Source organism: Crinia signifera, chromosome 19 (genome assembly GCF_055691185.1).
Source record: "Crinia signifera chromosome 19, ASM5569118v1, whole genome shotgun sequence".
Taxonomy (NCBI): Eukaryota; Metazoa; Chordata; class Amphibia; order Anura; family Myobatrachidae; genus Crinia; species Crinia signifera.
Window position 1 is genome coordinate 34,670,724 of NC_139226.1, and position 144,179 is coordinate 34,814,902.

General features: G+C 46.9%; 4 protein-coding genes across 4 annotated transcripts in view; 3 read left to right on the forward strand and 1 right to left on the reverse strand.

Annotated features, from left to right (window-relative positions):
• PLAUR (plasminogen activator, urokinase receptor) overlaps window positions 1–19,493 on the forward strand; it is a 20,974-nt gene extending 1,481 nt beyond the window's left edge. The window contains exons 2-7 of the mRNA XM_083161476.1: window positions 2,961–3,080; window positions 5,701–5,847; window positions 7,643–7,786; window positions 16,876–17,019; window positions 17,850–17,960; window positions 18,538–19,493. Coding sequence (XP_083017602.1) covers window positions 2,961–3,080; window positions 5,701–5,847; window positions 7,643–7,786; window positions 16,876–17,019; window positions 17,850–17,960; window positions 18,538–18,704 — 833 coding nt within the window. The 3' untranslated portion in view covers window positions 18,705–19,493. The remainder of the gene's footprint in view (window positions 1–2,960; window positions 3,081–5,700; window positions 5,848–7,642; window positions 7,787–16,875; window positions 17,020–17,849; window positions 17,961–18,537) is intronic.
• Window positions 19,494–36,638: 17,145 nt separating this feature from the next.
• Window positions 36,639–37,998, reverse strand: LOC146041785 (uncharacterized). Its single transcript, XM_083161681.1, has 2 exons — window positions 37,411–37,998; window positions 36,639–37,326 (listed from the first exon to the last, which is right to left on the reverse strand). Exons 1-2 carry the CDS (start codon window positions 37,813–37,815, stop codon window positions 36,736–36,738), a joined length of 996 nt encoding a protein of 331 aa, XP_083017807.1. The 5' UTR covers window positions 37,816–37,998; the 3' UTR covers window positions 36,639–36,735.
• A 6,726-nt stretch (window positions 37,999–44,724) lies between these two features.
• Window positions 44,725–115,405, forward strand: LOC146041513 (uncharacterized). Its single transcript, XM_083161477.1, has 8 exons — window positions 44,725–45,466; window positions 48,052–48,180; window positions 100,283–100,396; window positions 102,658–102,807; window positions 106,262–106,399; window positions 106,499–106,642; window positions 113,148–113,273; window positions 114,881–115,405. The coding sequence occupies exons 1-8, from the start codon at window positions 44,725–44,727 to the stop codon at window positions 115,117–115,119; spliced, it is 1,782 nt and encodes a 593-aa protein (XP_083017603.1). The 3' UTR covers window positions 115,120–115,405.
• Window positions 115,406–137,862: 22,457 nt separating this feature from the next.
• Window positions 137,863–144,179, forward strand: part of LOC146041514 (urokinase plasminogen activator surface receptor-like) — a 29,455-nt gene continuing 23,138 nt past the window's right edge. The window contains exon 1 of the mRNA XM_083161478.1: window positions 137,863–137,911. Within this exon, the coding sequence (XP_083017604.1) occupies window positions 137,863–137,911 (49 nt within the window). The remainder of the gene's footprint in view (window positions 137,912–144,179) is intronic.

Consider the following 144,179-nt stretch of genomic DNA (forward strand, 5'->3'; position numbering starts at 1 on the left):
CTGCGCAGCATTAAAGCACAGCCCAATATCCAGGGCCGGATTAAGCCTTCGGGGGGGCCCGGGGCACTTTAGTCAGGGGGGCCCCCTCCCACATGTCATTACTGGCCAAAAACTGCACGGGAGAATATTACATTGTCAAAACACAGAGTAAAGGTAGTATAAACTTGGTCAATGGGTAACTGCAATGGGGGGGGGAATTAATAAATAAATATATATATACCACATTAAAGGCCCGTGTTTGCCCCCTCTGTACCTTACTCTGTAGGAGCCCGGACAGGCTCAGCACTTCCTCTGATTAAAAACCCTCCCATGATGAGGCCGACGCTGCTACTGTCCTCCATAGGCCTGAGAAGCATATGATGAGCTCCACCAAGCAGAGCTCAGCACAAGCCTATCAGCCTCTGACCTCTTGTGCAAAGTCTCATGGGACTTAGTTAATTCCTAGTAATGCACTGCAGACTTGTGCAGTCAGTGTGCCTTGGCTCCCGATGCTTAGCACCATTAATCATTGTCACATTGGCAGATAGGTGAAGCAGCAGCACTACCCCACTCCCATACACAAAACCTAAACTAAACTAAAAAATATTTTCATATATGTTTTTAAAAAAATACATGCCAACCACAGGGGGCACCTAGATAGAGGAGTGCCCAGGGGTACTGGCCCTCGCTCTGCCCTCTCCTTAATCCGGCCCTGACGATATCTCTGGACATATTATGTTCATGTTGGACACTAAGGTTCAAATATAATATCGTAAAATATTACGACAGACATGAAACATAATACAGACTCGTGGTGAGATTTAATAGGATGAGAGATTCAGAAAGTGAGAGATTTGGTAAGAAATCTCCAGTTTTTTTAAAGCGGCAATCATTTACACTTCAAAACCAGTTTGATCTTGAAGTGTAAATGATTGCCGCTTTAAAAAAACTGTACAATTCTTACCAAATCTCTCACTTTCTGAATCTCTCATCCTATTAAATCTCACCCACTATGTCTACAAGCATTAGGTCGACACCACTAGGTCGACATACATGAAGGTTGACATGACTGAATGTCAACATTGGGTTATGTCGACAGGGTCATTAGGTCAACACAAACATTAGGTTGATATGGGGAAGGTGGACAGTCAAAAAGTCGAAAAAAAATGTAATATTCCCCTTGGGGAATTACAGGCGCTGGAATGGGTGAATGCTCCTAATTGCTGTGTAAAAAATGGGAGAGTAATTCCCACTAATAGAACAAAACACTGGTAGCAAGCAAACACAGCGCTTAATTGGAGAATGATTAATTAAACACCATGGGTAATTAAAAAAATATTAACATTTATTATATTAAATAATATAGCATTAAGAATAGATTAAAGAAAAATAGACAATAACCATGTATTGGCATGTAATAATATTGTTTCTCACTTAGATGGCTGATTGATAATGGGTCCCAAGTTGACCATTTGGCCTTATAGCAGTCCCCTCTCCTGGCAAAGAGTCTCAAACACGCACTGTAAGCAGATGTCACTTGTATTAGCCCAGTTGGGGCATGGGGATCCTGGAGTGGAGTCTAATGTCCAGAGGGAGTTCCTAGGCCCGAGAATGGTTGATGGGTCAATAATAGGAACTTAGGGTCCTGGGTCCAATTTTGGGATGATTCTTTAGTCAGCAAATGGTCGACCGTTGGCACATCAAGGAGAGACTGTTTGGCTGGTGCACCTGATGCATTTCGCCAGTCTAGCTGAAAAAGCCAGCTAGACTGGCGATTTTATCGTAGGATGGCATCGCGCATGCTTACTACCTACTGTATCGATTATCGGGCAGCCTGCAAATTCAGTTGGGGGAATGGACTTGGAGAGAGATTTAAAAATGGTTATATTGGGGGCCGTATACAATTAGGCATGGGGAAAATCTCCAGGTTTCACACCCAACAATATTCAAATATTTAGCATTTTTCCTATTTGCTACCTGATGGGAAAATGTTATGTTGCTTCCAGACATGGAACCAGGAAGCACTGTGTCATATGCAGGAATCTACGGGTCCTTATACATGACATCCCAGGAGTGCATTTTAATGATGACTTTTCCTTTCAGCGCCTGAAGCTGAGCAAAAAACTGCACCCTCACAGCTTTGCATGTGGGGGATAGTTGTACGGACTGAACCGACAAATAGCCACGCGGTAAACTTAAAATTAAATATATCCTCTAATACCCCTTTCACATCAGCCACAATGAACAACCTAGCACTTGTGTGAAAAGGTCCCAGGCCAAAATCCCGGACCAATGGGCCGGGATTTCAACCCTGCTGGCCAGCAGGCTTGCTCCCGGGACCAGCCTGGGATACAGGCCGGTGTGAAAGATACTTGGGGATCCCCTCCCACCACTGGGGGAAGCCGGAAGTCTCTACTGCCTGCTGACAGCTGCTGTGCACCCACCCCCTCCTGCCATTGCTCATTTTGAAGCAAAAAGGGGTGCTAGCAGGCAAAGCTGGAATGTTTTTCCTATTGGACCCGCCAAATCCCCCCCCCCCCCCCCCCGGGCATCACACAAGTATGTGGTCTCCTTCGAATCCAAATTGCTGGGATTTTAATCTAATACCAGGCTGGTCCTTATTGATCAATTGGTTCCGGAGATATTTTGTAATTTTATGGCTGTTCATGTACTTTGAGGTCATGTTTCTCTGGAACCAAATGGCCCAGTTTCACGGGACCAGTCTCATTCGAAGCCCACTCAAAAGTGTGTAAATGGGTCAATTGGTTCTGAAGATATAGCCGGTTAAACAATATAGCCGGTTAAAGGGGGGCGTGGTTGGTTTTCTCTCCCCCTCACACCAGAAAATGCAACCCTGGAATGTCCCTGCATGATCCAGAAACCATATTCCCGGGTAAGTCCCTGCATTTTCTGGTGTGAAAGGGTTATAAGTGGGGGTTTAAAATAGTGTGTTTTCTTACCTGTATTTCTTCAACTTCTAGCTGTTGGCCTCCAGTGTTACCACTACCACGGTCTACCAGACCAAGCCCAGCAGAAACAGGTGGCCAGAGCTTGTGAACCCAGCCAAACACACTGCAGCACGACCCTTCTTAAATACAGAGGTGAGTTTCTCTTCTTGTACTAACTCTTACCTCAGCCTGCATTTGTATTAGGGTTGCCTACCCTACTGGAATGGCTGGGAGACTCACGATTATCGGGTCTGCCTCTGGGGCCTCCCGAAAGGGGGCAAGTCCCTTGTATTGAGAGGTTGATAAATAAAATGGAGGACCTGGGATTAGGGGCAAATATCTGTAGATGGGTAGGGAACTGGCTGTGTAATAGAGAACAAAGAGTGGTCGTGAACAGTGCTGTTTAAAATATGATACCAGTATTAAGTGGACTGCCACAGGGTTCAGTTCTAGGGCCCATTTTATTTAACATTTTTATTAACGATATTGGGATGGGCCCCGCACTATAAAAAGGACATCATAGAATTAGAAAAAATCCAAAGAAGAACAACAAAGCTTATTAGGGGGATGGAGAATTTAAGCTACCAGGAGAGATTAAGCAAGCTGGGACTATTTACACTCGAGAAGAGATGTTTAAGGGGGGACATGCGTAATATGTACAAATATATCAGGGGCCAATATAAGGAACTGTCAAACACCCTTTTTTCTGCTAGACAGTATAAGGAACTGTCAAACACCCTTTTTTCTGCTAGACAGGAATCTAGGACGAGAGGGCACGAGTTTAGATTAGAAGAAAAAAGATTTTGTTGATCCAGAAGAAAACATTTCTTTACAGTCAGAGCAATCAAACTGTGGAACTCTCTCCTGAAGAAGTGCATACCTCCAAACTGTCACGATCACAGCGGGACAGTCCCGATTTTTGGGTCCTGTCCCGCTGTCCCACCCGCGGCAGGCATTGTCCCGCTGCGGGGGGTGGCAGTTGGGAGACCCCCAATCTAATAGAATAGACGCTGTGCGCATGCGCACAGCGTCTATTCTCGTATGAAAATGAGGTAATGGCTAATTAGCATAAGCCACACTCTCATTTGCTTACGCCCGCCCCCTTTTCGAGTGTCCCTATTTCACCAACACAGAACTTGGGAGGTATGGAAGTGGTGTCAGCAGACACTATAAATACATTTCAAATAAGGTTGGATAATCATTTATTGGTTAAAAACATCCACGGGTATGAATAAGTAACAATCTGTCTTTAAAATATCAGAACATACTATACAACAAGGGATTAACTATTATAAACATAGGTTGAACTAGATGGACGCAAGTCTTTATTCAGCCTCACCTATTATGTAACTATGGGCCTTATTTTGGTTCATTCTTTCTGACAAAATCCTTCTTAGATGGACAAAACCATGTGCACTGCAGGGGGGGCAGATGTAACATGTGCAGAGAGAATTAGATTTGGGTGAGTAATTTTGTTTCTGTGCAGGGAAAATACTGACTGCTTTATTTTTACACTGCAATATAGATCTCACTTTGAAGTAAAACCCCACCCAAATCTAATTCTCTCTGCACATGTTACATCTGCCCCACCTGCAGTGCACATGGTTTTGCCCATCTAAGAAGGATTTTGTCAGAAAGAATGAACCAAAATAAGGCCCATGTATTGCTGCCAGTCTCCCGCCCCCCCCCCCCCCCCCCTTCCCAAGAATCGCATCATTGTAGCCCAGCCCACCGCTGTGCAATGCCAGCACTGCATGGCAGGGGGAGTGACCACAATGACGCAATCATGCTGACCCTGCCCTTTCTCATCACGCGGGCGGGCCTGCCCCCTGCCTCAGGGAGCTGACTAAGTCCACTACTTTGTGTTATAACACTTTGTAAGTGGACAGTAAAGTTTTGATTGCAGAGCTGTTGCTTCCATCTCTATGTTATTCTACATACAGTAGGTGACAATGCAGATTCAGGTTTGGTATGACTCACCGATGGGAGGGGGGGAACACAAAAAAGCCCCTCGCTTCACATTTCACAGGTTCTATTCTCCCTCTATAGGGGTCGCAGACCCCCCACGATTGAGAATAGCCTCCGTTGGTTGGGATTGCGACCGTTGAACAGTTTTTCGGCATGGGCATTGTGACCGCCAGGATCCCGACTGTCGGTGAGTCATCCGGCACCCGCAGATTCACCTGTTGTTTAGTATAGAGAACCCAAAGGGCCTTCGCCACTTTTCTTATCATCTTCTATGGGGCTGAATGGTTTTTGGACGGCAGGGTGTAAAAAACTATTTTTTTCTCTGATAGTTGCTTTTAGGGCCAGTAGCAAATGAAGGGCCTAATTCAGACCTGTTTGCTAGGCTGCGTATTTTCACAGCTTAGCAAGCAGGTAAATGCCACCTGCCGTCACGCTGAACACCCGCTCCCCCCACCACAGGAATCCACGCATTAGCATGTGAGTGTATGTGTGTGTACGCTTACACATCCGGTCAAATGCGGCTGCTTACCATAGAATGATTTTCCCCCCTTCGCAGTTAAAAGTAGGTCCATTACAAGCGAGTCTGAATCACCCCCTAAGTCTGTTGCCTTTCCTTTGCCTGTCATCAGAGCCGACAGCCACCTACAAACTCCTCACTTGTTCCATAGATGTTTTTTGGCTGTTTGGAAAGTTCTTGTGCGACTCCATTGTAACCCCTGTCTGCATAGGGCCCCTGCGGATATTGCGATAACACTGGAAGAACATCCGCTGTGTGTAATGTGTAACAACAGATTTCTACCCACAGAATTGATGGATTTTGAGACTGTAATGAAGGGTTGTTCTACGGGGGAAATCTGCAACCACAACAAGACATACTCAATGCAGAACACCCAAATCACCCAGACGATTGTATGCTGCGACTCGGAGCTCTGTAACTCAAACCTGGCGCCAGGTCAGTATTTATCCGAGTCTCAGATTAGATCTTTCTGTGGTTCGGAATTCAGATTCAAATATTATCCATATTTTTATCGAGTTTTAGCGATTTTTAGCCGAACCTAAAGCTGAATCAAAACCAAAACACTTGAGGGAGATTTGGCCACCAAAACACGTAGGTCCGTGCATATGTCTAGTTCTCATACTGGTAACCATTACTAAACGATCTTCCCTGCATGTTGACTTAAAAAGCATTAGGGGGGATGCACTAAAGTAAAAATGGTGTATTTGCCGCATTTCCCCATGCATTAAATCGTGCTCGTCGAGCGTTACCCTGTAGAAGCCTATGGTCCGCACTTCACCCCGGTGTTTGAGGGATCTGTCGCGGATCTCTCCCAGCATTGCACGCAGCCAGCGAAGTTACTCTGAGCATGCGTTAGTGCACACAGGTGCGGATTTAGAGGGGGCGAATGGGGCGGTCGCCCCCCCCCCCCCCCCCCCTAGGGTTCTTGCGCCTCATGCTGGATGCTGTCCCGGACAGCAGCCCCACTACACGCTGTAGTAGGAACCAGGAAGTGGCTGTGTGTGCAGTGGGCACTGGCAGCAGCGGCCGCAGAGTGAGAGAGCAGAGATATTATTATAGCTGCTGGCGGCGGCAGCAGGAGACCGGAGCTGCAGCTGTGAGCCGGTTACTATAGGATTGTGCGGAGGTGTGAGCTCCAGGTGAGGCCTGGCGGCAGCGGGGGTGTGCGTGTTGCCGAATGCGGGTGTCGCTGATGAAAAGGAACCTCTGCTGGCGGTGCTCCTGCGACCAGTGATTAGAAGGGGGCTGAAAACGGGAGCGCGGGGGCACACTCCCAATCACTGGCAATATGGTCGCCTGCGAGCATATTTCCAGCGATTTCAGCCCCTATCGCCCCTGTGTGTACACAGTTTAAGGATTGGCCAGGGGAGGGGTCAGCACTAGAAAGGGGAGGAGCCTGGCCTGGAGAGGGTCAATAAATCCCCCCCCCCCCTAGAATAAAAGTCTAAATGCGCCCCTGAGTGCACATGCGATTGTTAACATTGTGATAGTGTGGCGGGATAGACCTACAAATATTAGTGCATCTCCCCCTTAGTCTCCAACGTTATGGAAGCTGGTTGACTTTGATTAAGTCGACAGTCAATAAGCCGACCACTATTGGTGAACAGACAATACGTCAACAAAGGAAAACAGTCAACATAGTCTAGGTTGACATTGACACACAAGCAAAAGGTCGACATGTTATTAGTCGATAGAGAAAAAGGCAGACGCAAGTATGTTTTTTTAAACCGACTTGGGCATAGAGTTAGATTTTAATGATGTGCCAAGCGTAAAGAGGCACCTTGCCGGAAGCATGGCGAGCATGGTGTCCATGTCAACAGATGTCGATAGACAACAAAAACACCTGTGAAAAATGTATGTCAACCTTTTCCTATGTCGCCTGTTTTCATGTCAACCGTGGTTGCTTGTGTCAACCTTTTGTCAGCGTAGACCAAGGCCATGTCACCATTTTTCCTGTGTTGACTTATTACCTGTCGACCATTAGTAATCCACACCCAACATTAATACCAATTATAACAATCGGACATTTGCTTTCAATGCCTAACTTGAGCAAAGATATGTAAAAGCAGATTGGCGGTTTCGATTCAGCGCAGATTTAGCATCAAAATGCAACATTAGCAAACGAGCAATTACAGAATAACAAAATAGTATTCAGAGGGTTACGGGGAGACAAATACAATAGGAAAACCTTGTATCAAAAACTTTATTCATTTGAATCTTTCTGCTGCAGATCTAGGAGATGACTTCCGTACGGAATGCTTTGCGTGTCAAGGACCACCAGCAGCTTGCGCGAGAACTGACCTACCGAGTCTGAGGTGTGGACCCTCACAGAAAAATTGTATTGAAGTCTCCATCACCGTGGCAATCGGGCAAGGTTTGTATGTCTACGGTGTTTGCGTCCTTTGACCAGTGCCATCTCTCTGCCCACGAGGTGGATAGGGCCTGATGATGTGCCCTCACCTTGATGATGTGCCCTCACCTCGCTCTACTTCCATCTATGGAAAGATAAAAGTAAATTGGAAAACCACAGTATTCTATTTATTTATTAACAGTTTCTTATACAGTGCAGCATATTCCGTTGCGCTTTACAAAAGGAGACAGTGATAGAACAAACAGGGTATTTACAGACAGTCAAAAGGTAGGAGGGCCCTGCTCGCAAGCTTACAATCTATAGGGTAATAGGCATTGATACATAAGGATAGATACTGTAGTCTTTATTGCATCGATTCCACCAGAATGCAAGGTTCTATGACTGGTTCTGGAATTTGATAAGCTTGCCTGTAGAGATGAGTTTTTAGGGAACGCTTATAAGTTTGGAGACTGGAGGAGAGTCTTATTGTGCTTGGGAGGGCATTCCACAGAGTGGGCGCAGGCCGAAGAAAGTCCTGCAGTCGGGAATGAGAGCGAATGATGAGTGTGGATGAGAGACGCAGATCTTGGGAGGAGCGTAGAGGTCGTGTTGGATGATATTTTGAGATAAGAGAAGATATGTATGTTGGTGTAGTATGGTTTATGGCTTTGTGTTTAAGTAAAATAATTTTGTATTGAATACGGTAGAATATAGGTAACCAATGAAGTGACTGACAGAGTAGCTTTGCAGACGATGAACGTCTGGCTAGGAAGATTAGCCTTGCAGCTGCATTCATGATGGACTGTAGTGGTGAGAGTCTGTATTGGGGAAGGCCAATAAGGAGACTATTGCAGTAATCAATGCGTGAGATGATGAAAGCATGGATTGGAGTTTTTGCAGTGTCTTGTGTAAGGTAAAGGCAAATTTTGAATATGTTTTTTAGGTGCATGTAGCATGATTTTGAGACAGATTGAATGTGGGAAACAAAGGAAAGCTCAGAGTCGAGGATAACACCTAGGCAGTGAGCTTTAGCGGTAGGAGTGATTGTCATATTCTCTACAGCAATAGAGATATCAGGTTGGTAACTACTATTTAATGGCGGAAATATAATTAATTCTGTTTTTGAAATATTAAGTTTGAGGTGGCGAGATGACAACCAGGATGAAACAGCAGAAAGGCATTCAGATACATGGCTCAATATAGATGGGGACAGGTCAAGGGAGGATACTACCTACTAAGTATCATCCACATACAGATGATACTGAAATCCAAAAGAGCTGATTAGTTTGCCAAGAGATGAGGTATAGATTGAGAAAAGCAGAGGCAAAAAAAGCAAAAACTGAACCCTGAGGTACTCCAACTGAAAGAGGTAGCGAAGAGGAGGTAGCATCAGAGAAACGAACACTAAAGGAGTGGTTAGATAGGTAGGATGAGAACCAAGAGAGGGCGGTGTCTTTAAGACCCAGGGATCGTAGTGTTTGTATGAGAAGTGTGTAGTCAACAGTGTCAAAAGCAGCAGAGAGATCTTGAAGAATTAGTAGTGCATAGCGGCCTTTAGACTTAGCAGTGACCAGATCATTCACAACTTTAGTCAGTGCTGTCTCTGTGGAGTGTTGGGCACAAAAGCCTGACTGAAGCGGGTCCAGTAAGTTGGGCGAGTTAAGAAAGTGTGTGAGGTGAGTGTAGGGAAGTCTTTCAAGTCATTTGGAGGTGCATGGAAGTTGAGAGATGGGACGGTAGTTTGAGAGAGAGCTTGGGTCAGAATTAATTTTTTTTCAGAATCATAGTTATAACTGCGTGTTTGAACAATGAAGGAAAGACACCAGTAGAGAAAGAGAGGTTACAGATTTTAGTTAAGATTGGAATGAGCACAGGAGACAGAGATTTACCTATTTGTGAGGGTATAGGGTCAGGAAAAGAGGTAGTAGAGTGGGAGGCAGAGAAAAGTGCAGATACTTCATCTTCATTTGTGGGATCAAATGAAGTAAATGCGTCAGAGGGCTCAGGTATGGAATTGAGCATATCACCAACTGAGTTGGAGCGTACCAATTCATCTCTGATCCTGTCAATCTTATCCCTGAAGTAGGAAGCAAGATCTTGTGCATGGATAGTGGCTGGTGGCTTGGGTGAGGGAGGGTTGCGAAGGGATTTAAATGTATTAAAATACATTTGGTTTAGAAGCTTGAGCAGAAATGAGAGTTTGGAATTATGTTTGTTTGGCAGTTTCCAGGGCATAACCTATAGGACTAGTAGATAGTCTTATGTAAAAAAAAAAATCCACTGGACTGTAAGATTTACCCTATTCCAAACTAGATCTGTTATTTGTAATCAGGGCCGCCATCAGAGGGGGCAGTGGTCCCTTGAAGCGATTGTAGAGGTAGAGTAATGCAGCCAGTGCTGCAGACACTGGAGGTCTGACCAGCACCCCGGGAGTCAGAAAAAGGAAAGGGGCCCTGCCTATTTTGTCAGCCCTATGCTCTACAATTTCTGATGGCAGCTCTTGGTAACTCATAGAATCATATCATACTGTGATGTGTTCAGAGGCGTAACTAGATATTCGTAGGCCCCATAGCAAAAGTTTGTAAGGGCCCCCTATTTAGCAACTGATGGTGATAAATGTATGCAAAACATATTAGTTTGACAGCAAAGATGGGCCCCCTTCAGCTCTGGGCCCCATAGCAGCTGCACCCCCTGCTCCTATGGTAGTTACGCCCCTGGATGTGGGTAATTGGGATAAAGTGGATTAAAAAAAGAAAAGAAAAATTAAAAAATAATAAAAAAAAAAAAAAAAAAAAAAAAAAAAAAAGTTTTAAATAAATAAAACTAAAAAATTAAAATAAAATAAGATTAATAAAACAAACAGAAAAAACACTTAGCAGCAAGTAAAAGGAGAGTTTAAAGTGAGAGGAGAGAGAAGAGTGCAATACCATATATAAAATAATAAACAGCGGCTATTAATGTTTAAGCTCTTTAGTGATATTGTGGCAAAGTCTTTTAGCGAGTAAATCGAGGTCTTTCAGTACAATGTACAGCTGACTAGCCCTAGCTACGATACCGTGACAGGATGTGGCTTTCTCTCCAAGTTCGGAGTCCCGTGCGGCGGCTTCCGGCTTCAGCGCTTGTACTTCCGACAGACGTGACACTCGCTCCTGGCTTTGCTGGCTCCAACGCGTTTCGTGCTTGCGCACTTAGTCATGGATCACGAAACGCGTTGGAGCCAGCAAAGCCAGGAGCGAGTGTCACGTCTGTCGGAAGTACAAGCGCTGAAGCCGGAAGCCGCCGCACGGGACTCCGAACTTGGAGAGAAAGCCACATCCTGTCACGGTATCGTAGCTAGGGCTAGTCAGCTGTACATTGTACTGAAAGACCTCGATTTACTCGCTAAAAGACTTTGCCACAATATCACTAAAGAGCTTAAACATTAATAGCCGCTGTTTATTATTTTATATATGGTATTGCACTCTTCTCTCTCCTCTCACTTTAAACTCTCCTTTTACTTGCTGCTAAGTGTTTTTTCTGTTTGTTTTGTTAATCTTATTTTATTTTAATTTTTTAGTTTTATTTATTTAAAACTTTTTTTTTTTTTTTTTTTTTTTATTATTTTTTAATTTTTCTTTTCTTTTTTTAATCCACTTTATCCCAATTACCCCCAGCGCTTTGATTCTATTTTTGTCCTATTATCATTATCACCTTATCAGAGCTGCTCCCCCCTCCCTCTCAAAAAAGCATTGGCGCAAAATTAGCAATTTTTTTTTTTTCTCTACGCCCCTGGATGTGTTCTATGTGTACAGTCATTCATTCTGCAGCTCTGTGATGTCTTCTATATGTCCATGCTACAAAACTGATGGACACTAGGCAATCACATGCCCATGAGCAGACCTGTCATTGGTGTATCTGTAATGTAATAGGTGCAGTGTGTGCAACCTCACACCTACCCTACTCCCAACTATACTACCCACACTAATACACCCTCACACCTACCCTACTCCCGCCTGTGCAACCCACACTAATACACCCTTACACCTACCCTACTCCCAACTATACTACCCACACTAATACACCCTCACACCTCCCCTACTCCCACCTGTACTACCCACACTAATACACCCTCACACCTACCCTATTCCCGCCTATACTGCCCACACTAATACACCCTCACACCTCCCCTACTCCCACCTGTACTACCCACACTAATACACCCTCACACCTACCCTATTCCCGCCTATACTGCCCATACTAATACACCCTCACACCTCCCCTACTCCCAACTATACTACCCACACTAATACACCCTCACACCTCCCCTACTCCCAACTATACTACCCACACTAATACACCCTCACACCTCCCCTACTCCCACCTATACTACCCGCACTAATACACCCTCACACCTACCCTACTCCCAACTATACTACCCGCACTAATACACCCTCACACCTACCCTACTCCCAACTATACTACCCACACTAATACACCCTCACACCTCCCCTACTCCCAACTATACTACCCACACTAATACACCCTCACACCTCCCCTACTCCCAACTATACTACCCACACTAATACACCCTCACACCTCCCCTACTCCCAACTATACTACCCACACTAATACACCCTCACACCTCCCCTACTCCCACCTGTACTACCCACACTAATACACCCTCACACCTACCCTATTCCCGCCTATACTGCCCACACTAATACACCCTCACACCTACCCTACTCCAGCCTAGGCTACCCGCATAAATACACCCTCACACCTACCCTACTCCCACCTCTGCTACCCACAATAATACACCCTCACACCTACCCTACTCCCGACTATACTACCCACACTAATACACCCTCACACCTCCCCTACTCCAGCCTAGGCTACCCGCATAAATACACCCTTACACCTACCCTATTCCCACCTATATTATGCTTACTAATACACCCTCACACCTACCCTACTCCCAACTATACTACCCACACTAATACACCCTTACACCTCCCCTACTCCCACCTATACTACCCACACTAATACACCCTCACACCTACCCTACTCCCACCTATACTACCTACACTAATACACCCTCACACCTCCCCTACTCCCACCTATACTACCCACACTAATATACCCTCACACCTCCCCTACTCCCACCTATACTACCCACACTAATACACCCTTACACCTCCCCTACTCCCACCTATACTACCCACACTAATACACCCTCACACCTACCCTACTCCCAACTATACTACCCACACTAATACACCCTTACACCTCCCCTACTCCCACCTATACTACCCACACTAATACACCCTCACACCTACCCTACTCCCACCTATACTACAAACACTAATATACCCTCACATCTCCCCTACTCCCACCTGTACTACTCACACTAATACACCCTTACACCTCCCCTACTCCCACCTATACTACCCACACTAATACAATCTTACACCGTGACCCACCCTACTCCCGCCTGTACTCTACATACTAATAACCCCTCACACCGTCCCTACTTCCACCTATACTACCCACACTAATGCCCACTCACACCTACCGTACCGCCACCTATACTTCCCACACTTATGCCCTCTCACCCCTTCTCTACTCCCACCTGTACTACCCACACTAATGCCCACTCACACATACTCTACTCCCACCAACTACCATTGTTGCAGCACGTGCAATGTACTGGGGCCTCTGAGGACTAAGGGGGTCCACTGCTGCCCCTGTCACCCTCTTCCTGTCACATACTGTTTTTCTCTGTAACACTCTGCCTCTCTCTGTCACCCACTGACATGTTGCATATTGTGAGCTTGTGTTGAGGTGGAGAAGGGGGGCGCAAATGATATTCTTGCACCTGGACCTACCACCCAAAAGGTTCAGCTGCTGCCTACCTGTACTACACAGGTCTACCCAACTCCTTCCTATATTATACACCCTTCACAAGTTTCTGAGTCTCGATACCAGGGACAGATTAAACCTTTTGGGGGACCCAGGTCACTTTAGACAGGTGGGACTCCTTCCACTTGTCATTACTGGCTGCAAACTGCACGGGAGAATATTACAATGTCAAAACACACAGTATAGGAAACAAACTTGGTCAATGGGTAACTGCAGGGTGGGGTGTTTATTATATATATATATATATATATATATATATATATATATATATATATACACACACACACACACACCACATGAAAAGCCTGTGTTTGTCCCTCTGTACCTTACTCTGTAGGAGACCTCACAGGCTCAGCGCTGCCTCTGATTAAACCCTCCCATGATGAGGCTGCTGCTGCTGCTGCTGCTGTCCTCCATGGGCCTGAGAAGCATGTAATGAGCTCCCCCAATCAGACCCCAACACAAGCCTCTCAGCCTCTGACATTTTGTGCAAAGTCTAATGCGACGTAGTCAGCTCCCAGTAATGCACTGCACACTTGTGTAGTCAGTGTGCCTTGGCTCCTGATGTTCAACACCATTAATCATTGTCACATTGGCATATAGGTGACCAAAACCCTTAGCTAAAAAAAAAAAAACCATTCCAGCTACAGGAGGACCCTAGACCCCCTGAGCCCCCCCCCCCCCCCCCCCCTTAATCTGGCCCTGCTCTATACTTGCTCTTCTTATTGCAGTTCCTAATACTACTAATACTCATATCCCCTTTTTGCCTGTGCATTTTTTTTACCATATATGTCCGTGTTGTATTTATGTCCCGTTTTATCCATGTTCTGTTGTTACGGAGCTTGCTGGTTACTTACAAGTCAACGACAATAATATGTTCATCAACGTTACACAAGTTAATATTTGCTTCTGTTATCACGCTGCCATTACAACAAGAAGCAATCTCTGTTGTTGTGCTACATTAACATCTATTTATTTAGCTGCTCATGGAATTTTTCTTCTTTTAAATAACAGCAGGCGTCAGGGAGATTGTGATGGTGCGCTGCGCTCCGCAGTGTAAGAGTGCAGACTTCTTTGTTAGGTTCTGCTCCAAATTACCCTTAATAACACACTCTGTCTTGTCTAAAGTGCCAGTGCATTAGCATTGACAGCTTAAGATGTGCTTAAGTGTGGTATAATCCCCTTTAATAACCTATTGCCATTTGTGGGGACGAGGGGAGCTTGGTGGCAAGGAAAAACACAGGAAAAAGCCCATCTCCGCGCTGATGTGACAGGTATATCTGGTTATACATAGCTGGTGGCCCTAATTGACAAGCCGTGTAAATAGTACCCTTGACAAATTAATTTTTCTTCTCCATACCATACTGACATTGTAACAGCCTTTTGCAGTCAGAGAGTGCCCTCTGCTGGCAAAATAAAGGGACTGCAGCTCTTTTTACTTGCAGGGCTGAAATCAGAAGCTATGCAATTTAAAAGTGGTATACGGTCCAAGGGTGAAAGGTCGACACATGCATTAGGTCCACAATGGCTAGGTCGACAGTCAAGAGATCGACATGGGTTTCATCAGTTTTTCTGGAGCTGACATGTGCCGTCACGTGGTATTTCATGCCCTGCCATCCACTAGGGCACGGAGGTAGAATAGACTAGTGTAGCGAGGCACCGGGCCGAAGTATAGTGAGCCAACGAAGGGGACGCGGTGAGCCCATATGGTGTCCATGTCGACATTCTGGACAAAAAAGTGAACTCATGTTGACCTAAAACTTGTGTCGATCTTCCATCCATGTGGTGTGGACCTTGGAACAATTGCATTACTAGAACAAGACAATGGGGCAGATGTACTAAAGCCTTGGAGAGAGAGAAAGTGGAATGAAATAAATGACCAGCCGACCAGTTCATCTCTGCCATCTAACAGAATGTGTTTGAAAAATGTCAGTTAGGAGCTGAGCGGCTGGTACTTTGGGGCATATATAGCAAGCAGGTATGATCATAGGGTCAACAGAACTTAGGTTGACAGTCATTGGGTCAATACATGAAATAGGTTGACACAAGCATTAGGTCGGCATGGGCAAGGTCGACATGAAAAGGGTGGGTTTTTCATGGTTTTTTTTTTGCTGCCTATGTCCACATTTTAAAAAAGTGAAAAAATCATGTTGGGTTTCTGACTATCGACCTTCCCATTGTCGACCTAATGCTTTTGTTGACCTTCCGACCCTTTCGACATTAGCCAGTCAACCTTTTTCATATGTCAGCCTGAGTCCTGTCAACCTTAAGTGGTTGACGTAATTTATGTGGACCGTCATACGGTCTTGCCTACGACCCATACCTGTTTCATGTGCCCTATATACTTTGCAATATATCCCACACCCTATTGCCAGCATGTAAGGTTATTAACCTTCCATGACAGCTCCCACCAGTGCAGGCTGTGGGAAGGGGTAAATGAGCCCATAGGCTTCTATAGGTTATTTCCAGTGGTGTAACAATAGCCCCGCAGACCCTGCGGTGGCGGGGAGGTGCCTATAAAGTGTGGGCGCCGGAAGGTCTGCGGGGCTATTGTTACCCGCCGCTGCCTGTCAGGACCTGCCAATGCCGCATCTGCCTGCAGTCCCGTCCTGGCTCTCCTGGCTCCGAGTCCTGCTGCTAATGAAAAGTAACACACAAAATGGCTGCCCCCATACAGCAGACAGTTCTTGAGGAAAACGGTCTGCTGTATGGGGGCAGACATTTTGTGAGTGTCGCTTTTCACTAGCAGCAGGAGCCAGGAGAGCCGGGACGGGACAGCAGACAAGACAGGCGGCAGACGTGGGAGGGGGTAAGGCGTGGAAGGGTTAACTCTACTTGGGGGGTGGGGGCACTGCCAACATTTTTGGCAGAGGGGAGCAAATTTAATAGTTACACCACTGGTAATTTCCTCTATAGATGGTGGAGGAAAGAAAGAATAAAGTGGAATAAATAGGGATGTATCATTAAAGCTTAGGACTCACTTGCCTACTGTCCCGGAAGCTGTGGCAGACTACTACTCCCAGAAGAGTAGGCGGATGTGAGTGATAATACGGGGAATTGGGCTCTGTGTGGAGGGAATGGGGCAACAATTTGCCCAATGACATGGCAGCTTGGGCCTGCCCCCAGTGCCACCAGTATAGGCTTCTCCCATAGAGGAGATAGAACGTTAAGGACAATCAGCAGCAGCAGTGTGATCTGTCTTCTCTTTATTTCAGACACCCAACGAAGAATGATAAAAAGCTGCAACAACCTGACCTGCCCCGGACTCGCTGCCTTCAGCAATGGAGAACACCCGGTGTCCTACTCCTCCAACCACCTGTGCTGTAATGGCAGCCAATGTAACAGCGGGCACTTTATAGGTAACACCCCCTGTGCGGCATCTTCCCTTCTCTACATCTGATTCCTGGGAGCTCGCCGCTGTATTCTTCTGTACAGTTCTAAGGGTAACGCAGTTCCGGTGGTGCGCTGCAGGTTTAGTGCATATGAGGAGCAACGTATAGTGCGGTAAACCACCTAAAACAGTGTTCTAGGGGCCTCCTAACCATAGGAACCTGTCTAAGTTCCTCTTGAAGTAGTATTGGACCTGTGGCTATTTGCAGGTATGGATTGAAGACCACATGGGCCTGGAGCCGAACATAAGAGAAGGGGAGGAACTGTGCCCAGTCACTAGGGGGTCGTACCCACTGAGGGTGCTGACCAGTCTTTGAGTGCAACCCACATTTTAGGGATGGCCATATAGTGCAACTGGCCATCGATAGTGTTAAACTATGCAATAGATTACCATCAATATTTTTACCTATAGATGGTCATCCATTGTGTTTGACTGATTGGCTTGTGGGCCAATCAAAACACAGGGGTGGGCTTCATGGGTGTCAGGGCTCCGTGTCCCGTCACTTTGAAAAAAAAAAAACCGAAAGCAAAACCTCGGTTTTGCTGTGCCATCGATGGAGGGAACCCATCTGGTTCTCCCCCATCGATGGCAAAGAATACAACATCGGCCATAAACCATTGATGATTTTGAATCATTGATGGTCAATGGCCATCTCTACCACATCTCAGGAAGGGAAGATAATTACGGGCCTGCAAGAAAATCTGCATTATCAATCATTTTTCATCTAGAACTTATAGTGAAGCCTTTGCTTTATTTTACAGCTTATACATAAATATCTGTGTTTCTCTCCCCGCTCAGATGTAAATCCAGGTGCAGAGAATGGACTGGAGTGTTACAGTCGATCGTCATCCAAAGGGGTCAGCAAAATGCAGTGCCGAGGGGAAATGACGCAATGCATGGACCTGATAGGTAGGAGGAATAAAGCATTCCCATTGGCTGTCCTGCTCTGTCGAAAATGGAATAATTATTTCCCAAGGCCATTCTTCCGATTCATTCCCTATCACATATGCAAGGGTTAATTTAATCAGAAGTCATTGAACCATACAAACTCCACACAGATATGATCCTGTTTGGAATCAATGGTACCATTGATGGATCTTAACGATGGTGTGAAACCATCTGCAAGGAGCTATTGATGTTTTCATCCACCGATGGTCACCCCCTGCATTACAATGCATTAGGATTTCGGCCAATAAGAGCCTGGGGGAGGAGCATTGCATTAGTGTCTGGGGTCATAGCTGCAGTAAGCTCCCTGTCCCGGCATTAGCGATGATTTTGAGCAGCTATTTTATCTGGCAATGACCCACCAACCATAATAGAGAAATACTCTATATTTAGGGGGAGATTTGCCAAAGTTTGCAGAGAGATTTTAGTACCAACCAATCAGCTTCTGCTATTTAACAGCCTATAAAATGACAGGAGCTGGTTGGTACTTTAACTCATTGACGTATTGCCCTGACGCTGATCCCAACTTTATCCCCCTCAGGTTCCTCCAGAGATGACGTTGTGATGAGTGGGTGTGCTACGGAAGCCTTCTGTCAAGGCCGGTATCCACATTTTGACATTCCTGGATGGACAAGCACTGTATGCTGCACCAACTCTTTCTGTAACCACGGTGACAGCGCTACTGATCTGAAAGCACCAAAACATTAAGCATCGCTAAGAACCGCCAAACAATCACCTGCAATATTCACTTGTGTATGGTTCTAGAACACGTTGTTTTCAATATGGTGTTACATACCCTCCAACATTTAAAGGGCAGAGATCGGTACACATACGGAAAGGGGGCGTGGCCATGGACAAAGGGGGCGTGGTCACACCCCCTTTCCGAATGTATACTGGCCATTTTTTCATATATGTATTTTAAATTAACTTCATGCAATGTAAAAACATCAGCAATGAAGTATCTGTATATACTGCACAGCAAATGCAGATTGTTATTTGTGTAACTCACATGCTCCAAGCTGTCAGCAGTCCCGCGACTGCCACAGCGCTGCTGCTCCAGTCATCCAGAGATCTCAAATGCCCATGGCCACCGCCAGAGGGTTTGCCTTTACAGATAATGGCATGCCCCTGAGTGCTGGGGGTTCCGCAATGCACGCTGGGACCCCAGTGCACCACTGGGAACGGGTGCAGAAGCCCTAATTACAGATTTTCTATCCACCGGACACACGATCACCAAGTTGGGACGAAGGATTTAGGAGCCGCACAAAAAAAACGGTACATTAGGTACACTGTTATTTAGCCGGTATAGACCATTAAAAAACGGTACTGTACCGGCTAAATCGGTACCGTTGGAGGGTATGGTGTTACCGTTGCCTACTCCTAGTGGCCATTTTGTATAATATTGAGGAATTGCCGTGTATCAATGGACTGGAAAACAGTGAAGCATGAAACATTTTATTAGTAATGAATTTATAGCCACAAATGGGCCTTACCTCCACGGGCAGGTGACAATCACACCCCGAGGACCACTAATCAGCAAAAATTTTCATTTGATGCAAGCCAGGAATCTAATATACATTGTATAGTATAAGCCTGGCTTTCCACTGCAACAGTGTTAAAATAATAAAATAATAAAAACATGAACTGTTATATCCCAACTTCATTACAGACAGCTTAATCCAGGCATGTCCAAAGTCCGGCCCGGGGGCCAATTGCGGCCCGTGCTGTCATTTCAAGCGGCCCACACAGCACAAAAGGTGGGGCCCCTGCGAGCGGGCCTTTACCTTGCTGTCTGCAGCAGTGAGGAGGTGCCGGCCGCCACAGTGAGATGTGTTTGGCATCTTTCGGGTGAGTATGCATCCAACCCCTGCAGCTGCAATGGTATATCACCCTCCTCCGCACTCACAGTGACAGCAGTGTGTGGGGAGGGGGTGCAGCAAGGTGGAAGCTTGCTCCCGTAACATGCAGAGTGGAGGAGGGCAGCAGCAGGAGCCCAAGCATTTGCCTCTCCGTCCTCTGGCTCACACAAGGGGCTGGGAAACATACAGGGAAGGGACAGGGCAGGCAGGGGGACATACAGTCAATGGGGGCAGAGTGGGGGACATACAGTGAAGGAAGGTCAGGCTGGGGTACATAAAGTGAATGGAGGCAGTGATGGACATTCAGAGAAGGAGGACAGGCTGGAGGGGCAGAGTGAATGGGTGCAGAGTGGGGAACATACAGTGAATGGTGGACATACAGTGAAGGAGGAGCAGGCTGGGGGACATACAGAGAAAGATGGTCAGGCAGGGGAATATGCAGTGAAGGGGGCAGAGTGGGGGACATACAGTGAATGGGGGCAGGCTGGAGGAAATACAGCGAAGGGAATATACAGTGAAGGGGCAGGCTGGGGGACATAAAGTGAATGGGGGCAGAGTGGGGGACCATTCTGATGTGATTAATGATTCAAAGAATGTCAGGCTGAATGGTCGGCCCCCCACATTTTCACCTCACCAAAACTGGCCCTCGTCGCAAAACGTTTGGACACCCCTGGCTTCATCTATTCACGAAGGTCGGATACAGGAAAATCAGCTAAGAAAAGAATCACTTGAGCTGCTGTGACATCACTGGCCTGCCCCAGAAATCAATCATCCAGCCTACATAGTAGATATGAAATAGTTTAGCGCATAAATGTCTGTGCTCAATCAAATATAAATACCTTGCTCCCCTGCAGCTGCAGTATTATGGGATATTCAGGCCCAAAGGAGAGAAACCCAAAGAGAAAATATGGTACTTGTTTCCTATCTGGGCGCCCGCTAAGTTAATTGCGCACCATGCTATTCTCCGTAGAGAAATCTGATCGCATCGCATCGTACACATACACGATATTGAACGATGCGAAGCGATGCGATGCGATCCGATTTCCCATAGGAAACAATGTTAAATGGATCAATTTACCCAAATCAGCATAGGGAAGAATGGTAAATGGGCCAGAAACCCCAAAAAAACCCACAGAGCAGTGGAATGTCCCCCCAAAAGTAGTTGACGCCACCCCGCCATCAACGTGAACCCGAAGCGTGGCGAGCGCAGCGAGCCCGCGAGGGGCGGCGGTACGCGTCCTCCGACCTTTTCATGCCCTACTATCCACTAGGGCGTGGAGTGAGAATAGAATAGTGTGGCGAGCGCAGCGAGCCACCGAGCCCGAAGCGTGGCGAGCGCAGCGAGCCCCGCGGATAACTTCACAGGTAAACGCGTCCCTTCGCGGGCTTCCCAGGTGTCCGCGTCGCCATGGACACCTGGGAAGCCCGCGAGGGGACGCGTATAACTGTGAAGGTATCCGCGTCCCCTCGCGGGGCTCGCTGCGCTCGCCACACTATTCTATTCTCACTCCACGCCCTAGTGGATAGTAGGGCATGAACAGGTCGGAGGACGCGTACCGCCGCCGCTTCGGGTTCACGTTGATGGCGGGGTGGCGTCAACTACTTTTGGGGGGACATTTCAATGTTCAGGGGTGTTTTTGGCCCATTTACTATTGTTCCTATGATAATTTGGCTAAATTGAGCCATTTAACATTGTTTCCTATGGGAAATCGGATCGCATCGCATCGTTCAATATCGTGTATGTGTACGATGCGATGCGATCCGATTTCATTACGGTGCCGTACGTAGAAAACCTGGGCGCCCAGATAGGAAACAAGTACCGAAAATATATAGCTACGCTGGGGAGTTAGGTTATAAAATGTAATAAGTCAGTAAATCTGGTTTGTTTATAGGCAAAAATCATGCACATAAACACAAATACATATAGAAAATCTAAAACATAATAAACACATTTTGTTAAGAGGCCAGCCCTTTAGTACAGGTTGAGTATCCCTTACCTGAAATATTCAGGACCACAAGCATTTTGGATAAGGGATTTTTCCGGATTTTTGAAAAAAAAAATTTCCATACTTACCTGGTCCCCTGGTGGTGCCCGATGGTCCCCCGACGTCCACAGAGGCCTTCAGGATCCTCTCCAGCGGCATCTCCGGTCCCAGGGATGCATTGCATTAGTGCGCTGGTGCGCCAGTGACATCACGGGCACGTCCGGGCACTCGCGCAATGTAATCCTGGGACCAGAGATGCCGCCGAATAGGATCCTGAAGGCTGCCGTGGATATCGGGGGATGAGGTAAAAAAAACAGAAATTAGTATGGCAGAGAAGCAGAATATACGAATTTGGATCTGCGTGGACTATTGTCTGTTATTAGTTGTTTTTAGTGCAGTTCGAATAGACAGCGTTTTAGTCCACAGAAAAATGATGCTAATTGATTAGATGTTTCTGATATAAAAAAAACATAGGTCTGGCCAGACCAATACAAGTACTTGCGTAAACTCACACAGACCTTTCTGTAGATGTAGACACTATCTTTAGGGTCCACGGGTCCAGATGATCATAATAACTGGATTGCTGGTTTGGTGGAAAGATAAAATACCACCCCTAGGCGTATGATTGCATCACTTCTAATGCGTTACCCAGGGCCGGCGCCACCACTAGGCAAATCTACGCATTTGCCTAGGGCGCCGGCCACTGGAGGGCGGCATTTTGCCCCCCGTGCCGCGGGGGTACCTGTCCTGCGGCGCTGTGTATTTAAAGCTGGCGGCGGAGGCAGAGAGGGGTCCCTGCAGTCAATAAGAAATAACGAGCGCTATCCGCCGGGCTATGCGGAAGCGCTTCTGTTGTGAAAACACTGTCCGCACGCTGATTGGCTGAGATTCAGCCAATCAGCGTGCGCCGTGCGGACAGTGTTTTCACAACAGAAGCGCTTCCGCATAGCCCGGTGGATAGCGCTCGTTGACTGCACGGACCCCTCTCTGCCACTGCCGCCAGCTTTAAATACACAGCGCCGCAGGACAGGTACCCCCCCTCCCCCGGGGCGCCCCCACCCCGACTCGCCTGGGGCGCTCCGGTGCCTTGCACCGGCCCTGGCGTTACCCCACCTTTGGGCAGCATCAGCGGCTTCCTCAGAGAGTATGCAACCTTATTCTAGTCCACATGCAGCGCTGCGGATTTTGCAGCAATGTGTGTGGATTTAACGCCACCTACCGCTCGTACAGCCGCCCCCCCCCTGCTCTCCGATTATCCCACACGGCTGCAAATGGATGTTTTGCATAAACATTGATTCGCAGCCTTAGGTGTGGGGGCCAAATCATGCGATGGTAGGCGACCATCACATGATTTGGAATGTACAGGCATTCTGGTGTCTTAGCTTTGCGTGTTCCCTGTACAGGAACATGGTGGGCAGCTGACATCCGGAGATGTCAGCCGCCCGCCCGGTAGCCGCGTCACTGTCTAATTTCCATGGGAATTCCACGCGTTTCATGGGTGTTCCCATGGGCGCGCCCCCTCACCGCCGAGGCGAACGGGACGGCGAACGCTCGCACCCAGTGTATGCACATGCACAGAAATGCGTATGCGCATTAGCAAAACATCCCCCCCCGTGCGAACGCGCAGTGGGGAGCGAATGATCCAGAATCAGGCCCCATGTGTCAACTAAGTGTTACGTAATAAATATTCAGAATGGCCTATTGAATGTTAGTAGACATGACAACCATGCGCTTTTCATCCTAACCCTAAAACTAACCCTAACTGCAGCCTAGCCCCAACCAGGAATGGGAATTACTATGAAACTAATAAAGTTTCAGCTTCAGGGCCTCTCGGATCCTGGAAGCGCCTTGAAGCAAATTTTATTTAATGAGCACATTTTTCAACAACATCATTGGAGCTTTGTAAGTGTGTTATTAAAGCAGGTTATTTTAGTACTATAATCTCCACTCGTCTCACTTGTGCATTATAACATGGGTGCCGGCAGGGACGGAGCAACGGCAGGGGGAGTCGGCACCTTGCTGTGGCAGGACCCTCGTTAACTAGGTCTTCCTCATCTGAGCTGAACAGACGATATTGAGTGTACACACTAGATGAGAAAGTAAGAGGTATCCCTCACGATATTAATGATATCGTTATTGTGCATATTGTTTGTTAGAAGTGTATAGTGTATGCTCAGATTCACTGCATGGTCCAATCCTGGACAGATCTCTGCAATAGAAGGCCACAGCTGGTCACCTGCAGGACTTCTGGAGAGGGTCTCATCCTGGCAAGGTCTGGAATCTATACCTCCTCCTTCTCTTCAGCCATGGGGCAGATGGTTGCCTCTACTGGAAAGCGCAGTGGTGTAGCTACATATGTGGCAGACCCCACGGCGGCTTGGGGGAGCGGCGCCAGCAGGGTCTGTGGTGGGCGCTGCTGGCTAAACTGACAGGCGACCCAGGCAGCAGTGAGCGCTGAGCTGGTCCCGCCCTGTACATATCTAATGAGCGGGGACACAGTGCAGTGCATATTGAATGAGCGTGTCCCCGCCCCGTGCCTATATAATGAGCTGGTCATTTTTATAACCATTAGAGTTATTGTTAAATATATCATATATATTATTTCTAGAAGGTGATTTTTGGTGACTACCCCTTTTTCTCCCTTCATACTTATCCTAAATGGATAAATGTGGTACGTACTATTTTAAAGATTCTGGGCCTTATTCTAGTTCATTCTTTCTGACAAATTCCTTCTTAGATGGACAAAACCATGAGCACTGCAGGTGGGGCAGATGTAACTTGTGCAGAGAGTGTTAGATTTGGGTGGGGTTTTACTTCAAAGTGAGATCTATATTGCAGTGTAAAATAAAGCAGTCAGTATTTACCATGCACAGAAACAAAAGAACTCACCCAAATCTAATTCTCTCTGCACAAGTTACATCTGCCCCCCTGCAGTGCACATGGTTTTGTCCATCTAAGGAGGAATTTGTCAGAAAGAATGAACTAGAATAAGGGCCTCAGTTCTCCGCTTCTGATGAATTGTTCATTTAGAATTACACATTCTATTGTTTGTTTAAAAATCAAAGTAAAAAATGTACTTTTGGCCCTAGAGTTCTTTCCCCGGATGCGTTGATTCAGCATGGCTAAGAGGATCAGGTTTGCTTGGCTACTCGAAATGTCTACAAAAGAACCGGTTCTTCTTGCATCCTACTACAAACCATCAACCCCGATATAAAATTAATCGCATTTTATTTGCATGCAAAATTTTCACACGGGCCACCCAGTATATAGTAAATATTGCTAGTCCATGCATGATAATGTACCAGATTCATAACAGTGGAAAATACATAATGATATAACTCAGCATCTTGTGGACACTGGAAGGAGCTATGTGCTGCAGACCAATGGCGTAACAATAGCCCCGAAGACCCCGTGGTGGCGAGGAGGTGCTGAGAAAGTGTGGGCGCCGGGAGTCAGCGGGCTATTGTTACGCCACTGCCGCCTGCCAGGACCACGTCTATGGCTGGGATCTGCAGACTTGTCTGCGGTCCCAGCTCTCCTTCTGGCTTCTGCTGCTAATGAAAACTGACCATCACAAAATGGCTGCGATTCTGTCTTTACAATATAAGAAAACTGCTGTTCCACATATTTAAAGGCAGAATTAAGTATCCTTTAAATGTACGAAGATCAGGAGATATCGGAAAATATCTTGCTTCTCATCAGTCATCCCCATAGTAAGGACGGTATGGAACAATCTGCAAAGTGCATCCTGCATTCCTCAGATGGCATAAACACATTACTCTTCTGTGCGGCCTCACTATTGAGCTGAAGATGGTTGCAATGCTATTTGTGACATTTTTGTATTTGTGTATTGGCAGAGAGAAAGCCACTAATGCGACATAGCCGGGGTCAGAACGTCAAAGTAAAGAATCGTCATTGCTGCAGTATGCCAAATATTTCCAAACATAGAGTATGCCTACTTACCTTCTATATTCATCTGCGAGTTACATGGATATAACTGCACTCACTAGGTGGGGGCCTGTGTGCAGCCTCTGGGGGGGGCCCCTACTCCTTATGTTGCGTTAGACTCTGTCATCTTGCCAGAGGTGTAGCTAGGGTGGCGCCAGTGGAGCTCGCGATTCGGACGCCGAAAGTTTGCAGGGTGCCCCCCTGCTGTGTCCTGTGCGGCGCCATCGCATTTAGAGTGCCAGCCTATGGCAGGTATTCAATGCTGTTTGCGAGTGGTGACAGCGAGCAGGGCTTCCTGCTCGCTGTCACCACTCACCCTGTCAGTATTCAACACACCCTCCGCATACGCCAATTCCCCCTCGCTCCGTTTTTTGAGCGAGGGAGAATTGGCGGATGCGGCTCCAGAAGCAGCAAGACTCGCGGCTAAAAACAGCGAGTTTTCTGCAGTAGCCGCGGGTCTTGCTGTTTTGGGGAATTTCCCCAGAACGTTGAATAGAGCGAGCGGCCGGCGCGGGGGTTAAACAGCGAGGATCGCTGGTTTTCTGCAAACCTCGCTGTTTAACCCCCTCGCCGGCCGCTCGCTGCAGCATTGATGTACGGAGTGAGCAGAAATGATTCACTGCATGCTCTCTCCGTACATCGCCCGCCACGGCCGCCCGCCTGGCTGTCTGCTAAGCGCACATAGGCAACCCCACACGATTGCACACATGCCGCACTGCCGCCGGTCCCCCCAGTCACAGCCGCCGCTGTCACTCACATTACACAGTCAGAGCCTGATGCTGCTGCCCCGGACTGTGGCCACACCTCCCCCGTCGTGTTGAGCCAGCCCGTGCTCCCTTTCCGTCCCTCCTGTCGTACGCTGCACTGCCTGAGGATGGAGGGCGGAGAGCAGCGTCTGCTTCTGTGTGCTCCAATTAGGAGGAAATGCCCGGCAGAGGCCCGACCAGGCTATCCCCAACTAAACCATCGGTGTATTATAGCGGCGCCCCCGATGTACATCGCACAATGTTTTTATCGCATCGCATGCCATGCACCCGATGGCATGCGATGCGACGCGATTTTTGCCCCCTATGCGATGAAACATTGTATAAGCACCCTAAAGGGTGCGTTTAAGCACCCAAATGGGTGCTTACAATGTTAAATGCACCCCCACGCCAACCCCCCACTATAAACGTGAACCCGAAGCGTGGTGAGCGCAGCGAGCCCGCGAGGGGTAGCGCTACGCGTCCTTCGACCTTTTCATACCCCCACTATCCACGTCGGCGTGGAGTTGAGAATAGAAAGTGTGGCGAGCCACCGAGCCCGAAGCGTGGCGAGTGCAGCGAGCCCCGCGAGGGGACGCGGATACCTGTGAAGCTTGCGAGGGGACTCCGATACCTGTGAAGGTATCCTCGTGCGCTCGCCACACTTCGGGCTCGGTGGCTCGCTGCGCTCGCCACAATTTTTTATTCTCAACTCCACGCCGACGTGGATAGTGGGGGTTTGAAAAGGTCGGAGGACGCGTACCGCCGCCGCTCGCCACGCTTCGGGTTCACGTTTATAGTGGGGGGGTGGCGTGGGGGTGCATTTCACATTGTAAGCACCCATTAGGGTGCTTATACAATGTTTAATCGCATCGCATTGTATGCCATACACAATGTCATACAATTTTAAAATTGTATGACATTGTACAATATTGCGCGATATCGCGTCGCATCGCATACCATCGCATGCCTTATGGTATGCGATGCGATGGGCGCCGCTATAATACACAAGTACCAAACCATCAACTAAAGTGAGTTAGTGCTACACGTACATTAACACTAGCTAGCCTAGCCCAGTGTGCAGCCTGAGTCACTTTGACTGTGTTGACAGTGCAGTCACTACTGTAGTAGTGGTCACACACAGACAGGTCACTGCACATGTTTGGACTAGGAGGCGCACTCATGGCCCTCAAGCTGTTGTGGAACTACATATCCCAGCATGCCCTGCCACATATTTTATATAATGGATTGCTGAAACTGTGGCAGGGCCCCTGTAACAGACCGGTATAAAGGTGCGTACCCACGGTACGATTCATGTTTCGTCCGATATCGTATGCGATTTCACGGGAACGCACTATAGGCTAAAAACCATCAGATTTGGACTGAAAATAATGTACGATCTGCAAACGATATGGTATACGATCTGACGTCACAGCTAGTAGGCTAGATCCTGCACGATCACAGTGTTTGCATAATGGGCAGGGATTTGAAAAAATAACAAAACCCTCATTGGCAGGCTGTAGAAGTGGGTGTTTGCAGGGTTCTATAAAGGCTCAGCAGCCATTTAAAAATCATTGCATTTGTGCAGAGTGACTAGTTTGGATTTCTTCATCAGGTTATTGCAGCTAGTGTGCTAATAAACCTTTTCCAAGGTCAATAATGGATACTTTTCATTGCAATTTGCTGGCAGCGTATGCAGGAGCTGCTGTGATAGCAGAAAGGGAGAGCTCTAATGATGAGAGAGGAAAAGGCCCCAATAGGGCAAGGCGATCCTGCTGGACCAAGCATTGGCTTTTACAGAGGGAAACTCTCTCTCATATGCCACTACTTGTCCAGATTCGTGAAAACAACCCAGTAGACTACCGTAACTACCTGCGGATGGATGAAAGTACATTCCAGGAACTGCTGGGACTGGTGAGGCCCTATATCCAAAGACAGGATACCACCATGCGGAGGGCAATACCTGCAGAGGACAGGCTGATCGTCACTCTGCGTTTCCTGGCAACAGGTAGATCCCTAGCGGATCTCAAGTTTGGGTCCTTGATTTCTCCTCAGGCTTTGGGGCGTATAATTCCTGAAACCTGCAGGGCCCTATATGCTGTCCTCAAGCCACAATACTTGAAGGTAAGGACAATTTAAAAGTCACATTAGTTGTAAATATGTATTCACAGCATCCTCTGTATAGTATATGCTAATGCACATGGTCCCATTGTGTTCCCACTTAATTGCTTTATTTGAAGTGTCCTTTGTTCTCTATGTATGCTCCCCGCATGCTCTGAAAGCAGCAGCAGTCATATACCTAGAGAAATGAGCACACACCAAATACATTGTTTAATGTTGTAAAATCTGTAAACCAGACACCGCATAAGATTGCTGACCACCCCAGCGGCAAGGCTTACGGAGATGAGGAGGGGGAGAGTTGGGGTGGGGTGGGCCGTAACTCTGTGGTGGCTTTTTTTGGGGGCAGGCGAAATCTGCCCAGATTGGTTTGTTGTACCCCAGTAAAACACAACAAACAAGGGCTTAATACAGGCCTGGGCAACCGCTGGCTCTCAAGATGTTGTGAAACTACAAATCACATCATGCCTTGCCACAGTTTAGCAATAAAGAAAGGTAGTGTTTAAACTGTGGCAAGGCATGCTTGCATTTGTAGTTTGCCAACATCTGTCCATCCTTAATATATATCATACATGGTTTGCAAAGTATAATTATGTGGAGAAGTGTGTACTGCCAATCAAATGTCCTCCTTGGGAAGGCTCAATTGTGAGCATCAACAATGAAATATGCTATAAAGTTATGTAAATATAAACCTCAAATGAAATTCATTTTTCTTCAAACTTCTTTTCTAGTTTCCTACTACTCGTGAGGAATGGCAGGGTATTGCGGCTGATTTTGAGACCAGATGGAACTTTCCCAACTGCGGAGGGGCCATCGATGGGAAGCATGTCCGCATTACACAGCCACCCAAATCTGGTTCCTTGTACTATAACTATAAGGGGTTTTTTAGTGTAGTACTGCTGGCGATAGTGGACGCCAATTATGAATTTGTTTATGTGGATGTGGGTAAAAATGGCAGGGCATCAGATTGTAGGAGCCGGACTGGAGGCAAAGCCTGGGGGTAGGCTCCCCTGACAGGGTTTGTAGGGAGCTGACTAGCTGGACAGTCATAGAAGGGGTGTCTAAGGAGAGGGTCATAGGGGGAGGGGCTTAACGGGGTGTAGTAAGGGTATATAAGCAGAGTGCAGGCAGGAAATAGGGGTCACTGGGAGATTTTTCTGAACAGCTAAGCAGCACTGCATCTCCCATGGCTTCCCCAAACGCTGATGCTGAGGTATCTGCAGCGCTGGCTGCCCTCAGGGAGGCAGCAGGCACCAGAGGGACAGAGTGGCTGCAGCAGCAGATGTCAGGTCTGCTGGGGGGACTGGGAGCAGCAACGCAGGAGGCTGCTCCAGCGGGTGCACGGCCTCGGAGGTCCAGGCCTCCGGAGCGCTTTAGCCCACCTGTGTCCCCCAGGGTTCAGCGCCGTTCTAGGAGCCCCGTCAGGGACCCTCCAGGCCAGGCTGCGGGCCGGGCACCTTCCACCCGCAGGACCAGGTCTGGGAGGAATCCAACATGCAGGCGGAACCCTCCGCGCGGGGGGAACCCCCCCCCACGTGCAAGAAGATCCGGCGTCACGTGGGTCTGAACCTGGAGCGGCGGGGCATGCGGGGCATGCTGCTGCCCAGCGCGGGGTGAGTCGTGCCAGGGGGGCAGAAGTACAGGCTGCGGACCGCAGGCCTGGTACACGGAGCGAGAGACGCACAGCTGGCTCCGCCTCCAACGCGGTCACGCCGGCTGGTGCTATGCCTGAAGGTCGGGATGACAGGAGAAGAGAGATGGCAGCGTCAGCAGACGATGGAGAGATACCTGGTCCTTCTTCATCTGGGACCCGTCAGGACACTGGACCTGCGGCTGCTGGGTTCACAGCCCCCAGGCAGCCTGGTGAGTCTGTCTCTATGTCTATTAATGCTTTAGCACAAAGTCAGGGGGGGGAGGGTTAGCCCCCCAGGGGGAAATGAGTAGGGGCTTTACCGAATTATTGAGTGGTTTTGCAGATTGGCTGGTGGGTTTGCGGCAGGGGGCGGGGCCGTCCCCGGCGGCAGCATGGGCACCGCAGAATTCGGGCACACCAGCTAGCATTAGTGTGCCGGTCAGTAATAGTGTGCCTGTTAGCAGTGGGGTGCCGGTTAGCAGTGGGGTGACGGTTAGCAGTGGGGTGCCGGTTAGCAGTGGGGTGCCGGGGAGCAGCGTGGTGCTGGTACCCGGCGGGGAGCAAAGCAGCAGCAGGGCAGGGGCTGAAGGGGGCAGTGTGGTGACGCAGGATGAGAGTGGGAGGCTTAGTGACACTGCGAAAGGGGAGGTGTATGTATGTTTTGAGGGGCCATTGGGGGCCCACCTGAAGCAGGAGGTGAGGGAGAAGATTTGGAAAGGGGAATATGTGGATATATTTTCATTACTACCCTTAGAGCGTTTTAACCTGGATAGGCCCCGCAAGGAGGAGAAAAAGGAGGAGGAGGAACGGCGGCGGTATCGGCTGATACCGCGGTCATTCAAAAATTGGTTACAGGCATTTGCTATTTTAGCTAGTGTGATTGGGGAGAAGGCACCTGACAATTGTTCAGGCTTATTCTGTTACATGGATGCGATAGGAGAGGCATACCGTGTGTATGGGGGCATGGCCTGGCTCAGGTATGATGAGCAGTTTAGGCAGAGGAAGGCGGTTCGCCCCAACATTCGTTGGGATCATAAGGATATTACTTTATGGTTAAAGGTAACGGCCCCCATAAAAAGTGGGCAGCCCTTTCGTGGGGATGGGGGGGGGGGCGAGAGAGGCCACAAGCGGGACGGCCATGCAGAAGGGACTCTGCTTTGCCTTCAACGACGGGTCATGCCGGTTTGGAGCAAAATGCAAATTCAAGCATGAATGTTCATCATGTGGAGGGAACCATGGGGCAAATAAATGTTTCAGAGGGAAGTCCCGAGACAGTAGTTCAAAAGGGGGCGACACCAGTTCGGCTGGAAAGGATGCTGGGTTATCTGCGTAGGTATCCTGACCAGCGGACAGCCGCCTTGTTGGAGGAGGGGTTTAGGGAAGGTTTTAAGATACCTTCTGACGTGCAGGTGTCAAGAAGTTTTAGGAGGAATTTGAAGTCTGCTAGGGAGCATCCTGAAGTGGTGCAGGAAAAACTGTTTAAGGAGGTGCAGCTGGGTCGTATGGCTGGACCGTTTAGGGCGGCACCGTGGCCAGATTTGATAGTCTCTCCGTTGGGGGTGGTGCCAAAAAAGGAGGCGAACAAGTTTCGTCTGATACACCATTTATCCTTCCCAAAAGGGGCGTCGGTCAATGATGGCATTGACCCCGACATCTGCTCGGTGGTTTATACATCCTTTGATGCGGCCGTTAAGTGGGTGAAGCGGTTTGGGAAAGGGGCCATGTTGGCAAAGACTGATATTGAATCGGCATTCCGGTTGCTGCCTGTTCATCCAACCAGTTTGCGCTTGTTGGGATGTTGTTGGGATGGGGAGTTTTTTGTTGATCGTTGTTTACCGATGGGGTGCTCCTTGTCGTGTGCTTATTTTGAGGCCTTTAGTTCCTTTTTGGAGTGGGTGGTTAAGGATGTCTCTGGGTGCAGTTCAGTTATTCATTACCTAGATGATTTTTTATGTATTGGTCCCGGGGGGACCGGTGTATGTGATTTATTGTTGAGGACTGTTGAAAGGGTGTCGGCAGACTTTGGGGTCCCGCTTGCTCCGGGAAAGACGGAGGGCCCTGCGACTGTGATCAGTTTTTTGGGTATTGTCATTGATACTGTGAATATGGAGTGTCGCTTGCCTGAAGAAAAGTTACTGGGTTTGAAGGCCGAGGTAGGGAGGGCGTTGCTGTTGAAGAAAATCAGATTAAGGGAATTACAGTCCTTGCTGGGTAAGTTGAATTTTGCGTGTCGCATTATGCCGATGGGCCGCATTTTCAGCAGGAGGCTGGCAGCAGCGACAGCAGGGGTGGTTCTTCCTCATCATTTTGTCAGATTAGGTAGTGAGTTGAAAGGGGACTTGCGGGTGTGGGCATCTTTTCTGGAAACCTTTAATGGCAGGGCGTTGTGGATGTCAGACACGTGCGTGGCTACAGAGCTAGACCTTTTCACAGACGCCGCTGGGAGTGGCGGTTTTGGGGCTTATTGCCAGGGACATTGGTGTGTGGGCCGGTGGCCGGAGTCTTGGGTGCAGAGAGGCTTGGTTAAAAATTTAGCATTGTTGGAATTGTTTCCTATTTTGGTTGCAGTTGTTGTTTGGGGTGAGCTGTTCCGCGATAGGAAGATTTGTTTTTACTGCGATAATTTGGGGGTGGTCATGGCTATTAATCAATTGTCGGCATCTTCACCGCCGGTGGTTACTATTTTGCAGCAGTTGGTATTGGAATGTCTGGCTTTGAATTTGTGGGTTGTGGCTAGGCACGTTCCCGGTGTCTCTAACGGCATTGCGGATTCTTTATCTCGTTCACAGTGGGAACGATTCCGGGAGTGGGCGCCAGAGGCGGACAGGGAGGGGACCGGGTTCCCGAGTCGGCTCTGGGCTCTGCTGGACGGGTAGTCGATCAGCTCATCAGGGAATCCTTGGCCCCAAATACATGGTCGGCATACAATCAGGAATGGCGGAGCTGGTTAGAATGGCGTGAGGTAGTAGGTTTGAAAGAGGATGATGACGAGTTGGCTGTCTTGCTATACATAGGCCATTGTAAGGAGATTGGTTGGTCAGTGGCTAAGATCACGCGCTGTATGGCGGGCTTAGCTTTTGGGTTTCGTGCAGGTGGGAGGCCTGATGTCACAAAGAATTTCCTGATTGCGCAGGCTTTAAAAGGCTGGAGAAAAGGACATGTAGTACAGGATCAGAGAAGGCCGGTGTCCTTCCAGTTGTTGCAGAATATGGGCAGGAAGTTGGGTGAGGTCTGTAGTTCCAATTTCGAGGAAAGGTTGTTCGGGGTAGCCTTTTCGCTTGCCTTCTTCGGGGCACTGCGGATTGGTGAACTCGTGAGTCCAAGCGTCTCCAGGCCGGGAGGTTTGTTAGGGGAGGATGTGGATTTATACTCGGATAGGGTGGAGCTAGTGGTGAGGAGGTCTAAGACGGATCAATTAGGGAGGGGGAAGAAGGTAGTTCTCTTCTCTGTACCGGGCTCAGATATGTGCCCGGTAGCACGGCTGAGGATATTTAAGGAAGTCAGAGTGGGCAGAGAAAGGGATCCTCTGCTGATGCATGCGAATGGGTCCTTTTTATCACGGTTCCAGTTCACAAGCGTGTTTAGAGCAGTCCTGCGGACGTTGGGCCTCAAGGGGGAGGAATACGCGGGTCACTCTTTCCGCATCGGGGCCGCAACTGAGGCTGCTAGGATGGGTTTGGGAGATGAGCTGATTAAGCGCATTGGGCGATGGGAATCGTCTCGTTTTCGTTCATATGTTCGTTTAGGGGATTGTTGAGGCTGATTTTGTTCTTTCTAATTTTAGGGCATCCCCCGTGCCTGATTTGGATTTTAGGACATTCATATGTCTTTTGGGGAGCTTTGCGGGCTGATGTCAGACCGAACGGCCGCCAGCTAGGTTTGGATAGAGAGGAGGCAGTGGTTCGATGGCTGGGGAAGCGCGGTATGGTATGGAGTGGAATGTTACAGGAATTTCACCGTTTTGTTCGGCTCGATAGGGCTCCCGACATATTAGTGTTGCACGTGGGAGGGAATGACCTTGGGAGCAGACCATTTGGGGAGTTGATACGGGATATCAAGTTTGATCTCCTACGTTTATGGGCAATGTTTCCAGAGGTGATCACAGTTTGGTCGGATATTGTGCCGCGCCGTTATTGGAGGGATGCAAGGTCGGCTGACAAGATCAATAAGGCACGGATAAAAGTCAACAGGGCAATTGGGCGTTTTATGGCTAGAAACGGCGCGGTAGTGGTGAGGCACAGGGAACTTGAGTCTGGTGCCGGTGCTTTTTGGAGAGGAGACGGTGTGCATTTGAACGCTGTAGGGATCGATGTTTGGTCCTTGGGACTACAGGAAGGGATAGAAACAGCGTTCCGGATATGGGGGGGTCGCCCGGGGTCAAGGGCTTAACCCCGTGCTTGGTGGCGGAGGGGGGTCCTCGAGGTTAGTGGCATTGAGGCTTAATTATGCGGCGGGGAGGGCCCCATGAGGGGGCTGGACTCCCCTGGGTGAGGCTAATTAATGAGCACTGGGTGTTGACAATTGGTGCCCTCGAGCCAATCGCTATCGGCTGGGGGTAACAACTCCTGGAAGTGCTTAGAGGTGTGGATTGATTTATTGAGGGCCTCGGGGACCACCTTCCGTGGGGAATGTTTTTGATTATTGTTAATTTTGTATTGTTTCAATAAAGATGGCTGCTGTGGCCAATTTTATCCAACAAGAGAGTTATGTCATTTGTGGGGGGATAATTGGGCACAGCGATTAGACAATACCCTGTCATGTAGGAGCCGGACTGGAGGCAAAGCCTGGGGGTAGGCTCCCCTGACAGGGTTTGTAGGGAGCTGACTAGCTGGACAGTCATAGAAGGGGTGTCTAAGGAGAGGGTCATAGGGGGAGGGGCTTAACGGGGTGTAGTAAGGGTATATAAGCAGAGTGCAGGCAGGAAATAGGGGTCACTGGGAGATTTTTCTGAACAGCTCCCACCCACCCTCCCTAATTTTATAATTTTTAGGAAGAATTATTGATAGGTTGTCTTTTGTCACAGTGGCCTGTGCGGAGGGGGGTCCTCGAGGTTAGTGGCATTGAGGCTTAATTATGCGGCGGGGAGGGCCCCATGAGGGGGCTGGACTCCCCTGGGTGAGGCTAATTAATGAGCACTGGGTGTTGACAATTGGTGCCCTCGAGCCAATCGCTATCGGCTGGGGGTAACAACTCCTGGAAGTGCTTAGAGGTGTGGATTGATTTATTGAGGGCCTCAGGGACCACCTTCCGTGGGGAATGTTTTTGATTATTGTTAATTTTGTATTGTTTCAATAAAGATGGCTGCTGTGGCCAATTTTATCCAACAAGAGAGTTATGTCATTTGTGGGGGGATAATTGGGCACAGCGATTAGACAATACCCTGTCAGGAGGTTCACTGAAAGACACTCTTTTTTACCAGCACCTTGCCACAAAGCGCCTAAACCTCCCTTCTAGTGATGATTGCCAAAATGGACTAAATTTTGTTTTCCTAGCTGACGAGGCATTCGCACTCCATGAGCACATCATGCGGCCCTATCCTCAGAGAGTGCTTAATCAGGAGCGTCGTATTTTTAATTACAGGCTTTGCAGGGCGCGACGCACTGTGGAAAACGCCTTCGGCATAATGAGCAACAAGTTCAGGATTTTCCACAGTGCAATCAATATGCGCATCAACAAAATCCAATGGATAGTGCTTGCAAGTTGTGCCCTGCATAATTTTTTGAGGCGCAAGGCAAGACACGAATTACCTGTAGTGTCAAACCGGAACCAGCACAGCAGTCTCAGGACATCGATGGGTGGACCTCCCTTAATGCAAACCCACTGGCACATGGGTCATCACAGCGTGCAAAGCAGGTCAGAGACCAGTACCTGGCCTACTTCAATGGAGAGGGTGCATTGGACTGGCAGCTTCAAGCAATTGCCTGATACAGAACCTGCTATTTGTACATATTTGTTTATGATACATTACTTACTGCAATGTCCCCAAAATTTGCATGTGTTGTATTTTTGGGACAAATACTATGTTTCAAGTATTAAATAAGTTTAGCTTACTATTTCATAAAGTTTATTATATGTTACCCAAATGTATATTTTTGTTTTTATTGGAAACCCAACTGTGATAGCTGAATGGTAGTGTAATACACAGAATGTCACGTATTTATCAATACATTTGGGGAAAGCACTAATTTATGAAAACAACAAAGTTTTGCAGAAAACAATATTTATTGCCCTTTCCACAAAAAATTGCAACCAGGCAATGTAGAATTTTTTTTTACTAAATAAAATGAAGTATGAAGTGTTTTCGGATCATAAAAACTAAACTTCAAAGTAATGTGTTACAAGAACTTTCCATCAAGCCACATATCACTACTTCCTAACGGCTCAGCATTAACTTCTAGATATCAGGAACAGAGATATCTTAACTACCCAAAGGGACTGCATATATTATAACATTTACAACTTGAACAGATCAGGCTCACAAAGGAGAGTGGCCTGTGCACCCACCCATACAGAGGGGGTACCACTCGGGCCGGGAGTGGAAGTTTGATATTGGGGCTGTGATGAGGTAGCACTTGGGCTACAATACAAGGGTGGGCTTGTATGATCAGTAAAACTTGGTGGTGGGTATGATGTGCGAGATGGGTATTGGTTAGGGGGAGGACGTTGGCCTTGCTGCGTTGTATATGATGCTGATGATGCAAGGTTAATATCACGCCTTAATTCGCCACTGCGCCCCCGTATCATCAGATCATATACAATCCTCTTGAAATGGATGCGCTGGTCTGGTACCATTGCCTCCAATTCCTGTGCAACATGTGTACCAAAAGCATTGAATTCATTGGGTAACTTATGCAGAACCTCCTCTGCACTTTGGAGAAACCGTTCGGCACAGTTTGGTGCTGAACTTGAGGAAGCTCTAGACTTGATTGTGGTGAGGGTCCTCTTGGGTCTTGACGGAGGTGTGCTTTCCACCACCACAGCAGTCTGCTCCGCTTCGGATTGTTGGGTGTTGGGCGGCTCTGTCTCCGCATCCGAAAGAGTGACCTTGAATGTGCACAAAAATAAACTGTAAATAAAACATTACATCAAGCTAAATAACACAGTAAATAATATTATGTATAAACTCACCACGTTGCCATTATCTGTTTCCTCCTCTGGCAATAGCCCTGGAGAGACTTTCATCATTGAGCACTGTGACTGACTTAGGGGGTCTTGATCCTGTAGGAAATGGAGCTGATCATAGTACCATAAAGATGGTTTTTCAATCTCCTCTACCCCTGCTCCAGAGCGTTTGGAATCCTCATATTTCTTGCGTTCTTTTAAGTATACTGTACGGAAATTTTGAATCTTCTTTTTCACAAACTTAATGTCGGCAGAAGCATTTATGCCTTTGACGTATGTCAGCATTTCCTGCAGTGCCTTGTTGCGTTTCTCCTTATTAGCATAATTTTTGTCCTTGACCCGCCACAGACACTCATTTGCCTCATACATGTCCAGAAATCCAGTCCAAAATTCCTGGTTTGGGGTTGCCATTTCTTAAAAAAAAAATGAAATAATAATTTAATATCAACACAACACTTACATCACATATACTGTAATAAAGCACTTTCTTCACGCAGCTCTCCATCCCCTGTGATAATGCAGCCTCACCCTCCATCCCCTGTGATAATGCAGCCTCACCCTCCATCCCCTGTGATAATGCAGCCTCACCCTCCATCCCCTGTGATAATGCAGCCTCACCCTCCATCCCCTGTGATAATGCAGCCTCACCCTCCATCCCCTTCATGCAGCGAGGTCTCCCATCCCCAACCGAGCACCATTTTCTTGCAGGCACCCCCACCTTAATACCCCTTGATATATGCAGGCGCACACCCCGCCCAACCCACCACCATTATGTTGCAGGCACCCCCACCTACCCCTTGATGTATGCAGATGACCCCTCCCAAACGAGCACCATTTTCTTGCTGGCACCCCCAACTTAATACCCCTTCATATATGCAGGCGCCCCCCCACCCAACCAAGCACCATTTTCTTGCAGGCAACCCCAACCTTACTACCTCTTCATATATGCAGGCGCCCCCCCGCCCAACCAAGCACCATTTTCTTGCAGGCAACCCCAACCTTACTACCCCTTCATATATGCAGGCGCCCCCCCCGCCCAACCAAGCACCATTTTCTTGCAGGCACCCCCACCTTAATACCCCTTGATAGATGCAGGCGCACACCCCGCCCAACCCACCACCATTATGTTGCAGGCACCCCCACCTACCCCTTGATGTATGCAGGCGACCCCTCCCAAACGAGCACCATTTTCTTGCACGCACCCACACCGCAGCTGAAACACCCATGAAAAAATCTACTTGCTTTTTGGGCCTGTCTCCAGCTCCTCGTGCCTCCTCTGGGTGTGTGCGTGCGCCGTGCTTTTTTTCCCTTGCTCCAGCTCCTCGGGCCTCCTCTGGGTGCGTGTGCGCCGCGGAATGGCTGATGGGGAGTGTCTGGGCAGTGTCCAGGAAGTGGCCAGGGCGTGCCGCTGATGACGCGCATTGTTTGCTAGAAAGCATACGATACAGTGTACCGTACGATATGCACTGTATCTTATGCTTTCTAGCCAAAATTCAGTTGCATGCTCACCCGACCAGCTCCCTCCCAGACGACCGGCGGGAGCGCGCATCGTACGTCGGATAGTGCGTACACACGGTAAGATATAGCCCACTATCTAGCATGCTATTCGAAACTAGCTAGATAGTGTGCTAGATTTTGCACTATATCTTACCGTGGGTACGCACCTTAAGATGGCACCTGGATCTGAATCGTATGACAGCAGCAGCTTCTGGGTTCTTCACGGCCCTTTCACCTAATGGAGAAGCACCTATGGCAGGGAACGGGACACCCTGGGAAAGGCCCACAAAGGAGTAACCACTATTAGCAGCAACAAATATTTATTTAAAGAAGAAACGTAGACCGGTTGCTGCAATACATTCACGTACATATGAAAACATCAAATAAAAGTGCGACGTGTAAACATTCACCTTTAGAGAATTAAATATTCAATGACCATTTCAGTGTGGATCAACGGTCAAACTGCAGTGGTCATTACTAACTTCACAAAAAAAGACTTCAAAGAGATAACTAATGCAAATAGAATGACATCACAGTGATAAGAATATACTGTAAAAGAGAATGACATTAAAGAGAAGAATGTTACGTCACTGAGACACTATACTGTATATATAGATATATATATATAGATATATATATAGTAAACGATCTGGCGTGCACACACTCTCAGTGTCAAACGCCGGGGTGCCCGCTCCAATAGAGAAATTATGCAGTTGCGATAAGAAGCTGCACACACCGGACTTTTCAGCATAAAATAAATCAGCCAACCACGTAGGTTATCAGCGACGTTTCAGGAGTTTATTTCCCATCCTCAGGCTTATACAAGGTTCACTTGTATAAGCCGGGAAATAAACTCCCGAAACGTCGCTGATAACCTACGTGGTTGGCTGATTTATTTTATGCTGAAAAGTCCGGTGTGTGCAGCTTCTTATCGCAACTAGAACATATATATATATATATATAATATATATATATATATATATATATATATATATATATACTTAGGAGAATGACCCGGCACTGGGATGAAATAGTAGCTTGGTCCGGTGCCCCACATCCAATTCCAAACGGAGAGGGAAGATAGATACGTATACCATGCGGCACTCAGGACAACTTCCATACAGAAAATACTTGGACACACAGGTGCGTTTCAACGTTTCAATTGTATTACACAATTTTCATCAGGATAACAAACAATAAAACATGCTCACCTTATATCTCTAAGAACCCACACGCCCCGAGTGGACGCCAGCCCCCAGGCGCACGGTCCCGTCGTGTTGCGTGTGACGTCACCGGTAGCGCCGCCGTCGCACATCATCCTCATCTGACAGATTGCCATGGTGAAGGACGCTGGCTGCGTCTGACGCGTCTCCGGCTCATCACATCGCCGGCGGGTAACCATGGACACCATGGACGCGGCATCTAAAAGTATCAAAACAAAATGAATCACCTCATAATAAATATCAAAGAAATAAACAGTAGATACAGTAGTTATGCAGAATACCAATTACGTCGGCTAGTCAGCAGTATGCAGTTAATCTGAGAAATTCTAAACAACGATATTTACAGAAGAACCAACACAACTTGTTAGAATAGCTACATTGGTGCTGATAAAAAACAAATATTTATACTGTCAGCATCATGGGAGAATGAGAGGTTAGTGAAAACACGACAAAGTAATATTTTCATTTAAACCCAAAGGTGCAATTACTTTCAGCCGCTGGATCCAGATCGCCTCACGTCGGAGCAATGCTGCCCCTCTGTCACCCCCTCTCAAGGACGGGGCTACCCAATCAATAATTCTATAACGTATAGAATGTAAATTATGCCTGGCTTCCAGAAAGTGACGCGCCACAGGCTGCTCACTAGTACCATTAGAGATGGCTGCCCTAATGGCAGACCTGTGGGCCGTCATTCTCTCCTTAAATTTACAAATGGTCTTGCCAATGTAAGCAAGACCACATGGACAAATAATTTGGTAGACAACATGCGAGGTTTCACACGTGAAGTGCTCCTTAATTAAATATTTAGTGCCATTATGCATAAAGGAGTCACCGGGCAGTAGGTATTTACAGGTGATGCAAGGACATTTAAAACAACCAGGGCGTTTGCTACATAAGAAGTTTTTAGGGTCCACACCAATCCTCTTTTTCTGTGTTACATCAGCTAGGACCAATAGGTCACGGAGATTACTGGGTCGTGAATAACAGGGCATGATCTGTGTCTGACTGAGGCCCAAGTCCTTATCGGACTGTACTAAAGGCCATAGTTTCCGAGTGTTCTTAAGGACCAGCTCTGATTGGGCATGATACTGGTTCACCCAAGGGAATTTATTCGACAGGGTTTTGGGGGTTTTCTTAACCAACAGTTGTTCACGGGGTAACCCTAGTACTTTATTTTTTGTGTTAATAAGCTCTTGTTTGCTATAACCCCTGTCAATAAATCGATCAATCAGGGCATCCATTTGGTCAGATGCTCGACCCACATCGTCATTAATACGCATAATCCGAAGCATTTGAGAATAGGGGAGACTATATTTAAATTTCTTGGGATGGCAACTTGTACTATGCAAAAAAGAATTGCGGTCTGTCTCCTTGGAGAATACCGTGGTATGTATAGTGCCTTCTACCAATGAAATTCTAACGTCAAGGAAATCGATTGTTTCGCGTTCCATTTTGTACGTCAGTTTGACAGGACTATCCCCTGCGTTATGGGCGTCCACTAAATCCATGAATTCAGATTTAGACCCTCTCCAGATTATCATCAGGTCGTCAATATACCTTGTGTAGAAGACGATCCTACCGGCAACCTGGGTATCAGAAAAAAACAATTCATGCTCAACCCCAAACATATAAGTATTGGCATACGTGGGTGCCACGGAGGAACCCATGGCACACCCCCGTGTTTGGAGGAAGAAACTGCCGTCGAATATAAAGAAATTTTTGGTTAAAATCATTTCTAACATCAGTAATAAAATTTCAACCTGTGCACCATCAAACTTGTTTGCAGACATTAGTAATGATCTCACTGCTCCCAACCCTGCATGGTGGGGAATAATTGTGTAAAGGCTGGTTACATCAGCCGTAATTAACCACACTTCTTCATTGCTAATATTCAAGGTGCTCAATTTATTCAATAGGGAAGTAGTGTCCAGTAAGAAATTAGGATGTTGCTGCACCAAGGGCTGCAGTACTGTATCAAGAAAGATTGATGTAGGTTGGAACAGGCTACCACGAGCCGAGATTATCGGCCTCCCAGGAGGGGGATTAACCCCCTTGTGAATTTTCGGCAGGGTGTAGATTAGGGGTGCCAAGGGGAATGCTGGTATCAGGACATCATGTATGTCCTGTGAGATTAGTTTTGAGTCCATGGCCACCAAGAGTAAATTTTTTAAGTCCTTAGTAAAGGTAGCGGTCGGGTCTCCACTTAGTTTGGTATAGACCCCTGGTTCATTCAGTTGACGAATGATCTCATTTTTGTAGTCCCCAATGTCTTGTAAGACTATGGCGCCCCCCTTATCCGCCGGGCAGATTACTAAGGCATCATTAGATCTTAAATTTGTGAGGGCAATTCTTTCACCATCCGTAAGGTTGTGAGGACTGTGCGGTGCCTCCGCTACGTTTTCCACCACATCATGGTCTAACATACGTATGAAGGTTTTGATTGTAGCGTTGTTCGATAGTGGATCGAATTTCGATGGAGGCTTAAATTGTTGGAGTTTGGGAGGTAACATCTGGCCATCACCTGGAGGTTTATTAAGAAAGAATTCTTTGAGCTTTAGTTTTCGATGCAGTTGTTGTTTTTCAATACTCCAGCGTAATTCATCAAATTGCTGGGAAGGTACAAAAGATAACCCTTTGGATAATAGGCTCAGCTCGGTGTTGCTCAGTTCATAGCTGGATAAATTGAAAACTATGCTTTTTTGTTGGTCGCCGGGGGTTTTTTTCCTTTCGCGCCTGCACTGGCCGCCGCGCCTGGTAGGTCTTCCAGTGGGCCGCTTTTCGTACGGGTAAGGACCCCTAAAGGGATAGTGGGACCTCTTCGGCGGTTGCGCCTTGTGTCTTTGTCGCTGGCAGTACTTGTCCCCTCAGTTGAGGAGTCAGTGTCAAACTTGTCTTTTTGATGTTTAGAGCGTCTGAAAAACGGGCGACGATTATTCTCGCTGTTGTTTCCAGACAACCAACGATAAACTTGATGGTTTTCATAATCTTTTTCCACCTTTAAGAATTTCTCTTTTTTGAATTTAATCAAATCTTGTTTGTATGTAGCCAGTTGTGATTGCAGCTTACCCAGCCAGTCATTATCTTTATCAGCTGTTATAAGAGGCAGATTGGTATGTTCAAAAGTAGCAATCTTTTCCTGGATCACTGCCATTTCTTTATTTGATTGGTCAATGACAAGCAAAATAAGATCTGAGGAGCATTTATTAAGTATAGATACCCATTTTCTGCAGAAGGCAGGGTCGAATCGCCCTATTGTTGGACAATTACGTACCCTGAAGCCCCTGGGTATTTTTTTAGAGCGGAAGTAATCGCTTAAAGTTATAGCATGGTAATCAAAGTCGATTTCCTTCTTTTTCATACGCAGAAGATCAAAGTATAATGCTTCAGATGTTTTTGCTTCAGCTAGATCAAGAAGCTTGTTTTTTCTCAGGATGACCTCAGTATCAGATTCGGAATAGCTAAAAAATTCTTGTATAGGGACTGAGTGGGGGTTAAACTGCTCATTAGTATCGGTAATGGTCTCCATTGCTGCTAGATGGTAAGGTATATCCACAGTATAGATTCAGATGGTATGAATCAAACAACTGTCACCATACAGTTCAAGTGCTGATAAGGAAACCAAAGAAGAAAATACCCCAGTGCTCGGTGCAGTGATGCCTGAGATAATGCACAATAAAAGTATACTGGTTCCCGTGCCTTGGTCTGGTTCAGTCCACGTGTCAGCTGGGCTGTTCCGATATGCTTAGGAGAATGACCCGGCACTGGGATGAAATAGTAGCTTGGTCCGGTGCCCCACATCCAATTCCAAACGGAGAGGGAAGATAGATACGTATACCATGCGGCACTCAGGACAACTTCCATACAGAAAATACTTGGACACACAGGTGCGTTTCAACGTTTCAATTGTATTACACAATTTTCATCAGGATAACAAACAATAATTTTAACAAACAATACTTTTAGATGCCGCGTCCATGGTGTCCATGGTTACCCGCCGGCGATGTGATGAGCCGGAGACGCGTCAGACGCAGCCAGCGTCCTTCACCATGGCAATCTGTCAGATGAGGATGATGTGCGACGGCGGCGCTACCGGTGACGTCACACGCAACACGACGGGACCGTGCGCCTGGGGGCTGGCGTCCACTCGGGGCGTGTGGGTTCTTAGAGATATAAGGTGAGCATGTTTTATTGTTTGTTATCCTGATGAAAATTGTGTAATACAATTGAAACGTTGAAACGCACCTGTGTGTCCAAGTATTTTCTGTATGGAAGTTGTCCTGAGTGCCGCATGGTATACGTATCTATCTTCCCTCTCCGTTTGGAATTGGATGTGGGGCACCGGACCAAGCTACTATTTCATCCCAGTGCCGGGTCATTCTCCTAAGCATATCGGAACAGCCCAGCTGACACGTGGACTGAACCAGACCAAGGCACGGGAACCAGTATACTTTTATTGTGCATTATCTCAGGCATCACTGCACCGAGCACTGGGGTATTTTCTTCTTTGGTTTCCTTATCAGCACTTGAACTGTATGGTGACAGTTGTTTGATTCATACCATCTGAATCTATACTGTGGATATACCTTACCATCTAGCAGCAATGGAGACCATTACCGATACTAATGAGCAGTTTAACCCCCACTCAGTCCCTATACAAGAATTTTTTAGCTATTCCGAATCTGATACTGAGGTCATCCTGAGAAAAAACAAGCTTCTTGATCTAGCTGAAGCAAAAACATCTGAAGCATTATACTTTGATCTTCTGCGTATGAAAAAGAAGGAAATCGACTTTGATTACCATGCTATAACTTTAAGCGATTACTTCCGCTCTAAAAAAATACCCAGGGGCTTCAGGGTACGTAATTGTCCAACAATAGGGCGATTCGACCCTGCCTTCTGCAGAAAATGGGTATCTATACTTAATAAATGCTCCTCAGATCTTATTTTGCTTGTCATTGACCAATCAAATAAAGAAATGGCAGTGATCCAGGAAAAGATTGCTACTTTTGAACATACCAATCTGCCTCTTATAACAGCTGATAAAGATAATGACTGGCTGGGTAAGCTGCAATCACAACTGGCTACATACAAACAAGATTTGATTAAATTCAAAAAAGAGAAATTCTTAAAGGTGGAAAAAGATTATGAAAACCATCAAGTTTATCGTTGGTTGTCTGGAAACAACAGCGAGAATAATCGTCGCCAGTTTTTCAGACGCTCTAAACATCAAAAAGACAAGTTTGACACTGACTCCTCAACTGAGGGGACAAGTACTGCCAGCGACAAAGACACAAGGCGCAACCGCCGAAGAGGTCCCACTATCCCTTTAGGGGTCCTTACCCGTACGAAAAGCGGCCCACTGGAAGACCTACCAGGCGCGGCGGCCAGTGCAGGCGCGAAAGGAAAAAAACCCCCGGCGACCAACAAAAAAGCATAGTTTTCAATTTATCCAGCTATGAACTGAGCAACACCGAGCTGAGCCTATTATCCAAAGGGTTATCTTTTGTACCTTCCCAGCAATTTGATGAATTACGCTGGAGTATTGAAAAACAACAACTGCATCGAAAACTAAAGCTCAAAGAATTCTTTCTTAATAAACCTCCAGGTGATGGCCAGATGTTACCTCCCAAACTCCAACAATTTAAGCCTCCATCGAAATTCGATCCACTATCGAACAACGCTACAATCAAAACCTTCATACGTATGTTAGACCATGATGTGGTGGAAAACGTAGCGGAGGCACCGCACAGTCCTCACAACCTTACGGATGGTGAAAGAATTGCCCTCACAAATTTAAGATCTAATGATGCCTTAGTAATCCGCCCGGCGGATAAGGGGGGCGCCATAGTCTTACAAGACATTGGGGACTACAAAAATGAGATCATTCGTCAACTGAATGAACCAGGGGTCTATACCAAACTAAGTGGAGACCCGACCGCTACCTTTACTAAGGACTTAAAAAATTTACTCTTGGTGGCCATGGACTCAAAACTAATCTCACAGGACATACATGATGTCCTGATACCAGCATTCCCCTTGGCACCCCTAATCTATACCCTGCCGAAAATTCACAAGGGGGTTAATCCCCCTCCTGGGAGGCCGATAATCTCGGCTCGTGGTAGCCTGTTCCAACCTACATCAATCTTTCTTGATACAGTACTGCAGCCCTTGGTGCAGCAACATCCTAATTTCTTACTGGACACTACTTCCCTATTGAATAAATTGAGCACCTTGAATATTAGCAATGAAGAAGTGTGGTTAATTACGGCTGATGTAACCAGCCTTTACACAATTATTCCCCACCATGCAGGGTTGGGAGCAGTGAGATCATTACTAATGTCTGCAAACAAGTTTGATGGTGCACAGGTTGAAATTTTATTACTGATGTTAGAAATGATTTTAACCAAAAATTTCTTTATATTCGACGGCAGTTTCTTCCTCCAAACACGGGGGTGTGCCATGGGTTCCTCCGTGGCACCCACGTATGCCAATACTTATATGTTTGGGGTTGAGCATGAATTGTTTTTTTCTGATACCCAGGTTGCCGGTAGGATCGTCTTCTACACAAGGTATATTGACGACCTGATGATAATCTGGAGAGGGTCTAAATCTGAATTCATGGATTTAGTGGACGCCCATAACGCAGGGGATAGTCCTGTCAAACTGACGTACAAAATGGAACGCGAAACAATCGATTTCCTTGACGTTAGAATTTCATTGGTAGAAGGCACTATACATACCACGGTATTCTCCAAGGAGACAGACCGCAATTCTTTTTTGCATAGTACAAGTTGCCATCCCAAGAAATTTAAATATAGTCTCCCCTATTCTCAAATGCTTCGGATTATGCGTATTAATGACGATGTGGGTCGAGCATCTGACCAAATGGATGCCCTGATTGATCGATTTATTGACAGGGGTTATAGCAAACAAGAGCTTATTAACACAAAAAATAAAGTACTAGGGTTACCCCGTGAACAACTGTTGGTTAAGAAAACCCCCAAAACCCTGTCGAATAAATTCCCTTGGGTGAACCAGTATCATGCCCAATCAGAGCTGGTCCTTAAGAACACTCGGAAACTATGGCCTTTAGTACAGTCCGATAAGGACTTGGGCCTCAGTCAGACACAGATCATGCCCTGTTATTCACGACCCAGTAATCTCCGTGACCTATTGGTCCGAGCTGATGTAACACAGAAAAAGAGGATTGGTGTGGACCCTAAAAACTTCTTATGTAGCAAACGCCCTGGTTGTTTTAAATGTCCTTGCATCACCTGTAAATACCTACTGCCCGGTGACTCCTTTATGCATAATGGCACTAAATATTTAATTAAGGAGCACTTCACGTGTGAAACCTCGCATGTTGTCTACCAAATTATTTGTCCATGTGGTCTTGCTTACATTGGCAAGACCATTTGTAAATTTAAGGAGAGAATGACGGCCCACAGGTCTGCCATTAAGGCAGCCATCTCTAATGGTACTAGTGAGCAGCCTGTGACGCGTCACTTTCTGGAAGCCAGGCATAATTTACATTCTATACGTTATAGAATTATTGATTGGGTAGCCCCGTCCTTGAGAGGGGGTGACAGAGGGGCAGCATTGCTCCGACGTGAGGCGATCTGGATCCAGCGGCTGAAAGTAATTGCACCTTTGGGTTTAAATGAAAATATTACTTTGTCGTGTTTTCACTAACCTCTCATTCTCCCATGATGCTGACAGTATAAATATTTGTTTTTTATCAGCACCAATGTAGCTATTCTAACAAGTTGTGTTGGTTCTTCTGTAAATATCGTTGTTTAGAATTTCTCAGATTAACTGCATACTGCTGACTAGCCGACGTAATTGGTATTCTGCATAACTACTGTATCTACTGTTTATTTCTTTGATATTTATTATGAGGTGATTCATTTTGTTTTGATACTTTTAGATGCCGCGTCCATGGTGTCCATGGTTACCCGCCGGCGATGTGATGAGCCGGAGACGCGAAAGACGCAGCCAGCGTCCTTCACCATGGCAATCTGTCAGATGAGGATGATGTGCGACGGCGGCGCTACCGGTGACGTCACACGCAACACGACGGGACCGTGCGCCTGGGGGCTGGCGTCCACTCGGGGCGTGTGGGTTCTTAGAGATATAAGGTGAGCATTTTTTATTGTTTGTTATCCTGATGAAAATTGTGTAATACAATTGAAACGTTGAAACGCACCTGTGTGTCCAAGTATTTTCTGTATGGAAGTTGTCCTGAGTGCCGCATGGTATACGTATATATATATATATATATATATATATAGATAGATAGATAGATAGATGTGTGTGAACAGTGTGCTCGTTTATATACTGTACCTTATAGTTTTTTCCCCCCTCCACCCTCAAGCTGGTTCCCTGCTTTAGCAGTGTGACAAGATAGCCGTCCCACGGCAATATTTACATTTGTGACAGCTCCACAACACACGTGACACATGACCCGCACTGACCAATGATGGACAGTGCTAGATGCGATCATGTGACCCCGCTGCTCTCACATCCCTCAGAGATGCAGGAAGTGCGCCCATTAGTATATTTGGCTATTATTAGCCTATAAGTGCCCACGGTCTCTACTGTCACACTGACCGCAATAGCTGATCGCCACTTAAACTGACGATCAGCGCCGCATTAACATCGCGGTGACGCACTTCCGGGTTTACCCGGAAGTGACGTCATGCATTCCACGCTGTGGAGCGCAATTCGGCGGTGGGAGCATACACTCCCCTATATAAGCAGGGACCCGGACAGAGCTTCCCTGCCCCTGTTACACTGTTGCTACTTTGGATGTTACCTCTGCATAAGGTCCGCCAGGTTGCGCTACACACCCTGTGTGTACTGAACTGTAGTCCCTGGTACAAGCAAAACAGTCACTGAACTTGAAGAAAGGTCCCACGAAGGAAAATCCTCACAAGAGAGATTAGGGCCCTATTTTAGTGTGCACACTAACTCAAATAAAACCATGAAAAGGCAAATGACAAACGGTCCTAAAATAAGAGGGACAGGCGAGCTCTCTTTTCCTTAGGGTAACTCCCTGTGTTGGATGCAACAAACAGGCTATGGGGGTAGCCTCACTATAACCTTGGCCGCAGCAATGGGATCAGAGGCCCTGCAGGTAGCTGGTAGGAGCTGGGTTAGTGGTGATTTGGTTAGAGGTGTCCCCATGACTGGAGGTGCCAGGGGGTTTCCCTTGGATGGGGCAAAAGGACTGCTGGGTAACTGGGTTATGCGAGGGTCATAGTGCCTCAAGGCACTGTGGCAGCCCTGTCTGTTAAGGCATGGCAAAGCACAGGGTGGCAGGGAAGGCAGTGTTCCGGAAGGCAGGCCCTTAGCAGCAGGCTTGCTCTGGGCGTCAGTGTCGCTGGGCTGACAGGGGCCTCATATACCATGGCTGGGAGTGGCAGGGGTGCAGGGAAGCCAGAGGCAGGGTCTCTGCTAGTGGGGCCTCACAAGCAGCGTGACTTACGACAACAAGGTGCAGGTCAAGCAGAAGGGAAGAGGGGACTGGGTACCTGAGTCTCTGGTGCTGATTCCGGCTCCGGCCGGTAACTATCTCTGCCAGCTGTTTCTGGTCAGTTGCACTGGATGCCTGTCTGGGGTCCTGTGGCTGTTCTCGGGCCATCTCTTGCTTCTCCACCCACATGCTGCCTCTCTCCCTGGCCGGGCGACTCTTCCCAGTGGCACCGCCTCTGCAGCACCGTCCTCTAGTGCTTGACATGCTGCCTCTCTCCCTGGCCAGGCGACTCTTCCCGGTGGCACCGCCTCTACAGCGCCGTCCTCTAGCGCTTGCTCCCACTGGCCGGCTCTCTGTCTACCCACTGTCAATTACCGACGCACTCCCAGCGGTGGCCACTCTTCTTCGGCTCTCAGACGCTTGCTTCTCTCTGCACGCTACTCCTTCTCTGTCAGCTCTCTCCTGCCTCAGGCTGCACACCACTTCCCGGGCTGACCCCTGACCTGTCTCCTCCGCGCCAAACGAGCAGCCAATCAGCAGGGTGTCAGGCCCTCTTCACGTGCAGGTGAGCTGGGCACTTGCTGGGAGGGTTAACCCTTCACTCTCCAGTCAAACGGGAGGGGCTCACGTGGACACTGGACAGCGCTGGCTAGAAGGCGTCTACTGCATTATTGTGATAAACCTTTTCTTTCAACTTAAACCTTGATTACCCTTAGAAGTAAATCACACGGACACATGACCTGAAATAACTCACACGGACACGTGACCTGAAATAACCACACGGACAACCACTGCATAAGTTTAAAAGGTCAAGGGTATTTATTGTGGTATGACCCTATTGAAAAGGGATGGCCTGGAGAGCGCTTGGAGACCAGCCAGTCATAAAACGTTAACAATGCCGGCGACTACAACGCCCCAACTTGTAACCAGGGCGATGAACCGCCCCCATTGGATTCAAAACCAGCCTGCGCTGTGACTGTCTTGCCGCCCCTCCTAGTGCATGGTGAGGACAGTTCTAAAAGTGTCCTACGTCCCCCCTCGGGGGCAGGACTCACCAGCCTTCCTGGCAGAGGGTGGCAATACCTCACAGTGACCTCCTGTACTTCAAACTGGACTGCTGATCGAGAGCGCCCTCCCGCCAATTAAGATTGAAATTAATGAGAGACAAATTTGGGTGAAGGCCGAAAGGCCAGGTGGTAGTTTAGAACAAGGGAGGGAGGGTGGGAATCCAGACTCAAGAGGAAGATGTATCACCTGACTACCCCTTATATACCTCCACCTAAGCTACCACCCCTTCCACACCTGATTGGCTACCCAACTACACAGCACCTCTATGGGTAAGTGAACTCTGATTTCTAGCTTTTGTCATACCATCCCAAACTGCACAGATTCTTATATTCCCTCATGCCTAGGCAGCCCTCGCTTTCTCTACTTTTAAAGCGGGGCACCACTGCAGTGGGGTGCCACACATGCTGGGACGTGTAGTTCCACAACAGCTGGAGGGCCATGAGTTTGACACCACTGATATAGAGTGTGTTTTATATATTTATTTGTGAGAGTGGCCTCCATTAATGTTTTATATTAATTTGGACCTTGCACTCCAAATCTTCATGCCAATATTTGTGTGTTTGTGTACAGTATATATGGGGGGAGCCGTGACATGATCTTGCTCTGGGTGCCCTGACTGCACCCTACGCCACTGCATGCCAGAGCTTACTGTGCATGTGCAGGTCTCCGGAAACATGGCGCCGCCCATGTTCAAGAGACAAAATCTGCTGCTGCACATGCGCGGTGGCTATATTGAGGGAAATTTTTCACCGTGACTACAGCTCAGACAGGGGAATCCAGAAATGTAAGTACAGACATTCCTCACTTAACGACCTACCTGTTTACCGACCACCCGGACTTACGACCTGTGCCTTCGTTTAGCGTCCGTGCTGTGACTCCTCAGACTTACGACCCCGTCTGCTCTGATTTACGACCGGCCCGCCTACCCTCTCGCAGTTACGACCTGCCCTGCCTGTTTAACGACCAGCGTCTCAGGAGTCTTATGGTGTTTTATATAGGCTCGTTTAACAACCAATTTGCTTAACGACCGGGTCGTAGGAACGGAACCTGGTCGTTAAGTGAGGAATGTCTGTAATAACAAATGGGTTCAGTGTGTGCCTCGTTGCACCCATTGCACCCATTATAGAAACAGGTGTGGTATGACTTGCCGACAGGCAGTATACCGACATCCCGGCCAGTTGTATTCTGACAGGTAGTAGCACAAAAAAGCCCCTTGTGGACCCCCATGAGGAAGTATAGCCCCAGTTGATCGAGATACCAACTGTCGGCTAGTCTTGTGACTGAAAAAGGGGCGTGCCCTATGTCATAGGGGGCATGGTCTCGAGGGATGCTGCGATCGCAGGCCACGCTCCAATTTTCCATCACGGTGTCAGCTGCTGGCCATGCCTCTATCTTCCACTGTGTATAGATGCTGTGCACATGCCTACTCTATTTCCCGCTGGCAGCAGCAGGCAGATGGGACTCCCTGTGCTTTTTTCTTCAATGGGGAAATTCTACAGAAAGGAGTGCCGGAAGACATATTGTATAAATAAATATATTATATATATATATAGTAGAAAAAATGCAAAAATGCCGGCACTCCCACGCCGATGAAGAAGAAACTGTGTCCGATGCCCTCCAGGGTCAGGAAACAGAACAATACAATGTGAAACACCAGGTGGTACTCTGGAATGACATAATAAATCACACCATCACAAGGAGTAGGTTGTCAACCAAATCTATGTGATGGCGTGATTTATTAAGTGTGTATATATTAGGGATGTGCACCGGCCACTTTTCGCGTTTTGGGTTCTGATTACCTTCAGGTTTTGGGTTCTAATGGGTTCTGATTTTTTATTTTTTTTAAAAAGCATAAAAACTGCTAAAATCGCAGAATTTGTTTTTTTTTTTTTTGCTCCTACGCTATTATTAACCTCAATAACATTCATTTCCACTCTATTCTGAACACCTCACAATATGGTTTTTGGGCCAAAAGGTTGCACCGAGGTAGTTGGATAACTATGATAAGCGATACCATAGGATGGGAACTAGTAGTGGTATTAATACCGCTGCTAGTTCCCATCTTCCGCAGAGACCCTGCTGCCGAAGGCATATCCACTGCTGGGACCCCGCTGGATCCAGGATCCCCGACGGTGAGCAACGGGTGAGTCCTGGAGAGGGGGGGGGGGGGGGGAGTAGTGGGGGAGGGGTGTTTGGTAGTCTGTGGGGGTGGGAGCACCCACCGAAAAAAAATGGAAATCGGCGCCCCTGAGCGATACAAGTGGGCGGCACAAACACTAGACTGATACGGCACACTTAATAGCACCCCTGGACTGATATGGCACACTTAGCATCACCCCTGGACTAATACAGCACACTTGGCAGCACCCCATGAATTATGTGGCAGACTTGGCTCATCCCAGGAATTATTTGGCAGACTTGGCTCACCCCTGGAATGATACGGCACACTTAGCATCACCCCTGGACTGATACGGCACACTTGGCAGCACCCCATGAATTAGACTTGGCTTACCCCAGTAATTATACGGCACAGATGGTGGCACCCCTAACCTGATACAGCACACATGATGGCACACATGGTATTATACGGCACAGATGGCAGAACCCCTGGACTGACACAGCACACATGGAATTATACGTCACACATAGTGGCACTAATGCAGTAAAAAGAGTTATTCTTTTAATAAAAAAATGGCAGCACCCCTGAATTGATTCAGCAGACTTAGCAGCACCCCATAAATTATACAGTACACTTGACTCACCCCTGGACTGATACTGCACACTTAGCATCACCCCTGGCCTGTGACGGCACACTTAGCAGCACCCCATGAATTATACAGCAGACTTTGCAGCAACCCATGAATTATATGACACACTTGACTCACCCAAGGAATTATGCGTCACACGTGGGCATCCCTGACCTGATACAGCACACATGGAATATATTAGTAGTTGTTTTTAAAACAGCATTTTTATTAACAGTGTACACAATTTTTTGTAATATATGCTTTATTATTGTGAGATATATGTGCTTGCTATACATATAAAATTTTATTACATATGGTTTAGAAAATAAATCGGTATATTTTAAGATTTGCATCACTCATTATTGAATTTGAGCGCTGCTTTTTCTTGTTTTTTCTTTTGTAATTTCTGTGGAGACTGACCCTCCCCACCCAAGCAGCTGCTCCAATTGAGTCAGCATCTCTAACACAAGTGCTCCTGGGGTTATACACAATTGTGTATAACCCATTTCTTGGTATCCATTCACACTTATCACAGGAAATCACTGCAAATACCATATGAAATAGTCATTTTAATAATAAAAGTGATCACAAGTGTGTTTAATTAAGTTTTTTTGGTACTTGTTTCCTAGCACGGCGCCCATCGCATACCATACTTAGGCCCTTATTCTGATTCGTGCGGTACGGCCCGCGTGCGGCCGTACCGCCGATGTTTTCCGTCTGCACATGCGCAGAGGTCAATCTGCGCATGTGCAGGCGAATTCGCCGCACATAACGTTACTACGCCGCAAAGGGGGCGTATAGGGGAGTGAGGGGCTTCATGCCCTCATTTCCCTATGTATACGCCCCGCGTTTCATGGGCGTTCCCATGCAAACGCGGGGCGTACGCATGCTAATGAGGGCATGACGCAACTCATGGGGGCGGAAAGCTGACGTCGCCGGATGTCAGCTTTCAGCCCCCATACAAGCTACCACACGGACTATTGTCCGTGTGGTCTCAGCTTGCGGGAGCTGCCGGGGCGTGCGGACCTGCCTTCGATGGTCGACGACCATCGAATGCAGGGGGCAGCTCCCAACATGGTGGAGGCGTACGCCCCGCCATTTTCATGCGGATCGGCAGCCGTCCGTGTACGGACGGCCGTGCCGATCCGTCTTGTAGGCGGGGATTCGTCTGGTGCGGTCGGAGCCGCATATGCGGCTCGACCGCACCAACCAGAATAAGGGCCTTAGTGGTGTGCGATGTGTGCGATGCGATATTCATTTTAAATTAACAGGAGTGCTTGTACAATGAAATATCGCATAGCATGCCAGCAAATGGCAAGCGATGTAATGTGATTTTTAATTGTACAAGCACCCTGTTGGGTGCTTACAATGTTAAATGCACACATTGTCAATGCCACCCATTTTTTATACCCCCACTATCCACGTCGGCGTGTAGTTGATTTTAGATAGTGTGGCTGGCGCTCGCCACGGTTCGGGCTCGGTGGCTTGCTGCGCTCGCCACACTATCTAAAATCAACTCCACACCGACGTGGATAGTGGGTGTATGAAAAGGTCGGAGGATGCATACCGCCGCCCCTTGCGGGCTCGCTGCACTTGCCACGCTTCGGGTTGGCGTTGATAGTGGGGGTGGCGTTGCCAATGGGGATGCATTTAACATAGAAAGCACCCATCAGGGTGCTTATACAATTAAAAATCTAATCACATTGCATCTCATGCCACTATATTGCATGCGATGTGATTGTATAAGATGTACTACGATCAAAATTGTGGGCGCCGTGCTAGGAAACAAGTACCGTTTTTTTTTATTTGGTTTATCACCTTTGTATTTTAGGCGCAATTTTTATTTGCAAAAAATTCACAGTACAAAATATAACATTTTTGCTTTGTTTTATAGACACTATAGCAAATAAAACAATAAAGAAACCCTCATCCACCAGTATCACCCCCATCTCAACCACCCCCATCCCAACCACCCCCATTTTAAAGGCAAAATTAAGTAGTGGTGCATAAATGTGGCACTCCGACCTGCAATATTCACAGGAGCTGGGACAGTGTACGCTGGGTTGCTAGGCAACCGCAGCGCTTGTGAGAGCCCCCGTCCAGAAATGAAGGGGTTAACATGTGAAGGAGACGCTGGGCGTGAAATCCTGTCCCCAGGCTGATTGACAGCCGCTGCGGGGACAAATGAGGAGTGAGTGGAGGAGGAGCCCGGAAGTGGGGAACGCCGGAAGAGAAGGAGAGAGTGGCGTCCTGAGGAAAGGGGAGCTGACCGAGAGGAGACGGGCAGCGCGGCGCCCCGACTGAGAGAAGAGAGAAGCAAGAAGGGGACGCAGCCTGAGAACCGGCCGGAAGACAGCTGACGCCGCAGCAGCACTGCGAGGACGCAGCGAAGCGGGAGAGCAGCCGGAGAGAGCCCCAGTACAGAGCCCAGCGGAGCAGGAGCGTGCGGCTGAGTGCGGCAACGCTGCAATAGCAGCGCCCACACTAGCAGCCCTCCTGGACGAAGAGGACCGGCGCCAGTCAACCCGGACGCCAGGGGACCTGACCGCGACAGGCAGGAGCCTGCACCTTGCTCCTGACGCCAGGTACCCCCGGGATTGTCACCCCCTGGCCTGTCTCCCTGTGTCCACTCCCTATCACCAACGCAAACTACACTAATCGGGCACCCCCCTGTTGGATGCCCTGGGATGCTGTCAGCCCCCTTACTGGCCAGCGGACTACCTTCGCTGTATGCCACCCAACAGGGTGGGGACAGCCCCCACCTATGTCTTACTCACCAAAGGGACACCCAACAGGATGAGGACGACGCCACCTGTTATTTGTAGCCCCACGGAGCCCCACGTGAGCCCCACTAAACTAGGGGAATCAGCCCTCCCTTCAGTGTACCTTTATTTGAAGGCTATTTAAGGGTTGTCGAGACGTTGCTCTTACTGTACATATATAATGGAGAACCCCGCCATCTTGTGGCCGAAATCCATATTGCCTGGAGCCAATTGATATTCCTATTTAAAAGGATAAAACTCATCCTTCATCCAGGGACAGTATCCTAGAGTGTACACCTAGGAGGGCCTCATTCAGGACGGTGTTAATTAGATACGTTTAAGGTCACATTGTGTGTCTCATATTGCTTGTACTTTGTTTGCATTATATGTCATGTATATCGTTATCCCATTTATTAGGTGGCTAGATCCACATAAGGTTTGTAGCATTGCCGAGTGAAGGCATCCGCTTCCCCGAGCCTGATTTATGGCCTGGAGGAGGTGTGCTCACACTCTCCAATGACGCGGAAGTTCCGCAACGTATTTGAATGAGAGATTTCGTCCAGTTGAAGTAGTAACCTGCTAGGCGGGTGTAATGTCAGTATTGTAGGGCTAGGCTGATTAGGCCGATTATATCCTTGAGGTACGGTGATGATTGTTTGTTCATTTCTTTTCACTAAATAAAACATAAGTGGTTGTACCTATTGGGCGCCTTGCTTGAGTTCCCGGGGTGGTGTGTTCTCTGCGGCCGACACGGCGAAGAACTGGTGTGGAACCAAGAGTATCCAGCGACTCAAGGTATTTATCTATCCCCCCACCGGCGGCGTATCACACTAACACTGAGGTAAACAAATAGGGTGCCTAAGCACTTTAAGTGCAAAACAAAAAACAGACGACAAATGTGCCTATTTTGAGAAACACTGATCTAAGCTATCATACAGAAAGCAGTTTACACTATTTTGCTCTTTAAATATATCATGGTGCTGGAGGGAGGGAGGGAGGGCAGGAAGATTGATTGGCAACACAAACAGTGTAATGGTTAGCAGTGGCATAACTATTAAATTTGCTCCCCCAAGCCAAAAAAAAATTCCAGCCCCCCATAGCATTTTGGAAAAACAAACAGGACTGTTCCAAGGCATTTTAAAAATAAAGAATGTTTGCACATTTCAAAAAAGTGTGTGGCCTCGCTTCAAGGGGTAATGTCCATTACACAAAATGCCACACACAGCAATGCCCATCTAACAATATGCTACACATCATAACGTCCCTTACACATTATGTCACACACCGTAATGTTCATTACCCATTATTCCATACCCCGTAATACCTATTACACAATATGCCACACATCATAATGCCCATTACACAATATGTCACACATCGTAATGTTCCTTACATTTTATGTCACAAACTGCAATGCCCACCACACATTATGCCACACACCGTAATGCCCATTACACAATATGCCACACACCGTAATGCCCATTACACAATATGCCACACACCGTAATGCCCATTACACAATATGCCACACATCGTAATGTCCCTTACACATTATGCCACACACCGTAATGCCCATTACACATTATGCCACACACCAAGAAATTTAAACATGAAACTATTACAGGTCTCCTGTCTGCTTTTTCAATACTGCCATAACTCCCCGTGTGTGTGTGTATAGATAGATTATTTATATGAGAATTAATAACTATACACTTTAAATTAATGCGTTTGTAGGTATATTAAGAGAGCGCCACACAATGGAACTACCAATAATACATTTTTAATAAAAAATTTATAATAAAAAACACACAATCAAATACACAATGTTAAAAAATACACAATAATTGATATTTCTCCTTAATATAATCTCTCTGAGATTTGTGCAATAGTGTCCAGCTCCAAATAATTTTAGTGTAAATTACACTGGATTCAGTATGAAATCCCGGTGGTCAGGATCCCGGCGTTCAAAATCCCGACGCCGGAATCCCGACCGCCGAAATCCTGACAAGGGGGGGGACGTGGATCGCCCCCCCTTGCGGGCTCGCTGCGCTCGCCACGCAGCGGGCCCGGTGCCTCGCTACGCTCAGCACACTAATTTATTCTCCCTCCAGGGGTGTCGTGGACGCCCACGGAGGGAGAAAGTGTCGGGATTTCGGCGGTCGGGATTCCAGCGTCGGGATTCTGAACGCCGGGATCCCGACCGCCGGGATTTAAACTGCATCCCATTACACTGCCACAGGAGTGAATTAGATTGTCCACGGCAACAGGTATATAATGCAGAATACCCCGTATTAGGGAAAGTAATTGAAACAACCTTAGGTTTGTAGTATCCCCAGCAGCGGTCCCACTGTTATAGAGGCAGGAGATGTTCCGGCAGCTCGATCTCACCCGTGCCGCTGCTGTATAATGACAGGCGGAAGTTTATTGTGTTCAACGGGGAGAGAGCTGGTTCAAACGCAAGTTTACTTTGCAGTTCCACCGAGCTGTGAAGATAGAATATCCCACTGCCTCTCTCCCTGGCCAGGCGACTCTTCCCGGTGGCACTGCCTCTGCAGCGCCGTCCTCTAGTGCTTGACATGCTGCCTCTCTCCCTGGCCGGGCGACTCTTCCCGGTGGCACCGCCTCTGCAGCGCCGTCCTCTAGCGCTTGCTCCCACTGGCTGGCTCTCTGTCTACCCACTGTCAATTACCGTCGCACTCCCAGCGGTGGCCACTCTTCTTCGGCTCCCAGACGCTTGCTTCTCTCTGTACGCTACTCCTTCTCTGTCAGCTCTCTCCTGCCTCAGGCTGCACACCACTTCCCGGGCTGACCCCTGACCTGTCTCCTCCGCGCCACATGAGCAGCCAATCAGCAGGGTGTCAGGCCCTCTTCACATGCAGGTGAGCTGGGCACTTGCTGGGAGGGTTAACCCTTCACTCTCCAGTCAAATGGGAGGGGCTCACGTGGACACTGGACAGCGCTGGCTATACTTTTAAAGGGGGGCACCACTGCAGTGGGGTGCCACACATGCTGGGACGTGTAGTTCCACAACAGCTGGAGGGCCATGAGTTTGACACCACTGATATAGAGTGTGTTTTATATATTTATTTGTGAGAGTGGCCTCCATTAATGTTTTATATTAATTTGGACCTTGCACTCCAAATCTTCATGCCAATATTTGTGTGTTTGTGTATATATGGGGGGAGCCGTGACATGATCTTGCTCTGGGTGCCCTGACTGCACCCTACGCCACTGCATGCCAGAGCTTACTGTGCATGTGCAGGTCTCCGGAAACATGGCGCCGCCCATGTTCAAGAGACAAAATCTGCTGCTGCACATGCGCAGTGGCCATATTGAAGGCAATTGTTCACCGTGACTACAGCTCAGACATGGGAATCCAGAAATGTAAGTAATAACAAATGGGTTCAGTGTGTGCCTCGTTGCACCCATTATAGAAACAGGTGTGGTATGACTTGCCGACAGGCAGTATGCCGACATCCCGGCCAGTTGTATTCTGACAGGTAGTAGCACAAAAAAGCCCCTTGTGGACCCTCATGAGGAAGTATAGCCCCAGTTGATCGGGATACCAACTGTCGGCTAGTCTTGTGACTGAAAAAGGGGCGTGCCCTATGTCATAGGGGGCATGGTCTCGATGGATGCTGCGATCGCAGGCCACGCTCCAATTTTCCATCACGGTGTCAGCTGCTGGCCATGCCTCTATCTTCCACTGTGTATAGATGCTGTGCACATGCCTACTCTATTTCCCGCTGGCAGCAGCAGGCAGATGGGACTCCCTGTGCTTTTTTCTTCAATGGGGAAATTCTACAGAAAGGAGTGCCGGAAGACATATTGTATAAATAAATATATTATATATATATATAGTAGAAAAAATGCAAAAATGCCGGCACTCCCACGCCGATGAAGAAGAAACTGTGTCCGATGCCCTCCAGGGTCAGGAAACAGAACAATACAATGTGAAACACCAGGTGGTACTCTGGAATGACATAATAAATCACACCATCACAAGGAGTAGGTTGTCAACCAAATCTATGTGATGGCGTGATTTATTAAGTGTGTATATATATATTTTTTTTTTTGCTCCTACGCTATTATTAACCTCAATAACATTCATTTCCACTCTATTCTGAACACCTGACAATATGGTTTTTGGGCCAAAAGGTTGCACCGAGGTAGTTGGATAACTATGATAAGCGATACCATAGGATGGGAACTAGTAGTGGTATTAATACCGCTGCTAGTTCCCATCTTCCGCAGGGACCCTGCTGCCGAAGGCATATCCACTGCTGGGACCCCGCTGGATCCAGGATCCCCGACGGTGAGCAGCGGGTGAGTCCTGGGGAAGGGGGGGGAGTAGTGGGGGAGGGGTGTTTGGTAGTCTGTGGGGGTGGGAGCACCCACCGGAAAAAAATGGAAATCGGCGCCCCTCAGCGATACAAGTGGGCGGCACAAACACTAGACTGATACGGCACACTTAATAGCACCCCTGGACTGATATGGCACACTTGGCAGCACCCCATGAATTATGTGGCAGACTTGGCTCACCCCTGGACTGATACGGCACACTTGGCAGCACCCCATGAATTAGACTTGGCTTACCCCAGTAATTATACGGCACAGATGGTGGCACCCCTAACCTGATACAGCACACATGATGGCACACATGGTATTATACGGCACAGATGGCGGAACCCCTGGACTGACAAAGCACACATGGAATTATACGTCACACATAGTGGCACTAATGCAGTAAAAAGAGTTATTCTTTTAATAAAAAAATGGCAGCACCCCTGAATTGATTCAGCAGATTAAGCAGCACCCCATAAATTATACAGTACACTTGACTCACCCCTGGACTGATACTGCACACTTAGCATCACCCCTGGCCTGTGACGGCACACTTAGCAGCACCCCATGAATTATACAGCAGACTTTGCAGCAACCCATGAATTATATGACACACTTGACTCACCCAAGGAATTATGCGTCACACGTGGGCATCCCTGACCTGATACAGCACACATGGAATATATTAGTAGTTGTTTTTAAAACAGCATTTTTATTAACAGTGTACACCATTTTTTGTAATATATGCTTTATAATTGTGAGATATATGTGCTTGCTATACATATGAAATTTTATTACATATGGTTTAGAAAATAAATCGGTATATTTTAAGATTTGAATTATTGAATGTGAGCGCTGCTTTTTCTTGTTTTTTCTTTTGTAATTTCTGTGGAGACTGACCCTCCCCACCCAAGCAGCTGCTCCAATTGAGTCAGCATCTCTAACACAAGCGCTCCTGGGGTTATACACAATTGTGTATTAACCCATTTCTTGGTATCCATTTACACTTATCCCTGGAAATCACTGCAAATATCATATGAAATGGTCATTTTAATAATAAAAGTGATCACAAGTGTGTTTAATTAAGTTTTTTTGGTACTTGTTTCCTAGCACGGCGCCCATCGCATACCATACTTAGTGGTGTGCGATGTGTGCGATGCGATATTCATTTTAAATTAACAGGAGTGCTTGTACAATGAAATATCGCATAGCATGCCAGCAAATGGCATGCGATGCAATGTGATTTTTAATTGTACAAGCACCCTGATGGGTGCTTACAATGTTAAATGCACCCATTGTCAATGCCACCCATTTTTATACCCCCACTATCCACGTCGGCGTGTAGTTGATTTTAGATAGTGTGGCTAGCGCTCGCCACGGTTCGGGCTCGGTGGCTCGCTGCGCTCGCCACACTATCTAAAATCAACTCCACGCCGACGTGGATAGTGGGTGTATGAAAAGGTCGGAGGATGCATACCGCCGCCCCTCGCGGGCTCGCTGCACTTGCCACGCTTCGGGTTGGCGTTGATAGTGGGGGTGGCGTTGCCAATGGGGATGCATTTAACATAGAAAGCACCCATCAGGGTGCTTATACAATTAAAAATCTAATCGCATCGCATCTCATGCCACTATATTGCATGCGATGCGATTGTATAAGATGTACTACGATCAAAATTGTGGGAGCCGTGCTAGGAAACAAGTACCGTTTTTTATTTTATTTGGTTTATCACCTTTGTATTTTAGGCGCAATTTTTATTTGCAAAAAAATTCACAGTACAAAATATAACATTTTTGCTTTGTTTTATAGACACTATAGCAAATAAAACAATAAAGAAACCCTCATCCACCAGTACCACCCCCATCTCAACCGCCCCCATCCCAACCACCCCCATTTTAAAGGCAAAATGAAGTAGTGGTGCATAAACACTGAGGTAAACAAATAGGGTGCCTAAGCACTTTAAGTGCAAAACAAAAAACAGACGACAAATGTGCCTATTTTGAGAAACACTAATCTAAGCTATCATACAGAAAGCAGTTTACACTATTTTGCTCTTTAAATATATCATGGTGCTGGAGGGAGGGAGGGCAGAAAGATTGATTGGCAACACAAACAGTGTAATGGTTAGCAGTGGCATAACTATTAAATTTGCTCCCCCAAGCCAAAAAAAAATTCCAGCCCCCCATAGCATTTTGGAAAAACAAACAGCCTGTTCCAAGGCATTTTAAAAATAAAGAATGTTTGCACATTTCAAAAAAGTGTGTGGCCTCGCTTCAAGGGGTAATGTCCATTACACAAAATGCCACACACAGCAATGCCCATCTAACAATATGCTACACATCATAATGTCACACACCGTAATGTTCATTACCCATTATTCCATACCCCGCAATACCTATTACACAATATGCCACACATCATAATGCCCATTACACAATATGTCACACATCGTAATGTCCCTTACATTTTATGTCACAAACTGCAATGCCCACTACACATTATGCCACACCGAAATGCCCATTACACAATATGCCACACACCGTAATACCCATTACACAATATGCCACACATCGTAATGTCCCTTACACATTATGCCACACACCGTAATGCCCATTACACATTATACCACCCACTGCAATGCCCATTACACATTATGCCACACACCAAGAAATTTAAACATGAAACTATTACAGGTCTCCTGTCTGCTTTTTCAATACTGCCATAACTCCCCGTGTGTGTGTGTGTATAGATAGATTATTTATATGAGAATTAATAACTATACACTTCAAATTAATGCGTTTGTAGGTATATTAAGAGAGCGCCACACAATGGAACTACCAATAATACAATTCTAATAAAAAATATATATTGAAAAACACACACTCAAATAAATAAAAATACACAATGTTAAAAAATACACAATTATTGATATTTCTCCTTAATATAATCTCTCTGAGATTTGTGCAATAGTGTCAGGCTCCAAATAATTTTAGTGTAAATTACACTGCCACTTTGAAACTGCTCATTAGATATTCATATATTCACTGCACCCGATCATTACATATGCACGATCGGGTGTAGTGAATACCCGGTCCCCTGTTGGCTATCCCGGGGGGCAGCCTATGCTGCCTGGCTCCCGGGGAGCCCACCTCCCCCCCACAAACGTTCTGGGGCAGACTTCCATCTCCCTGCCTGCCACCGTCCTCAGGCTCCCTGCGGCATCGCCGCAGGAGTTAAAATTCGCCGGTCAGGGGCAGTGAGCCCCTGACTCGTTGAATACTGGAGCCGGCGAGGCTCCGGAACGCGGCGGGCAGTGGCGAATGTGCAGCGAATCCTAAACAGGATTCGCTGCACATCGTCAAAATTCTCATTGAATACTGCCCATAGAATCAAGCACCCTTTGTGAACCTCGTGAACAGGATGAAATTTAAACATGAAACTATTACAGGTCTCCTGTCTGCTTTTTCAATACTGCCATAACTCCCCGTGTGTGTGTGTATAGATAGATTATTTATATGAGAATTAATAACTATACACTTCAAATTAATGCGTTTGTAGGTATATTAAGAGAGCGTCACACAATGGAACTACCAATAACACATTTTTAATAAAAAATATATAATAAAAAACACACAATCAAATACACAATGTTAAAAAATACACAATAATTAATATTTCTCCTTAATATAATCTCTCTGAGATTTGTGCAATAGTGTCAGGCTCCAAATAATTTTAGTGTAAATTACACTGGATTCAGTATGAAATCCCGGTGGTCGGGATCCCGGCGTTCAAAATCCCGACACGGAATCCCGACCGCCGAAATCCCGACAAGGGGGGGGGACGTGGATCGCCCCCCCTTGCGGGCTCACTGCGCTCGCCACGCAGCGGGCCCGGTGCCTCGCTACGCTCAGCACACTAATTTATTCTCCCTCCAGGGGTGTCATGGACACCCACGGAGGGAGAAAGTGTCTGGATTTCGGCGGTCGGGATTCCAGCGTCGGGATTCTGAATGCCGGGATCCCGACCGCCGGGATTTAAACTGCATCCCATTACACTGCCACTTTGAAAAATAGATCAGTACTGATAATAACAGTCAGTGTCCAGAAAAAGAACCGGACTTGATTAGGAAATTAATGTCACAGCCGCAGTTTATTTCAGTAGCGGCTATAAGGTGCAATGTGCCCCGTATTGAGGAGTGAATTAGATTGTCCACGGCAACAGGTATATAATGCAGAATACCCCGTATTAGGGAAAGTAATTGATACAACCTTAGGCTTGTAGTATCCCCAGCAGCAATCCCACTGTTATAGAGGCAGGAGATGTTCCGGCAGCTCGATCTCACCCGTGCCGCTGCTGTATAATGACAGGCGGTAGTTTGTGGTGTTCAACTGGGAGAGAGCTGGTTCAAACGCAAGTTTACTTTGCAGTTCCACCGAGCTGTGAAGATAGAATATCCCACTGGCTGACGCTCTACCCGTCCTGCGCTGTTGTCCGATGACATACAGCTGGCCAGAGTCTTATTGTGGGGAGCGAGCCGAGTGGTGAAGGATCAAAAATTTTAGTAAATACTCAGCCAAATGGGCAGGGACGTGCAGTCAGGGGAGGCAGGGGAGGCAGAGCCTCCCCTGTCATTTAGGTTTAATATAATAACACAATACAAAGAAAAAACTTATGACACATATTATGTGTCATAAGTATATGCTTTGTATTATTAGAATCACTTTTTTTTTTTTTTTTTTAAATACTTTTTATTGCAATTTTATCATAAGTTCACAAGAACGTAACAAACAAACATTTAACATGATCTGACATAGATATATACCAATATAAAATAACCTTCACTTATACTCGGCAGGTTCGAAGTAGGTCTGGTTAAGTTCACTACGTGCCCATCATCTTACTATATATATATACCAAGCTTCGAGGAGTCAGAGCTCATATTTCCTAAGGCGCATCTATTGGGGGTGTTAACCGTGCTACTCAGAGCTACTGTTATCGGGGCGTGTTGCACACTTGACTTTACATGAGCGGTTTCAATCATATCTAGTTCTCGTCGGAGATGGGATATAGTATTAAACTGGGACGTTGTTACTAGGATCAAGTCATTGGATGTCTGGTACTGGGACATTAATTTCTTAACTTGAAGAGAGGAAAAAAGGGAAATAAGGAAAAAAAAAAATAAATAAATAAAAAAAATAAAAGGCAAGCAAATATATCCATAAATAAAAGAGGCAAATATCCTTCAAAGTAGTTCACCTAATTACATTCTTAACACTAGTGATCAATATTGTGATAAAAGCAACAACGTTGTGATTGCGTATGAAAACGGGTGATTATCAATATATCAATTAAACAATTATTCCCTATTACCCCCTAACAGTTTCCTTCCCCTCCCATCCCCCCTACTCCCACCATGGATTATTATCTTAAACATGTGTCTCAAACGTGTCTTTAACAAATCAACATTTTATACATCCCGATAGTGCCAATACTTGGACTTCTTCCATCTTTCCCATACTAAGTTAAATGTATCCAGTGTATTTCTACTCAAGTAAAGGTGTCTCTCCTGTACCGCTGTGTAGTTGACCAGACCAATCCATCCATTTATATCAGGGCTATTAGCGGCCATCCAAGTTCTGGCAATTGCCATTTTCGCCAGCGCCGCCAGGTTAATAAGATACTTTTTTACTCCCGCCTCTAATCTGTCGCCTACAATAATATTGAGGATACAACTTTTAAAAGTCAGTGCTACCCTCGGCACCCCTGTCTCCACCATAATATCCATTACTTGTCGCCAGAAGTATGCCACTTCCTGGCACTCCCACAATAAGTGGGAAAAAGATCCAGGAAGTAGTCTACACTTCGGACACATAGGTGAAGCACCAGCTCTAAATTTAGCCAGACGGGTAGTCGAAAGGTATGCCCGGTGTAACACAAATAATTGTACTTGCTGGATCCGAATGGAGTTTGTATTTTGTACTATTGATGATATAGCCATTTGCCATTCGTCGTCAGTTAATGGGCCAGTATCATTCTCCCAATTCAACCTTAGGCGGAGCAGATTTTCACATGGGCGTTCATGGTTAAGGAATTTGTACAACTTTGAGATGGTACAATACTTAATATCTTTCTTTAGCAATTTTTTAATTGGGGATTCTTCAAGGTATAATGGGGGAGGAGACAAGACAGTGCCCAATAGGCTTCTTAGTTGTAGGTAACGAAAAAAATATGTTTGAGGCACCCCGTATTCCTCTCTTAGCTGCGCAAAGGATTTTAAGTACCCAGCACTGTACAGCTGGCCTAAAGTCCTAATTGAATAAGCCCTCCAGGTACTTTCCAATTGCATCGTTTTAGGTGCCCCCTTATCCATCAACCCTTCTATGGGAAAATCGGGATCTATGCCTCTATATCCTAGTAAAGAATTGGCCTCTCTCCATATTTTAATAGCCTGGGAGATCACAGGTGGATCTTTTGCTCTTGTATATCCCCAAAGCAGTCTCCTCAATGGGGTAACCCCTGGGGTAGATGTTTCTATCAAGGCCGCTACCTGTTCAACATTCCCCTGCTGGGTTATCCATGGCCTTAGTTGGGTTAGTTGGGCTGCTATATAATACAGCCTAAGATCGGGTAGACCTAGGCCCCCCTCTTGTTTATCTCTCATTAAGGTTTGCAGTTGTACCTTAGGTCTGGTATTATGCCATATAAAAGACGACACAATACCATTAATTTTCCTAAATATGGCCTTAGGGAGATAGACTGGTGCCTGTTGGATTACGTATAGAAATTTGGGGAGAATTATCATTTTTAACAAATTGACACGGCCAGTAACTGTGAGAGGTAGACGATTCCAATTCTTACACTTCCTTGTTAACTGATCTATTAAAGGGTTAATATTCAAAGAGACATAGGCCTGAGGATCTTTAGAGATCCAAATCCCTAAGTACTTGAATGTAGGGACCCATTTCAAGGGGAGTGGATGTGGTGCCGTCGCTGTGCCTATTCTATTGACCTGAAGAGCATGAGACTTCTCCCAATTAATCTTCACGCCAGAGTAGCCAGCAAATTCACTGAGCGTCTGCAAAACCACTGGGAGGTCCACATTATAGTCTGCAAGGTATATTAAAATATCATCTGCAAATAATGACACTATATCACTCTCTGGTCCGACCCGAAAGCCTCTAATGTTAGAGTGCTTTCTTAGAATACAAGAAAGTGGTTCCACTGCCAGGGCGAAGAGAACAGGAGACAATGGACATCCCTGTCTCGACCCCCTGGCCAGTGGAAATGCCGGGGAAACCCAACCATTCACTGAAATACGGGCTGTAGGGGCGGAATATAGCAGTTGAATCCACCTAATAAATTTGGTACCTAAGCCGATGGCTCTAAGTACTGCCCACAGAAAGGGCCATTCAAGGACATCAAATGCCTTTGATGCATCCAGTGATATTATGGCCGAGGTCTCTCCTTCATTATGGGGATTCTGCAAGTGACACTGTAGTTTATGAAGATTAAGGTTAGTAGATTTGCCCGGCATAAAGCCTGATTGGGCTGGGTGGATAATTTTTAATATATGTTTATTTAATCTAGTGGCCAACACTTTAGCCAAAATTTTAGCTTCGATTGGAAGAAGCGATATTGGGCGATAAGAATCGAGAGACAGTGGATCTTTACCCTGTTTTAATATAGTGATGATCTTTGCTTATTAGAATCACTTTTACTCGTTTTTTTTTATTTTTTATTAGCTAAGGAGGCACCAAGAGCGGTGCCTCCCGCTGTCCATATTAAATGAATTGACACAGGGGCGGGCAGTGGGCAGGGAACTTAGCTGTGAAAGCGCATTTGAAAAAATGTGTATAGGCGGCACCTATAGCGGTGCCTCGGTGGCAGGGATGTGCTTTTCTGCCTATATGAAAGCACGCCCCTGTCACTGAGGCAGCTGTGATTGGACACAGTGGCGCTGTCTCAGTGACAGGGGCAGCTTTCATAAAGGCAGAAAGCGCGTCCCTGAACGATGGCACTTCTAAAGGTGAGGTGCCGCTTATAGCACAGTTTAAGTTTTAAAGGTGGACGAGCTGTGCAACCGCTGCACAGCTCGTCTACTGACTTGTATTGCCGGGGGGGAGGTGGGGGGGGGAGGTGGAGCGGAGCTGCGCCGAGCCGTTCAGGCACCAGGCACCGGCACATGCTCTGCTGCTGCTCCCCTTTACTGTCCGGGGCCGGGCGGGTCTCTCTCCTGCCTCCCGCCCGGCGCTCTTGTTCGGTGTTTGGCTGCCTGTCCCAGGAGACGCTGCGCCGGTCACTGCTGCCAGGCTGCCTTGGTATACGCTGAATTGTAAGTTGTGGAGGTTGGGGGCTGTGTTTTTTTTGTGGCATAGGTGATCGTTTATGTTTGTGTTAAGGGACAAAAAGGCATGTGTGTTTGCGTTGTTGTGGTGTGTATCTGTATTTATGTAAAGTGACTGGTGTGTGTTTGTGTAATGTGACAGGTGTGTACTGTTTCTGTGTGTTTTTTTAAATTAAGTATATTGGCCCAATGTAATGGCCTCTGAGTTCTTTTAAAGAGGCAAATATTTACAAGGCAAAACCATGCATTGTAAATAATTGCCCTTTTAAAAAAAACCTCAGTTTCAGCCAGCACCCCACACAGCCAGTGAACTCAGAGGCCAGTACATTGGGCCAATACTGTTTACTTCATTTAAAAATATACTTATTTTACACAAACACACAGAAACCGTACACACCTGTCACTTTACACACATACACACCTCTGTCACTTTACACACATACACACCTCTGTCACAAGTGAAAAGGTATGTGGGCAGACCCCATGGTGGCTTGGTGGAGCCAGCAACGATGGGTCTGTGGCAAGCGCTGGGTCCAGGTTGTTTCTGCGCTGAGAGGCAGGAGCTGCTCTGGCAAGTCGCTACTGCACCTGCCTGTCAGCGCAGAAACATCCCGAACCCAATGCACCCCACAGAGCCTGGTGGCACTGGCTCCGCCTAGCCAGTGCCTCACCAACCACAAACCTCACCGCACGTCACTGCAAATGGGAGCCGGTGATTGTAGTTGTAGCGGTGGCGGGTAAAAGGTGCAGTGGACACTCCTTGCGGGGAAACTGGCAGGTGGCAGTCAATTTTAGTCTGAGGGGATACAGGGGTATAATACTCCCCCACCCTTGACGCGTTTCTCCGTTATTGGCAGCAACGGTTCCTTTGCGGCATGGGTGAGATCGAGCTGCCGGAACATCTCCTGCCTCTATAACAGTGGGACCGCTGCTGGGGATACTACAAGCCTAAGGTTGTATCAATTACTTTCCCTAATACGGAGTATTCTGCATTATATACCTGTTGCCGTGGACAATCTAATTCACTCCTCAATACGGGGCACATTGCACCTTATAGCCGCTACTGAAATATACTGCGGCTGTGACATTAATTTCCTAATCAAGTCCGGTTCTTTTTCTGGACACTGACTGTTATTATCAGTACTGATCATCTATTTTTCAAAGTGGCAGTGTAATTTACACTAAAATTATTTGGAGCCTGACACTATTGCACAAATCTCATAGAGATTATATTAAGGAGAAATATCAATTATTGTGTATTTTTTAACATTGTGTATTTTTATTTATTTGATTGTGTGTTTTTCATTATATATTTTTTATTAAAAATGTATTATTGGTAGTTCCATTGTGTGGCGCTCTCTTAATATACCTACAAACGCATTCATTTGAAGTGTATAGTTATTAATTCTCATTTCTAGATATCTGGCAATCTCCGTATTGCAGATGGGAGCAGCCTAATCGTGTTGTGATAAAATTATCAATTAGCATAGGTCTTTTGACCTAATTATTGATTTTGGTGGAATAATATTGATAATAGTAATAATATATTAATTGCGCCTGATTGTGTTTCTATAAGATTATTTATATATATATATATATATATATATATATATATATAGGTGCAGTGGGTATCTGGCACTCACCCCTGATGCAATTTATTCTTGACCCGGTGCCCTCACCTGAGGGTGTAGATAAAGTGCAATTGTGTGCGGCACTCTCGGGTTTTATAGAAATAAATGACACTTAATGCAAGTGCGGAAATCTACGTTTTGGTTTATTTATAAACCGACATCAGGAATGCATGTAGTGCAAACAGAAGCTGCTTACATAGCAGATAGGGCAGTATTCAATGAGGCTGATTCGCCATGTTTTATGGCGATTTTGTGCTATTTTCGTGCTGTAAGGCGATTTTTTTGACTAAAACAGTGAATCACCCTATTCAATGACCAGATGGCGAATACATTTCAAGGTTTTTATCGCCATGATTCACCGAGTAGCAATTGCTATCTTTTTACGATGAAGTGGAATGTGAACTTTTAAAATAAAGTGTTTTGTTTTTTACATTTGGTGTCAAACAAATCAGGAATTTTATTCTGAGGAGGGGCATGCTATTTTTATTCATGTGCTGTAAGCACATGAATATATATTTAATTAAAAAAAAATATTTTTTTTTTACACAGAGCAGCCAGCAGGGGGCCGGGAGCCGAGCCGCTCATTAGATATTCATATATTCACTGCACCCGATCATTACATATGCACGATCGGGTGTAGTGAATACCCGGTCCCCGGTCAGCCTGTGCTGCCTGGCTCCCGGGGAGCCCACCTCCCCCCCACAAACGTTCTGGGGCAGACTTCCATCTCCCTGCCTGCCACCGTCCTCAGGTTCCCTGCGGCATCGCCGCAGGAGTTAAAATTCGCCGGTCAGGGGCAGTGAGCCCCTGACTCGTTGAATACTGGAGCCGGCGAGGCCCCGGAACGTGGCGGGCAGTGGCGAATGTGCAGCGAATCCTAAACAGGATTTGCTGCACATCGTCAAAATTCTCATTGAATACTGCCCATAGAATCAAGCACCCTTTGTGAACCTCGTGAACAGGATGACATCATCAGTTGCGGACTAGCCCGCTATCAGCGCATCATCAATTAATTAAACAATTAGTGACAATAGTGTAAACCTTAGTACCCAATGAATACATGTAAACAATACATGGTGAGATATATATAATACATATTTACAAAAGAGTTTTTACAGCAAGCAAGGGCATTGACGGGTGTCTGTATATAAGAATACTATCCGATATCATTATACAAATATCAATTAGCAATTAAGCCTTTAAGTATCAATTCCGATTAAATTACATTATAGAGCTATTAAGCAATAATCAGGTACATTTAATATCGGAGAAAGTGCCAGACACGTAATACTAATTACAGGAACATGCTAGTATATATATATATATATATATATATATATATATATATATATATATATATATATATATATATATATATACAGTGGTCGAAGTGGAAATTTTGAAGTGGGGGTATGGAAATTTTGAAGTGGGGGTATGGAAAAGTAAAGAGTGAATATAGTGCGCACCTTCGGACACCCCCCTGTCCATCAACGTCCCCTGCCAGACTGCCCCGTTGTACAGGGGTATTACAAAAGCACAATATGTGCTGCTGAGTGATCAGAGAGCATCCTGAGGGGGAAAAAAAACTTTTTTTTTTATCTTCAGATTAAAGTGGGGGTATGCCATACCCCCGTATACCGCCCCACTTCGACCACTGTATATATATATATATATATATATATATATATATAAATTATATATATAAATTGTAGGGGCTCTGCACTCACTAAATTAACTGATATTAATAAATAGTGGAGATTTAGTTCATGAATTGGTCAATGCATTTAAGCCTGCAGCCCCCTTCACGGAGGCTGCAGGCTTAACAACAACTGTATATTGTAACAGCTTAACAATGACTGTACCATCTTAACAACAACTGTATATTGTTTATTAGATTCATTTTTTAATTAGTCGTGTTGTGGTCACATTCTCTCATGCACCCTGTTTTAACCTATAGTGCATAGCTTATGTTAACCATTTCCCTAGATGATTAGTGACAGGTGTGTTGGTAACTGCTCACCTATAAAAGCAGTGGCGGAACTACCGTGGGTGCAGGGGATGCAGCTGCTATGGGGCCCGGCGGCTGGGGGGGCCCGATAGACAGCAAGCACTCCCCTGCACCGTGCTTAGGTTTTTTTTTTTTTTTTAGGGAGCCGTGGCCGCGGCCGCCTGTATTATGTTAAGCTGCTCGCCGGGGGGGGGGGGGGGGGGGGGGGCTAGTCCGGAGTGTGATATATACACATATATTTATTTGTAGTGGGCTATTGTGGGGAGGACTGGGTACCTGCGGGGTCGCGCACAGCCTGGACGGATGCCCGACGCGGACGCTGTGCCTCTATCACAGGCTCACAGCCCCGCACATGAGCAGTAAGGGGGAGGGGACCTCTACAAAAAAACTACATCTCCCATGAGCCCAGTATGCAGGGGGCAGGCTCAGGAAGAGAGAGAGCGAGAGGAAGGGGGGAAGGACGAGGTGGAGAGGAGGAAAAAACGGAGCGCGCGGGAGGGAGAAAAAGGCTGAGCTGACAGGCAGTGTGTAAGGCGCCGGGAGGTGAAGAGGCGCAACTGACAGGCGGCGCTGCAATAGGAGAAGGGGTGCCGCAGGCATGGAGCAGCAGCACGGCGGCCGCGGCAATCAGAAAACGGCACTGAGAGGGAGATACACGTGGGGCAGACTGGCCAGCAGCGACCAACTGACCAGCGGTGGTGAGTCCCTCATTAACCCCTTCACACCCTTGTGAGCACCTGGACACCCATCCTACCCTCCCTGTCTGGGCGATTGATCCCCATGCCCCCAGGACTGCTTATTATCCTCCCTGTCTGGGCACTTGATCCCCCACGCTCCCAAGATTGCTTATCTACACCTCCCCTACCTAACAAGAGAGAGTAAGGCAGAAAGGGACAGGCTGGGAATTATTAACCCCTTGGCTACTCCCTCCCTAACTCAGTTAAGGAAGCCTCAGGAAAGACACCTGTGCCTGCAACTGACTAAAGACTCTGTTTAACCCCTTGGATTAAAAATACCCCCATCAGGCCCCAGTTGGAGACAAGGAACTTTTGTTAAAGACTCAGTTTGGGACATACCAGAGGAAAGACATAATGTGTAATGGGCTTTGCAGTGTGTCCCATAATGTGTAATGGGCTTTGCGGTGTGTCCCATAATGTGTAATGGGCTTTGCGGTGTGTCTCATAATGTGTAATGGGCTTTGCGGTGTGTCCCATAATGTGTAATGGGCTTTGCGGTGTGTCTCATAATGTGTAATGGGCTTTGCGGTGTGTCTCATAATGTGTAATGGGCTTTGCGGTGTGTCCCATAATGTGTAACGGGCTTTGCGGTGTGTCCCATAATGTGTAATGGGCTTTGCGGTGTGTCTCCTAATGTGCAATGGGCTTTGCGGTGTGTCCCATAATGTGTAATGGGCTTTGCGGTGTGTCCCATAATGTGTAATGGGCTTTGCGGTGTGTCTCATAATGTGTAATGGGCTTTGCGGTGTGTCTCATAATGTGTAATGGGCTTTGCGGTGTGTCCCATAATGTGTAACGGGCTTTGCGGTGTGTCCCATAATGTGTAATGGGCTTTGCGGTGTGTCTCCTAATGTGCAATGGGCTTTGCGGTGTGTCCCATAATGTGTAATGGGCTTTGCGGTGTGTCTCATAATGTGTAATGGGCTTTGCGGTGTGTCTCATAATGTGTAATGGGTTTTGCGGTGTGTCCCATAATGTGTAATGGGCTTTGCGGTGTGTCCTATAATGTGTAATGGGCTTTGCGGTGTGTCCCATAATGTGTAATGGGCATTGCGGTGTGTCTCATAATGTGTAACGGGCTTTGCGGTGTGTCCCATAATGTGTAATGGGCTTTGCGGTGTGTCCTATAATGTGTAATGGGCTTTGCGGTGTGTCCCATAATGTGTAATGGGCATTGCGGTGTGTCTCATAATGTGTAACGGGCTTTGCGGTGTGTCCCATAATGTGTAACGAGCTTTGCGGTGTGTCCCATAATGTGCAATGGGCTTTGCGGTGTGTCACATCATTTGTTAGGGGCTTTGCGGTGTGTCTCATAATTTGTGAGGGGCTTTGCGGTGTGTCCCATAATTTGTGAGGGGCTTTGCGGTGTGTCACATAATTTGTGAGGGGCTTTGCGGTGTGTCACATAATTTGTGAGGGGCTTTGCGGTGTGTCCCATAATTTGTTAGGGGCTTTGCGGTGTGTCACATAATTTGTGAGGGGCTTTGCGGTGTGTCACATAATTTGTGAGGGGCATTACCCTTTGAAGCAAGGCCACACACTTTTTTATAGAATATGTCCATTCTTTATTTTAGAAAATATCTATTAAAGGGGCACATTTTTACTGTTCACACTAATGGTGGCCAAACACGGCGGGATGCGCACTGGTAGAGACCTGAGTTAGGGGGGGCCCCATTATAAATTTTGCTATGGGGCCCACAAAGTTCTAGTTACGCCTCTGTATAAAAGCATAGTCTGCTTGAGCTTTAGACCAGATAGCATGCCTGGTATCAAACATTGATGTGATAGCTACAGTATGTGTATTGTAACAATTCTGAGAAATAGTGTTAGGACCTACAGAAAAGTGGGGTCCCATGAAGGGGGCTGCAGGCCTAAATGCATTGATCAATTCATGAACTAAATCTCCACTATTTATTAATATCAGTTAATTTAGTGAGTACAGAGCCCCTACAATGTCTATATATATATATATATATATATATATATATATATATATATATATATACACACACACACACACAACAGGAACTGCAGCACTCCAGCCTTTAGTAATGTGCAAACAATTTATTCAGCAACGTTGCAATACAAACTGTATTTTCCTCAGGCTCAAACCAAGTGCGTCCAAACTGACCTTTTAAACATAGCAACCTGCGTCAGGCTTCTCGCGGCGTGCATTCCCGGTGCCGTTGACTCTTACTTTTCACTATGTTTTCTTTTTATTAAATTAATTAGTATTTAAACTGCTGAGGGATTAAATGTTGAATATTAATTCTGATTATCATACAAATGCTCCAAGTCCTATTTTTTCATTTAATCCCCGTGGGGCTACCGTATCTAGGCGCATAATTCATCTCGCTTCGCACTGCAATAGTGCTTTGCCTCTATCACCCCCTCTAACCGATGCCACTATGTGGTCTATCATTTGGTATTTAACACTGGCCAAAGGATGTCCAGCAGCCGCGAAATGTCGCGCTACTGGTTGTTGGCTGTTACCTGAAACTAGCGCAGCTTTAATCGCTGAGCGTTGTGCTGACATGCACTCTTTGTATGACCTCTCAGTCTTTCCAATATAGCTGAGTCCGCACAGACAGACAATCAGGTACACAACAAAGTTTGTGTTACATGTTAAGCTATGTGTGATCTTCAGAGCATTTCCTGATTTTGGATGGTAAAATGTGTCAACCGGAATTAAAAACTTACAGGTGACACACATACATCTTACACAACCTTACACAGCCTTTTTTCTAGTAACTCTAGTATCTGCTGGGGTATAAGTTTTTACTAGCATGTCCCTTAAGCTCTTAGATCTCTTGTAGCATGGCAGGAGCCTGGTATCTTTAAGTTTTAGTTCTGGGTCCGTTTTTTTTATCGGGCAATGTCTTTAACTACTCGCATAATTGCCAGACTGGTGTACTTACCCAGGGTAAAAATAATTTTCTACCCTCATTGGTACAATCCAGAGCCAGGTTAAGCCTTCAGTGGGCCCGGGGCACATTAGAAAGTGGGGCCCCCTCCTACTTATCATTACTGGCCGCAAACTGCACGGGAGATAATTACACTGTCAAAACACAGAGTAAAAGCAGTATAAACTTGGTCAATGGTCAACTGCAGGGGGGGGGGTTAATATAAACATATATACACACACATATATATATTTATATATATATTAAAAATACCACATAAAAAGACTGTGTTTGTCCCTCTGTACATTACTCTATAGGAGCCCTGACAGGCTCAGCGATGCCTCTGATTAAAAACCCTCCCATGACAAGGCAGCTGCTGCTGCTATCCTTCATGGGCCTGAGAAGCATATGATGAGCTCCACCCCAAAAAAATACATGCCAAACACAGGGGGCCCCTAGATAGAGGGGGGCCCAGGGGTACTGACCCCCTGTGCCCCCATTATAATCCGGCCCTGGTACAATCAGTTTTAGGGACCAATAACTTATTCCTGTCCATTTGAGCTACTTGTTCTTTAGACTGCAATAGATGTTTTTTTGTTGTACCCACGCATCACAAATGTATTGATCATATCAACCATTTGCTCCTCTGCCTTTACCTCATTTGAGTTAATACGCTTAACTCGCATGAGTTGTGAGCGTGGTAAGCCATGGATGGTACCCTTTGGATGACAGCTTGCTGCATGTAACAAATTATTTGGTACTTATGTATCATCTGGGCTCCCATGTTAAATGCACCCCAATTTTTCATACCCCTACTATCCAACTACGCATGGAGTTGACTTTATATAGTGTGGCGAGCGCAGCGAGCCACCGTGCCCGAAGCGCAGCGAGCCCCGCGAGGGGACGCGGTCTCATAAGAAAAACTGGAGCCCAGATATTACATAAGTAACAATTATTTCTATCAGTATCTTTTGAAAAAAGACTAGTACTCAACATCCCATCATTGACTTCAATATGGACATCTAAAAAGCTAATAGTACTCTGGCTAGCTTCATATGTAAACTTTATGGTGCTGGGTCCCATATAATGTGTATCAATCACTTTTTTAAGGTATTCTGAAGGACCCTTCCAAAACAACAGTACAGTATGTCGTCAATGAAACGGACATAGAATACAATTCTGTCCGCCACATTGACGTCTGAAAAGAACACCTCCTGTTCGATCAGGGAGAGACCGCCACCCCCATTACACACCCAATGTTCTGTAAATAGAACACATCACGATAAACAATTTTTTTTTGTAAGCACCAATCTTAAGCTAAATGACCAATGTTATATCAGGACCATCATAATGTGGGACACTACTCAAAAATTGTTGTATAGCGGTAAGACCCTCTTCATGGGGAATTACCGTATATAGACTGGCCACATCCACCATGAACAGCAACACATCTTCTTCCAATCTAGGTAACAACAATAAGTTGTTCAGTAAAGACTCTGGGCTAGATTATCTAAGCTTCAAAAGTGATCAAATGGAGAGTGATAAACAGCCAGCCAATCAGCTCCTATCTGCCATGTCACAGACTGTGTTTTGAAAAATGTCAGACAGGAGCTGATTGGCTATTTGTTTATCACTCTCCATTTGATCACTTTTGAATCTTAGAGAATCTGGCCCATTGTGTCTAATAGATATTTAGGATGTTCACGAATGTATGTTTGCATTATGGTGTCCACAAAAACAGAAATTCGCTGAAACAAAGAATTCCTGGCAGACAGTATAGGTCTGCCAGGTGGGTCTGTTAATGACTTATGTATTTTTGGTATACAATAAAAGGTGGGTAAATAAAAATAAAAGAGGTGGGTGTTGGGGGATCAATTTCTCCATTAACTCTTTGGGGATGATTTTTTTTATCCACAGCATCTTGTAGAATCTTATGTAGATCCCTCCTAATCTTGTCCGTTGGATCCATCAGCAATCGACTGTATGTCACTTTATCATCCAGATGTCTCATTACTTGGTTATGATAACGATCACCGTCTTGGATCCTCAGCCGTTCTGAAAATCAGCAATGTATTATTAGCAAGTGCATTCAATGCCACTCCGTCAGCTGTGTTAAAGTTACTTTTGGTTGGTCTACCACTTCCACCGTTTCTTTTTTTTTTTTTTTCAACATTCAATCTTTATTTCAAATTTTCATAACAATAACATAGTAAAAAAAAAGGGATAACAAAGGGAAAGGGGAGTGGGAATTGAGGGAGCAGGGAATACAGAGGTATTAATGATTTAAAGTAATAACAAAGAAAAAGACAAAGGACAAAAGATAAGCAAAGTACATCGAATATCTTAGACATCAGAGGCCGTTGAAGGTGACATTTAAATCAAAAGGAGAAGGTTGAGACTGTGACATGGTATGTGTTGATGGTGCTCCCTTTCCCTCTGTGACATAGACATGCCATGGGAGCCATTTCATAAGAGGAGAAGAGAGTACTGTGGAGCAGGGGCGGATCTAGGATAAAATGACAGGGGGGGCACCATGATAAAAGAGGGTTTAGGTGGGGGAGGGCCAGTGTTAGTGGTGCCAGTATACATGCTAAGAGAGTGGCAGAGAGAGGGTGGCAATGGGATTAAAAATAGGCCCACCATGGCAACAAAAGTGAAGGATGTAGTTGTGCGCGACGAAGGCGCGCTCTGGAAAAGGGGGTGTGGCCACTCAACAGGGGGCATGTCCTTGAGTGTAGTGTACAACACCGTATACAACTTCTACACATTATGCTACAAAATACTAGACCCCATTATACTTGCCCCTTACACATGATGCCAAATGGAATGAGCCAAAATTCAAACAATGCCACATGGATTGTGTCAAAATTCACATAATGCCACACGGATTGAACCAAAATTTACATAATAACACACGGATTGAGCCAAAATTCACAAAATGCCAAATGGATTGAGCCAAAATTCACATAATGACAAATGGATTGAGCCAAAATTCACATAATGCCACATGGATTGTTTCAAAATTCACATAATGCCACACGGATTGAGCCAAATTCATAAGATGCCACACGGATTGAGCCAAATTCATAGGATGCCATATGGATTGAGCCAAAATTCACATAATGACACATGGATTGAGCCAAAATTCACATAATGCCACACGTATTGAGCAAAAATTCACATAATGCCACACGGATTGAGCCAAAATTCACATAATGCCACACGTATTGAGCCAAAATTCACATAATGCTACACGGATTGAGACAAAATTCACATAATGCCACACAGATTGAGCCAGAATTCACATAATGCCACACAGATTAAGACAAAATTCACAATACGCTTCATAAACAGGGACATTGTCCACCAAAGGCGCGCTTTAAACATTTACACCATAATGTCCATTACACGTTAAGTTACACACCATGATGTCCATTATGTATTATGCCAAACACCATAATGCCTATTAAAAATTATGTTACATACAGTAAGTGCTGCTTATCTACATGCTCATTGCCAAGGGTTCCATGCTCATTGCCAGAGGTTCCATGCTGGTTGCCATGTGGGATTACATGCTCATTGCCAATGGGGAATACATGCTCGTGGTAAATAGGAGACAGCCGCCGCCAGGCAGAAGTGATAGCCACTGACAGTGGCAGAGCCTTGCTGTATTCAGAGCACTGCAGGTCCTGGCTATTTGAAATAATACCCATTTCACACCAGAAAATGCATTCCCAGGTTGGCCCCTTTTACACCAGCCTAGTCCCTGCATTTTCTGGTGTGAGGGGGAGAAAAAACCACCCCTCCCCCCCTTTAACCAGTTATCTCATTTAACTGGCTATATCTTCGGAACTAACTGACCCATTTACATGAGACAAGTATCATATTGAAGAACTTTTGAGTGGGCTTTGAATGATTTTGGTCCAGTGAAACTGGAACGTTTGGTTCCAGAGTAATCTGCCCTCAAAAAACATGAACAGCCATGAAATTACATTTCAAAAATGAAAAAATCGATTTACACGCTATATCTCTGGAACCAATTGACCAATATGGACCATCCTAGTATCATATTGAAGGCCCAGCGATTTGGAATTGAATGACATCAACTACAAGCTCCTGTGATGCCAGGGGGGGAACTGGCAGCCGTCGGAACCGGGTGGGGGTCGGAATTGACGGGTCCCATATTATCCTATGGGAAAAAAAATGTTACAGCTTTGCCAGGCGATATCTCCGGTTCCCGGGGGGCTAGAGACATGGGGCTGGGCTCGTTGGAAAGCTCTGGTCCTCATCTACAAAATGAATGACAGGGGGGGCATGTGCCCAGGTGCCCCCCCCCCCCTGAATCCGCCACTGCTGTGGAGTAAGAGACACGTTTGGTCTCCATTTCAAAATTGAATTGAGTTTCAGAGACCACTTTGTCAAATGGGGGTATGAAAGGGGATTGCCAGTGTTGGTCAATAGTGGCTCTGGCAGATAGTAGAATATGACCTAAAACATAATGGGCAGACTGTGGTACTGAGCTAGGATACCATTGTAATAGAGCCACAGAGGGGTCCGGAGATAGTGTGAGACCTAGGACTTCAGAGATGAGGGTAAACACTTTAAGCCAAAAAGACTGTATGATAGGGCAATCCCAAAAAACATGGAAAATGGTACCTACGTGGCTGCAGAGGCGCCAGCAAAGTTTAGAGGTAGCAGGCCATATTTTATGTAATTTAGCTGGGGTAAAGTACAATCTATGGAGTAATGTAACATGCATTTCAGCAGGATTGGTACATTTAGAGAGGTAAAAAGAAGACCTATGGATAGTTTCCCATTGTTTCAGAGTAACGGTACATTGGAGGTCATTCTTCCAATTCAGTTGAGCAGGGAACTTGACTAGCGAATCAGGAGGGCACAGTAAGTCATACCAAAAGGATATGGCACCACGTGATGAAGCTGTAGTTAATCTCTTTAAAATATGGTCAGGGGGGCATGGAAAGACTTTGGAGATCCACCCACCTTTTCTACCCAATGTTTAAGTTGGGAGTAATAAACCAATCTGAAGGGCCCAAGGGAAACTTTTCTCTAAGGTCAGAGATTGATAGAAGAGAAGATTGTGAAAAGAGGCCTGTGAGGGAGTCAATACCCAGGCATTCCCAATAGGAGATATGGAGATGAGACAATAACATATCTAAGGCCCTAAGGGATACATTCCTAGTAGGGAGGGTACTTCCACCGTTTCTTGATGTATCATCCTCATGAAGGTCCTTTTAGAGGAATTAAATGACTGTGGCTCGAAGAATGACTTTGGTAATATTTTTAACAACTGTGTCGGCAATGTCAACTGTGTCTGTCTCTCATCAGTACTTTTTGCATAATGTTCTTTAAGCTTTAATTGTCTATGTAGCTTGTGTTTCTCCACCATCCACTGATCACAATCATGGTTTGTAGACGGAATAATGGTTAATCCTCTCTCTAAAGGCCCCCATACACTATGCGATTTTGGGACGATTTCATCCGATTTCGGCACTTTGTGCCGATAATCGGATGAAATCGGCCCAAAATCGTAGGTATGTGACATTTGATCCGATCCGATGCGCGGTCCCGTGCGCATCGGACCGGATCAGGGAGGTCGGACAGTCTGTCCATACGATCACGTCCGACCTCCCTGTATGCATATGCTTGCCACCTGACAGGCATATGCATACAGACACCGGGGGAGTAGTGGGGGCGGCCAGCGGCAGCGGTGGTGGGGGCGGCCAGCGGCAGTGGGGGCGGGCAGCGGCGGTGGGGACGGGCGGCGTGTGCGGTGAGCGCAGTGTACTTACACATAGCAGCAGCGGCGGGGACGGGACGTGCAGTGGCGGCTATTATATTTTTAAAATACTTGTCAAATGACCGGCCGCTCTCTGATTGGCCGGAGAGCTCTCAGCCAATCAGAGAGCGGCCGGTCATTTGACAAGTATTTTAAAAATATAATAGCCGCCACTGCGCGTCCCGTCCCCGCCGCTGCTGTTATGTGTAAGTACACTGCGCTCACCGCAAACGCCGCCCGCTGCCGCTGACCGCCCCCCCCCACCGCCGCTGCCCGCCCCCACTACCGCCGCTGGCCGCCCCCACCACCGCTGCCCGTCCCCACTACTGCCGCTGCCCGCCCCCACTACTGCTCACCGCCCTGCAGCTCCCCGGGTTTTTTTTTACATGGGATAAATCGCATGCGATTTATCCCATGTATAAATGGCACATCAAGTGCCAAATTGTATGTGAGCCTCCCGGGGAGCTGCCGGGCGGCTCGAAGGTAAATTGGGTCCGACTTGTCCCTAGGACAAGTCGGCCTAATGTATGGGGGCCTTAACACTTTGATTTCTGCATCAGAGAGAGTATAGGAGGATAGATTCACAATTAGGCTTTTATCGGTGGTTTTGCAGAATGTCCTCTGCCTCTGGGCCTGGCCGCCACGGCGGGTATAGGACCGTTTTCTCCTGCCGCACGTGCTCTTGTTTTTGCCCCTAAAGGGTAACTCGGCTGGCTCACTCCACCATGCTTTCTTGGACCTTCACTCTCGCTGTTAGTCGAGTTAAACTCAGTAGAGGATTCTGGGTCCACAGCCAATCTGTCTCTATTCCTCCTAAAATAAAAGGTTTTCTTCGATTTCCCTGTTTAGGGATATCTCTAGCTTTTCATACCAATCAGTGTGCTCATCAGTGGATAGTTATTCCTTATGTTTTACTTCAAAACTGGCAATTTTTTCTTTTGTCACATTGATCTCTAGTGCACTGCTCAATTATTAACAATATAAGATCAAATGAGCATTTATTGATAATGGACACCCATTTGCGGCAAAATATGTATACATACACACACACATACACGTATATTTATATACACAAACACACACAACCCCAAAGTCTGCCTAAAATCCTAATACATTGAAGCTGACTGCCTTACTTGGTTTTATACGTGCAGCCAGCTGCAGCACTGGAGAGGAGGCCTCTCTGCCGGTGACTTTGTTGCTCCACAAACCACAGCACACCCGCTGCGCTGCCAAAGTGTCCCTCCTCCTACACACTCAGCCTGCCCGCAGCGGGCTGCCTTATTATGTTTGCCCTGTTCTGCTACAGGTGGCGGCTCAGCTGTCAATCAGCGCTTTGGGGAACGGTTGGAGGGAGTTGAGAGCCGTACGCCGGAGCACTGTCCTGCGCAGCAGATAAGCACCAGCACGGCACCGCTAAACCCAGTGATGTGTCTGCTGCTAGGCAGACGGCACACACTCAGCAACATCTTGGGAGCAGCGCCCCCCGCAGACCCCGCCGGCACTGGCTCCTCCAAGCCGTGGCGAGGTCTGCGGGACCATAGATACACCACTAATGGTTAGCATTGCTGTCTCCCAGCACTTAGGTCATGGGTTCGATTCCCACCATGGCCCCAACTGTGCGGCGTTTGTATATTCTCCCTGTACTTGCGTGGGTTTCCTCCGGGTACTCCGGTTTTCTCCCACAATTCAAAAATATACTGGTAGGCTAATTGGCTCCCAACAAATTAACCCTAGAATGTCTGTCTGTGTGTGTACATGTGGTAGGGAATATAGATTGTAAGCTCCACTGGGGCAGGAACTGATGTAAATGTTCAAACATTCTCTTTACAGCGCTGCGGAATATGTGTGCGCTATATAAATAACTGGTAATAATAATAATAATAATAATAATAATTCATCTTGTCTCCGGCCAGCTGGGAGGAAGTGACTCTGCTGGCGCCTGCCGGCACATAAGCAGACGACAATGTAACACATGTAAACGTCATGGACACAACTGACTTTATTGTCAGAGAAGCTATTTTCTCCTCATGCTGACGCACCCCTCCCTAACACACCCAAACTATCGCTTTGTCTCACCACTCTTTCAGCCACATTCCACAAAGCTGTCTGTGCCCTGTCCCTCAAGTCTGCCTTCTGCAATATCCTCATTCTGTGGTGACTGTCATCTTATAGCTTACATGTCTAATATGTGACGTGTATCCTCCACTGCTTCATCCCAAAATATATCTGCCCCCACCATGTGTGTGTTATTCTTATGTTTCATTTATGTGGTTTCACCACGCAACCGTGGCGCTTACATACATAAAAATATAACAGCAAAATTCATCATGGACCAATAATTCATCATGACAAAAGGTATAAGTAGACCATACAAGGGGATAATAACTCTGGTAGATTTATTTAGCTCGGTGAAGTGATAAACTGTCTGGTTTTTATCACCGGCCAATCAGCTCTTACTTGTCATTTTTCAAACCAAGCCTGTAGCTTCACAGGTAGCAGCTGATTGGTCGGTGATAAAAACCAGACAGTTTATCACTTCACCGAGTTAAATAAATCTATCCCTGAGGTAGCTGTACAGTATGAAGCAGTGATAAGGGAAGAGAAGCCAGAGGAGAAGTGGCCCATGGCAACCAATCAGCTGCTCTGTATAGTTTTATATTATGCAAATTATAGATGTTACTTCGGTGCTGATTGGTTGAGATAGGCCACTTTTCCTCTGGCTCACTTCTCCTCCCTTATCACTGCTTCATACCCCTCAGAGCCAAATGTTTCAAGCCTTAACAAGTGATAAAGTAGAAGGTGATAAAGACTGATAAAGGACCAGCCGATCAGCTCACAGCTGTCATTTTGCAAACTCAGCCTGTAGCATGACACTTAAGTGCTGATTGGCTGGTCCATTATCTCTCTTTATCACTCTCCACTTAATTACTTGTTAAGGCTCAATACATCTGGCCCTCAGTAAAGGTGCCCATACACTGAGGCAATTTGGTCTGATTTCGGCCAATTGCGACCAATCGGCCCGTTAATTCGGACCAAATCGTCTCTCCCTGACATGCAGTCGGGTCCGATGTGCGGTCCTGTGCGCATCGGACCCGACCAGGTGGTAGGACTGGCTGGCTGTCCTACCACCCCTTCTGGGACCTCCCTCCTGGCGGCGAGGTGAGCGGGAAGCAGGGATGCATGCGATCCATCACAACGGATCGCATGCGTCCCTGGCTCGCAGGCTGACGGGTGGCCGTAAACTGCTGCGAGACATCACATCAGTGTATGGGCACCTTTAGACAAACAGATGTCAAAGGGTATGGGTCATAGGGTCGACTCCTGAAGGTCTACATACATTGGGTCGACCCATGAAGGTTGAAAGGACTTCGGTCGACACCTGAGATAGGTTGACAGGGTTGGTAGGCTGACACAAGCATTAGGTTGACAATGGGAAGGACGACAGTCAAGGGTCGACGTGAGATTTCACATTTTTTGTCCCGAATGTCGACATAGTCGACATGGACACCATCTAAGTGTACCGGGTACCCTCACCATGCTTTGGGCACTATTATATTCTCCCCCCACCGTAGGGCATGAAATACCGCCTGTTGGCACATGTCGGCTCAAAAAAAAATACTCAATAAAAAGTCTAGTTGACCTTTTGACTATCGACCTTCTCATTATTGACCTAATACTTGTGTTGACCTTCCAACCCTGTCGACCATAGCCTATTTCAGGTGTCGACCTAAGACCCTTAGTGGTCGACCCAATGTACCTTCACTGAGTCGCCCTAGTGACCGTATCCCATGTCAAAGTGACTGTTTAAACTTTAAAGTGTATCACGCAATGACCCAGTGTGGGTGGAGACAGGTGCACTGCAGATACAGGGGCACATTTTCCAACGGCTGATATTGCTGTTATCACCTGTTAGGAATGATAAATAACATTCCAGCCAATCAGCTCCTATACTGTATGTCATGTGTTTGAAAATATGACGGTTCCAGAAGATGCACACACCGCAACATACAATTCCAGACTCCAGAATGTAGTCTGTGAGACTGCTCTGGCTTTACTGTGACTTCCTATTGGAAGTCTGACCTGCCAATCACTCAAGGCAGTCCCATTGGGAGGTGTTCACACAATCACGAGCAAAACATGTCAGCAGCGCTAGAATTTTGAAAGGAAATTATTCACTGGTGTTTTAATAATAAATGTATTTTACTTGAAATTAAGACCACATAAAAAATAAACACATTAAGTTACAGTACAATATAAAGAAAGAAATTATATGTAAATATAAAAACATGTATAAGGGGTTAAAACAATAATTTCACGTCTCAGGAAATAGTTTCAAGGTGTATAGGGGAACAGAAGAAGGAAAGACTCTCTCTTTTTTTGGGGCACTCTTGGACTATGATTACATACTGTAATCTATTTAAACATCTGTCGGGATGTTTGTTATCGTATCAGCAATGTGTTGAGCGTTAGGTGTTGCGACACAAGCTTAAGGATTGCTATAGACTGTGTTACAGTGCTCTTCAATGAGAGCCTTGATGTGGGGACAGTGTCATTAGTTGGGATTTGCTGATGAGGGTACTAGTTACACATAGGGGAGTGGGGTGGATTGTTCCATCCCAGGGTGTGGTAAAGTTTAAGAATTAGCTTTTATTTTGTTCTCCATAAAATAAATACTAGACAAAAAGTTTTTAGGCGTTCACACACAAGCATATAAACATATATTGAGTCACACTCGTTTATTTGTGCCCTGTGGGCACCAAGTCCCCTTGTTCAGTATTTAGTAAGGGTATATTTTAACCCGGTTTATGAGAATCAGGCCTGTTCGGCCTGTCTCTAGATGGTCTGTCACGGGTCTATTGCTGTCTGGTTACCTACTGGTACTGCAAGCGTCCCACTTGGCAGATTTTGAGCCTTATGGTGTGTTTGCTGTCCCCAGTGTGGTTATGTGACAGGTAGGTAGTTTGTCAACACCGGGTCTCACAAACTGTCAACACAAACTGTCAACAAAAAAGTGGGTACACATTTTTGCACCTTGATAGGCAGTTATAGTTCCTGCGTCTACTTAAGTATGTCAGGTTGAGAGCCTCCTGTAACAAGTAAATTTGACAGTTGCAGTTCTGACCATACAATGTATCTAAGTGGTTACAATATCCTTGCAGAGTGTTATGCCAGTAGGTATAGGTTATCTTTTCTAAACAAGAGGATATATAGGCTTACAGTGGCCTTACTATCATGTTCCCAAGAAAGATGATATATAGTTTTTCAAAAATCAAGTATCCACAATGTCTAACATCAATTGTATGCTCAGTGTGGGAAGAAGATGAACTTATTTATGAAAGATGTGTTCTATTTTCACCGGCAGCTAATTAATCACCACATTTGTCTGTACATCTTTCATAAATATATTCTGTACATTTTGTCGTTGATGTGTTAGTCGCCAAGCCGGCAGCCTTTACCGCGAATATAATATGTGAGGTAAGTCTCACTTCCTCTAGTGGTTAGCCTGCTGTTGCTGTGTGATTTGTACTGGTAATGTACACCATAAATTAATTCCACTTGCAGGTTAATGAGACTTAGTATAAATAGTTCCCGCAATGTGGTGGGATGGGGGATGGGGAGAGGGGAAGAGTTGAGTGGGAATGGGGGGGGGGGGGGGGGGAAGAAGGGTAAGGGTGGAGAGAGAAGGGGAGAGAGGTAAAGTGCCTGTATAGTCTGGGTTGGAGGTCTGACTTTGCCCTGTGGGCGTGGGTGATCCCAACCGACTATATATACCAGTGACAATGGTGGGATTGTCTGGTTCGAATCTGGAAAGTCCCCTTTCCCTTCTGACAGGCTGCCCTTTTCCAATTGTCAGCTGCCACCGCAGTGGCGTAAGTTCGTCCCAGTTGCCCGGAGGCAAGATAAATATTGGTGTCGTTGCCCCCCCAACACACACACCATCTTATATTTATATATGTATGCATTTATGTATGCTATGGATATTATGTTTAGAATAATGAGAGTGTGACATCTATGGTCCTGCTAGGAGGAGGTGATATCAACGGCTTTCAATTAACTGATTCAAACTCACAGTGGAGGAGAGGTGCCCCCTTGGGAGCAGGAGCCCGGCGGCAGATGACTCCATTGCCTCCCAGAGTTCTGCCTCTGTGCCACCGGGTAATGGTGGGCTTTTGTGGGTATTGTGGGGGATGAACACACACCTGAACCCTGAAGAAGCCGAAAGGTGAAACGATCATCGGTCTAAGGTCCAACTACCAGGGAATGACGCCAATACTGTGCGCCTCCCGTATCAGCCGCAGCAGCCGTAGCAGCCGCAGCCTTCCCACGAGACGGCTCCGGTGCTGTCCAGTGCACGGAGTGCACACACAGGTATCTGCTTTCCCGCACCCCAGCCCTCTTTTCCTGCCCGGCTCCCCCTCCAATCCCGGTCCCCCTACCCTCCGCCTCCCTCTGCAGTGTCTGCATTCTTCACCCCCTTATACCCGCTCTGCCTGGATTTCAGATAGGTGCCGCTCACCCTCCTCCACTGTATAATCATATACATGTGGAGGACAGCAGCGCACCTTACACGGCACTGAATCTTTACTCTCCTGTACGATACCTTCCTTCAGGGATCACTCATCAGGCCCTAAGGCCAGTAACCTACCCTGCGCTGGACATTGTCTACTCAGGGGGAATCTGGCACACAATCCTGACAGCAGTATCCCTCTAATAGCTCTGTGCAGCAAACCCCTGTCAGTGTTCAACAAAGCCCGCTCACCCGCCATACCTACAAAGTCCACCAATAAAGTGATGGTAACTGGCTTGGGGCGTCAGAAAGTATTATAGGAGACGGGTGACCTCTCCTAGGGGTTTATTCTAGTTCATTCTTTCTGACAAAATCCTTCTTAGATGGACAAAACCATGTGCACTGCAGGGGGGCAGATGTAACATGTGCAGAGAGAATTAGATTTGGGTGAGTTTTTTTGTTTCTGTGCAGGGAAAATACTGAATGCATGATTTTACACTGCAATATAGATCTCACTTTGAAGAAAAACCCCACCCAAATCTAATTCTCTCTGCACAAGTTACATCTGCCCCACCTGCAGTGCACATGGTTTTGTCCATCTAAGAAGGATTTTGTCAGAAAGAATGAACTAGAATAACCCCCCTAGTTACATACATTATTCCGCCCTGAGCGACAGGTATACAAAGCAGGGCAGCAGCCGCTTTTTCACTAAGGGTAACACAGACCTTTCCCTTTCAATTTTCACCTGACTCCCTACCAGACAAGGTTCATCCCCCATAATACCCACAAAAGCCCACCATTACCCGGTGGCAGCTGACAATTGGAAAAGGGCAGCCTGTCAGAAGGGAAAGGGGACTTTCCAGATTCGAACCAGACAATCCCACCATTGTCACGGGTATATATAGTCAGTTGGGATCACCCACGCCCACAGGGCAAAGTCAGACCTCCAACCCAGACTATACAGGCACTTTACCTCTCTCCCCTTCTCTCTCCACCCTTACCCTTCTTTCCCCCCCCCCCTTCCCACTCAACTCTTCCCCTCTCCCCATCCCACCACATTGCGGGAACTATTTATTCTAAGTCTCATTAACCTGCAAGTGAAATTAATTTATGGTGTACATTACCAGTACAAATCACACAGCAACAGCAGGCTAACCACTAGAGGAAGTGAGACTTACCTCACATATTATATTCGCGGTAAAGGCTGCCGGCTTGGCGACTAACACATCAACGACAAAATGTACAGAATATATTTATGAAAGATGTACAGACAAATGTGGTGATTAGTTAGCTGCCGGTGAAAATAGAACACATCTTTATTAAATAAGTTCATCTTCTTCCCACACTGAGCATACAATTGATGTTAGACATTGTGGAAGATACTTGATTTTTGAAAAACTATATATCATCTTTCTTGGGAACATGATAGTAAGGCCACTGTAAGCCTACATATCCTCTTGTTTAGAAAAGATAACCTATACCTACTGGCATAACACTCTGCAAGGATATTGTAACCACTTAGATACATTGTATGGTCAGAACTGCAACTGTCAAAATTTACTTGTTACAGGAGGCTCTCAACCTGACATACTTAAGTAGACGCAGGAACTATAACTGCTAGGGAAGCCAATCCCGGGGCATTTTTTCAATCCCGGGATTCGGGATTGAAAAATGCTCAATCCCGGGATTCCCGGGATCCCGGGATTGGCTTTCCTAATTAAAAGACTGCCCCACAAACTTACATTTGATGGTTGCCGGGTTGCCGGTTGTGGGGGGACGGGTCGTCCATGCCGCTGGCGTGCTGGCTGTGGGCGCTTGGGCTGGGCGAGTGGACGCGCTGGGTGGGTGCTTGGGCTGGGCGGGTGGGTGCTTGGGCTGGGCGGGTGGGTGGGCGCGCTGTCCGGCACAGCATTACAATGCCGGGCGCGTCCTCTGCCTGCGCAGCGTGACCCCTGATCTCACGCTGAGAGGTCACGCTGTACACAGTGCTGCCGGGAGAAGTCGGGCAGCGTCTGAGCGATGCTCAGACGCTGCCCGGCATTAGACTGCGCGCATGCGCAGTCTAATCCCGAAATCCCGGGATTGGAAACTCCAATCCCGGGATTGAAATCCCGGCGTTTTGGGGGCCAAATCCCGGGATCCCGCCGATCCCGATCCCGGGATTGGCCACCCTAATAACTGCCTATCAAGGTGCAAAAATGTGTACCCACTTTTTTGTTGACAGTTTGTGTTGACAGTTTGTGAGACCCGGTGTTGACAAACTACCTACCTGTCACATAACCACACTGGGGACAGCAAACACACCATAAGGCTCAAAATCTGCCAAGTGGGACGCTTGCAGTACCAGTAGGTAACCTGACAGCAATAGACCCGTGACAGACCATCTAGAGACAGGCCGAACAGGCCTGATTCTCATAAACCGGGTTAAAATATACCCTTGCTAAATACTGAACAAGGAGACTTGGTGCCCACAGGGCACAAATAAACGAGTGTGACTCAATATATGTTTATATGTTTGTGTGTGAACGCCTAAAAACGTTTTGTCTAGTATTTATTTTATGGAGAACAAAATAAAAGCTAATTCTTAAACTTTACCACACCCTGGAATGGAACAATCCACCCCACTCCCCTATGTGTAACTAGTACCCTCATCAGCAAATCCCAACTAATGACACTGTCCCCACATCAAGGCTCTCATTGAAGAGCGCTGAAACACAGTCTATAGCAATCCTTAAGCTTGTGTCGCAACACCTAACGCTCAACACATTGCTGATATAACAAACATCCCGACAGATGTTTAAATAGATTACAGTATGTAATCATAGTCCAAGAGTGCCCCTAAAAAAGAGAGAGTCTTTCCTTCTTCTGTTCCTACTTACGTTTTACTCTCTAGGGTGCACCTCCACGCCACTGATCCTGTGAGACTCTGTATAACAGGCCTCCTACACCCTCTTTGTATTGTGGATTGTTAGAATCAATTGTCAAATTTACACTGACTATCGCAAACCTGTGCACTGATCCATCTCCCCTTCCCTTTTTCCTTTAACAAATAAGGTGTATAGGGGCCCAGATGAAAAATGAATTACAGGTAAGTGCACTTTACCGATTGGTGGTTAATTGTCCATGTGACAAGCTCCACTCTCCATACCACAAAGGTACTCACTTATTTGTGCGGCGAGGTTTGCTGCCGCTGGAGATAGTTCTTAGGCTTCCGCATTCAGGTACCAAATTCCTATCACTGAAGGTGGCCTGTAGAGATGTTATGCCACTGGAGGGGTTCGGAGAGCGGTGTCCGCCAAAGAGTGGTAGCAGCGGAAGGAGATGGGGGGGGGGGGGGGGGGACGACACCACGTTCTCTCGCTATGGTGACCAGTGGAGTAGTACGTCACCAAAGAGATCCAGGGAGCGGAATCCACCGTTTGTTGAAATGGGGAAGGTAATTCCAGGTAAGCCTACCAAAACAATGGCATCCACAGACAACAAGTGTCCACAATAGGTGATCCTGGACGTGAAGAAGGCGCTGACGCATTTCGCTGCCACTGCAGGAGGTGTTCCCTCCTTCCGGGATGCCTCTTTGTGCGCAAATCCGGGGCAGCCCTCAAAATGGGTTCTGCACATGCTCAGTACCATGGACGATACTGTGCATGCACCTGACCCGGGAACCAGATCAGGGGCGGGATGTTCTAACATCCGCAGCCCAGCTCTTGCTGCCCTTCGTTGCCCATCGCCGCCCATCGCCTACATAATTATCGCATATGCTCTAACTCTTGTGTTAAGAGCTGTCCATTGCGGTGAGAGTCAGCGAGTCCCGGCGGCTCCCCCCTCTATCCCTTACCCAGCGGTGGTGCTGCTGCAGCGGGGGGGGGGGGGGGGGCTGGCTCTCCTCCTCCCTGCACCCAGAAGAGGATCACAGTGCAGGGAGGAGGAGGTCACAGGTCTGGGCAGCACAGCTCCGTAGTGCACATGGTTTTGTCCATTTGAGAAGAAATTTGCCTTTGCAAGTCAACCAGAATAAGGGCCAGTGTGTAGGTCATGTAAGTCTGAGGTTGTGGGGGAGGTTTTATTAAGAAGACAGGTGTCATTTTATAGCAAAACATAGACCTTTGATACGTCTCCCCATAAAAATCTCCATAAATCTACCAGTGACATTTACAGTATATGTCTTTCACCTGCATTCTCCCTCCTCTCACTACAGATTCCAGATGCTCATAAATACCTCAATTATCTTGTCATATTTACAGTGCTGTGACTTCACACACTGCATCACTGCGTGAATTCCCCGGCCCCACCCCCTCCCCTCACCGCTCTCTTGCAGCTGTGATAAAAAGAGAGAGGAGAGCAATACTTATATCACAAATAACTCATAGAAAACAACTGATATGACTTGGTATCAGTGGTTATATGATTAATGCAAATAATACATATAACAGACTTCCTGCATAAAGATTCTTTTATATAATGAATATTTTACTCATACTGGCATAATGTAGAAAAACAGCAGGGAGACTCTCAAAGAATGGGTGGAGCTCCCGGACCTCACGGCTGGATGCAACCCTCCCCTGACCTTCAATTGTCGTTCAGGGGCGGTCCGATAATACGATTTGCACTAAACCGTGTCATCTTGGCTCCGCCCTTTCCTCTTAATGCTAGTATTCTTGGCATTGAGTAGTGGCAGCAGGGCCATGATGACTTGGTTGCACAGACACGCGCCCCAAATAACAACACGCCCCACACAGGGCTGGAAGTGTCCTGCAGGGGGGGGGGGAGGGGGGTAAAGAGTTGGGAGTCTAGTCAGTGAAACAGAGGGGCTGAGGGCATGGCAAGCAGCTTGCACAGCATTGGCCATGCCACCATAGTGATGAAAAACGGTGTGGCTTGTGACTGTGGCATGCCCACCAAAGTGTCTCCCAATGAATAGCGTTGGTAGATATGCAATAGCACTGTAACCTACAATGCAGCGATTCTCTACTTTTTTTTATCTCGTTGCACACCAAACAACATTTAAAATTGACAAGGAACACCATAAGTCCCCCACAGGGAAAAACACATTGGCCCCCACACGAAACCAAACAAAGCCATTGGTTCCCATGTGGACAAAAAAAAAATCACACTGGTCCCCACAGGTAAGAAAAAATAAAATACATTGGCCCTCACATGAAAACAAGAGACCAGTAAATAACAGTTGAACTGGAGGTGGTGGCTGTAAACTAGTGTGGACATCTGTAGCTCTGGTGGCACACTCGAGTACAGCTCAAGGTATACTGTAGTTAGCACGGCACAGTGGTTTAAATACGCTGCTATAGAGTATAGGGTATACGGGTTTACAGCTTCCACAGTATGACATTTTCCTCTTGCACAAATAGTGGTGCAGGGACATACATAAAATGTCACGAAGTAATTTACGCGTGTAGTTAATTTTAGCACAATGTCAGTAGAGTAGGGATCGGAGGTTTCAGAAAACAATCAGAATATATTGTTTGATCAAAGTACTCAGTGCCTGCGGGACCTCAATGTCGAAATCAGTCCAAAAGAGATTGTTCCACTGTAATTAATCACTTTGTAAACAAAAACAAAGAAAAATCAGAAAATAGATTTTCTGACAAATCAAAAACTACCCAGGGTTACAATGGGAAACGGTCATCTGTCAAGGCCCCCATACATTAGGCCGAGTCGGACCAAATTCTCCTGTGAGCCGCCCGGCAGCTCCCCGGGAGGCTCACATACAATTTGGCACTTGATGAGCCAGTTTTTACATGTGATAAATCGCTTGCGATTTATCACATGTAAAACAAATGGGGAGCTGCAGGGCGGTGAGGAGCAGTGGGGCGGGCGGCGGCAGTAGTGGGGGTGGGCGGCGGCAGTAGTGGGCGCGGGCGGCGGCTCTCAAATGAGTTCCCGGCGGGTGCCGGGTGCAGCGAGTGATGCTGACCTGGCCGGGCATGCTGTGATCACAAATAGCAGCGCTGCCGCTACGGGACGGGACGCACAGTGGCGGCTATTAGAGTTTCAAAATACCTGTTAAATGACCGGCCGTTCTGTGATTGGCTGAGAGAGCTCTCAGCCAATCACAGAACGGCCTGTCATTTGTGTCTGCCCGCCAGTGTGTCTGCCCGCCGTGCTCCCCCGGTGTCTGCATGCATTTGCCTGTCAGGTGGGCAGGCATATGCATAGCATACAGGGAGGTCGGATGATCTTATGTGCTGACCGTCCGACCTCCCTGATCCGGTCCGATGCGCACGTGACCGCGCATCGGATCGGATCATATATCACACACCTGCGATTTTGGGGCGATTTCATCCGGTTATTGGCCCAAAGTGCCGAAATCGGATGAAATCGTCCCAAAATCGCATAGTGTATGGAGGCCTTCAGATCAGACTTAGGTCGACAGTCATTAGGTCGACCCCGGAAGGTCCACTGGCCCCAAGGTCGACAGGGTTAAATGTCGACATGGGTCAAGGTTGACATGACTTATGGTCCACATGTGCCAAGGTCGACATGGGTTTAGGTAGACAGTCATTAGGTCGACATGAGTTTTTCACTGTTTTTTGAGCCGACATGTGCCGACAGGCGGTATTTCATGCCCTACCATCCACTAGGGCGTGGTGGGAGAATAAAATAGTGCCCGAAGCATGGCGAGCGAAGCGAGCGATGCGAGGGGCTGCGATTCAACGCCAACTGTGTCCATGTCGACTGGTTCGACATTCGGGTAGAAAAACAGTGAAAAACTCATGTCGACCTAATGACTGTCGACCTAAACCCATGTCGACCTTGGCCCATGTCAACATAAACCCGTGTCGACCTTGGCCCATGTCGACCTTAAGTCATGTCGACCTTGATCCATGTTGACCTTTAACCCTGTCGACCTTGGGGCCAGTCGACCTTCCGGGGTCGACCTAATGACTGTAGACCTAAGTCTGTTCTGACAGATCTACCGCTTCCGTTACAATGTACGAAACGTCTATTTATACCCAATGTTAACAAAAAGTGAGTTTGTAAAAGAGCTTTGAGGTAGGGATGGCCATCGTTGCCTTTGCCATCGATGATTTCCATCGATGGCAAAAGTGCAACTGTCCATCGATAGTCTATAACCATTCTATGGATGACCATCGATGTTTTTGCATATCGATGGTCATCCATTTTCTCTGATTGAGTGGCCTGTGGGCCAATCAAAATGCGGGGGCGGGGCTTCACGGGTGTCGGGGGCGGAGTTATGCTCCGTGTCCCAACACTGTAGGGAAAAAGCAAAAACTAAACTATTCGTTCAAGCTTTACATCGATGGTGAGAAACCATTTGGTTCTCCCCCATCGATAGCAAAACTATTCGACATCGGCCATAAACCATCGATGATTTTAATCGTCGATGGTCGATGGCCATCCCTACTTTGAGGTCAGACAAAATAAATAGTAAAAAATATTAATAACAATAAGTTATTTACATAGCACTGCTCAATAGGATTCAATGTGTTCTATATTTTTCTTATTAGAAACTCCTGGGGTATTAATGAATCGCTGCAGCAAACAGATGAGGGTGGTGGTGGTGGGGGGTAATAATTAGCCCGCACCAAACTACTGAAGGAGACTAGTGGGTGCCAGGGGCCGCTACCACCCCTCTCTCCGAGGTACCTATACTTAAGCCCCCTTTTTAGGCAATGCCAGCAGTTCATTACTGGGTCATTACAAGGCCAATATGCAGGCACTTGTCTTACATGAGACTATACCTCCCAACTGTCCCATTTTTCACGGGACCGTCCCATTTTCTTTGGACGGTCCTGTCAGGGCCGTCAGTGTCCCTTGGTGGAGGGGGGCAGTTGGTAGACCCCCCCAGGCCTGAAGAGAATAGACAGCATCTATTCAGTGACACAGAGGTGTGGCCCTGATTTGCATTTGCATATTCCCCGCCCCTTTTTGGACAGGCACGCGGCTCCACCGCGCCAGCGTCCCTCTTCTACAACTGTAGAAATTGGGAGGTATGATGAGACTACTACTAGTGGGAGAAACAATGAAATGGGTACATTTACTAAGATGGGAGTTCTATTGAAGATGGGATCAGTTTATAATTCTTATTTATTTTTGCACTTTCTACAAGATAATAGAAAAGGTCTATATTTACTGGATAACCCACGTACAATATACTATAATCCCCTATTTTATTTCTGACAGGAGTTCCTCCAAGAAGGGATGGTCATCGACCATTGATGATTCAAAATCATCGATGGTTTATGGTCGATATAGAATAGTTTTGCTATCGATGATGATGCACCAGATGGTTTCCCTCCTTCCATGTCAAGCATAAACTTGCATAGCTCTGCCTCCAACATCATGATGCCCCGCCCCCATGTTTTGATTGGTTCACAGGTCAATCAAATAAATTGGATGACCATCAACAGGTAAAAGCATTGATGGTCATCCTTTGCATAGTACAGTATGCCAGTCTCGATGGCCAGTTGCATTATTGCCATTGATGGCAATGATGGCCATCCCTACCTCCAAGTGTTGGTTACTCCTCTGACGTATGTAAAAATAATCCTAACCTTTAATCTGCCATTCTCTAGAATTCTTTCGGGTGCAGGTTTTCTGTCCCTTTTCTGTAGTAAACAAAGCTTTGAAATATGCAGCCGGTGCAGAAAGGCAGCAAATTTCAGGTTAGGGAGGGGATGACCCCAAGGTAGACAGGTGGGAGGATCAGGTGCAGTCACACCAACGGAGGAGACAGAAAGGAACAGGGTAGAGATCCAAAGAAAATTTGGAGGAATAACGAAAATGAGCAGGTGGCTGTCTCTCCTGTTCTCCTGTGTGTTGCTGCCTACAGGTGAGGGGCTTTTACCTAGAACTGGGGTGGTATTTGCAGGTGGGGTAGATGTCAATGTTTCTTTAATGCAAAATGAGATCAAACTGAATCAGATTGTTTAGAGAAATTGATTCCTAAAGCTGAAGGGTTTCTGTTTAGCGACAGTACATGTAATACCCCTTTTACACCGCCGCAAAACCCCGGGTCTTCGGCAGGTCAGACCTGGGTCAGCGGTGGTGTAAATGGGAACATTTACACAGGACGTGTCCATTTACACAGGACTTCTACACAGGTCCTGACCTGGGTAGAACACAGCTAGGACCTGGGTAGAGGGCGGTGTGAATGGGTACGCCAGGTCATCCGACCCGGCTCCCATTTACATCAATGGGGGACATACAACCTGCGTACCGCAGTGTCCGCAGGGGGGGGGGGGGGGGGGAGGGCTGGCAGAGACAGCCTGTGCTGCTGTCTGCTATACTCTGCAGACAGCAGCGGAGGAGGTGAATGGATGCCTGTGTGCGACATCCGTTCACCTCCTGGACAAGGCTGGGGGTTGCACGGGGGCTGGGGGTAGCCCAGCAGATTACCTTAGTGCTGGGCTTGCCCCCAGTGCAGCGGCGGCGCTTGGAGATGATGTCATCTCCAAGCGGCGGCTCAGGAGCCGCCTGCGCCGGGAGGGGGTGGGGTGGGGGCACCGTTGTAAAAGGGACCAAACGCCGGGTCGCACCCGGCTTGAAGCTGGGTCCAAAAACCCGGGTGCGACACGGCGTTTTGGTACAAAAGAGGAATTACTGTGTGTGTGTCATACATGTACTGTAACTAGGCTTCATCCCTCTGCTTTGAGCCACTGTGCAACTTGTCTCTGTTACGTTGTAATCCATCATTGTAACACTTCATAAACATTAATCACTTATTCAATAAAGGATCTAGAGCCAGATTTAGGGCCGCATTTATCAAGTAATATTTGCGGCTAAATCCCCCTAATGTACCCCCCCCCCCCTGCAGCGCTGCCGGCCGCATCCCCCATAGGTTTCTATGGGGGATGCGAAGCTGCCTGATGTATCAACATCGGGCAGCCCGGCTTCGCACCCCTGGGCTATCGCCATTCTGATATGGCGATAGCCCATTGTAGCCTATGGCTACACATCGCACTGCCCGAGCAGCAGTGCAGTCAGCGGGGTCGCGGGGGGGTCAGCTCGTAACCGTGCATGCTTCCAGATTCGCGCATCGCAGGAACGGACTCCTTTCGGAGCCCTGTCCCTGTGCCCTGGCAGGTCATACATTCAGGTGATATGATCGCATTTTACAATGCGATCCTGGGCGGTAATATTCTGCCCAGATCGCATTGTAAATGCGATCAATGATAAATGGGGCCCTTACTCAGTCTGAAAATGATAAAATGGAGAGTGACAAACAGCCACAGGCTGTGTGCGGGATTCTGTAACATCCGCGGCCGCACATCGCCGGCTACCGCAGACATAATTATCGCATATGCTCTCACATTTGCGATAATTATGGCAAAGGACAGCTCTTGCATTAAGAGGTGTCCTTTGCAATCTGGCCGGCGATGTGTCGAAGGTCCCGGAGGCTCCCCCTCCCTCCCTTACGCGGCTGGATGATGCTGCTGCGGGGTAAGCTCTCCTCCTCCCTGCACCCGGAAGAGGATTTACAGTGCAGGGAAGAGGAGGTCACTGGTCATCGCTGTGCTGCCCGGACACAGGCGAGGGGGGTCGGCGGGGTCCGTGCGGGGCGGCGGGGGTCTGTTCGGGGTGGCGGTGGGTCTTCTACGACGGGGAGTAGTGATTCCCACAATGCGGTAAAAACCCGATAACAGGGTTTTTACGGTGTTTTTTTGTTTAGAGAATCATGCCCTGTGTTGATAAATGATAGGTACAAGCTGATTGGTTGGTGGTTTATCACTCTCTATTTTATCACTTTTCAAGGCTTAGTACATCTCACCACTAGTCTACTACAGTACAGTAATGTTCGGCCGGGTGGTGGGCGCCATTAAGCAGCTCGCTAAGCAGCAAACAACCACTGATTGTAGACCTGGAACGATGGACTGTGCAGGCGCGAGGCCATTTTGATTGTTAGCCATTCGAAAGTTGATGGACAGGAAGCCGACGTTTGGGGGCGGTAACCTGCCATTTACTGGGAGTGTCTGAGAATGGGCTCTATTTTATATGCTTGTCACTTGAGAATGGGTTATGTATTATACATGCTGGTCACCTGCGAATCAGCTTTGTATTATAGACAATGGTCACCTGGGAATGGCATGTGTATTATACATGCTGGTCGCTGGGGAATGGGCTCTGTATTATACATGCTGGTCACTGGGGAATGGGCTCTGTATTATACATGCTGGTCACTGGGGAATGGGCTCTATCTTCAAACACGCTGGTCACTGGGGAATGGGCCCTGTATTATACATGCTGATCACTGGGGAATGGGATTTGTCTTATACATGCTGGTCACTGGGGAATAAGCTCTGTCTTACGCTGGTCACGTGGGAATGGGCTCTATGTTATACATTCTGGTCGCTGGGGAATGGGCTCTGTGTTATATACACTGGTCACTGGGTTATGGGTTCTGACTTATATAAGCTGGTCACAGGGGAATGGGTTCTGTATAATATATGCTGGTCACTGGGGAATGGGCTCTGTCTTATATATGCTGGTCACTGGGCTCTGTCTTATATACGCTGGTCACTGGGGAATGGGTTCTGTCTTATATACACTGGTCACTGGGTTATGGGTTCTGTCTTATATAAGCTGGTCATTGGGGAATGGGTTCTGTATTATATACGCTGGTCACTGGGGAATGGGTTCTGTATTAAGCACTCCCCAGGTAACCTGCTGGCCTTGCCCGCAAAGACCTGACATCATGGTTGGAGGTGGCTGCCAGCAGAGGTGTAGAGCTCCCGGGCACTTTGGGCATCTGTACAGACTGACAGGTGCATGTGTGGAGCAACCTTCACAGTTCATCTTCTAGATAACAATGTAAACCTTCTCTTCCTGTAATATTATTTATAACCCAAGTCTTTCTTAGGTCTGGCACTAAAATGTAACCAGTGCTCCGGATTCCCATATTACTGCCCAGAATCTACCCAGCTGTGCGCCCTCAACCAGACCACCTGTATGACGCAGGCATTCACTCTTGTAGGTAAGCTGTGTTACGACTCTCGTTCAACCACTGCAGCGCTCAACAGCACCGTCTCTACTATAATTCACCTTCTCCGGCGGGGCGGGCACTTTGGGACGCAGCTTACTGACTCAACCCAAATCTGGCCCAAAACAGCTCATTGTCATTGGCTGCAGGCTGGCATCGCAGGGACAGGGCTTTCACACAAGCTGTGTCTCCGCATGTGAAAATTTATACATCCCTGCAATGTCATCTATTATCGCATTGTGGATTGGGACACTGGATGGGCCTTATTGTAGTTCACTCTTTCTGACAAAATCCTTCTTCGATGGACAAAACCATGAGCACTGCAGGTGGGGCAGATGTTACTTGTGCAGAGAGAATTAGATTTGGGTGGGGTTTTACTTCAAAGTGATCAAAGATCTATATTGCAGTGTAAAAATAAAGCAGCCAGTATTTACCCTGCACAGAAACAAAATAATTCACCCAAATCTAGTTCTCTGCACATGTTACATCTGCCCCCCCCTGCAGTGCACATGGTTTTGTCCATCTAAGAAGGATTTTGTCAGAAAGAGTGAACTAGAACCCCTAATATTATCTCAGCACCTCCGCATCTAAGGCGGTGGATGGTGATAAATCGACCCCTACTTCTCTGGTCCAGGTATTCATAGCACCTGCAGATTGACGTGTCCATTCTGTGTATGCTGTGCGGAACAAGTAAGCAGCACAATCTATGGGTGAGAAGGTTTAATTACAATGTAAAAAGATGTTATACAGTTAGGAAAATAGGTGCTAAAAAAGTACTATAACAGAATTGCAGTGCGATGCTTCGAAGCAGCACTTACCGTCCCCCTAATGTCCAACCCTAAATGTAAACCTAACCCCAGTGCGTACCTTTTGAGTTCCGTCAAGATTCTCAAGATCGTTCTGCTGATGTTGGCATTGTGACTGTCAGGATCCTGACCACATTCCAACACATGGGGGAAATTTACTAAGACAACCAATCAGAATCTACTTCTTATTTATTTAGCCCTGGGGTAGCCAACCCTAGTCCTCGAGAGCTACCAACAGTGCATGTTTTGCAGGTCTCCTCACAGAATCACAAGTGAGCTAATTAGCTCCATCTGTGGATCTTTTATAATATGTCAGTGATTAATGAGTGCAGCTGTGCAGCAGCTAGGTTGTCTGGAAAATGTGAACTGTTGGTAGCTCTCGAGGGCTAGGGTTGGCTGCCCCTTTTAGAAGATAATAGATAGCATCTGATTGGTTGCCCATAGCAACATCCCATCTGAAATAGAACTCGCATCTTAGTAAATCTCCCCCAATTTATCCTCATCATCTAAAGTTACTGAGCGCAGTATCGCCGGGGATTTGCTATTGGTCATTGGGTCAACCAAAGTAAGGTCGACATACATTTGGTTAACCATTGTAGGTCGACACAGGGAAAATGCCGACATGTCAGCAGGGTCAAAAGGTTTACACAAACATTAGGTCGATATTGGGAAGGTCGACATGGGTTTTTCACTTTTTTCCCTGAATGTCGACACAGTCAACACTTGCATCTATCTATCTATCTATCTATCTATCTATCTATCTATCTATCTATCTATCTATCAGTGTGCATATCTATCTATCTATCTATCTATCTATCTATCTATCTATCTATCTATCTATCTATCGACAGTGAAGCAAATAATACCTTGCTGGGTTGAGCCATTGCAGTCCTATAGCAGGGCCGAAACTAGGGGGGACCAAATGACTGCCTTGCCCCTGGCGCCGGAGGCTGAGCGAACCCTGCGCTCACATACCTCTGTTGTGCAGCGGGATCTGGGGACGGGCAGCGGGGGTTCCGGTCTGGGCAGCGGGGGGACTGGCAGTGGGGGTCCGGGGGACAGGCAGCGCTGGGGCGGCTTTCACTTGTAGCAAGCTACGCTATTGCTTGCTTCCAGCTGACGCTACGCCGTCCCCCGGACCCCTGCTGCCCGGCCCCGACAGCATCCCCCCATGCAGCGCCCGGTGCACCCCCCAGCCCCCCCCCCCCCAAGTTACGGCACTGCCTGTAGTTATTGTACTGTAAGTATATACCTAATGTTGACAGGCTCAAAAGGTTGATACAAGCATTAGATCGATATTGAGAAGATCGACAGTGAAAAGGTCGACATAAGGTTTTAACTTTTTTTGTCCCGAATGTCGACGCAGTCGACACTTGCTGCGCTAGATTGCTACACTCCAGCTGTCCCATGTGTCTGGCTTCATGTAACTGAATGATGTTTCCCTCACAGTGAATGGCACTATCAGGGAATGGATGTATAAGGGCTGTTCCCAGGGGCTCGTGTGCAATCAGACCGTCTATGTGGACGAGGGCTACAAGAAAACCTACATAAGCTCTCAGTGCTGCAACTCTGACCTCTGCAACACCAACACGTACTACGGTAAGAGCTAAGGGGCACATGTATTAGGGGCCTGATTCTGGTTCAATCGGCCCACAGTGGGGACCAATGGTGCGGCTCTGCGCATGCGTATCGCCGAATATACGTAGGACCGCTGTGCGAACACCTTCAGGCGACTATAACAGCCGCCGAGGCGTTCGTAAGGGAGGGATGGGGCATGCAGGGAAATGGCCTGGGGACGTGGAGGGGTGGGCGGCTGAGGTCACATGACATCAGCCCCTGCCCTGGGGACATGGAGGGGTGGCTGCCTGACGTCACATGACATCAGCTCCTCCCCTGGGGATGCGGAGGGGTGGCCACCTGATGTCACATGACATCAGCTCCTCCCCTGGGGACATGGAGGGGTGGCCGTCTGACGTCACATGACATCAGCTCCTCCCCTGGGGTAGTGGAGGGGTGGCCGCCTGACGTCACATGACATCAGCTCCTCCCCTGGGGTAGTGGAGGGGTGGCCGCCTGACGTCACATGACATCAGCTCCTCCCCTGGGGTAGTGGAGGGGTGGCCGCCTGACGTCACATGACATCAGCTCCTCCCCTGGGGACGCGGAGGGGTGGGCGGCTGACATCACATGACATCAGCTCCTCCCCTAGGGATGTGGAGGGGTGGGCGGCTGACGTCACATGACATCAGCGTCTGCGCCATTTTCGGCGGACACCCACGGAAATAAAAATCAGTTCAGAAATCAGTCAATGGTCGGTGACACCCCGGCTTATTGGTATCTGGACTGAGCATAGACTGACTCATGATAGACAGTCATATGGTCGACCACTAATGGTCGACAGTCAAAAGGTCGACAGGGTCAAAAGGTAGACAGTCAAAAGGTCGACAGGGGTTAAATGTTGACACACAATAGGTCGACAGGGTCTAAAGGTCGACGTGGTCAAAAAGTTGACATGGAAAAGGTCGACATGAAAAAGGTATGGTGGGAGAATAAAATAAATCGAGCCCGAAGTGAGGGGACACGGTATACATAGACATTGTCTATGTCGACCTATGTCAACATAGACACCCTAAAAACATTTAAAGCTCACGTCAACCTTTTTCCATGTCGATCTTTGTCTGTCGACCTTTTGACCATGTCAACCCTTTTCATGTCGACCTTTTACCGTCGACCTTTAGGCCCTGTTGACCTTTTGACCCTGTTGACCTTGTGACTGTGGACCATTAATGGTCGACCATGTGACTGTCTATCATGAGTCATAGTTGCCTACCCTCCTGCATTCTGCAGGAGACTCCCTGAAATAGCAGCAATCTCCCTCTCTCCCTCATTAGTCTAGCAATCTCCCTCATTTCACCTAACCCACATTACACTGTTACATTTTTTTGGGGAAAAAGTAATGAGATATAGATCAATTTACATTGAATCATCAGCACCATTTCCCAGCACTTTACCAAGTATAGTATATCTCTTACTAACTACATTGGGGCTCATCTACATTTGGATATATATGTCATTTTAAAAGAAAACTTTCAGATGTAGCAGTACACAGGGCCGGTGCAAGCCTCCACCCCGTCCCAGGCAAATCCTCTGCCTGCCGCCCAATGCACCCCCCCCGCAGGCGATACTGTACCTGGCGCCTGCACCCCGGGGGGGGGGGGGTAGGGGGGTGGTGGTGCGGGCAATACTGCTGCCGCAGCCCCCGCGTCCGGGGGGGGAAAGCAGCGTTGACTCACATCCGGGATGGGGGGTGGGGGAAGAGGGAAGCCCTCTGTCTTACCTGCTCCCCGCTCCCAGCTTTCTATGGTACCTCTCCTCGGCGGCTCATTACCGCCCTCCAGTGGCCAGTGCCCTAGGCAAATGCCTAGTCCTGCCTAGTGGTGGCGCCGGCCCTGGCAGTACACCCCCACGCTTCTAGGTGTCACATTCATAATCTCCTTGCACAATCTCTCCATATATGGAACTAGACACGCCTTTTGGGTGGAGCATGACACGCCCCCTCAATGGGGCGCTGTGCAAAATTCTACTACCAGCTATAATCTCCCTGAAACCAGTTTTCAAAAGTAGGCAAGTATGTCATGAGTCAATCTATGTTTTATAACATAACCGGCCTATCGGGGCTAACGGAATAGCCTTATGGTGATACAATTACCCCCAATAATTGATCGGAGGGAATTGAATATTGGCCGCAGAGTAGCTTATTTGCTAAGCTTTGGGGGCCCATTTATCAAAAAATATTTGCGGCTAAACCCCGAAAATGGGTTAGCCGCAAACACTTAGTATCCCCCGAATGTATCAAAGGGGGACCGCAGTAGGAATCTCTGATCCCTGCTGCGATCCCCCCTGCACCACTGCCGGCCGCATCCCCCATAGGTTTCTAAGGGGGATGCGAAGCTGTCCGATGTATCAACATCGGGCAGCCTGGCTTTACATCCCAGGGCTACCGCCATTCTGGGAATATTCCTCACAGATTGCATTGTAAATGCAATCATGATAAATGGGCCCCTTGGAGAGAGATAAAGTGGAAGGAGATAAAGTGAGTGATTAAGACCTGTTCCCCTGAACGCAAATTCGCAGCGGCCAGTGTACAGCTGCACATCCGTTCCCACCTGAGTGAATATGTCCACATTCCGTCAGAAGCTGCTCAACATTGAATGATTTTTACACTGGGCGCCAGTCATCGCAGCCGCCACGTAGCGCAGGACTTACTCGATGGCTGCGATGAATACAGGCACATCCGGGCCCAGCTGATACCGACGTCACATATCCTCCCCTGACAGACTTTCACAGCCTTACAATCAAGTCTGAATCACGCCCAAAGTACCAGCCAACCAGCTCCTAACCCATTTTTCAAACATAGGGTCAGATGTACTAAGCTTGAAAAGTGATTAAATGGAGAGAGATAAAAAGCCAGCCAATCAGCTCCTACCACAGATTGTGTTTGAAAAATGTCAGGTAGGAGCTGATTGGCTGGCTGTTTATCAGTCTCCATTTGATCACTTTTGAAGCTTAGTGCATCTGGCCCATTGCCTGTAACATGACAGTTAGGAGCTGAGCTTGTATTTATTTCTCTCAGCTTAGTACATCACCCTCTTAGCGTGTTAACGGGTCCAGTATACTATGTTGCGTCCACCCCCTGCCTGCCCATCCTGGAAGAACGCAGCGGCGAGTGTGCAAAGGCGTTCACTTTGGGAGTTTGCACATATTTGCGCATGTGCAAGAGCCAACAATAAGCCGGGGCATCGAATTCAGTTTCCACCGAGCGCCACTGAAACGCCCCTAAATACTGTGTTAACAATTGTGGCCTTGTGGCACAATATTGATATGAACCAGTAATAATTACATTGCGATTATTTGACATGTAAATGAATAACAAACACACCACTGAGTTTGTGCCTCGTATAAATTCAGGTCCATTCCTATGGATAAAATGCTAAGAAATCAGAGTCCCAGGGAATATAACAATACAATTTGCCACATCTGGTTTCCTCCACAGCTAAAGTCCCTGTCGCTGGTCTCACTTGCCAGGCGTGTATGGGGAACAATGTTTCCTGTGCCAGCTCCAACCTAACTACACTGAAGTGTGCAGGCGTGCAGGACCGATGTATGACCTCCACCACCTTGTATGTTAATGGTAAGACACAAGGCAGAGCCTAGACCAGCAAACACACATGTATGTATGTACCATATACACATACTGACACCACCACCACCTTGTCTCCTGTTCCTGCAGCCTCCAGTTCAAATTCGGTGATTAAAGGCTGCGGGACAGGTAACCTTTGTGACCGACGGCTGGAATATAACACCGGCAATGGAAGAGTGTACACTGAGGTGTCATGCTGTGGAAGAAACAACTGCAACCAGGGTGTAAAGACAGGTAATGCCAACATCTCACCTAAACTCATGCTGTGTTCATACTGGTGGAGGTGTGGTCCATAGCAACCAATTAGAGTCTAGATATAATGTTATTGTTTGTAATAGATAAATAGTAACAAGAATTTCATTTGATGTTTCTTTGTTTACTGGCAGGCAGCTACTTTATTGTCCTATTTCAAAGGATTGATATATCTCCCCCTATTTGGTTATGATAAGCACGCATGTCAGCTAATCATCGCAAGTCAGAGCTGGACTGGTCATCTGACACTTCTGGCAAATGGCAAAAGGGCCGGCGGACGGATGGGCCATTCCGGAGGGTCAAACAGTGGTGTTGGCCAAGTAGCACAACCTTTTTCGGTTGTCTGCTCAGACACCCACCATGGAACCTCCCCCCTTACACACCCGTGGCCACTATTTGACCAGGCCCTCTTTGACTTGTGTCACACCCCAGTGAGCCATCGCCAAGCCTTGACAGTGCAACATAATTAGAACACTAGTTAGCGCACAGATAAATGTTTGTGAGACTACAGCTATCAATCCACTAACTACAGTGATTGATATCAGTGTCTCATTCCTCAATGTTGTAGATGTACAGTATGCTGTACTGTACGTGAATAGCCGGAAGTTACATTTTGGATACACTCTTTGTCATGCAGGAAGTGTTTTGTTATACAGGAAGTGCCTCTGCAGCCATTTATAGGGATGGCCATCGTTGCCATTGCCATCGATGATTGCCATCGATGGCAATTCTGCAACTGGCCATCGATAGTGCTAAACTATGCAATGGCTGACCATCGATATTTTTACATATCGATGGTCATCCATTGTGGGCCAATCAAAACACGGGGGCAGGGCTTCGCGCGTGTCAGGGGGCGGAGCTATGCTCAGTGTCCCGGCACTTTGAGAAAAAAAAAAAGCAAAACATCGTTTTGCTGTTCCATCGATGGAGAGAAACCATCTGGTTCTCCCCCATCGATGGCAAAAGTATTAGACATCGGCCATGAACCATTGATGATTTCAAATCGTCGATGGCCATCCCTAGCCATTTATTCAGCATACAAAAGAAGACTAGAGATTTGTGACAATAGTCACCCAAAAGCGCCAGTAACAAATGCACTACAATGTAATAATAATCAAATGTATCTAAATGTATAGCAGCACAGTCATTAATGATCGGGCACTGCTGCAGCCCCTAATTCGAGGGTGTGTACCTCTAAAGGGCCCCTTACACTTGTGAGATTTTGTGAGATTTCATCCAATTTGAGTCAATTTATCTGACAAGATCTTATGTGCTGTCTGACAAAATCTTATGTGCCTGATGTGTAGGACACAATCCACAATCCTGTGCCATTCGGTATAACCAAGAGATTGGAAGAGATTGAACCTCCTGCACATAGGATAAATCTCGAGTCAATCAGGTTCAATTTGTTGAGACAATAAGTTGACAAGTGTAAAGGTGCCCATACACGTTACAATTATTGTATACAATATTGTATACAATATCGCATCTCATCGCATATCGGTTTTGCGATGAGATCAGATGAGATGAGATCTAGTACAAAAAGTATGTGCAGAACATACTTTTTGTACTAGATCTCATCTCATCGCAAAACCGATATGCGATGAGATGCGATATTGTATACAATATTGTATACAATAATTGTAACGTGTATGGGCACCTTTAGGGGGCCTTAAGAGACAAAAATGGGAGATTGTTGCAGTCTCGGTGGCAAATAACCACAGAGTCTGCTAAGAGGCGCAGCTGTGCTCAATCATACAAATACCAATTAAACTATATAGATGATTACAATGGCTGAGACTATGAGGCTAGAAATGGCTCTTTTATCCTTTTGGCATAAATATGCCGATTTATTGAGGTGTATAGCACCAGTCCCGCTCTTGGTTGATGTTCCTTGGCATTATTTTGTAATCCTGTATGGAATAATGTTCGCCAGGTTTGCAGTTTCCCTGCCTTTACCAGAGTTGCGCTCCGGACAATCACAATGGAGATGTGGGAGGTACTCCTGCACCAATAGGAATCCAGCAAGCCACACTTGGGTACTTGTAGCAGCTTCCGGGTGTGCGCTCCAAGCCTCGTTTTGAGCTACACACATTTATAGTCTTTCGCGGCCATCTTTATAATGCGTTCCATGCCTCGGTTTCACATCCGAATCATTTATACTTCAGCCGGCGGCCATTTTTAGCCAACATTCCATACCTTTAATGCAGGAAGTCTTTGTGTATTCCAAGCCTCGTTTTAAGTAGCGTCTATTGCCCAATCGGCAAGAGTCCTGCAAGTCATGCTTTTCAGGGGAAACATATGCCATCCAAGCCTCGTTTTGCATAACATCCTTTGCCCAATCAATGTAAGCCCTAAGAGCCAAGCCTCTATTTTTATATATAGCCATATTTATAAGATGTTCAATATCTACCATCTCTTTCTTCATGCTATTCTAGCTCAAGCCACAATTTTAACCATAAACAATAAACATAACAACAAATATAAATAATGATAACCAGAAATTGATTAATACTGCCAATGTTAATATCATTATAGCAAAAGGACCGCAGTCCTACATGTAAAAATAAAAATAAATATAATAAAAATGAATAATAAAAACTAAGAAACAAAATCTTAGCTTATAATAATACTAATAAAAATTATAAAAATTATATTAATATTGGTATTACCATCATAATGAATAATTAATAATGAATAATTAATAAATCCTTAACAGGAAAATGAATGAATATATAAATAAATTATATAAACATTATGGATATACAGAATCTAGAATGGGAACACTCGAAGAACAAATTTGAAGGCTACCCCAACTAACCACCAGAGTAGAATCTCAGATGTTATTGAGTTCTATACTATCGTTGAGGCCTAGTGGATTCAAAGTCCGCAGGCAGAAAATCCAGTAGGCCTCTCTTTTACACAGGCGAACATATCTATCCCCTCCTCTGGGTGTATTTTGAATATGCTCGATCCCCACCATCCTGATACCTCTCATCTCTCCTCGTTGGCATCCTACCATGTGTCTATATAGACTATTATTATGACTGAATTTAAGGATATTACGCTTATGTTCCATGAACCGCACATGCACATTCCTAATTGTGCGGCCTACATACTGGAGGCCGCACCCACACGTCAGGAGATAGATCACGTATTTTGTTTTACAGTTGATAAAACCTTTTACCGGGAATGTTTCCCCTGTGACATATGAGGTGAAGTTAGTAGTCTTCCTATCGATAGTCACACATGATGCACAAATTTTGGTTCCACCCCCTACCCCCCACAAACATGATAACCCTCAGGTCTCACTGGCAGCCATGTACTAATCGCACTAGTTTTACCCCTCTCCTTAAAAAAACTGGGCGCTAGTCTATCTTTCAGATTTCGAGATTTTCTAAATACTGTTGTATTTTCAAAATTAATCTCTTTATTCAGAATTTCATCTGATTTTAATAGGCACAAATTCCTCTTTACTATTTTCTTTATTTCCATAGCTTTGCTATTAAATTGTGTTACAAAGACTGCACTCTTCTCTTGCCTCTTTTTTCTCAGGGAGTTGGAACCTGAGCTGACTATATTTTCTACTGGGTTCGAACATGCCTGTTTCTTGAATAATGAATCCCTCTCTATTTTCCTTACCACTGATAATGACTCATCGAGGATTCTCCTGGGGTATCCCTGTTCCATAAAGGCCTCATATAGTACCAGGCTTTGTTTTTCAAAAGCAGCATTAGTTGAACAATTCCTCCTAATTCTTAGGAACTGGCTCTTGGGAATGTTGTTTTTCCATTTATTGTAATGATTACTATGATAATTCAAATAGCGGTTTTGATCGACACTCTTGACATATGTTTCTGTCACAATTTTGCCCTCCTCAACTTTCAGGGCGATATCCAAAAAATGAATACCACCTTTGTGAAAACTACTTGTGAATTTCAAACCAAATTTATTATCATTTAAACTATGAGTGAATTTAATAACAGAATCGTGATCCCCATCCCAAACAAAAAATTAATCGTCTATATACCTGTCATAAAGGACCAAGCTCGCCTCGAGATCGCGCCCCCAAATGTGCTCCTCCTCAAACCTCCCTCCCACACTGAGGCCACGCCCCAAAATTTTACCGGGGCCCAGCATTCCTCTCGGCTGCCCTGTGTGCTCCTCCTCAAAGTTGCCCATGAAGAGGTTAGCGAAACTCGGGGCGAACCTGGTCCCCATAGCCGTGCCATGTGACTGTAAATAATAACCGGAATCAAAAATAAAATAATTGTGAGTTAGAATAAACTTAATAGACTGTGTAATAAATGTCACCAGGTCGCCCGACATTTCAGGGTCTTTAGATAGATAATATTCCACTGCAGCTATACCCAGCTCGTGGTTAATATTGGAATACAAAGCTTCCACATCGCTAGTAATGAAAAAATAGGTATCTTTCCAATCAATTGTCCCGATTTTTTGCAAGAAACTAGTGGTATCCTTAATATATGACCTTAATTCTCGGACATATTTTTGCAAATAACTGTCAACAAAATATGAGAGATTGTTTGTCATTGACCCTATTCCTGCGATTATCGGGCGACCTGGTGGACATATAAGTGTTTTATGTATTTTTGGAAGAAAATAATACGTAGCAGTGACTGGATAAGGAACAAAAAGAAAACCGTGCGTGTCTTTGGATATCGCCCCTCCAGCGAGTCCGTCATCTAACAATTGACTGAATTCTCTCAAAAAACTCTGGGTTGGATCCCCAGATAATTTTTCATAGTAATTTACATCCGTAAGTTGTCTGTATGCCTCCTTCAAATAATCAGAGGTGTTCATAATTACAACACCCCCCCCCCCCCCCTTGTCTGCCTGTTTTATTGTTAAATCTGCATCATTACACAGGGTTTTCAATGCGATCCTTTCTTTTTTCGTTAAGTTGTCTCTAAGGGGGTCTTTTTCTGCTTTATTGCATAAGGTTCTAAACTGTTCCATAGTGACCTTGTAAAAACTTTCGACAAATGGGCCCCTGAACTGTAGTGGGTAAAATTCAGATCTTTTTTTTGAAAATCTTTTTATTTGTCATATTTTCTTTTACATCAAATATAGGGATATTTTCTACTTCAGAAACCTGTTCTGTTGCTAAGGATTCCAATATCTCAACAATCCTTTTATCCTCTGAATCCAGAGCAACAGGATCTAATTTCTTAGAACCTACATTCTTTTGGTGGTCCTTGATAGCAAAATACCTTTTTTGGCTCAGACTTCTGACAAATCTGTTCAAATCTATAAAAAGTTCAAACAAATTGGGTTTATTGGCAGGGGAGAAATTCAGTCCCCTCTCCAATAAACTAACTTCCTCCTCAGTCAATGTTTTCTTAGAAAGATTAAAGATTCCTTTCCCTTTACCCTTCTTTTTGAGCTGTTTCCTATACTGTTTCCATCCTCCTCGTTTTCCCCTGAATCGTAATCTCTTGTTCTTTTTATTGGGCCGTTTTGTCTATATTGTTTTAATAAAAAATTCTATATATCCATATAGTTTAATTGGTACAGGTTGAGTATCCCGTATCCGAATATCCATTATCCGAATTATTCCGAAAACCATACATTCCAGAAAGTGAAAAATTTTTTTTTTTTTTGCTAAAAACTCATTGGGGACATTTGTAACAGCACTACTGGTGACATGATATGTAACTGGCACTATATATGTGCAAGAAAATGATTGCTTGGCATTCAAATTCAATATCTGAGATAGTACACAAATTTTGTTTCATGTTTTGAAACCTTGTTTTTTGAACAAATAAAATATATTTGTGTGTATTTTATGTGGTAATAAAATATATTTGTGTGTATTTTATGTGTTTATACAGCATACATGCAAGATACTTCAAAATACATCATTGAAATATTAAAATATTCCGAAATACGGAATAATCCGTTATCCAAAATTCTCCTGGTCCCGACCATTTTGGATACGGGATACTCAACCTGTATTTGTATGATTGAGCACAGCTGCGCCTCTTAGCAGACTCTGTGGTTATTTGCCACCTAGACTGCAACAATCTCCCATTTATTCAGCATGGCTGCTGTTATTAAAGACACACTTCTGCAGTTCCCCAGAGTCCTCTTCTCATCTTAATTCCACGCCTTAAGTCCAGGTTACAAAAAACAAAATAATAGATTTCAAAATGTTGATCACTGTAAATAAATAAATGCTTCATTAAAATAATAATAATATAGAAGTGTCCATAGGCAGAAGCTGCCATAGGGTGAAATCTCTGCTGGATGTAGTTTTTAAATAAATAAATAAATAAATAAATATACCACTTATTCCATCTATTGCCTCTTCAGTTACCCCGGGCAACCAGCATGCCACATGTCACCCAGTCCTTCTTTTTTGTTTTCTGACAAATCTGCCCGGGCTAACAGAGCAGCAGAGGCTTAATATTATTGTGAAGCCACAAACCTGATCCGGTTCTGTGAAATCTTTTGTCTTCTACAGTGACGGTAAACGAGACGGCAAATGGCATTCAGTGTTATGGATGTAACAATACAGGTGGCGGACAATGTAAAAACCCATCCCCGGTCTCGTGTACAGGAAACATGACCACATGCTTGGATATAGTAGGTAATACTGCATGCAGAGGCTACATGTTGTGTCAGGAATCTGTCATGGCAGGGGGATGATCGATGGTGGGGATGCCGGCGGTTAAAATACAGATGCCAGAATCCTGATTGCGGGAATTCCATCATCATATGACGACGCCCAACGTTTTATGGGTCTTTCCATGGAAACGCTGGGCGTCCTCATGCTAACAGGCCAATGACGCATGTGCGGGGGGCAGGCAGCTCTGCCCGCCACTTCCCTCCAAATGTGCACGCACATCTATTTTTGCTCTGAGCAACCTTAGATGTGTGTACACGTTCCACATCATTCGATGGTCGGTGAGAATAAGGGCCACTATCTCAGCTTTTAGAAGATCCCAAAAGTACATCCTTGGCATACACACAATCTCTCTTCTAGCCACATACCGTGTTTCCCCGATAATTAGACCTACCCCGATAATAAGCCCTACCCCAGATTTGGAACATTTGTCCAAAATAAGCCCTCCCCCGAAAATAAGGCCTATGAATTTTCCCATAGATTTTATTAAAGTTATTAAAATGTAGCCCTGCTCAGCCCCGCTCAACTCTCCTGTACCTGTACGATAATACCGCGGCTCCCGTTCCCAGGGATGCATTGCGGTAGGCACGGCGTGACGTCACGCCGCGCACATCACGCCGCGCACATCACGCGGCTGCTGAACAGTACAGCCTGTACAGCACACAGCGCCAACAGCACACAGGGGCCATCAATACAGTTCTGGCTGTCTCGGTAAGCAAACAGAGGTTTGGGGCCATCAAGAATGTGGGGGCATGTGGAAAGGTTTGGGGCCATCAAGAATGTGGGGGCATGTGGAAAGGTTTGGGGCCATCAAGAATGTGGGGTCTATTAAAATAAGCCCTCCCCCGAAAATAAGACCTATGGTCTTTTTTGAGAGGAAAAAAAAAATAAGACAGTGTCTTATTATCGGGGAAACAGGGTAGTAACGCACCTGCTCAGGGAGTCGTATAATTGCTTCCTCTGTCAGGGCCGGTGTGGGGGCCGGTGTACGGATTCTTGGCACCCTAGGCAAAACTACTGCCCCCCCCCACCGCACATACTGTATACCCACTTTCCAACCTCTCAAGTGAAAGTATAGAGGAAGGTGACTAAGAACTTCCACAGGTGCCAACTGTTCTCAAGGATGTCTTCATATACATCCATAATTTGCAATAGGCAGAAAGAGTGTCTGCTGTTGGGGGCAGCCAGTTTGTTATGGTAATTTTCAAGCAGCAGCTAGGAGGAGCGCTGGGGCCTGGACCGTAGACAAGGAGATTTTTGGGTCCCGGCGGCGGTACAGGCAGGCTGCTGGTCCATAGTAGTGCAGCGTATCAATAGCCCCCTGGTGGGGGGTGTGGGCGCACATTTTAGAGTTATGCCACTGATCTGTTTCCCTCCACTTTTAACACCTGACCTGTACAGTACTAAGTCTTCCTACTAGGCGTGGTTTAGTAATTCAGTATGTTGGCCATTCCATATGGCTTGAATGTCCAGCATACATAATATTACAGATTTTTTTTTGTTTTTGTTTTTTTAAATATTTGTTTTAATAATTCCGTGTCCTCATGCCATAACTGTGTGTATTTGTACAGTCTTTCCTCTGGGGACCACTCTGATGCGAGGCTGCTGCTCAAGTGATGTGTGTTTGGGACTCTCGGCATCCATATTACTCCAGGCCAGTCAGAAAATCCACTGCTGTCGGGGCAACCTATGCAACAACGGGAATATAGCGTCATATTACAACGCCGGCACCATCTCTGCGGACAGCAATGTATTCTTTATCATGGCTGCTCTACTGGGGCTTATGGGAGAGCTGTTAACATTACTGTGATTGGCTTGAACATGAGACATATAAAAACATTGCCAGGGCATGGCATTTTAAAGTGTACCAATCGCCTACAAACTCAGTGAAAGCGGACATTTTGTGGGTAGATCAAATGTGATCGAACTAAAATGGCTGCCTCCGATGAGGTAAAGAAAATGGCTACATTTTAAAGAAAACTTGGATGGGAAGGGTTTTCATGCGTTAAATTCCACCCATGGCTTTCTGTAAATAAATGTACCCGTCCATATCCATAAAATAGTTTCTCTTAATTTATTTTGCAATAAAAGACAAATGCCGGAATATTTTTACTACGATTTAGTGTTGGTTTTTTTTGCAGAGAAAACATTGAATGCTCAAGAAGGTTTATGGCTAATCAGACTGGCCGCAGTGACGCAGGCGCCATAGTTCTGTGCGTACAATTACAACTAGTGTCCGATACACACCCCAAAAAATACACACCCCACCACGGCCTAGTTAAGGGTTCCAGCTGCCCCAAGCCAATACAGAAGTGCTGCCCCCCATATATTAATTCTATATATTTTTTTACCTATGTGCTTGTTGCCAGGAGTTTTGTGCTCATTACCGGGGGTTACATGCTTGTTGCCAGGGGGGTTACATGCTTGTGGCCGGGGGGTTACTGCACAGAGTGCACCAGAGCTCTTGGAATCGACACTTTTGGGTAGCGCTGGGCATACTGCCTTCTTCTGACAGACACTAGGGGGGAAATTTACTAATATGGATTCGTAAAAAATAGGTGTATTCGTAGGCAGAAATACACCTATTTTTTACACATTTGTATTTTCGGGATTTAATATCCCAAAAATACAGCAATTCGTATTCCTAATGATGGGACATTCGTATTTGTATTTACAAATAGGAATGTCTACACCATCGATAGAATACGACAGGAATCACCATTCAAAAGAATGGTGGTTCCTGATTTACTAAGCAGCCGTATTGATAATACGGCTGCTAATTGGTGTAAAACAGGCACGAAAATACGACAGGAAAATACACCTTGATGTTCCTGTCGTATTTGGCTTAAGCCTACTCGGATCAGTCAGATCCGTGCAGGCTGCAGTGTAAAAAAAATAGAAAAATAAATAATTAAAAAAAAACAGCGTGGGGTCCCCCCCACAGCTGTAACCAGCACCAGGCTGAAAGAGCCGGGCCGGTAATTAAAAATCAGGGAACCCGACAAATAGGGGTTCCCTGATTTTTAACAACCAGCCCCAGGCTCCAGGTCCGGGGCTGGTTCCCAAAATACGGGGGACAAAATGACTAGGGGTCCCCCGTATTTTAAGAACCAGCCCCAGGCCAAACCAGCCAGCAGGGTAATGTCACAGCCGGGGGCCCTGGGGGAGTGGGGACCCCCCCAATAAAGGGGTTCCCCCCAATGTTCCCTCTAATTTTACGAAGGTTGTGTGCGGCAAAATATTTTTTTGTGCAACTTTGGAAGGAAATTTTAATTTTTGTGCGTCACATATATAACTGGAAAATGACGTTCAGCATTTGTGTTAACTTTACTTCAGAATGGTATTAAACATTTAAGACACAGCCCACAATGTAGTTAATGGGCGAAACACACATTAATTGAGTCCACAACTGCAAAAAGGGACCACTGCTGCCTTGTGCTCTCTGTTGTAATGTCTGTGCGCACGCTCGTCGAGTTGTGAGCGCGCGCACAGCTTAGAGGGAACACTGGTTCCCCCCCCCTCCAGGACTTACCTGACCAGGCTGAAGCCTGGTGCTGTCCCCGGTGGCCCTGTGCGGTGGCCACCGGGCTGATCATTGTGTAAAAGAATAGATGAAAACCTATTGTTTAAAACTGTGGAACTATGAGTCCCAGCAAGCCTCCCCTGCAAGCTGGGATTTGGAGAACCACAAGTCCCAGCCTGCGTGGCATTAAAGGGCCCGCTGGCACTTGTAGTTCCACAGTAATAAAAATAGTACAATAAACACACACTGACACCATGAAAATAAAAGTTGAATACATCCATTACACACATACTGATACTTACCTAGCTTGATCACGTAGGTAGCCCCTGGCCAGGCTGACTGGTCGGTGGGGTTAATGTTTTGGCTGCGGGACCTTATATAATAGGTGTCCCCCGGCTGTGACATTACCCTGCTGGCTGGTTTGGCCTGGGGCTGGTTCTTAAAATACGGGGGACCCCTAGTCATTTTGTCCCCCGTATTTTGGGAACCAGCCCCGGACCTGGAGCCTGGGGCTGGTTGTTAAAAATCAGTGAACCCCTATTTGTCGGGTTCCCTGATTTTTAATTACCGGCCCCGGCTCTTTCAGCCTGGTTCTGGTTACAGCTGTGGGGGGGACCCCACGCTGTTTTTTTTTTATTATTTATTTATTTTTCAAATTTTTTTTACACTCTGCAGCCTGCACGGATCTGACTGATCCATGCAGACTGCCTGTACGAATTCGTATTAGTGGCCGTATATATGGCCAGCTAATATGAATGAATACACCATCGGAGGGTTACAAAGCAGTCGTATATGACTGCTTTGTAAATTCCCCTCCGGAATATGACTGTGCATACGACTGAAACAGTCGTATGCAGTCGTAGGGGAAATACTCATACGAAAAACTAGGTTTTTCATATTAGTAAATTTCCCCCTAGAGGTCTAGTAGGACTTCTAGTATCAGTCTTCTAGAAGGCGGCAGCCATTTTTGGAGGTGGATTCCATGCCATCTTTCTGGAATCTGCAGAGACCTGGTGGCCCCCCGGGACCCAGTGCTTGAGGCTGCAGCCTGATTAGCCTATTGTTTGATCAGGCCCTGCCTTGCATAAATGGGAACTTCCTATCAATTACTCGCTTCAAGCGCGATCGTGAAGGAACTTTCACACAAGCACAGCACAGTCGCAGCACATATGCAGTTTGTCAATTATTGCTTTATTGAGTCCTGGCTTTTGGCTCCCCAGTGTCATTGCCCTGTTCCTTCTTTGTCATTGTTCTGCGTCCCATGTCTGGATTGGCTATATCGCAATTCTGCCAAATGCAATGCCCCCTTCTACGGAGGCCACGCTCCTTTTCCAGGAAGGCATGGCTGCGCGCAATGGTCCTTAGCCTGGCATTCTAAAAAACTGGGAGGTGGGTAACTAAACCTAGCCAGTAGGATGACAGTAAGAAGCTGATTGGCTGGTACATCTCACCCTCAATGTGACAAATTGTGATTCTTCCACTCTAATTATGTCACCTCTGCTGGAGGCATGCTAGACGTACATGACCACATATATAGATGTATATCAGGGTTGCCTACCCTTCCGGATTGGCCGGGAGGGTCCTGGAAATCGGGTCCCCCCTGGAAAGGTGGGCAATCCTCCCGGATTCTGCCTCACCCTCCGGATCTCCCCTGCAGCTGCCCGGCCGCATCATTGAATTACCGCGATTCACGGCTATTCGCCTAGAGGGGCGGGGCTAAATAGGCAAATATCGCCATTTAGCCCCGCCCCTCCTTGAGGCTCCACAAATCGGGGGGATATCCAGTGCTGGGGGCGGGGCTTGATGACGTCTACATCAGGGCCCCGCCCCCACACATGATGCTGACAGACTCCTCTTCGGGCTTCTCCCGGAGAGGAGAATTTTAAAGTAGGCAAGTATGATATATATCCACAAAACATAATTTGTTGTACACCCAGTGTTAAGGGAGCCATACCACCCAAAGGCAGGAAGTATCCGTTCCGAATTTCACAACCATTGAAATGCATAGTTATATAGGCTCCTGCATAAAGTGATGTCAATGGGATCACCACCAGTACGTAACCTAGTTATGGTGATCCACACATTTGACCTGGCTCCAGCATGTTTATCCAAACACATAGGCATAAAGGAGAGAGGGCGGCCTGCTGCGTCCCAGTGCTGACCCGACCCCAGTATCCCACCAACCGAAACCATACTCTGAGATCAGATCTGGGATTACATCATCGGCCACAGTTTTATTCACATTACCGTATCCACATTTTGCAGGGTGAGGACAGAGAACCATGGGCAAGGCGCAAAAACCTTATCAATGCCGATCATTGATTACGACAGGTCATGCTCTATTCCTACGCTGTAGGCCCTCAGCAATGCCCCCCGCTAATAGAGCCAGCCCCCACAGGTCACTCGTGCCTGGTGCGTAGTCGAAGGCCCACCATCGAAAGCTGGAGCCTGGCATGCAGAAGCCTGCCGAGGGTAAATCTGAGCGCGATGGTGACGGGCGGGACAGCGCATCACCGTTGCCTGGGGCTATATACGCGGAGAGATCAGTGTTCCATTTTTTAATTATCTAGTCAGAACGCTTAGAAATGGGGTGAAAACAATATAGGACAAATACAGGGTAAATGAATATAGGAACATCAGCCGATTACTGCAACATAAGTATCCAGGTGGCAGCAAACAGCGTGCTTTGGTACTGAATTACGATAAGCACATGAGGTCCCTGCTCATGGAGGGGCAGACAGACAGCGGTGACACCGGAGGGGTAGACAGGGTGAGGAAGAGAGGGTTAGGAGGACAGTTTGCTGGGTTTGGTGAAGAAGTGGGTCTTAAGAGCCCGTTTGAAGTTCTGTATAGAAGTGGAGAGTCTGAGGGGAGAGGTAGAGAATTCCTTAGTAAGGAAGCAGCACGTGAAAAATCTTGGAGGTAGGAGTGGGGGGAGGTAATAAGTCGGCAGGAGAGCAGACGGGCATTAGCAGAGCGAAGAGGACGAATGGGAGTGTAAAGGGATGAGAGCAGGGCCGGCGCCACCACTAGGCAGCTTCAGGCATTTGCCTAGGGCGCCGGCCACTGGAGGGCGGTACTGAGCTGCAGCCATCCCCCGTTGCGTGAGGGCTCCCGTCCGAGGACCCTGTACCAACAGCCATTCTTCCCAGCAAGGAAGCAGGTTAGCCGTACCCCTGCCGCCCCCTCCTCCCTCCCTGGAGCCCGCCCGTGGATCTGATCGGTGGGGGTTGCCGACACCCCTCCATGTTGGTAAGTGTGATTTTGCTGGTAAAGCCTGCACACACACACCCCCCCCCCCCCCCTGGAGCGCATTAATCCTATTATCAGCCGGCAAAGTAGGCAGCGCTTACATTCTGTACTGCTCTGTCCTCTACCGGCAAGCCCCCCCTCCCCTCTGCTTCGCTCCGCAACTCACACATGTCAAACTTATCTGCACCCTCCGCTTCACAGCATTGGCATATTCCCGCGATTTGCAGGAATGACAATTTGCCTAGGGTGCCAAGAAACCTTGCACCGGCCCTGTATGAGAGGAGTGGGTGACGGCTTTGTAAGTAAATGTAAGAAGTTTGAATTGAATTCTGAAAGGGAATGAAAGCCATTGAAGGGATTGTAGAAGAGGGGAGGTGGAGGTAGTGCATTTGGTGAGGAAGATGAGCCGGGCTGCAGCATTGAGGATAGATTAGAGTGGAGACAGGCATTTGTCAGGGATACCAGTTAGGAAGAGATAGCAGTAGTCCAGCCTGGATATGATCAGTGAGTGGATAATGGTCTTAGTGGCATCCTGAGTGAGAAAAGGTCTAATTCTGGAAATATTTTTTAGATAAAAATGGCAGGTTTGTGAGAGGTGCTGAATATGTGGTTTGAAGGAGATGGAGGAGTCAAGGATTACTCCAAGACAGCGTACTTGGGGGCTAGAGGTGAAAGTCGTGCTATCAATAGATAATGAGATTGTGGGATGCGAGGTTGTGCGGGAGGGTGGGAAGATGATCATCTCAGTCTTGGGGCGAGATGTACTAAAGGGAAAATGCGGTAAAACCCCGTTTTACCGCATTTTCCTATGTACTAAAACCCGTTCGCAGCGGTTTCGCAGGGCAGGGTATCGCCACCTTTGGGTGGCGATACCCTATAGAAGCCTATGGGCTTCTTTTCGCCGCCCGCCGCGTCGCCGCAACCCGCCGCCTCGCCGACCCCCCCTTTCCCCCCCTCCCTTGGGCTTACCTTCTTGCAGGTCCTCCTGGACCCCGGAAGGTAAGCCCTTCCTCCCCCTAGCAACGCAGCCGGACGTCCTTCCGGCTGCAGGGGGACGCTTAGCTGTCCCCGGCGTCAAAGCTGCAGAAGCCGGCCGGGAGGTGACGGAGACCCCCCGCAGACCACAGTGCAGGTATCGCGGGGGGCCTCCGTCACCGCATCGCGATGCCAGCCGCATATGTTAGTACATATGCGGCGGCATCGCGGCGGGGGGGGGTGCGAAGGGCGGCGATTTATTTTAATACATCCCGCCCTTGGACATGTTAAGTTTGAGAAAGCGCTGGGACATCCAGAAAGAGAAAGCAGAGAGACAGTTGGAGATACGAGTGAGGAGAGTGGGGTAGGAAAGGTAGATTTGAGTATCCCCAGCATAGAGATGATATTGAAAGTCAAAAGAACTAATGAGCTCACCTAAAGAGGATGCATTGTGAGAGAACAGGGGAGGACCAAGAACAGAATCTTGTGTGACACCAATGGTTAATCATCCCTTCCCGCCATGGTCACAGTTTAGTATAGCCAGCCAACTCCTGTTACTGTCCCCTCTTAACTTGGCTTTTTCCATTGGCCTGCGTGCTGGTGGTGTGTGTCCCTGCAGCAGTCGCCGGTAATGGAGCCTGAGCAGCATGTAATGGAGACCGAGCGGCATGTTCATTTCTCCAAAGACCTGAAGCTGTACTGAGACCCTGTGGTCTCTGGGGAGAAGACAACACCACACTCCAAGAGAGCCTCCAATTCCCTGAAAATGACAGGGAGGGCGGGGTTTGTGCGAAGAAGCATCATTTTAGTCCCTCCCCAATCCGCAGACCCGCAAATTGCAGCGTTTGTCTGGCATTGGGGGTGGGTCTTGGTGACGACAGCTTCGTCCCTGCCCCCCTGATATGCAGCAATTGGTCTCCTCTCTGGGTTCCAACCCCTCCCCACCACCACCATCATGCGAGGCTAGGGTCGAATTCGAATCACAACGAGCGATCCTGAATCAGCCCCACAGAGCAAAAACAACTGTGTGCATCCCAGCCTGATGGCATTCATGTATAGTTACATACCATACAATGCATTACAGTATATAAATATAGACACAAAAACATTAATAATAGCTCACATATTAGTAGGCAAGTTGGTTAGACTGGAGTGTTCAGGGGCTGACCCTTTCATTCGGATGTGTGACAACAATAGGTAGACTGTTGTGGATGTTGATGAATGTGTATTAATACTCCTTTCTATAAGAACTCTACATGCTGATTGGTCCATGCACAACTGTATGAGTATCAGGTCCGGAGGCTGCACAGCCCTGAATGTGTCTCTCCCGCTGGCAGTGTGATATGAGTCACTTCAGCTGATCAGTAATTACTCTTTCTGCAGAGGTGTGGATCACATTTGTGGCAATGCAGTTGTCATTCTCTGACACAGTGATGTAAGTTCATACCGGATGCCTGGAGGTGATATACACAATGGCGCCCCCTACCCACTCATTTTCATCAATACCACAACAACCAGGGTCAAATTAAGGGTCACATGGGCCTGGGCTTAGAAAGTGATCATCACAGCCACATATACATATACACACACAAACACACATATATACACACATAACCACATGTGTACAAACATACACACACACACCAGTGGCATAACTATAAATGTTGCTCTACACTGGCCAGATTATCCACAGGGCAACATGGGCAGGGTCCCTGCGGCGGATGGAAAGTCAGACGCGTGGTCCCTGAGGCAGATGGAAACTCAGCAACGGGGTCCCTGCGGCAGATAGGAAGTCAGCGCAGGGACACTGCGCTGACTGCTCATCCACCGCAGGGACCCGTGGCCTTCCCAGCGCTGCATTGACCCTGCCTGTGGAACTGCATGGATCCCCGCTGCCTGGACCTAGGGTTGCCACCTTACTCATTATCGATTCCTCCCCACCTCACACCCCGGATATTTATCTATATATATACATACATATAGATAGATAGATAGATAGATAGATATAAAAATAAAACATGCTGGCTGTTAAAAAATGTACCTAAGGCTGGCTGGCTGCCTGGGCTGTCTTGCGGGCTGGGCACCTGGGCTGCCTTGTGGGCTGGGCAGCTGGGCTGGGCAACTGGCCTGTCTTGCGGGCTGGGCAGCTGGGCTGTCTTGCAGGCTGGGCAGCTGGGCTGTCTTGCGGGCTGGGCAGCTAGGCTGGCTTGCCGGCTGGGCATGGCAGGAGACGAGAGGATCGGGATCATCCGATCAAGCAGGTTACTCCAGGGACACAGGACATCATCCTCTCGCGAGCTCGTCTGGGCAGGTCCGCGGCAGATGGGTATTATGTGGGGTCTGGACTGGAGGTCTTTTTAAGACACCCAGTTTCCAGGAGAATCCCGGAATCCTGAAGACTGGAAAAGCCTCCGGGAGGGTTGCCACCAGAAAATGGAGAATCTCGGAAATGCGGGTGAGGTGGCAACCCTACCTGGATCCCACGCTACCCAGGTATCAGGGGGGGGGGGACCTGCCTCCATCCGAGGGGCGGGGGGTTGCGGGGAGAGGGGGTGCTTCGGTCTGGGGGGGGGGACCACAATTTTGATGTCCATGGCCCCCACAGACCTTAATCCGGCCCTGACCCTGGCCTACTGGTTTCTTTCCCTGGCACTGGGTCTCTCTTTCCCCCCGCAGCACAGCACAAGGCTTCCTCTTCTCTGCACCAACATACATAGGGTTCTTCTTCCTGGTGCCAGCAGCCGCAGGGTTCCTATCTCTGGATCCAGGTCTCCCTCTACCCTGCAGCTGCAGAGTTCCTATCTCTGGCTCCTCACTGACCACACCGGTACTGGCTCCGCCAAGCTAAAGGTTTCTTTTGGTGGTTGTACCCAAACTCACAGTTCGTCAGATGGGGTGAGATTCTTCAAGGTTTTTCTTCTATTCCAATATATCTCGAAATATCAAAAATGTCTTTATAAAATAATTGAATTCACTTAAAATACATCACAAAATAAAATAAAACAAACCAAAATGTAAAATACCACCATGGAGGTATCCGACATATAAGAAGGTAGTGATGATGGTAATGCAGAACCATAAAAACAAAGCAAAAAGACCTTCCAGATTAGTCCATTTGAGAACAGTTCTGAATCAGCTACCATGAATAGGTTTCAGCCTCCAGGTAGTCCACTTTGGTGGAAGTCCAATGAAACCAACGCGTTTTGATGCTATGATCTACCTCAAGGTTTCTTGAAACCTGATCCGGAAGGTATTTTTGCCTTGTTTTTATGGTTCTGTTTTATTTATTTTGTGACATTTGAAATAATTGTATAAAGACAATTTTGATATTGCAAGATATAGTGGAATTTAAGATAAAAGAAACATTGATGAGATTCACCCCATCTGACGAACTGTGAGTTTGGGTACCACCAAAAGAAATCTCACTGGGTGGACCTGGTGAAGGTTTAAAAGATACCTTTATAGGTGTTTAACCGCACACACTGATGTGAGTGTGGTACCTTCCCCCTGCTTTAGAATAACCCTTTCATTCACCTATATAACCCCATTCTATTTGTCACATTACAATTATACACATTTGTGTTTCTTTCCATTTTTTTTTTTTGCATATAAGAAAACGAGGAATATTTGAAAAGCAAGAAAAAAAGTATATAGTATATTATAAAGAGACACACAGACAGCGCACAATATTCCATTAGTTCCATATTGTTGATTCTTACTTTGATTAAGGCAAGAGGAAATGCTTTTATCATTAGTCATATTAGTTATGCCCCTGGGGGGACAGTAGAATGCAGTGATGATGCGCCCATACTGTATTACAGGTGTCCGTAACACCTGAAATGTCATCACTTCTTTATAGAACAATTTCAGTTGGTGATTTTTAGGTACTTGTTTAGTTTCACGGCGGCAGCGCGAGGACGCTGAAGCTATGAATATTGGCAGCTTGCCAAACTGCCTCCAGGTACGCTATCAGCGTAGCGACTGTTTGAATTCTGGCAGCTTGCCAGCTGCTTAGTTGTTTAGTTCCGCCAAACTTCTGTCATGTACGTTATCAGCGTGCTACGCTGACTCCTCCAAGGCAGCCCAGCGCTGCTACTCCTAACCTCCTGTGAAGTGAGCGCTTGGGCCCAGATGATTTAATCTCTCCTGTGGAGAGGGGAACATGCTGGCGCCGGCGGAGAGGCGCTCCATCTTTGTGATACGTAGGAGCGTCTCAGACGCTCCAGCAATGAGACTCCTGCGTCTGAGCAGCGCGTGCCTCTCCTGTATAAAGAGCGGGTGCGGACACAATTGCGTATCACGCACAATGAAGGAGGCATTTGCCAGTGCTCCATGTTACATATATTTTTTGGTACTTGTTTCCTAGAACGGCCACAATCGCGGGCATCGTGTACCTTAAAGTTAAGGTACACGATGCCCGCGATGGACCCGATTTCCTTTGAAATCAGGTCCATTTTGCCGGCAAAGGCAAAATCGCGGCCATCGCGTCGGTCGCGGCCATTAACATGGCCCCCGACGCGACCGAAGCGATGCCCGCGATTTTGTCATAGGCTTCAATGTTCAAATATTTTTTAACATTGAAATCGGGAGCATCGCGTCGGTCTTGTGCCATTATAATGGCACAAGATGAGATGGACTTGATTAAGTCCATCTCACATAGGAAACAATGTGAAATGGGCCAATATGACCCATTTCACATTGTATATGGCCCCGTCGTCACCCCACGATTGACGCCAACCCGAAGCGTGGCGAGCGGCGGCGGTGCGCGTCCTCCGACCTTTTCATACCCCTACTATCCATGTCGGCGTGGAGTTGAGAATATAAAGTGTGGCGAGCGCAGCGAGCCCCGCGAGGGGATGCGTATACCTGTGAAGTTATATGTTATATGAAGTTATATGTTATATGAAGTTATAAGTTATATGCGTCCCCTCGCGGGGCTCGCTTTATTCACCACGCTTCGGGCTCGGTGGCTCGCTGCGCTCGCCACACTTTATATTCTCAACTCCACGCCCAGGGACCCTATTCACATTTGATTCAATATAAAAATCGGGTCGATCGCGTCGGTCGCATCGCATGCGATTTGGTCGCATGTGATGCGACTGACGCAATTTTTCCGACACGACCACCCCGATGCAAATCGGTGTGGCCGTGCTAGGAAACAAGTAATTTCAGTCCTCGGCAGTCCTTGGCAACGAGCAATTTCAGTCCCCCTTGGCATCGAGCATGTAGGTAAGTGGCACTTATGAGTTAAATGTGTAATGGGCATTGCGGTTTGTTAAATAGTATGTGATGGGCATTACAGTGTGTTAAGGTGTGTTATATAGTATGCAATGGGCATCATGTGTGGCCTTATGTGTAATTGGCATTATGGTATGTGCCTTTATGTGTAATGGGTATTACAAAGTTTGCTAAAATGTGCAATGGGCATTACGGTGTGTGGTATAATGTTGGGCCGTGCCCACTTTTCAATGCGCAGGAACCTCACCTACTACAAATTGGGGGGGCGCGAAACATTCCCTTGCTCCGGGAGCCGTGGCACCTAGCTACACCACTGAAGCTAGTGGGTGGACGGGAGGGTAGCGGCAGGAGGAATCTAGCGGGTGGACGGGCATGAAGCGACAGGAGGAATCTAGCGTGCGGGCAGCAGGTGGAAGCTAGCGGGCAGGGGAGCCGGCGGCAGCGGGTGACATTTCGGCAGCGGGAGCATGTGCTCCACCAGCTCCGCCTTAGCTACGCCCCTGGCTAGCTTCCTCCTGCCACTTTCCACCCCCCCCCACCTGCTAGCTTCCTCCTGCTACAATGCAGACGGAGGGTCCGAGCGGTGTGGGAACTGCTCTGGGTAAGGATGGACGCGATGAAGTCTGCGGGAAGGGCGATCATCAGGAGCCACAGCATAGCTAACCTGTCCTGGGGAGGAGGCAATCACAAAAGTAAGTGAAGCGGATCCGTCTGTGTGTTTGGTGTATAGCTCGTGTGTGTCTGCCACTGCCCCAACAGACCCTACCCGCGGGCTCATTTCCCACGGCAGCTTGGCGTTACGGTTACACGTCCTACTACAGCGAGAAGCTGGGTCACTTCCTAGTGACAGCAGGGCTGCTGCCTGCTACCCTGTAACATAGAATATTTGGGTTTTAAGTAGTATAGATATGATTATTCTTTTAACTTCCCCATCGCTCAGTAATGTTACGTGTGACCCTTGCCAATCTGTATAATTTTCTCATTAAATTGGTGCCATGATTCATGCTAGCTGACATGAGAGGGACATCACTACAGCTGCCTTAAATTCAAAAATTAAAACCCATGTTTGCCCCACGTTTGGGCGCTGTGGTGGCTTCCTAACCTGTTGTTGAGACTATGCCTAAATTATGTAGTGCAGCATAGCTATAGACTCTAGAGTTGGGCAGGGAAAGAATGTAGCTGAAGTGGGTAACCTTCTATACAGGGCCGATAGCCTGCAGCACCCTGGACACTGTGTGGCCACACTCCCGCACAGGGTCTGCATCCTGTCCTGATGGCAGCATCTCCCTCAGGCTCCCGGCATAGAGCAGCAAGGGGGGGAGCGGCTTTCATCTGTTGTCAACAACGGGTGGAGAGGGAAAATGACTGGTGCTGAGTGCTGGCAGCGTGGGCTGTGACAGATGAGCCTTGCTCTGACTGCTATCAGGCATGGAAGCTGTGCGCTGTGATGTGTGGGGCAGCTCTCCTGCCGGTTCTATGTTGCTGCAGCCAGGGCAGGCGGATAGGAAGGGGCACCTTCTGCAAGCCCCTGCCAGTGTCGGGCACCAAGCGTTCTGCTTGTGATCTTTCCGGCTCCACTTTTGCAGCGAGTCCAGAAAGCACGGAGCAAGGGCGCAATGAGGAGATCGATGCTGGCTGCTCAGCCCATACTATGGTGCTGCCACCACCGCAGGGAATGCAGGAGGGGTGGTATGGCAAACTGGCACCCTGGTCCGGCAGCTTGCGGTTCTTGGGGAGAACAGTGGGACCTCCACTGAAAGGTTCCTCAGGCGCGCCCCCCTATCCAGCCCCCGGGGAGCCTGACCCCCTGTTCTATAGGAACTATTCTCCTACAACAGAACAGCGCAGCCACGCGATGTTCCAATATAAAGTTCACCAGCATGCTCTATGTTTCCTGCTAACAGAGCAAACACATCTGTTTGTGATTTTTTTTTTTTTTTAATTCTTTTTATTGAAAATTTTTCACATGTCTCAAAACAACATACATCCGCATTTCAGCGTTTACATTTAACATTGTATTCCATTCTTTCATGTTATACATTTTTCGCGTTACATGAGCTTAGGGTTATTTATACATAATCCTTTATCTACTTAAATATATCTCTGAGAGAGCAAGGAGAGAGGTACTCTTTTTTCTTTTTTTTTTTTTTCCCGTATTTTTGTCCTATGGGTCTTTTATATATATTTTTCTTCCTTCCAGCCTTCCGTACCTTCTATTGTTTCTATCTTTTATAACAGATGGGGGACTTAGTATATCACCTTTTCTTTATTGTGTTTCTATTTGTGCCCGTGCTATTCTGTGCCTTATATTATAATTTTAGGGCCGTGTTTATCTCTGTTTATCTGTTTGTGATTAAGGACAGTTTTAGAAGTTACTCTTCGAGGCTCCTGCTGTCGCCCGCACACCGCTAGCTGCCTTCTGCTACCACTCAGCGAATAGCCTCATGCTGTTGCCTGGTATTGATGTTTATGAATGTGGGGACTGGGGAGGGTCATTCAGTTCACCTAGGGTGCTCACAAACCTGGCACCGGCCCTGGCAACGAGCAAGGTCAGTCCCCTTGGCAACAAGCAAGGTCAGTCCCCCTTGGCATCGAGCATGAAGCCCCTAAGCATCGAGCATTAAGCCCCTGGCTTAGAGCATGAAGTTCCTAGCAATGAGCATGTAGGTAGGTGGCACTTATGTGTCAAACGTGTAATGGGCATTATGGTTTGTTATATAGTAAGTAATGGGCATCATGTGTGGCCTTATGTGTAAGTGGCATTACGGCATGTGGCTTTATGTGTAATGGGTATTACAAAGTTCGCTTAAATGTGCAATGGGCATTACAGTGTGTGGTATAATGTTAGACCGCGCCCCCTTTTCGCCACGCAAGAGCCCTGTCTACTACAAATCGGGGAGGGGGGGGGGGGGTGGACATGCCCTCGCTCCGGGCACCGTGGCACCTAGCTACACCACTGTATATATATATATTATATATATATATATATATATATATATATATATATGAACAAAAACGGAGAAAGGTGCGCTCCATGGTGCAGGTAAAAGAGTTTTAATATGGAGACATACAGACATCCTCCAAACAGTAATTAAAAGCAAGTGCTCGTACCATATCCAAACACGCTGTGGGCTGGTTACCACATGGTGTAAAATAAATACCCGGGGCAAGCTGCTCCACTGACGACCTCAGGCAGTGCAGAAACCAAGAGAGCCGAAGACGCTGGTATGCGCCGCAGGACCACGGGTACCGGGAGCCGGAGATACACAGGAGAGACTTTTCATGTCATCTTTTATTGATTGTTTGTCTACGAATCGCCGATTTTAGTGCGATTCATTTATTCTGCACAATTTTATATGCTATACTTTTATTTGCTATATTTGTCCAAATAAATCATTTTAAACTTGTTATCTAATATGTCAGTCAGAAATGTATAGCAACTAAGACACCTACAGTGGCTTCTACACACTATGCTTTGTTTTATACATTTCGTAAAAAGGCGCATCGCCAACACCTGAATTTTTTAGGGTTAAGCTGACACCCAGTTATCTGAATATTTATTGCCTATGCATGGTACATACCCATTGGTGGGAGCGTCCCAAATGACTGCACCTTGCATAACTGTGTCATAAAGACAATTGTACTGTGGCGCAGTTTACAACTGCCTCTCTCTCTCTCTCTATATATATATATATATCATGATCCAGGTGATTCATATGTATTGGATTACAAACCAGATGGTATGTAATCCGATACATATGAATCACCTTGGATCATGATATTTTTGTTATCTGTTCCTTACCACCTGTTCCTTCGTCTATTCCTTTAAATCCTCTCTTTAAGTAATATTTCATGAGGATAAGCCAAATCAATCATTGTTTGTGGACTTTAAAGTAAAGTTTTCAAACAAAATACATATGTTTTTTACGTGAACCTGTACAATTTGATAAAACCAGTATTTTAAAAATATGTTTTTTTATATATGTTTGTAGCGAACCCCTGATGAAGTCCCGTGTGGGGACGAAACGCGTTGGGAATATCTGTTTGCTATCTTGAAATATCTGAACCTTTTAATGGTCGGAAATAACCACCAACACGGAGTGGAAAAAGAGACTTTTAATAAACGTTTGAAATTTATGGACTTTACTATATTTGTTTTAGAAAGTTTAAGAATTACTCGAAGGCTTGTTTTTGACCTAATCCTTAAGGTCACCTTAAAGGGCGCCATCTTACAATTGCTTTCCACATCCTATCCATCCCCCATCCAACAGGGGAATTTGTAAGCCAGGCAGCCCAGCTAAAATATCTAAAGTTCTGTGGCGCGAAACTAGAGGCTGTGTTTTCTCTCTCTCTCTCTCTCTCTCTCTCTCTCTCTCTCTCTCTCTCTCTCTCTCTCTCTCTCTCTCTCTCTCTCTCTCTCTCTCTCTATATATATATAGATATATATATATATATATATATAATTGTTTCCACAGACAGATACAGTGCAACAAGAGATACAACCCACTTACCACACATATATACCCATAATGCCAGGTCCAGAGCCATCCCCCTGCCGAAAGTCCAACGATGGATACCCTCATTACTGCGCACTGGTAGCTTTGTCCCAAATGGATACCTAAGACAGTATCCCATTTACTCTCAAGTGACATATAAAAACAGGAAGGTGGTAACCAATGGATAGGTGTGCTTCTAATCACATGGGTTATAGTGGAACACATGACAATCCAAATGCAAATAAATAAAACAATTACGTTCCTCCAATCATGTTCCCAGTTGATAGTATATTTACTCTATATGGTAGGCTGAGATTCTTAGGATGGTAGAATCAGAGGCATAAATGCCATAAATGAGAAAGATAGGAGTACATTGCATAAATCGGATTAATACATCCACATGTAAGTACAATACATCCACACACAAATCAACATATTTGACATCCAGTGGCGTACCGGGCTGCAGCGGTGGCAGGAGGAGAACCGGACCTCCCTGTGAGTTGGCCAGGCTCCAGCAGAGGTGGAAGGAGGGAGGTGAGCTAAGTCTCCTGGTGGTGGGAGGCCATGGCGGCAGGAGGAGCAGGGAGGTGAGCCGGCTGGGCCACCCTGACATGCCCTTGCCCAGGCTCCGGCGGTGCCGGGGTCTGGGGGAAAAAGTCGCCGCAATATGAGTGTATGTATGAGAATATAAATATGTGACAGCCTGATCCACTGTCCTATTACATCTTTTTCTGTGACAGGGGTGTGCTTTTCCCTGTCACCGAGGCAGATGTGTAGGTGCCACTTCCCCAATGCTATTTAATGGGCTGTTTCACCCTCTGTTTTGTGCTCCCGATCAGCCCCACCCCTGATGCTGACAGTTTTCAATTGTCAGCTGGAGGCACAGCTCCCGCTGCCTCCCAAAGCTCCCAGGCGGTGTCTCACACCATAAATTATATTAAATAAATACCAAAAAGATATTTATTACATAGTATATGTGTTATAAATATCTTTTTTTTTTAAATTTATGACAGGTGAGGCACTGCTTCCCCTGACTGCACGTCCCTGGTACGGAACCCACAACAGTAGATAGGCGGGGGACAATTACCAGCTGATGGAAAGAACTGGCAACGGACATTTCTAAATAGGTGTTATAGTGCATAATCACCAGGCAGCATCCCGGGCTGGCGTTCTGGTAGAAAGTGTAAGTCAGCATTGAGACCTTCTGGTAGGCACCCGCCATCTCCATGTGAATGCCATGGAATGCGTTTCCCCCAGAGTGCAGTGCGTTCCCCCGAACTCTCCATCTCTTCATCACCCCTTAGCACCCAAGTCTATCATCTCAGCGTCCAGCCTCACAGACCTCGCTGCGGTCAGGACATAACAGGATAAGCAGATAGCCAGGGGGGATTCCCATGCTGGTTAAGCAGAAAACCTGGCATGTACAAAACAGAAACATGCATTAAAAACACAATTAGAAAAAAAATATACATTGTAACATACACACCCAAAATCCACAGTCATCACAGTACATAGAGCCTGATTCAGAACTGATTGCAAGGCTGCATAAAGGTACAACCCCAGATAGAAATACCCTTCTTACAGCATCTAGTCACCATCCCCCTACCTTGGATAAGGTTATGCCTTTATCCCAAATAATGTGGATGGCACGCATCACGGGAGACCCTTCTGAAATTCCGTCTGAATTAGATAAGATGATTTCGAAATTCCAGGCCAGGGGATATGATAGGAAAAATATGCAAGCATAGAAACCAAAGTCTTGGATATGTCTAGGGTAGCACTAGCCAGACCCCCAAAGAATCTGGTGAAACTATCCCATGGTCTAGTGAATTCACCACCGCTAGTCCCATCGTTAAGTGAGCGATTGGCCGATTGGCAGTTCAGATAATGATTTATCAAGAGACCAATGACACCCGACATTTCATGGGCGTGCCCACAAAAACGTTGCAGGAGTGCCCCTGCATGCTCTGGGCGGGCGGATAACATCACATGATGCCAGCACCCGCCCCCAATTCGCAGAACACTGCACAACTGAAAAATAATCCTGGTAGAATTTTTGGCTGCGACCAGAGTAAAATTCATTCCATGGTAAGTAACCGTCAAAGGATTTGTCCTCTGTGCGGGCACTTGCGGGCGGATGTGTAAGTGTACACATCTGCGTGCAGCGTAGGAAGGGGATTTGCATGGCGAGGGGGCACGTGCGATTGCCGGTCCAGTGGTCTTAGGCTCCAAACATATGCAGTGTAGCAAGCAGGTGTGAATTACCCCCACAATGTGCAGAGCATTTCATCATACAGACCTCGTCACAAATGAATTATGGTGTCATCGATTCAAAACAGCCTGGTTGCCCATAGAAGGACTGATTGTATGTGCAAAGAGTACACTAATAGATCACGCCGGATGGAGTATTAGGGCAGTATTCAATGTGAAAAATTCTCCGTGGATGGCGAGAGATTTTTTTCTCTCGCCATGCACTCGCCCTGTTCCGGAGGGCTTGCTGCCACTCCTGCTCCCACTATTCAATGTGGTTAAGACTCGCCGCCACTCGTGGCGAGTCTTAACCCCTGCAGCGGACGAGCGTCCGCGGCAGGGAGCTGGCAGGGAGCCGGGGGACGGTGGCAGCCAGGGAGATTAAAGTCTCCCTGGCTGCCCCAGAACATATGTGGAGGGGAGGTGGGCTCCCCGGGACCCAGGCAGCACAAGCTGCCCCCCCCCCCTATAGCCAGCGGGGGACCCAGTATTCACTGCACCCGATCGTGCATATGTAATGATCGGATGCAGTGAATATATGAATATCTAATGGGCGGCTCGAGAGCTCCGGCCCCCTGCTGGCTGCTCTGTGTAAAAAAATTTTTTTAAAAAATATATATATTTTAAATTAAATATATATTCATGTGCTATAAGCACATGAATAAAAATAGCATGCCCCTTCACAGAAAAAAAATCCTGATTTTTTGACACCAAAATTAAAAAAAAAAACCTTTTAGTTTAAAAGTTCACATTCCAGTTCTCCATGAAAAGATGGAGAATTGCTACACGGAGAGACACGGCGAAAATCACTTAAAAAGACGGCGAAAATATCACATTGAATAGGGTGGTTCACTTTTGGAGAGCAAAATGCTCCGTCCAACGCAAAAACAGCACAAACTCGCCATAAAACAAGGCGAAAATGCACCTTAAGAACAGTGCTCTCTGGTGGACATCCAAAATCGCTGATCAACATGAGTCTAGGATGACATGCAGGAAGGTCGACATGAGTCTAAGTCGACATGGGTTAGGTCGACAGGGTCATTAGGTCGACCATCATGCTGGTGCTTGAAAATGCTTTGGCAGGCCTGTGGTTTTTCTGACACTCGGAAGGGTGCCACCCCTTCACACTGGATCTTCCCTGTCAGTCAAATTGCGAGGGGATTGTGAAAAACCCCCCTCGCTGTTTGGCATCACGCATGCGCACTACGATCTATACACATGCGCATTCATTTGATAATCGTCCAGCTTGGGAATTTGCTAGCGATCAGCTCCGAATAACCCCCACTTATCTGGATATGTCCATGTACTGAAAATATTTGTATTGTTTTTATATTCACTACATGTCTTTATTCATTATATATATTTGAGTTTAATCAGGCTAAAAATCTGGAGTACCTGGAGTATAGGGCCTTATTCTGGTTCACTCTTTCTGACAAATTCCTTCTTAGATGGACAAAACCATGTGCACTGCAGGTGGGGCAGATGTAACAAGTGCAGAGAGAGTTAGATTTGCGTGAGTTATTTTGTTTCTGTGCAGGGTAAATACTGGCTGCTTTATATTTACACTGCAAAATAGATCTCACTTTGAAGTAAAACCCCACCCAAATCTAATTCTGTCTGCACAAGTAACATCTGCCCCACCTGCAGTGCACATGGTTTTGCCCATCTAAGAAGGATTTTGTCAGAAAGAGTGATCCAAAATAACCCCCTCAGTCACTACATCCTTTAGGGGTCTCATAAGTCTACATATTATATGTTGTAGGACGTCACATACCACCCAACTGTCCTGATTTTCGCGGGATCGTCCCTTTTTTTGTCCTTGTGGGAGGGGCGGGGCATTTGGGAGTCTCCCCCGCTGCTTCCCATTGCTCTGCTGAGTCAGAAGGACAGGGGACATGGCCAGCAGCTTACACAGAGCTGGCCATGCCCCCACAGCCCCCCCCCCCCTCCCAAAAAAAAACGGGGCGTGACTTCACCATCTCGGGCATCTTGTGAAGCATCGACTGATGTGTGCGCAGGATCCCCCACAGCAGGAAGCCATGATAGAAGCCCATAGTCTTCCATAGAGCAACGTCAATCTGAAGATGGCATTGACCACTGCATCCAAGCCCCAGAATGTATCGCATTCTGGGTTTGGTGCATATGTGATGCGTGGCCATACCTCAGAAAACTGCATTTGTGGAGGTTTGGATGTTTGCTGCATATCGCCCAAGTTCACAAATGACCGGTACCCATAGGCGTGCGCAGCAAATTTTATTAGGTGGTGCACTGTCAAAGGGGTGTGTCTATCACCACCTACTGGGCATGCCTAACACTGCCCATTGGGTGTGTCTAACACCGCCAATCAGGCGTGTCTACCATCATATATTGGCACTCGCTACAATATCAAGTGTCTCTCAGCCGCACCATAATCTCCTGCCTACTTCAGTTTTAATCTTCTAATTACTCTGTGTAACAGTACATGTAAATACAGTCATAAACATATACGGATGACGCAGGTATGTAGTGATAGGACAGTGGTCTAGTAAAACTATCAATGCAAAACATATCATTGATTGATGCTTCTTTTAATGGAATACCGTTCTAAAACGAAACAGTCTTTGGTAAAAGGTATTGCTGGTATTGCTAGCGGCAGGGTGGTGTTCATAAGGGTGGACACAGCATTAGGGGGTGCCTGTGCACCCCTAACACTCAATGTGCGCACACCTATGCCGGTACCCCACATTGTCTATCATATGGCCTGGGTGCGCTTCACTGGTAGATTCTCTGTGCCACTTCAGGGACTCAGGGGTAGATTTATTAAGCTCGGTGAAGTGATAAAGGGTCTGGTTTTTATCAACAGCCAATCAGCTTCTACCTGTCATTTTTCAAACCAAGCCTGTAACTTCACAGTTAGGAGCTGATTGGCTGGTGATAAAAACTAGACCCTTTATCACTTCACCGAGCTTAATAAATCTGCCCCTCAAGTAGCTCTGACCAGGGCACTGATATGCCGATGTTTCCGTTAATTGGACACCTTTTTTCAAGGCTGAAAAGGGATGGGGGCATCGGTTAATCAGTGTTCTGGGATTGCTTGCTCAGGTCTTGAAGTGCAAGGACCCAATACATATTAAGGTACTTGTGTACTTTCACGGCTCCCATCGCATGCCATCGCATGCCAAATGTAGTGGCATGCGATGGCATGCGATTTTTGCAGTTTTTATGCTTTTTTTTTTTTTTAAAAAAGCGCATGCGATCGCATCGCATGCGATCACATCGCATGCGATCACATGCGATTTTTAACAGAAATGCATCCAAATGCATTGAAATTAGTATCAAACATGTTCAATGGCCCCCAAATGTCATTTTTGAGGCTGTACCACCCCCACTATCAACGCGAACCCGAAGCGTGGCGAGCGCAGCGAGCCCGCGAGGGGCGGCGGTACGCGTCCTACGACCTTTTCATACCCCCAATATCCACGTCGGTGTGGAGTTGAGAATAGAAAGTGTGGCGAGTGCAGCGAGACCCGCGAGGGGACGCGGACACCTGTGAAGCCCGCGAGGGGACGCGTATACCTGTGAAGGTATCCGTGTCCGCTCACCACACTTCGGGCTCGGTGGCTCGCTGCGCTCGCCACACTTTCTATTCTCAACTCCACGCCGACGTGGATAGTGGGGGTATGAAAAGGTCGTAGGACGCGTACCGCCGCCCCTCGCGGGCTCGCTGCGCTCACCACGCTTCGGGTTCGCGTTGATAGTGGGGGTGGTACAGCCTCAAAAATGACATTTGGGGGCCATTGAACATGTTTGATACTAATTTCAATGCATTTGGATGCATTTCTGTTAAAATTGTATGCGATGCGATTTTTTACTATACGATGGACATCGTGGGAGCCGTGATTGTACACAAGTACCCATATTAATACAAAACCTAGCATGCGAGTGGATGCGTACGCTCACATGCGGCCGCACAGGAGAAAAATCATACGATGGTCGCTCACCATCGAATGATTTTTGCCCCTTCGTAGATAAAAGTCAGTCTAAACTGGCTTTTATCCTGGCCACAGATGGCTGAATTCAGGGCGGGTGCTGACGTCACCCCAAGCTGGCATCAGCAAGCCTGCGTCCGCAGGGGTACGCCCAGCGTTTCTATGGGCGTTCTATAAACCACTGGGGGTTCCCCTGCGCTCGCCACCTTCCCTCCCATACTGTAGTGAATGCCCACACTCGCCGAATGCATTCGCTCATTGGCTTTGCATATGCGCATATTCGCTTATGCCCATACGCACCATTGGCGTATTCGGCTCACTACGAGCGGCTCTGAATCGGATCCGCTCTACACGGTCTCGTGACATCCTCTGAAATGTTTGCGCTCCACTGGAACCACCCTCCCTGTGAGCCTGTTTTGTGACTGTCATCGGGATCCCTTTGTACACTATACCAGGTGCTTTAAGTTAAGGGTCCTTAATCTGAAGGGCTGAATGATCAGAATGTCTAGGACTGTACACAAGTTCCATGTACCTGTCATGTGCTGAGCCAGCTTTGGGTCCCACAGACGTCTGGCACACCTGCAGTAACAATACTTTAGCGTCAATTGGTTAAGTGCTCAGAAGTGTAAATTTCCAGCTTTCTCTGCATATTTTGTAGGGGAGGGAATAGGTCATCTAAAATAAAGCGAGGTGTGTTCCTTCATCGCCAAACCAGTTCTGAGCTATGCTCTCCATTATCAGGTGCTATTCAGCTGGGAGACAGGTGAGGACGAAGCCTCTCCCCACACACCTTCCAGTATTGGTTGGCGGGGGGAGAGACCCTGAGGGGGCAAGCTGGACACCAGGATATTATGGCTACAGTCTGGAGACTCCTACTGGTCTGGTGGAATATCTCGCAAGGTGAGTGGGCTTTATCAGGATTCTTGTCATTATTGTGGGGGATTTTGCTCCAAGGTTAGAGAGAGAGATCAGAACAAGCCAATCAGCTGCTAACTTTACAAAGCCTGGGAAATGACAGGAGCTGCCTGGTTGGGACTTTCCTTAAAAATACCCCCTTAGTGTGTGGAGAACGTCAGGTCACAATGGCCATAAGACATTTCCTAGAGTTCTATGATCTCTCTTCAGAGAACAACATGCAGCATGCACACATTACATGGATGCTAGAGGGGTTGTATATTGCGTGTGTGTGAGTGAGTGTGCGTGTTTGAGTGATCCATAGATTCTTCTCAAAATAAATAAATGATTATTACATACATCAATAAAATATGCACCCCTCTATATCTGCAATGTTATTACGTGTCCTGTAGCATGTAATACAGCCGCAAAGAGGTTAGTGCGCTCGCTACGTGTGTCCTGTGGCATGTAATACAGCCGCATAGAGGTTAGTGCGCTCGCTACGTGTGTCCTGTAGCATGTAATATAGCCGCATAGAGGTTAGTGCGCTTGCTACGTGTGTCCTGTAGCATGTAATACAGCCGCATAGAGGTTAGTGCGCTCGTTACGTGTGTCCTGTAGCATGTAATACAGCCGCATAGAGGTTAGTGCGCTCGCTACGTGTGTCCTGTAGCATGTAATACAGCCGCATAGAGGTTAGTGTGCTCGCCACGTGTGTCCTGTAGCATGTAATACAGCCACATAGAGGTTAGTGCGCTCGCTACGTGTGTCCTGTGGCATGTAATACAGCCACATAGAGGTTAGTGCGCTCGCTACGTGTGTCCTGCAGCATGTAATACAGCCACATAGAGGTTAGTGCGCTCGTTACGTGTGTCCTGTAGCATGTAATACAGCCGCATAGAGGTTAGTGCGCTCGCTACGTTTGTCCTGTAGCATGTAATACAGTCACATAGTGGTTAGTGCGCTCGCTACGTGTGTCCTGCAGCATGTAATACAGCCACATAGAGGTTAGTGCGCTCGTTACGTGTGTCCTGTAGCATGTAATACAGCCGCATAGAGGTTAGTGCGCTCGCTACGTTTGTCCTGTAGCATGTAATACAGCCACATAGTGGTTAGTGCGCTCGCTACGTGTGTCCTGTAGCATGTAATACAGCCACATAGAGGTTAGTGCGCTCGCTACGTGTGTCCTGTAGCATGTAATATAGCCCAGTGGCAAACGCAGGATTTTCAGAAGGGGGTTTCCAGAGGGGCGGAGCAAAGCACGGAAATGGACACTTAGGTGACCCAGTATATGCCGGGTCAGTTAAAGTATTATAGATAGACCAAATGTATATAAATAATAAAAACAAATATATATATATATATACATACATACATATATATATGTATATATATATATACATACAGGGGCATCAACAGCAGTGTAGGCCCCTGGGCATAGCAATGTATTGGGGCCCCCTACCGATCCTCCAGCGGTAGGGGTGGGGGAAGCTTTGATGTCCCCGCAGGTGGTAGGGGGTATTATATCAACCGCTCAGCATGTAGGACCTGGATCAGTAATTTCCACTAATTACCCCTTTACTGTACAGATGGTGGGAGATGAGGTGGGAGAAGGGGGCATTGGGCTGAATGAAGGGGCCCTGATAAATTACTTCCAGGGTGGTAGAGGATGTTTAATATGCAGAGGAGGGGTGTATAGTGGAGTGGGCTTATTATTCATAATTTTCTGGTGGGAGGACAGCTTGCTTGACTGCACATATCTCCGTTTACCGGAAATAGATTTCTTAGATTGTAATGGAATTAAAAACTAGAGAATCCCATCTACAAAATGGTATTGGGGACTAGGGGATCAGAGTTCAGGACACAGAGCAATCTGCCAACGAGTATATAAAACTACATACCAGGTGTGTGGAGCTGGAGCAGTAATCAGCTGCTGGAAGGCTGATATCTCTGGTTCTGGGAACAGTAGAGACAAGCTCCTAGTGTCAATCAAAGGGGGAGAGTCGCAGCTTTTGGAATATACCCTCAGAAAAACTCTAAGTCGGACAGAACCTGAAAGATCTGACTGGGAAGAGCAATTAACAGGCTTGGATGGGGACCACTGCTTTGAAGTCATATATCTCCGGTTCCAAGGGCCGATTTTTAAAATTCTTGTACCCATGGAAAGAGGGGACCCTCAGCTTTCACCCTAGGAACCTTAGACTTCTGGGGGGGGGTTCTGGGTACTCGGAAACCCCCCCTGCGTGCGCTACTGCAGCCACATAGAGGTAAGTGTGCCTGCTACCAGTGGGGAACTTCCCATTAGGCAGGTGAGGCCTAGGGGCGGCACATGTTTGGGGGAGGCACTTGGATGATTGTGATACTACTGTCAGCCTGAAATGTACCAGTAACTGCACAATATACACTGTTCTGTACCATATTCGATACTGAATAGAGCGTAAATAGATAGGACATGCACATACTGCCCCTGTATAAATATGTATGCAACATAAAATATAAAAAATGCCGTTGAGTGGTGCTTTTCATTAATCCATTAAAGTGGCCGTTATTGTTGTGCCTAGGAGCGCCCTCACCCTAAATCCGCCACCATGTGTCGCAGGGTGCAGTGCAGCTTTCTCTGCGTCATTTGTAATATATAAGAAACATGGGTGCCATAATAATACTGTATATGTCTCATCTCTACATGTAAAGTTCTCACAGTCTCAGTGTGCCAGCACTGAATACTGGTGCAATGCACTCGTGCCACTCAATGGCTTTGGGGCCAATGCATAGGTCCCCATTCTTAGCTCTGTATGCCCCCTTGTAATAATGCAGAAATGCTGAGTTACAGTTTCCCATTAAATGTGACCACATCATAATGCCTGCACTGCCTAAAGGAGATTCTGCAGCTCTGGGTAAGAGGGCTGTAGGTGGACAGACAGAGAGACTGAGGGGCGGGGAAGGGAAGAAGAGCACAGAGAACATTGGGGCAGATGTATTAAGCCTTAACAAGAGATAAATGCAAGGGTGATAAGGAGAGATAAACGTCCAGCTCCTTACTGACTTTTTTCAAACACCGCCTGTAACATGGCAATTAGCAGGTGATTGGCTGGGCATTTATCTCTCCTTATCACCCTTGCATTTATCTCTTGTTAAGGCTTAATACATCTGCTCCATTAGGAGGAGGGAGAAACACTAATTTACCAGATGTTAGGGGTCCTAACTGTTGTGTTGCAGGCCATATTTGAAAAATGTCAGTTATGAGCTGGGTTGTAGTTTATCTCTCTCCACTTTATCACTCTCCGATGCTTAGTACATCTGCCTTAACGTGGTGTACATTCTCCAATCAGGCCTTTATGTCCCTAGCTGGCAAAGCAATAGGTGGAAATTTACTAAGATGGGAGTTCCATTTCACATGGGATGTTGCTATGGGTAACCAATCAGATACTATCTATTATCTTCTAGAAGGTGCCAAATAAACAAGAAGTAGATTCTGATTGGTTGCCCATAGCAACATCCATGTGAACTAGAACTCCCATTATAGTAAATTTCCCCCATAGTCTCTGGACACTAGGGTCACTAGGAGGCCCGAGCACTGTCCCAGACTCTCTGGGAAAATGGACGCTGCACCATTTTTCCGTTGGCTTCTGTAGCAATACTACTGCTGAAATGGCTCTCTGGAGCATTGAAGCATTGAAAAAAAATGGGGGCAGGGTGTATGGTGCAGAGCCCCTTTGCACCCATTATAGATAAGCCAGGGTCTATAAGCTGTTACACTGCGATCATGGCAGCCACATGGTGGGCTAGATGCACTAAGCTTCAAAAGTGATCAAATGGAGAGTGATAAACAACCAGGGGCAGATTGGGCTGCCGGGAAACCGGGCCATTTCCCATTGGTGGGCCGGACCACATTTGGCTGCTACCCCCCCCCCCCCCCCCCCTCGGCTGGCCGCTACTTCTTCCCCTGGGCCGCCCACACAAAATATTGCTGCGGCCGGCCGTGGCTTTGACCAATTTGAAGATGGCCGCGTCACCTGGGACTGCTTCAGGATATGGTGCCGGCGACCGCGGCACCAAAGCTGGGTAAGCAGCTGTACCACCCCACCCCCCCCCCTGGGTCAGTAGCGCTACCACCCCCTCCCCAGGTCATTAGCACTGCTACCAGCCGCACCCCCCCCCCTCCCTGCATGTGCACGGTCACCCGTCCCCAGGTCACTAGCACTAGCATCCCCCTCCCCGGGTCGCTAGTTTTGTAGCAGCCCCACCTTCCCGCCCGGGCTGCTACAAAACTTTTCCTGGGCTGGATTTCTTAACCAATCCGCCCCTGTAAACAACCAACCAATCAGCTCCTGCCTGACATTTTTCAAACACAGTCTGTGACGTGGCAGGTAGGAGCTGATTGGCTGGCTGTTTATCACTCTCCATGTTATTACTTTAGCTTAGTGCATCTGGCCCGGGATCTTTTACTATCTCATCCCATTTACCATGTCATATTTGCGGATAATTCCTCCAAAACACCCATTTTAGGGGATTAGCTGCAAATATTAAGTATCCCCCGCAATTATTACAAAGGGACCGCAGCAGGGATCCGAGATCTCTCCTGCCCCATTCCCAGACACTTTCCCCAGAGGTTACTATGGGATGCAATACGTACCAATATCGAAAAAATATGTGGTGTGATTTTTAAGGATTGTACTCACTGCAATCGCCATGTAAATACAGAAGGCATTCATCATACCTCTTTTAGTAAATGAACACTCCCAAAAGGCTGCTCTTCCAGGGGGACACAGCTTGATGTTCCCAAAAAACAGGAGACAAAACAAGTAGGGGTCCTGTATTTAAGCAACCAGAACAAGGCTGAAGCCTGAGGCTGTCCCCGGTGCCTCTGGGTGGTGGGCGCCGGGCTGATGGAATAAATGTGTAAAATTAAGAACAATAAACATTGGGGTTTTGTTGTGGAACTACAAGTCCCAGCAAGCCTCCTCCACACGCTGGGACTTGAAGAGCCACAAGTCCCAGCATGTGGGGCATTAATGGGTCTTGTAGTTCTTTAACAAATGTCCAAATAATTCACACAAACACCCATAAAACCTTTAATACACACTACAAGCACCCATACATACTTACCTATAGGGTCCATCGTAGGCCTGTCCACTTCTCCCGTAGAATCCATAGGGGTACCTGTGAAAATAAATTAAATAAATTATACTCGCCAGCTCCTTTGGTGTAGATTGCATCTTCTTCGTTCCAAAGTACAGTAGGCATCTACGAATAAAAAAAATAAAAAACACCATACGAACTGAGGAGCCGAAAGTGTGTTTACACTTGTAGCTCCTCAACCGAATTGAGGGATTTACCGGTCAAACACAGGGTCCTCCCCTAGCCAATAAGGAGCGGGCTCCGGACGAACTTCGCTGCTGATTGGCTGTTCACAGCTCCATAGAAACCCTTGTTAAAGATTTGGTAATTGCTTGGCGGGGGGACTGGCGCATGCTATTTTTTTTTTATATTCACTTATTGATTCTTTTTTTTACGTAGAGGAACATCGCACATATCAGACAGATCCGTGCGATGCTGCCGCATTGTACAGCTACACCATTGGAAAATACAAATCATAGGAATACGGCAGCTTAGTAAATTTGCCATATTCCCCATTCGTATTTTTGCCTGATTCGGGTGTTATTCGTTCATACCGTGGATCAGCCGCAATTGGCGATCTTAGTATTTTTTCCCACTGAATCAGGCCCATATCATATCATAAACAGGAACTATCAAACTGAACTGTCCACACAGGCTGGTGCTGAACACAAACCTTAACACTAGGGTTTATCTGGTGCAACACAGTGCTTACTGCAGGGGCTGGCTGGCAACTTATAGCCTAGGGGGCAAGTCCAGAGCACTGGCCCATACCCCCCATCTCTCTGGAAGGCTGAATGCTTGTGGGGTGCCGGAGGCGCACTGAAAAATTAGGCGTGTGGCCTATACCTTCATTGTATTGTGTACCTGCAGATTGCACATTGTGATGATAATTACACATTATGCCGCACACCTTGATGCCCATTGCACCCCATACTGTGATGGCAATTACCCAATGCTCCCCACACCGTAATGCCCATTACGCCCCATACCATGATGCCCATTACACCGCACAATGTGATGTCCACAGTGCCAGATTTGTCCCCACAGTGCCAGATATTCCGCCACAGTGCCAAATACACATATGCCCCCACAGTGCCAGAGACACATATTCCTCCCCAGTGCCAGAGACACATAATATGCCCCCACAGTGCCAGAG

What these genes read in the sequence shown, in the direction of transcription:
- LOC146041785 (XM_083161681.1), bottom strand. Translation starts at nt 37,815, where the DNA reads ATGGCAACCCCAAACCAGGAATTTTGGACTGGATTTCTGGACATGTAT. An exon ending in AAACAGATAATGGCAACGTG is followed by an intron (nt 37,327 to 37,410) that starts GTGAGTTTATAC and finishes TGCACATTCAAG; the next exon opens with GTCACTCTTTCGGATGCGGA.
- LOC146041513 (XM_083161477.1), top strand. Translation starts at nt 44,725, where the DNA reads ATGGAGACCATTACCGATACTAATGAGCAGTTTAACCCCCACTCAGTC. An exon ending in CAACACCAACACGTACTACG is followed by an intron (nt 102,808 to 106,261) that starts GTAAGAGCTAAG and finishes TTTCCTCCACAG; the next exon opens with CTAAAGTCCCTGTCGCTGGT. An exon ending in CACCACCTTGTATGTTAATG is followed by an intron (nt 106,400 to 106,498) that starts GTAAGACACAAG and finishes CTGTTCCTGCAG; the next exon opens with CCTCCAGTTCAAATTCGGTG.